The following is a 127542-nucleotide window of genomic DNA, read 5'->3' as shown; positions in this document are numbered from 1 at the left end:
TTGGGTTGAGTTGTGACGTTGTGCAGTCTATATGGTTTTATAAAAACTTGATAATAAGTCAATATAATGTAACTGGGATAGTTTTAGAGAAAATATGGTAATAAGTGAATGTAACGTAACTGGGATATGCTTCATGCAAAAGGTCTCTTGTAAGGTATCATTACAAAGCTTATAATCTACTGAGTATGATCATCTGATTTGTATAAATGTACCACTCTTGTATCTAAAACTAGAAATATAAAATGTAACTCTGAGGGCCTATTGTAATTATGTAAAGTGTGGGCCATTAATGATGGTTTGGAATCTTGATGACTCCCATTAACCGGACCATTGTCTGCAGATGGCTGTGTTTACCTGTTAGTCTTCCTGTATATGTGTTTGCTGGCAAGTGGGCAATGAAGTCTTGCAGTGACATGTGATCATGTCACCTGAACTGGAATCCATCTTTAACCTGGTGCTTTTCCAGTGAGGGGGGGTGGAAACCCAGAGGGACAAAGAGTTCCCGCCTTATGCAAAAGATATATAAAGGTGTGGAACAGAACAAAGGGGAGAGAGGAGCCATCATGAAGAATCCCCTAGCTATCACCTGAGCTGGAACAAGAGCTGTACCAGGGGGAAGTATTGTGCCCAGGCCTGGAAGGTGTCCAGTCTGAGAAAAACTTACTCTCTTCAGAGTACTGGGATAGATAGGGAAGTGCCATGGGCTCAGCTATCAACTATATATCTATCTCCTTCTCAACTGATGCAACCACCACCACTACTAAAATGTGAGACTGTCTACAGGTAATCAACTCTTGGATGAAGAGCAGCTGGCTCAAGCTGAACCTGGGCAAGACTGAAGTGATGCTCACTGGAAAGGGGAAACACTTCAACAAGCTGGCCAAGACATCAAAGGCACACAGCCCCCATTCATCAAAGTGGTACAAAGCCTCAGGACCCCTGCTTGACTCCTCACTGAGCTTGTATGACCAGTTACACCAGTTTAAAAAAATACCTTCTTTCACCTCCAGTTTGCTAGGAACCTTTGTCGCTTTGTCTCAAACAAGAACCTGACCACAGTGATCCAAGTGTTTGTCACCTCCAGGCTGGACTACTGTAACTCGTTGTATCTGAAGCTGACTATGAAGATGATGCACAGGTGCCAGCTGGTACAGTATGTGGATGCCTGTCCTTTCCATGACTTAGGCTACCATGAGCACATCAGGCCCATGCTCAAGTCCCTCTGTTGTCTCCCAGTCAGCTTCCAGTTTAAGGCCTTGATCCTAAGTTTAAAAGCAATAATAGATCACACCCCAACTACATCAAACACCAAATTGTGATCTATGAATCACTGTAACAGCTGCACTCCCTTGGGACCATGCAGATCTCAAAGCCTCAGGTGAAGCATTTGAGAGCTGGGGACAAAGCATTGTCTGTCATGGGGATCTGGCTGTGGAACACTCTTCCAGAGGAAATCAGATGAATCCAGTCTGACCAGCTTTAGGAAATATTGCAAGGCCTTCCTCTTTGAGAAGGCCTTTCTACTATAAGTTTCAGAGTAGCAGCCGTGTTAGTCTGTATCCGCAAAAAGAACAGGAGTACTTGTGGCACCTTAGAGACTAACAAATTTATTAGAGCATAAGCTTTCGTGGACTACAGCCCACTTCTTTGGATGCATATAGAGTGGAATAAATACTGAGGAGATATATCTACTTCTTCAGATGCATATAGAGTGGAATAAATATTGAGGAGATATATCTATATCTATAAGGTACTTGTGGCACCTTAGAGACTAACAAATTTATTAGAGCATAAGCTTTCGTGGACTACAGCCCACTTCTTCGGATGCATATAGAGTGGAATAAATACTGAGGAGATATATATATAGATATAGATATATCTCCTCAGTATTTATTCCACTCTATATGCATCCGAAGAAGTAGATATATCTCCTCAGTATTTATTCCACTCTATATGCATCCGAAGAAGTGGGCTGTAGTCCACGAAAGCTTATGCTCTAATAAATTTGTTAGTCTCTAAGGTGCCACAAGTACTCCTGTTCTTTCTATTATAAGTGACACTCACAATTCAAATATCCCCTTTATTCCCAAACCTGTCCCTCCCGCCCCCCACCCCCCAATAAAAAAAACAAAATGTATAATTGTTCAGAGAATGACAACACTGTTCTGTTTTTGTTAGTTTTCAACGTTTTTGAATTTGCTTTTGTTCCATACTGGTATGAAAAACAAAACTTTTCAAAGGTTGCTGTGAAATGGAATTGTGCTGATGTCTGGCTTTGGTTTGACAATATCAGGTGTTTGATCTCTCTCTCTCTCTTCCTTCCCTCCCCAACTATCCTCCCATTGGGGAGAGCCCACCTTGGACCTCCGCAACCTTCCCATCCAAAACTTCATCGAAATCGATACACATGTGAAATGTTTCCATTTTCACAAAACAATATATCTTGACAAAAAGGGTCTAATCGAACATATTCAGATCAGCTCTAATTAGAACTAAGCGATGGTTGGACAGAAATGTCTAAAACAACAAAACATACAGCATCAACCAAATATGGAATTTAAGTTCATGGCTATTATTTGAGAATCATCTGGTGCTTGTGTGACTCAAGAAAAAAGCCTTTTATTTGGTATTCACTGTAACGGCTAACGTACTTGATCCTGGAAGGTGCTGAGTGATTACAGTTCTCACTGCAGTTCTTGGGAATTGGGTGGACTCAGCACGCTTTATGTTTACATCCTTAGATTGCAGCCCAGCTCTGCAGTGAACTGTTCTTGTCAAATGAACAATGTGATGTTTAACCCATTACATTCTACAATCTTTATTTTTCTGATAGATTAACAGGGATACTGGGATCTAGAGCTAGGGACAGATGGGCTGAATCTGCTGTCACTTACACTGGTGTAAATCAAGAATAATGGCACGGAAGTCAATGGGATGACACTGGTTTGATATCAGAATCCTAAATTCAGGGAAAGGATTTTATAGACTCTCTTTATTTCCTATCCTTTCTATGGTTTCTGAGCCACATTTTAGCAGTTGAAATGCACTTCATGACTCACTGATGAGCCAGCAAAAAGCTCTGAATGATAATGAGATCATTCCAGTAGCAATACTCTCAGCACTGTGCTGCTGCTAAGTGACAATTCTGAAGCAAACAGTCATACAAATGGGGTGGAAGGATAATTTAAACCCCTATTAATAATTATGGTTTTGTTTTTCAAAGCTGATACTGCTCATTTCATCTGAATAGCTTTTTCATTACCCAACTGACTTTGAAAAATACCTGCAGGGAGGACATGATCTTTTAGTGGGCTCAAAGAAGTACTCCAAGCTCTTTGCTACTCAGCAAAGGTTTGTGGTTAATTTTTTAATTGCCAAAAAACTAGCTAAAGTTTGGTTCTGTTCTGAACAGTGACTCTGAAATTTATTTTTTTACCTAGAAGATCTTCCTGTGTGTATACAGTCGTGGATGACAAAAATAAGTGTTTCCTGCTTATTACTTTTACAGACCTCAGCTAGCTATGGGAAAGTCAGGGGAAGTCTGTCCCTGCATGTGCATCATCAATGGAATTGTTTACTACGTTCAACTCAGAAATTATGGGGGATAAAGAGGTGTTGTCGATTATATTTAGCCCGGAGAACCTCAATTTGTGGTTATGATGAGTGAGAAGAAAAGTACCCAGCTTGACACTCAGATCCCAAGCTGATCTTGCAGGGCTGAAAGTTAGAGAAAACATTTTCTTCTTATAAACATATGATAGGGAACCTTACAATGTTGTTTTTACAGAGTTTTCAGTGTACTTGAGGGGATTAGAAAACAGTTGCAACTAGCTGGGAGGTGAGAGAGCAAGTAGAGATTATTGGAGAAGAGTTTATTATAAAATCACACATCTAGGGTTTTACTCTGAATGGATCACCACAGTTGAAACCCTGACTTTAGCTAGACTCTGACTTGCATGTATTTGATGATTTACATTCACTAGGATAAGTGAAGTGCCCCAAGGAAGCAATCCAAAGAGCCAGTGTCAGTTGTACAAAATGTGTATCCTGCCTGCTCACAAACTCCTCCCATACAGAGTAGATGCTGCACATTAGCCAATGGGAGTAGGCAGTTGATGCAGCAATTGAGTTGCTGCCCACAAATGAGTCACTTTGTAAAAAGGTTTGGAGGATGAATGAAGCCTAGTGAAATGACGCCACACAAGAAAAATGTACTGTAACAGCCAGTTAGCCTTTTCCCTCATGGGAACAAGAAATCAGAATAAACTGACAGGCAAAAAAGGAACCAGAAAGCCCTAGAACCTGGGTTTCAAAGCACTCCTATGTGTGTCTCCCTATATTCTCGTAGGTATTCTCTCTCCTCCTTCTTCCAAGCAGCCAATTTACAGTATTTACTTTAACCATCTCTGCAAAAAGAAGGGGAAACTCTCATTAGTCCATGGAGCATCAGGCTCCCCTAAGCTATTCGGCCTGCTCAGCATATTTCCCCCCTGTGCTTATATATGCACAGTGCAAGATCAGGCCGAGAGTTTGTTATTAATAAACATTTTTTAAAAATCCTCTTATCAAAGTTTTTCAAATATCCTGTTGGCAGATAAGTTTTGTATTCCTGGAAAGGGTGTTAAAAGAGCTCAGACAAAAAGAAACTAGAATGTATATTTTATTATACTCTAGAAATGTTATGTACCAACATACACCGTTTGAAAGCCTTCTAGGAGCATGAGTGTCTTTCACAGTGTGAAATTGACAACAGATTTTCTGTTGCTTTATAAGGTTAATTCTAGGATGATAACAAACACTCATAAGAGGATACACATGAGCTGTGGCTGGAGGTAACAGCCACACTGTTCCTATAGAATCCCTGCACTGTCCGAACCAGTCAGCTGAATCAGCCTTTGCCTTGTAGTAGGGTGAATCCCATAAAGGATAAGATACAGATAGAATACCAATGGTGGGTGCAAGTGGTGATGTGTAAGGAAAAAGAAGAGGAGCAGGAGGAATAGGCTAATAATTGCAAAACTGTCCTGAAGAGGTAGGCATCAGCCCATCTCCATGGGCCTGAGGTACCTGCTGCTTAAAAGGGAATGTAAAAAAGCATACACATGAAAAATAAAATAGTATACAGCTTCTTGTTCAGGAAGCTGAAGTGCATATCTCCACAAGGCCCACTGGAAAAGTGACAGGTCTGCAGTATTTATAGGAGTGATTCTACCATTTTATGGTTCTCCATTATTCAAGAATTCTCCTTTCTTTCCCTGTTGAAAAGTACCCCTTTGTGATATGGGTGGGGTGGGGTGAGGAAAGTGACAACTGGCCACCCCTTCCAGTCATTACTGTAAAAGGCTAGACACTCGACTCTTCACTATTAAGGGAAGAGGGACACCTGGTGGTAGACTTAGTAATTTGTAATCAAGGAGCCATGGGCTCTGATTCTCCCTTGACTGCTTCAGTGTAGCTACATTGAGTTGGTAGAGTTACTCCTGACTTATACAGGGGGAAATCAGAGCCATGCTTTATTAAAACTGACTGAGGGGAGGGCACGAGAAGCTCTAGGGAAAAAGGAAGAGTGCAAGGAAGGATCAAGTGAAAAGAACTGGCTAGAGTTAGGGAGTGAAGCAAGGGCTGGGAAAGCAATGGAAGTGATGAGATAGTAGTAAGGAAATGATGAAATACAAAGGGTGGGAGAAAGAAGGGGGCAGCTGAAGCAATGAAAAGGGTGGAAAGAAAATGAAGGAGATGGGGAAAAGTATCTTATTTTAATAATATGAAAACTGCCAGCGCTCTAATTCCTAACTTTTGGAAACAGAGAAACCTGGAAACCATCATAGAATGGATTGTGGAGATCACACAATGAGCTATAAATTAGGGGGAAATTTAAAAGGCTAAAAGTACTAGCAGAGAGGAAAGGTGGTCCAGTGGTTAGGGCAGTGGCCTAGACAGTGAGATACCCAGGTTCACTTCCCTGTTCTCCCAGGTTCACTTCCCTGTTCTCCCATAGATTTTCTGTGTGTCCCTGAGTTAGTTACCTACCTTCTCTATCCCATCTGTAAAATAGATGATGATGCTTTCCTACCTCAGTGGGGTCCTGGAGACAAATGGGCCCTTACAGGGATAAAAGCACTGCCTGTTGGGATGATGCCCCTATGACCAAGTCAATCACAGAAAAATGTATTGTGTCCACCCTAATCTACAGGGGGGTATTTTCCACACAGACTGCCAGATACTGGATGGGGGGGTATATAAGCATGATCAATATATACTGTAAAAAAAATAGAGTGTGCTTACGAGCCAAGAACAGAAATAACACCCCTATTTAGAAGCTGTGACTCTACCATCAAGATCAGAGTTTGGTTTTAATTGTTTTATTTTAAGTCTGTTTTCCAGTGGCACCTGGAATGGCTTCATTTGGTTTTAGATCTTTTTTGTATCTTTATGGCAGATTGTCAAGTCCTCTAGGGTCCCAAGTTTACATAGAACATTTATAGAGAGAGAGTTTGCAAAACTTCATCTTATGGGAAACGTTTATGATTAAAAAACTCAGTAAAGGTCCAGTATTTTTTTAGAGATGTGACTGTCCTCTGTTAATATCTGCAACCCAAACACTGTAGTGTTTATCATCCTAGGCTCAAGAACCAGAATGGGACACTGACTGTACCCTGAGGAGCCTAGGGTCACAGCCAGCATCAATGCTGAGTGAAGGCTAACAAGGAAGGAAACAGAAATGATCTTTAAAAGTCCCTTTGATTTAAAGCATTTCATTTCAGTTTCACCTTTTGCGCACTGGCTGATCCCAGCAGGCTGCCACCTTTCAGGGAGGGTGGGTGTGGGAGAGGAGAAGAAGTGGTGAGGATCTACTGCCATATAGATCCTGCAGTCCTTCCCCCATTGTGGGCAGTTAGTGGTGTGTAGGCTACATCATGGAGCCCCTCCCACACTGAATTTTCCCTGAAGTGATGGTTAGCAAGCACTATCCACAGTTCTCACACATTGCTTCTAGCTTACCCTCTTTTCTTTCCAGATCTGAGATACAGTGACATCTTCCCAATCACAGAGCAATTGCTCATAGCGATGGAAAGATGCACAACTGAACTGATTAGGCAATCATTGTCACAGATATACATACTTAAGTCATTAATCTGACAAGGGTTAGGCATAGTCATTGATTTGGGGGGATGTAGGACCACTTGAAATTGATTATACTGTACAGAGCAATTTCATATCAGAGCCCTATCCACCTCTTCACAGAGGCAGCATTTCTTAAGTCACCCTGAGGACACTTCTAACCACTCTGTAGGGTTAGTGAAGATCTGTCCATTTTATTCAATAAACAGCCTTAAAGAAACTATATCTAGGAATATTATGTTTTACAAATCAACATTTCCCATTTAAGAAGGCCCGTGAGAGCTGTGGTTTGGCTCAGCATTGCCCTAATATAGTACCTATGATAATGTCCCCAAATAAAGGGTTCCCTCTGGAAGATCTATCACCCTAAAGGTGGCCCACATAAGCAGGCTCCTCTTGTCCTTGCCAATATCCCAGACTAAACTGGTTCCACTCAGGATGGGTCTGGTAAGTTCTGCTTTTCCCTCTAAGGAGATCCCAGTCTCCATTTATGTCCATGCTCATGCCTGGGTCACTCTGTTCTGGTTCTGATTCTCTCAAGACAACTGCCACCTGCTTTGGCTTCTGTGTCCTGGGTGATCCAGACCTAGTTGTGACCCCTCAAGTCAATTTCTGGCTTGTCTCCTTAATGCTGCCTTTCTGGTATGCAAGGTAAGAGATTCTAGCACCTAGCCTATCTAGCTATTTATCATGAGCAGTGTCCGGTTCCTTATTTCTAGTGACTTAACACTGTAAACACTAAGCCCCACTTGCTGGCTCCCATTTGAAGGAGCGTGGACTCCATCTCCTTGCAGGCCAGTGGGACTGCATGGAGGGGAGGAAGACTTCCGATTGGCTGTCACTCTTCCCTGCTGTAGCTCACACTCTGAGGTAGTGCTAGAAGGTGACTCTTGAGCCTGGGGAGATGAAGATTCTCCTTCCTCAACCGAGTGGGGTGGGTGAAGAGGCTCCCCAGGCCTAGAGGAGGTAAAGACCTTGGTGGTAGCAGTGAGAGGGAGAGAGAATGGTGTGATTGTGTGACCTGAGTGAGAAGCAAGAGAGAGAATGATTCCAGCAACTCATGCCCCACTCTCTTTAGCCCAATCCCATCTAGCAGCCCCTATCTATCCCTTAACTCCGTTCGGCAGCGTGCGTTCAGGAGAGATCCAGGACTCAGAATAGCAACTATGCTGCAGCTTAGCAATTAGGTACATTGGTAGAGCTGTGTGGGGAAGCTTGCTCACTCCTAGCCCACACTGTGCTTTAGCCTTCATGATTTGCCTCTTACTTTCCAACCCACTGAATTCAAGAATAAATGATCATGCAATTCGTCTGATACCATCACACATGGTCTATTTGGTCGGTAATATAGTGACCTCTTCAGGGCCTGTTTTATATATTTGTATTGTAAACAGAAAGGTGCTTTAAAAAGAACATTTCTTATCTGACTGGAAAGGGAACTTGAAGGCTGTTGGGATGGGAAAGTCTAAAGCAGACCCCAATAAGGGTGAAATACCGCACAGGGATTTTTCAGTAGAAAATATAGACTTTTTCCACTAGGTGGTGGAAATCTGCCATCAACCGTAGCTTTTAAAAAACAGAAAAATTCACTTAATTATGAAGGGCAGGCTGAATTAAGATAGAAAATAGCTGTAATAACAGCTTACTATGTATCGATTAAAATGAGTTCTCTGCCTGTAGAAGAGACAATCATAGAAAATTATTCTTAATACTATCCCTGACACAGAGGCAAAAATGTCACTTAGGGAGGTTTTCGGATATGAAGGGAAGATTTCATCTAAATGAATTCTCTCAGCCTCTGCAGAGGGACTGTCATCTGTAATTTCAGACCATAGCAACTCAGGAAACAAATCTCTCATGCACTTATTTATCTTCCACTGACAAAATATATATTTTAAATTGGTAGAGTTTTTAATTAACATGTTTCATAGATCTCCCATAACCCAAGACCAGCAGGGATGCAAGTGTTGCTTCCAGAGGCATCCGGATGGTGGCAGCAAGACTATAAATTATTTAACATCCCTAACCACAAGTTTGTAAATTGCAGAGCTTTCTGGTGTCACTGGCATTATGTACCCATAGCTGCTATTGGAACAGCACGAACAAATCACATGCTGGGACAATTACATGAGAGGAGCAGGAGCCCAATATGCATTACCTGCCACCTGCTTGTACGAGACCAGCAGGTACCCCATGATGCCCTCTCTCCAGTGCTTTTTTTGCATACCTTACCATGAGTCATATGCTATGGCTCATGCTATGGGATGAAAGTGACAACTATGTACAATATGAACCTTTCATAGGTGCTGAGAGCCCACAGCTCCTGGCACCAACAATTGGTGTTGTGTACATTCAGCACCTCAGAAAATCAAGCCCTGCAAAATGTGGGCATTCATGAATGCTCAGCCTTTAACTCCACCTGCACTCTTAGCAATTGAAGGTCATTCCATATCATAGGAAAGGTAATTTTCCCTAGAACTTCAATAAGGTATTGGACTTGGCTATACCTTAGATGTCCTAATCTATATACAGGCAGACAAAGGTGTGATTGTCTTTTTGGAGTGGCCAATAGTGCCAATATTTTAAAGATAATTCATAAAAATAAAGAATTAGTAGAACTCTGTTCATTTCTAAACTGTAACATACATTCCCTGAATATACACAATACTTTTTTCTGATTCATGTAAAAGGGAACAATGCTGTCTGCATCATCATCCTCTTTGATAGCTGCCTGGACAAGGGATTTTTCCTCAGTCTCAGTTCCTCTCAGTCCTCTACGTGTATATCACATTTGTTTTAAACTTACTTTCAATGTTGCTATTGACAATAAGTAGAGCAATTTAGAATATTGTAATGAACAAGCTACTCTGTGTACCTCTGCCCTCTGTAAGATGAAATCAGAACTACTCAACTGTGTATCATAGGCCCCACAGTGCTAACAGCTAATGATGATTTGCCTTAGCTCTAGTGGTGCTTTAGGAATAGGAGGATCTGAATTCTATCCCCACTGAGACCATGAAATGCCAAGTGTCCTTGTTGTGCAGCACACTGTTTGCTGTGAAGTTCCAAGTTGGCTACAGATTTTTAAAAAATATTTAACAAATGCTTATAATAATGAGGCTCCTTTAAAACATATTTTCTTCATAATCCTCCTTTGTTGCCTTGGTGCTGCTCAGTGGGTGGAGAGACAACTGCACTTAGTGGTTAATATGGTTTGTATCCTCCATGGAATTTTTTAAAGCTGATTTACAGCTGGGTTAAAAAAACACTTTTAGAGTCCTGCTAGGGAGTGGTCTTGAGCTCAGTTCCACTGACCATGATTAGCTTAAACCTCAGAAGCTGATGCTTTGTTAAGCCCTTTCTAACTTACAAATACAGTCAAATTAAGGCATCTGGTTAGAACTCAGTTGTCCCCTGCCGGTTACCAGCATGGTACTAATATAGTGTATTGTGTTTAGTCTGAAACTAGTATGAAATTCCTCCTGCAAGACATTTCCACAGGTGTATATATTTGAACAATCACAGATTTAGGTACACTGTACATATTTTGTGGATACTTGAATTGAATAAGTGATCATTGTTCAATTAATATTTAACCATGTATATTTAGCTGACCACAAATTCAGATATATGTATTATAGTGACTAATTCAGATCAGACTTTAGATACTCTGATGACAGGTGCTATAGAAAACCCTGAACTAGCTAGTTAGCAAAATACACAGAGATAGACAGATATACAGATAATGAGTTTATTTTTTCTTCTATTAATTAACAGCTTTATATGCACTTTAGCCTTTTCTGTGCTTTCCCTTGGCTATTCAGAGTTTTTAACTACAGCAAACAACACAGCAAACAACAAATGCTAATAAGGGAGGTAATTTTCCCATTTCTATTTGATTTTTGAAGTGTTGTTCAAAACGTTAAGGTTGTTTGAAGAACTGAAGACAGCTTCTTTTTTGTTCTAGCTACATAGAACAAGCAGAAACTCTGCATTCCACAGACACTCTTCAAAACCTTCCAGCTATCCATTATTCATTAGGCATTACACCTAATTTTAGGTCTCTCATTTTACAATGTTATGCTTCATCCTTAGAAACTCAGTATCACTTACACAAAGGTTATTTTAGTGGCTCCTAATTACACACAATTGTATTCACAATCCAGACCATTTTCTCTCTGCACACAGAGCTCCACCCAGTACAATGCAATTAAAATTCAGAAGTTACTGTATTTTCTTTCAACTTTTTTACTCAGAAACACTCCTAGTGAAATGGTATCTTCTTTCCAAATGTTTCTTGCCATGAAGATGGAGTATAACAACACTAAAACATCCCTCTTTTTTTTTTTTTGGCTGAATATTAGTTAATTGGTTTAACTGCAGATATGCCTCTTCACTGTGTGATCTCCTCAGGTCTTACGCACAAAGGATGCTTGGATTTGGTCAGTCCTTGGAAAGGAGATTTCCAAGGAAAACCCCAGGCACTGCAGAAGATGGTATTAGTGTTACACAGGTGGCATTCTTCCCTCTGAAGGCTTGTCTACATGGGGAGTTTTTCCAGAATAGCTAGACCTAACTCCCTGCATGGGCACTCTTAGGCCTTGTCTACACTACTGGGGTAAGTTTACCTAAATTACGCTACTCCAGCTATGTGAATAATGTAGTGTGAGTCAACGTAGTTTAGGTCGACTTATTGCAGTGTCTACACTGCACTGCAACAACGGGAGACGCTCTCCCGTTGACTTACCTTACTCTTCTCGGGGAGCTGGAGTATCTAAATCGACTGGAGAGTGCCCTGTGGTCGATTTAGCGGGTCTTCACTAGATCTGCTAAATTGACCCCCGGTACATCGATCGCAGCAGCGTCAATCCCCAGAAAGTGTAGACATGGCCTTAGTCCAGAATAAGAGTTCCTGATTCTGAATTAGTGTAATCCACTTCCAAATGGATTAAACTAATTTGGAGTAAGAGAGGAAGGTAGATGAGGTCATATCTTTTATTGGACCAATTCTCATTGGTGTGAGAGACAAGCTCAAAAGCTTTTGAGCTTGTCTCTCACACCAACTGAAGCTGATCTAATAAAAGGTATTACCTCACCCACCTAGTCTCTCTAATATCCTGGGACCAACATGGCTGCAATAACACTACATACAATAGATCAGAATAAGACACTCTTATTCCATAATAAGCGCATCCACGCAGAGAATTAACCAGGATTTAAATTCTGCTTTCATTTCACATCCTACCTTAATCTGAATAAAATTATTAGTGTAGACAAGCCCTAAAACTTCCTTATTCAGAATTAGCTTGATCCACTCTGGAAGTGGATTAACAGAGAATATAAGAATGGCCATGCTGGATCAGACCAATGGGCTATTTAGCCACTAGCCTGTCTTCTGACAGTGGCTGGTGCCAGATGCTTCAGAGGGAATTAACAGAACAGGGCAATTATCAAGTGATCCATCACCTGTCATCCAGTACCAGGTTCTGACAGTCAGAGGTTTAGGGCCACCCAGAGCATGGGGTTGCATCGCTGTCCTTCTTGGCTAATAACCATTGATGGACCTATCCTCCAGGAACTTATCTAGATCTTTTTTGAAACCAGTTATAATTTTAACCTTCACAACATCCCCTGGCAACGAGTTCCACAGGCTGACTGTTTGCTGTGTGAAGAAATACTTCCTTAAATTTGTTTTAAACCTGCTGCCTATTAATTTCATTGGGTGACACCTGGTTCTTGTGTTATATGAAGAGGTAAATAATACTTCCCTATTCTCTTTCCCCACACCATTTATGATTTTAGAGATGTTTATCATATCCTCCCTTAATATTCTCTTTTCTAAACTGAATGGTCCCAGTCTTTTTAATCTCTCCAGCTGTTCCATAGCCCTAATCATGTTTGCTGCCCTTCTCTGTACCTTTTCCAATTCTAATATATTTTTTTTGAGATGGAGTGACCAGAACTGCAAAAAGTACTCAGGGATTTAAGTGGTGGTGTTATGATATTTTCTGTTTTATTATCTAGTCCTTTCCTAATGATTCCTAATGTTTTGTTAGCTTTTTTGACTGCCACTGCACATTGAGCAGATGTTTTCAGAGAACTATCCATGATGACTCCAAGATCTCCTTCTTGAGTGGTAACAGCTAATTAGAACCCATCATGTTCTAGTTGGGATTATTTTTTGAGTGTGCATTACTTTGCATTCATCAACATTGAATATCATCTGCCATTTTGTTGCCCAGTCACCCAATTTTGTGAGATCCAGTTGTAACTCTTCACAGTCAGCTTTGGACTTAACTATCTTTAGTAATTTATTATTGTGCACAAACTTTGCCTCCTCACTGTTTACTCCCTTTTCTAGATCATTTGTGAATACATTGAACTACACAGATTTTTGGGTACCCCATTATTTACCTCTGTCCATTGTGAAAACTGACCATGTATTCCTACCCTTTGTTTTCTATCTTTTAACCAGCTAGTGATTCATGAGCAGACCATCACTCTCATCCCATGACTGCTTTCTTTGCTTAAGAGCTTTTGGTGTGGGACCTTGAGAAAGGCTTTCTGAAAGTCCAAGTACACTATATTCACCGGATCATCCTTGTGCCCATGCTTGGTGATGCCTTTAATAATTCTAATTTGGAATAAATCTCTCTAATGCTGGAATATAATGTATACCATAGAGTTAATCAAAAATAGTTAATCTGCTTTAAATTCAAACCCTACTTTATTCCGTATTAACTTTCATGAGTAGACCTGAGTTTGTGCTGAGCCATTGTCTGAGCATGGTGTTAAGAGAAGCACTATGTTAATGGAGGCACTGCTAAAGCATTCAGGTAAGATATAAAACTACAGTTCTGACCATTTACAGTCTATGACAGCATTTGCCATAATAGGGTTTTTAGCCTGAGTGTCCAAGCCAAAATCCAATCTGAGTAATTACATTTTGCCTAGCAAATCTCCTTCCATCGTTGCTGTTAAAGGAGAGCTCTATAAATGAGCAATATCTGTATATATGCAAATATTTAATAGATAAAGCACCAGTAGATGGTGCTCATTAATATGTCATGTACTTCCTATGTTTTGTAAGATCAACCTTGTTGCGCATTGCAAATGGCTTCCTCTGAGTAGCTCTTTACCTGTTACATGCTCTTAACAGTTGCAACAGGACCTATTAGTCATCTTCACGTACTGCCCTAAACTGCTGTCTAGTATTGCTGTGCACAGTTAGACAGCTACAGTGTTCCATCACAGATGTGGCTGTACTTCAATGGTGAGCAGATACCCCTCTAATAGGAAATCAGCTGTGAGTGTGAAGGGTATCTAGGTTTGCAATTTGAGTCAAGAGGGAGTGGGAGCGTTCTGGAGAGACTTTTTTATGGCCATAAAAATTGCCTCTTAGCATTAGGTGTTCTTCACTATTAACTCTCGCCAGGTACAAAGACCTCCCTCCCCCTCCTCCCCCGAATTTATAATGGCATCTGATATTCAGGCCCTCAAATTCTTGGGAGTTGGCTCTCATGCACTAAGGCCACATTTGTAGTATGATAAATGGAACTGGAGAAAAGGGTCAGAAAGATGTAGTTTGATGTAGCACCAGAGGTTCGTGTATGCAAGCTGGAGTACAAGATGTGTTGCTCAAACTCTAGAGCCCCAGCATACAACACTGGCTACCCAGCATGCTTAATAAAGATTCATAGATTCATAGATTCTAGGACTGGAAGGGACCTTGAGAGGTCATCAAGTCCAGTCCCCTGCCCGCATGGCAGGACCAAATACTGTCTAGACCATCCCTGATAGACATTTATCTAACCTACTCTTAAATAAATAGATCTTTCCTACAACTCTGCCTGCCTGCCAGCAACACTGGCTTCCTTTTTAAAGTCGGATCAAGACATTTTTCCTATTTGATGGAATGGTTAATTCCCACCTTTGCCACAAAGCAGGTTTAAATGGGGTGCCTTTAAGCTGATCCACCAGTGAGATAAAGTGCTGGTGTTCAGTAAAACCAGAGTCTTTCTGCAATGGACTGAAAATTTCTGTGTGTGTCACCTTTGGGAAGACCCAAAAGACTAGGTCATAATCTAAGCACTGAATTAGGATACAAGAGTAAACAACGTCCAAGCATATTATCGGCAGTTGTGCCCACATGGACTCCTGTGGGTAGAAGGAGGGAGAAAGAGAAGATTGAGATAAGAGAGATCCTATGGAAGGGACAGAGCCCTTAGCATACTGGGATAGAGTAAAGCCACACACTGTGGTCTATGATCACCAGGTTGGGCTGTCTCAGACTGATGTGCTTTTATAATAATGTGACATTATTTCTCACAATGGAAGAACTTTGCTCTGAAACAACTGAGCTATTCTCTCTTGCATGCATATGGCAACCACAGAGCAACATTTTACAGAAGCAGTTGTAGGTCCATAAGCCATTTCAAGGCCTTCTCCATGATGTTGTGGATATCAACAAATTCACCTTTGAATCCCTATATGGGACACTGAGTTATGATGTGTTTGATGGTTTGGATGTTCTCAGCACAGTCGCATGATGGATAATTTTTGATTTTCCATTTGTGCATCAAATGGCTGCATCTTCCATGGTTTGTTTGTATAAGCAGAGTCAGGATGAGCTCTACCCTGACATCTGGTGGTGAGTTGTGGAAAAGAACTTCAGGGGCTGATCTTGTTTGCATAGGCACACCCACCCCGCCTAGCATGAACCCACAGCAGCCCAAATGGTCACTTTGGCTGCTGTGGGATCCCCAGTTTCTCTGTTATTGGGGCAGGAAGAATAAAGTGTTGTTACCCTGATTATGTGAATCAAGGACAATGAAACTGTTTTATGACAGACGGACTCACCATCAACTAAGTAGCACTCACTAGACAAGGGACATGGGTTCCAAAACCTAGTGAATTGAGAGAGGCTGGGGAGAGGTCTTTGTATGTGATGGTATGGGCCCCCTTTGAGAGCCTGAAATGCTAATTGTCCCTTCTCCTCCCTCTACTGTGGAATATCAGAGCTAATTTTAATTCTATTAGAAGTCTAGTTACAGGTTGCTGAGCTGAGTTCATGTTGGGCCAGTGGTGCACCAGCACTGAGGTGCCCCTACACCAAACTGATATCATTAAAGAGCTGAAATTACTGAGTGCAAGGGGGGGGGCGGGAACAATGTTGCTGAGCGGCTGGTGGAGTGGAGCAGTTCGTGAAACGGCTAGAGCGGCTCACAGGACGGCTGGTGGAGCAGAGTGGCTGGTGGAGTGGCTCGTGGTGAAGGCTGCAGCAGAACCCCATGGAGAGGTGGGGCAGTTGGCCTCGGACCATGTAAGGTGCCCCTTAACACTGCTGTGCTCTTCCCCCCGCCCCCAGGCTGGGAGGTAAAACTCTGCAGATAAACTTTTGAACTCTGGGGCTGCACTGACCAGGGACCAGAGACTTTTGGGGTGTTGGACTTTTGGGACTTTGGGTGATCTTTTGGGTTGCTGAACTTAAGACCCTGAGGAAAAGGATACTGCCAAACTTACTTGGGGGTGGGTCTTTTGCTCATGGTTTGTGTTATGAATCCTGTTTGTGGTGTTTTCCCAACACAATGCCGCATTGTTTCCCTCCTTTATTAAAAGGATTTTGCTACACTCAGACTCCGTGCTTGCGAGAGGGGAAGTCTTAGAGGCGCCCAGGGGGTGGTATGTAATTGTCCCAGGTCACTGGCTGGGGGATCGAGCCGCTTTTGCATTGCGTTATTGACATGGAACCCCTAGATACTGAACTCAGCCCTTGTTGCTGCCAGCTCAGACGGGCAGAAGGGTTACATTTGAATGCAGTTTAATGTGGTCCAAAGTCTGCTTGGCAGTCCAAAACCAGGAGGGCGGCTTGTTGGATCAATAATAATGTGCTTGTTTGGAACAGTAGATAAGGTCCAGACACTTTGTTAGTCCCTAGCCAGATACAGGGACGTGAGGTGGTCCAGTGTGGTCCTTAGTGGTTTTCACAATTTCAGGCACTGTTGGGGGACGTTATCCATAACCTGCCGGATGGGAAGTTTTTTCTGGGTAGTCTTCAGCGCATTTACGTTCTTGTGCTGTGGCTATATCTCAGTGGATAGCTGGAGGTTTGATGTTTGCTAATACAGAGAGCCATGGTAAGGGCTTGGTTTTGGGGTGAGGAGTAGTGACTGGCTCAGTTATTTTATGTGACTATTTTTAATTTATGGCAAAGGATCCTAGAACCCACAATAGGCATCTTTTTGTATATTATAATTCTGACTAAATAAAGTACGTTCAGAGTCACTGGCAGCTGTATGAAAACACAGGGTCTGTGCAAATGGCCCTTGCCTCTGGTAGCTCTCCTAAGATCTATATGGATATTGACATTCTAAAACCCACCTTGTCACTTCTGTGGAGAAGGAGGGAAAACCCTCTCTCAGCCACCATTGCAAGACAGCACTGAAACCCTGTGTCATAAACAGATAGTTAAGTGTTAATGCATCTTTTACCTGTAAAGGGTTAAAAAGTTCACCTAGCCTAGCTGACACCTGACCAGAGGAACCAATGGGGGGATAAGATGGTTCAAAAGAAAGGAGGGAAGTTTCCTTTGTTTAGAGTCAGTTTAAGTTTTGACCGGAGTGGGAAAGCTCCAGAATTCAGCCTCTTATCAAGTAGTGAGTATTAGTGAAGGAAATAAATAGGTTTATGTTTATTTCTTTGTAACTTGTCTTGGGCATTAGGGAATAATCAAATTGGGTATCTTTTGTGTAACTAAGTTTTTGCCCAGGGGAACATCCCCTGAGTTTTGAATCTGTTGTCTGTGAGATCAGCTTGTATGTTATCTCCCAGAGGGTTTCTTTTACCTTTCTTTTCTTTAATTAAAAGCCTTTTTTTAAAGAACTTGATTGATTTTTCCTTGTGTTAAGATCCAAGGGGACTGGATCTGGACTCACCAGGAATTGGTGGGGGAAAGGAGGGGAAATGGTTAAATTCTCCTTGTGTTAAGATCCAAGGGTTTGGATCGGTTGTCACCAGGAAATTGGTGAAGAAGTCTCTCAAGGCTACCCAGGGAAAGGAGTTAGAACTTGGGAGTGGTGGCAGCAAAGCCAGATCTAAACTGGTAATTCAGTTTAGGGGTTCACATGCAGGTCCCCATATCTGTACTCTAAAGTCCAGAGTGGGGGTGAAACCTATGACACCCTGTGTGAGTAAACAGCATCCCTGCTCCTGCATAGAGCTATAACTCATAGACATAGAAGATGCACCAGAGACCAGGGTTTGGAAAATGAAAGAAGGGATCAGCAAACTTCATGTTTACCTGACCCCAGACCAGAGGCCCAAACATGTCAGTGGTACATAGTTTACAAAGCTATTGTGGAAGCTGACAGGGAAATGGACCAAATATGATGATGTGGGAAAATGTATCTTTATGGGTTTTTAAAGTAGAGACATTGTGTCATGAAATTGGTGATGAATCACTAAAGACTTTTACATTTGTAAATGATGTTGGTAAGTGCTTACAGTTTTGTTGCAATTTTTTATGACAGGATACTCTGTTCTGGGAGATTCCTAATTTTCTTAGGACATTTTCTATGGTAGAATCTTATTCAATTGATTAATATTAAATAGGAGAAACCTGCTGCTCTGTACAAAGGCATGACTGGAGGCATCACAATTCTGCTATTCTAGTCTATAGTTCCTAGGCTCTCCAATATGGCTCACTGATTCAATATCTTATTTTTACTCTAGAGGAGGAGGGGTGTGTGACGTTCCCCTGGTGTTATCTGGACTGGTGATCTGCTAGGTCACTTCAATCCTTGACTCTGGGAGCCAGCCTTACCCTGCTCTGTTGTGAGAACCCCCACTCCCGGGTTGTTCCTGCACAGCCTTTAGCATGTAAGCTGCTCCCAGCCAGCCACTGCTTGGATTGTGCAACCAAATGACAGTAGCCAATATCTCCGGTCCCAGACACAACCCTAGGAACCTCCATCTTGAAGTGTCCAGTTATGCCCGCTGGACGGCTGCAAGCTTATATGAGTTCATCAATTTAACAAAGAAATTGATATGTACCAGGCTTGTTATCCTAAAGGGAGTCTTGAACATGCTTCAACCCAAATGCACTGCTTCAGTTAGAATAAACAAACAAATTTATTAACTATAAATGATAGATTTTAAGTGATTATACATCAAAGCACAAATCAGATTTGGTCAAATGAAATAAAAGCAAAATGCATTCTAAGCTGATCTTAACACTTTCAGTGACCTTAAAAACTTAGATGCTTCTCACCACAGACTGGCTGGTTGCCCTTCAGCCAGGCTCTCCCCTTTGATCGGCGTTTCAGTCACTTGGTGGTGTCTGTAGATGTAGGTGGAAGAGACAGGAAGAGCATGGCAAACATCTCTCCCTTTTATCATGTTATTTCTTTCCTCTTAGGTTTGCCCCCCCTTTCGAGTCAGGTGAGCATTACCTCATCATAGTCCCAAACTGACCAAAGGAAGGGGGGTGACTCACTTGAGAGTCCAACAGATCTTTTGTTGCTGCCTAGGCCAGTGTCCTTTGTTCTTGTGAGGTTGGGCTGGGTTTGTCCCATACACACCATGATGAGGTGTGAACTGCACCTCTGCTCTTGGAGAGTTTTTGCCTGGGCTTGTTTTAAGCCATGGGGACACATTTTCAGCCTCATAACTATATACATGAAATTACAACCTATAACAACAATGCTCAGTGCATCATGAGCCTTCTGAAGACACACAACATGACAAACTTTGCATTGGATACCACACAATCATATTATAAAGATGAACATGGGGGTGTAGGGTGTTCCTCCAAGGTACAGAGCATCACAGGGGGAAATGCTGCACAATGTTGTATGTAGATGGGCAATGTTAACTAGGTGAGTTGCAGGGCTTAAAATGTGATTTAGTGCATAGATATGATTTTTTTTAATTGTCCAGGATCTTCCAGTTAGTCTTATTTTCATAATCCTATGCTATGCTTTTGTGATAAATGCTCTTTCAACTGTACACTTTACAACACCAAGATTCATCAAAGATCTCTAGCTATAAAATTTATTTACTGAGATTAATGCATTCTACCAATCAACAGATCTGTAGGTGCACATAGAATTGAAGAATACAATGAAATGTATCTCCTCAATAATGATTTATATTAGTAAATTGATTATTTTCTAAAAGCTACTGTTCTTAGGAACAGAAAGGGCTTCCTAGTACTCTTCATCTTCAGTTGGTAAGATAAGAATATATGAACTCTTGTTCCAATTAATTTATCCCTTTTGCTCAGGTACTGGAAGTATTGATCACAGAGTATTGCAGGAAAGCATAAAACACTGGTTTTGCTTGCTTCCCTTCATTCTGTACGGGAGCAATGTGATCTGATTGGGTTAAAGCATAATTCAAAGCACCTGGTAATAATTTTTATTCAGTATGCTAAATTATAGTTCAGGCCTTTGAGTCTCAGTTAACCACAGTATAACTTCCCTCCCCTCTTTTTTACTTAATCACCTCTTCTTGATGTCACTGGGGCATCAAACAGGGTGTAATTACTGCCAATCAGGTTTGCTCCAAGGCAAATTGCTTCCATGTCCTACAATGACCTGCCTATGTGCTTTCAAGCTCTACATTACAATTTGGGGCAAAGATGACACTCCTGCATCTTCTACCTTTGATGCAGGCACCACAATTTTCATCTTAAAGGTAGTTGCTGTATTTAAGTGCTCACTTTTTGATTAACTCCATTTGAACTACTTCATTTGTAGGCAATTCTAGTTCCCGTCCGTAGACAGGAAAATTACAGCTAAAATGAAGATTATTCTTCACACAATGACACTTTGTTGTATGAGTTAAATTTCCACATACTCAAGAGTAAGTTTGAATGAAATGTATTCTGCTAATTGGCTGGATTGGTTTCTTGCCTTGTAACTTAAATGGATTTAGTTTAGTGTTGGCTTGTTATGTATTACAACGGCTGACCTGACGAACTGAAGTTTGCGCAACTCTTGTGCTTAAAGTTAAGCAGGTGAGTGTCTGCAGGCTTGGGGCCTAAATTTGTAATTAGTCAGTTTCTAGTTGACTCTAACTTAGTTTTTTGTCCACCGACAGCATGGTTAATATTTGATCAGCAACCATGGCAGGTAATTGTGTTTTGCTGTAGCTACCGACGTAGTCTAACACAACATTGTCTTTATGTAACTGGTTTTACCCTCTTTTTTGTCCCCAGTGTGTACAGGACCCTCCATGTAACCAATTTGGCCAGTTCTGCAGCTCTGTGTAGCAGAATATCCAAAAGCACACAGTCCCATATGCTATTGCTGCTGCTCTGAGTGCTGGTGAGTCCTCTTAGCACTCTCTCCCGCATTTAGACAATATGGAACAGCCACCTACATTGTCCCTAATTGCACTGATACAAACACAATTAGTCAGGTGAGTGTGGCTGCACAAGCATGCTTGACACATGATTTTTGTAACCAGGTCATGTGAGAGCATCACAAACTAATAACAAAAACAGGATTATACTTTCAGCCAAGACAGGGCTGAACCGGTCAACTCTGCACCAAGATATACAATTAACCATCCGAAACAGGAAAATGAAACTTACTTGCCTGAGAAATTATCCCCTACAAAGTAGATAAAAGTATGTAGCTGCTTTTGGGGGAACCAATGGCAGTACCACACATAATTACACTATGCTGCCAGGAAGGAGAGGAGAGATGCTAGAAAACACTGGAGAAGCAATATCTCCACATATTCTAACATCTTGGTTCCCTGATTTTAAAGAGATATTGATCTATGTGTGTGTTCATGCTGGAGACAGAACCATGTAAATAAAGTAATTTTGAGATGTTTGTGACTAAGACCCAGATCCACACAAGGTCTTAGGTGCGTTCCTCACACTTTAGGCACTGAAATCCCCCAAATTTAGGTACCACCGAGCACCTCAAAACTCCTGCTGTCTAACTCTAGAGGTGCCCAAAATCTCTTAGTGCCTTAATTTTTGCTGTAAAATTCCCCTAGCTGCTAAATTTCTGCCACTGGGCATGCACACAATGACTTGGTATAGAGGCCTGGGTGCCTGTCTCACACCTAAGCCCCAGTGGGATGCTTAAACCAAGGTGTTCCTGATCTGGTAGACATTTTAAAAGCACACCTGCCTAACTCCATACAAAACAGCTGGTGGGGGGAGGAGGCAGCAGCAGCTGCCTTCTTTATAATCTCTAGCTCAATAGTTAGGGCATTCACCTCGGAGGTGGGAGACCCAAGTTCAAATTCCCTTGCTGCCTGATGAGAAGGGAATTGAACATCACTTTCCCATCTCTCAGCTGAATGCCTTTACCACTGGACTATAGAATCATCCTCTTTGGCCAAATGCATATTTAATTATTTATACAAAGTGCAATAACTTAAAGAGGAAAAGTTGAGAGGCACCCATATCAGAAGATCCCATCTCCCTGTAGTCAGGGCACTCTCATGAGGAGGAAACCCACGTTCAAATCCCTTCTGGTTGCGGGGGAAGGGTAACCAGGGTCTCCCAACATCCCACATTAGTGCCCTAACTACTGGGGTAAAAGTTATAAGGGAAGCTGCCAATTCCTGGCCACTTTGTGCAGGGCTTTGCATGCACCACCACCATTCTTACAAGAAACAGCTTAGGGGACTGATTCCAGGGGAGGGTTCTTGGCTGTGGATTTCAAGCAAAGATATGTGCCTCCCTCTCACCCAGATTTAAGTTCCTACCTCCCTGGGAAAGGCAGGGCTGAGGAAACACCACCCCTCTCCTTGGCATCTGCTATTGGCTATCTTAGGCAGTTCCTACCTAATGTGTTGGCTTTTATGGATCCCATTACACTGGTCTACAATTTTTGAGACGTCGTCTGCTTCAGAGATAAAATGTGTTATTTATTATGTATTTTGATGTGCTGAATTCAAATATGACAATTAAAACAACTGGCTACTGTTTCTGAGATATTTAAGTTTTTACATTTTATGTCTATGTATATTGTGTAGATAGAGTTTTAATCATAAATTGTAAACCTAGGTCTTTTCGTTTGTTTATGGTTGCTTTACATGATACTATTTCACCTGTCCTGTTTATGTAACACTTTAAAAATCAGCAAAAGGGTTATATAAATAAAAAGAACAGGAGTACTTGTGGCACCTTAGAGACTAACAAATTTATTAGAGCATAAGCTTTCGTGGACTACAGCCCACTTCTTCGGATGCATATAGAATGGAACATATATTGAGGAGATATATATACACACATACAATGAAACAAAAGGCAAAAAACTATTATGTACATAGTTTATTCCTATTTAGTGTCTACTCGGCGCTTCTTGGCTTGTCTCTTGTATTCATTAAATGGAGCATCTCTTGTCACTGTCCAGCAATAGTCTGCAAGCGCTGATGGACTCCATTTGCCCTGATAGTGTTTCTCCATTGTTGCAATGTCCTGGTGAAATCCCTCACCGTGCTCGTCGCTCACTGCTCCGCAGTTCGGTGGAAAAAAATCTAGATGAGAGTGCAAAAAATGTATCTTTAGTGACATGTTGCAACCAAGGCTTTTGTATACCTTGAGGAGGTTTTCCACCAACAACCTGTAGTTGTCTGCCTTGTTGTTTCCAAGAAAATTTATTGCCACTAACTGGAAGGCTTTCCATGCCGTCTTTTCCTTGCCACGCAGTGCATGGTTAAATGCATCATGTCGAAGAAGTTCACGAATCTGAGGACCAACAAAGACACCTTCCTTTATCTTAGCTTCACTTAACCTTGGAAATTTTCCACGGAGGTACTTGAAAGCTGCTTGTGTTTTGTCAATGGCCTTGACAAAGTTCTTCATCAGACCCAGCTTGATGTGTAAGGGTGGTAACAAAATCTTCCTTGATTCAACAAGTGGTGGATGCTGAACACTTTTCCTCCCAGGCTCCAATGACTGTTGGAGTGGCCAATCTTTCTTGATGTAGTGGGAATCTCTTGCACGACTATCCCATTCGCAGAGAAAACAGCAGTACTTTGTGTATCCAGTCTGCAGACCAAGCAAGAGAGCAACAACCTGCAAATCGCCACAAAGCTGCCACTGATGTTGGTCATAGTTTATGCACCTTAAAAGTTGTTTCATGTTGTCATAGGTTTCCTTCATATGGACTGCATGACCAACTGGAATTGATGGCAAAACATTGCCATTATGCAGTAAAACAGCTTTAAGACTCATCTTCGATGAATCAATGAACAGTCTCCACTCATCTGGATTGTGAACGATGTTGAGGGCTGCCATCACACCATCCATGTTGTTGCAGGCTACAAGATCACCTTCCATGAAGAAGAATGGGACAAGATCCTTTTGATGGTCACGGAACATGGAAATCCTAACATCACCTGCCAGGAGATTCCACTGCTATAGTCTGGAGCCCAACAGCTCTGCCTTACTCTTGGGTAGTTCCAAATTCCTGACAAGGTCATTCAGTTCACCTTGTGTTATGAGGTGTGTTTCAGAGGAGGAGGATGGGAGAAAATGTGGGTCCTGTGACATTGATGGTTCAGGACCAGAAGTTTCATCCTCTTCCTCTTCCTCGTCTGACTCAAGTGAGAATGATTCTGGTGCATCAGGAACCAGCAGTCCTTCTCCGTGGGGTACTGGGTGTATAGCTGATGGAATGTTTGGATAACGCTCAGTCCACTTTTTCTTCTTTGACACACCTTTCCCAGCTGGAGGCACCATGCAAAAGTAACAATTGCTGGTATGATCTGTTGGCTCTCTCAAATCATTGGCATTGCAAAAGGCATAGATTTCCTTTTCCTGTTCAACCACTGGAGAAGATTTGTTGCACAAGTGTTGCAGCATATGTGTGGGGCCCACCTCTTGTCCTGATCTCCAATTTTGCAGCCAAAATAAAGGTGATAGGCTTTCTTAACCATAGTGGTTATACTGCGCTTTTGTGATGCAAAAGTCATTTCACCACAAACATAGCAGAAGTTATCTGCACTGTTCACACAAGTACGAGGCATCTCTGCTCACTTTGGCTAAGCAGAAATGTGTCCCTTTGCAAAATCAAACACTGACAAATAAGAGAGCACGACACTGTATGATTTCTAGAGCTGATATAGGGCAATTTGTTCAGCAGAGTGATATAAGCTTCGTTATGATTGCATCATCCATGACTTCTAGGAATAACATGATGCAATTCATATCATGTATGACGCAATACCAGCTTCAGATTGCATCATTCATTGTTTTGCCTAAAAAGCAAGTACTGTCCAAACCCAATCATAGATTTATTCATAGATCCAGTCAAAGATGCATTTTAGTCATTTCTGGTTTAAATTGAGATCCCTTCCCTTTATAACTCACTTATCCTCCGCCATTCCCAAGTCAAGGGTTGTATATACTGACCCAATAGCATATCTTGAAAACTAGAGCCAATCAACAATTTTAAGCATCATTTTCGTTCTCAACGACCCAGAATTAGTAAAGTTTGACTACATTTATTTCAGAAGCATTTTGGCTGTAGAGCAGTGTTATTAGTTGTCTATCTTTTCCCAGGCATTAGTGGTTTGAGCATTGGCCTGCTAAACCCAGGGTTGTGAGTTCAATCCTTGAGGGGGCCATTTAGGGATCTGGGGTAAAAATCTTTCTGGGGATTGGTCCTGCTTTGAGCAGAGGGTTGGACTAGATGACCTCCTGAGGTCCCTTCCAACCCTGATATTCTATGATTCATTACACAGAGAGCCTAGTCACCTAAATCAGGGTTTGTGGATTCCACTGGGTGGCTAGGTGCCAAAAAGTTATGCACTGCAATTCCTAAGTCCCTTTGTGATTTTGGGCGCAAGTGTCAATAGCTAATGTGTCAATAGCTAATGTGGAAATGTAAAACAAATCAGCTAATGGATAGTTCTGCTCATTTCCATTAATTTTGTGACATTTAAGATCTAAATTATCCAGACCAACTAATGGTATGTGTATAATACTGAGGCACAAATTCAAATACATATGTATAAAAATAAAAACATAAAAAGGCTAAGACATCCCAGAACTGTATGCCTAAAACTCAATAAGCACAAGGGCACATTCTCAAATGCTGCACCCATGTTTATGTAACTTATAAATGGATTTAATTTTAAAATGTTTGGGAAGGAGCTCAGATCCTGCTGTGAGGAATGCCACATGTGAACTTTGATATTTTGAAAAATGAAAATGGCCAAGATACCTACACTTGAAAAGCAGCCAATACACATGTACATTACCTTTTTTCATAAGGATTATTAATATTGTACCAGTTCTTTAGAAAGCATGATGGGATATAAGGAGAAAAGAGGTAGCTACAAAATCAGCTGAGACAGTCACAGTTTAAGGAAATGCCTACAAACAATTTAAAAGACAATCTTATTCGGCCACATTTTTAAACTCATTTGTAACATTCATGGCATATAAAACTATGAACAACTTAATCATGCAGAGAAGTGATTGAAGAAATCGTGTTTTTCAGGTTTCTTTCTAAGGAACACCCCAATAGCTAAGCAGCAAGGTGACTGAGCGGAGTCAGCCTGCCACTTCTCAATAAGACCAAGCGATAAACTTATTGCAGGAGTTAAAGGCCAAATGAGAGAAGATGCAAAACATTCTAGAAGAGAAATGTTGGTGGTCCAGACATCAGAGTTGGATCACATTCTTATGAAGTGAATGAATTTGATGGAAAATTGAAGCCACTGAAAAGAGATTGAAACATGTGGAGAAACACTATCCCACGACACACTGGCAGCTGACTTGTAGTTTTTAGAAAAAACCTTCCTGAAGCAGATCAGATGAGAATCTTTTCCAACCCATCACCATGCTCATTGTCAGGTCCACAAGGACCAATTCTGACATGTGCATATACAAGTAAGATGAAGTGTGATCCTCCGCTCTAAGCACTGATAATTCTCAAGCACCCTGCACACCTAAGGCCAAATTTGTAAAGGTATTTAGGCACCTAAAGATGTAGACAGACACCTAGAGGGATTTTCAAAGGTACTACACACCTATTGTTAAATGAAGTCCTACAGCTAGCTCTGTCTCCAGCAGACTAATGAACACAGACAAGTTACAGCAGAACTGCCTGATTGGCTGAAGGAACCAGCAGGTGTTCTCTTAAGCCCAGCAGCAACAAGTTACTGGCTGCTGCTCAATGCTTATGCCTGCAGCTGTGATTACTCCTATGCCTGCCTTACTCCAGCCTTATTTCTACTTCATTCCTATTCTGCTCCTGATTCCACCTCTGACCCTTGGCTGTTGTTACTGGCTTCTGGTTGTTGACTTCAGACTCCAACTCTTGGCTCTGACTCTCACCACTAGCTCAGACCACACCCACAGCCTGTTATTGCTCGTATAACAAAATAAAGTAGAATATCCATGTAATAGTTCAACTGAACAAATTAAAAACATTTTTAATGTAATAATGCACAATGATAGATGAAATTCTTCTAAGGGAACTGTGCATACCAACTCATTTTCTTCATGCTGGTTATTTATTAGGCTGAGAAGTAATGATGGAACATAGATAAACCTTCAGAATAACAGCTTAATTCTCCATTTCTTCACTGGAATGTGGTAGTAAAAGGGTTGCCAACCTTCCCGGTTTTGCCAGGAGTCTCCCGGAATCGGACTCTATCTCCTGCTGCAGCCAATCCAGGAGATTTCAAAATGTTAAAATTCCAGCATTGCAGCAGCGCTAAGGCAGGCTCTCTGCCTGCCGTGGCCCCACATCGCTCCCGGAAGTGGCCTGCACGTCCTGGGGGGCAGGCCTGACTCTGCAGCTTTCGTTGGAACTGCAGCCAATGGGAGCTGCGGGGGCAGCGCCCGTGGACAGGGGCAGCATGCGAAGATCCCATGGCTCCCCACCTAGGAACTACTGCCAGAAGGATGTGTCGGTTGCTTTCGGGAGCCGCCCGAGGTAAGTGCTGCCTGGCTGAAGCCTGCACCCCTCACCTCCTCCTGCACTCCAACCCCCTGTCCCAGCCCAGAGCCTGCATCCAAAGTCCCTCCCAGAGCACATATCCTGAACCCCCCCAACCCCAAACCAAACTCCCTCCCAGAGCATGCACTCTTGCCCCAGCCTGGTGAAAGTGAGAGTGAGTGGGGGAAGGAAGGTGGAAATGGAGTGAGGGGCGTGGCCTCAGAGAAGGGGCGGTCCTTGGCGTAAGGGGCAGGGCAAGGATGTTTGGGTTTGTGGGATGAGACAGTTACGGAAATTTAGGAAATGGCCAGCCAAAGCCTGCTGATAAATAACAGCAAGGAGAGTCAGTCAATATCAAATATATTCCAATAATTTTTTTGCAAAGATTTAGAAAGAATGAGTTTGGATTATGTGGGGTACTCCTTATTGCATAGCAATATACCCTATTTACTATGGTTTATAAGTACCTGGGACCCAGTCCTGCACTCCTTATTCAGTCAATACTCCCTGCCCTTCAGGGAAGGATGGTTTCAGTGATTTGGGGGCCGGAGGGGGGGAGGAAGAGACGAAGGGGGTTAACTACAACATTTGGATATTTACGCCCCGCTGTGGACAAGGCAGATCACAAAGCTCAGCGGGAAGTGAGCGGGGGCGCAGGGATCAAGCCAGCATTGAGACGATCGGCCTGTGCAGCTGCCTTCCCGAGGAGATAAAGTGACTCTGTCCTGCGGGGAAAAGGCCTTTCCAGGATGTGACTGGCTCCCCTCCCACCCCGAGCCGAAGGACGGAAACTAGCGTCATCCTCCAGTCAGCAACAAACCCACCCACCCGTCCGGCAGGGGTACGGGACAGGCTGCCCCGGCCAGCGCCTTGCAGCGGGGACCCGGGCAGAGGGGCAGGTTGCGGGGCAGACTCGGGGTGAAACGCTCCCGGGGCCCCGCCCTCCCGGTGCCATGGAAACGCGGCCTATTGTCCCCAGCGCAGCGGGCCGCCTGGCGCACCTCGGAGCTCCGCGTGGCCCATGTCCGGCCGCTGTCCATGGCCTCAGCCAGACCCTACTGCCTCCCGCAAGTCCCCGCCTCGAGCCCCGCCCTTTCCTTCCCCTCTTCCTCGGCGGCGGTGGCGGTCCTAACCCGGGCGCAGGCGCGGGCCGAGGCGCAACTGCGCTCCGCGGTAGCCTGCGAGCGCGCCATGCGCTGGAGCGAGGTGACTCCGCCAGGGGGCGCTGGGCAGGGGCCGGGCGGGATGGGGATTCCCCCCCCAAGGCTAAGCAGCCCCCGGCTGGGTCGGGGCAGGGATGGGAGACCCTCATTGGGAAGGGGGGGTCTTATTCACATTAGATATGCTGACCCAGTTAACTAGCAAAAAGTAACAGAGAGTCCTGTGGCACCTTTAAGACTAAGTGCTGATGAAGTGGGCATTCACCCACGACAGCTTATGCTCCAATACATCTGTTAGCCTTAAAGGTGCCACAGGACTCTTTGTTGCTTTTTACAGATCCAGACTAACACGGCTACCCCTCTGATACTAGCAAGAAGTGTTCTTCATCCCAGCCACAGCAAGTAACCCAGGACAATGATAACTTTGCTGTGGCCCTAATTTGTGGCTGTTTGTGCTCTGTCATGTGTTCTCATGGGCAGATGAGGTTGAGCCTGGAGTCCAGAGGAGCTGAGTTCAGCGTTTGCACTCTGCAGTGCTTCTCATTTCTGACTCACAAAAACTCCCAGAGTCTGATGCTGGCTTTAGGTCATTTTGCCATGTATGTTTTTTGCTTTCAGGTTGTTGAACATTATACAGCACTCTTGAAAACTTTGAGCAAAGAGGAACTTCCTAAAGACTTTCAGCCTGGTCCTTACTATTCACAACTGGTAATTTAAAAAATATTTCTCAAGTGACGAGCAGGATTGTCAGCTCTTGCAATTTTCTTACAAGTCTTCTAATAGATGGTCTTTCTTAAAATCCCAGCTTCTGAAGTGATGTGATTATGTAAAAATATCAGCTTTCATTAAAAAAAAAAGTTTCTAACCGTCACCTTTGCAGAGAAAATGGGAACCCGAAAAGCTCAATAACCAGAAGGCAAATAAAAAGAATCATTTAAAAAAAGTCTCATGACTTTTAATTCAATCACATGATTTTGGGAGACTTTGCTCATGACTTTTGAACATTCAGGATTGACAGTACTGGACAAATGTTGTTTTACAAAATGATACAATGGCAGGCTCCAGTTCGGCAATCAGATCTTTGTGGATGGACCCTCAATATCACTAGGGCACTACATGTGTGCAAGAGCTCATCTGGATTTGGTTGCAGGACTGGAGCCTTCATTTGGATAACACCAACATGTGAATGTATTATATTTTAAGAACATATAACTGAATTATATGTTTGACCCACGTTTATCTGACTAGATGCCAGGGAAGCTGAAAGAGCACACTGTCTGGTCAGATGAAAGAGAGAGGCAGAACTGTTAGCTTATTGATGCATGGTTGTGCTGGAGAGCACAAGGTAGTGGTGCTACTATCAGTGATGTCATCCCTGCCATGTTGACATATCTGATGGGATGGGCCCTTTGTGCATCAGATAGAGTACTTGGGGGAGAGCTGGTTACAGCCTTCAAAAGGTGCAGTAATATATTCCCTCATAGGATTAAATTCTGACCCCATTCAAATAAATGGTAAAACTCCTACTGACTCCACTGTAGGGTTGCCAACTTTCTAATTGCACAAAACCGAACATCCTAGTCCCACCCTTTCTCCGAGGCCCCGTCCCCTGCTCACTACATTCCCCCTCCCTTGTGGCTCACTCTCCCCTACCCTCACTCACTTTCACGGGGCAGGGGCAGGGCGTTGGGGTGCGGGAGGGAGGGGGTGAGAACTCTAACGGGGGGTGTGGGCTCCAGGGTAAGGCCAGAAATGAGGGACTCAGAGTGTGGGAGGGGCCAGTGGGAGTGCGGAGCTGGTGCTTGGGGTAGGGGCAGTGCACGGAGCTTGGTGGCCCCCTGCCTAGGAGCTGGACCTGCTGGCTGCTTCCAGGGCACAGTGTGGTGCCAGGACAGGTAGGGACTAGCCTGCCTTAGACCTGCAGCACTGCCGACCAGACTTTTAACGGCCCGGTCAGTGGTGCTGACATATGTTTATTCATTGCAACTACAAATACCTGTCTTTAGAAACCTGAAATAAATTAATGCAGGTTGGTTATGCTGTTTGGTTGAGGATTAAATCATTTTCTCGGCCAGGCTTTAGAGACAGCTGCATCTTTCAGAATTTTAGGAGAGAGGAAATTTGCACCTGTTCTTACCTCTGCAGATTTACAACTGTGCCATTTTATTAATATGGGGCCTGCTTAGTTTTGTGTTCAGTTTGCAGTATTTTAAATTAATTTAGGTGATATACAACATATCTCTCTTGTAGCTTATTAGAGGGACTACTGATTTTGTAATGTGAAATATTAATGATATTATAGTTCTTTTCTGGGCAATGTATTTTAATGTTCCAGATAATCATTGAAGGGCCAGACCTTCAGCTGACGTAAAGTGGCATAACTCCATTTATTTCAATGGAGTTAAGCTAAGAATCTAGCCTGAAATAAATAGTCCCTAGGGAGTAGCTGAAGGAATGAATTTAAAAATATTTTAGAATACAAATGTGTGAAACAACGATTGCCCAAGAGAAATGGTAAAAAGGCAGTTTAATTGGTTTGAAACAAATTAAAAACCGGTCCTAAACATATTCAGAACCTAGGCAATACTAAAACTTCAATAATAATTTGAGATTCTGGTTGTGTATTTCAGCTGTTTGAAACCTATTATCATTTAGCTGTAGCTTTCCAAAGACAGAATCACCATAAGGAAGCAGTGCAAGAGCTTAATAAAGCAATAGACGTTGCATCTATCCCTAAGGTAAAACTGTAGTAGTATTTATAGTATGTACATTGCATAATGAGTACCTTTTTTATGTAAAAATTCAATCAATGATTAAATCAAAGGAGGGTGCTTTAAGATATACTGTTCTGTGTCTACGTTGTGGTTTTATTATGTTACATTTATTCTAAAGTGAATGACAGCTGCATCTTAGAGTTGCAGCTACTGTACATCAAAATGAGATCATCCAGTATAATAAACACCACTGCCTTTGGAGACTCAGATCAGACAGAGCCACAAATAATCCATTTTCTGAATATATTCGATTATCTTATGCTTACACATTGCATTAAGCATATTAGAAATTGACCTGTAAGACATCTTTGAATAAAATTAGAGGGTGTTTTAGGTAATGGGAAGGAGGAAGAAGCTGAAATTTCCCATTTCCTACCCCCACAACCTTCACTCATTAGTTTAATTCTGAGTGGTCACTATATTTGAAAATGTGGGATGGACCTTGACTGCTGCAAGTGTTGGGACCCTTTATAATTATGAATCAGTGATGTCATACCTACATCTAATGCAAGGGCGGGCAAATCTTTTGGCCTGAGAGCCTCATCGGGTTTCGGAAATTGTATGGAGGACCAGTTAGGGGAGGGGGTCGTGGCCCGGCCCCCACCTCCTATCTGCCCCCCTGTCCCAGGACTCCTGCCCCATCCAACCCCCCCTGTTCCCTGACGGCCCCCCCCCCGGAACCCCTGCCCCATCCACACTCCCCTGCTCCCTGTCCCCTAACTGCCCCCAGATCCCTGCCGCCCCATCCAACCCCTCCTCTCATTCATGACGGCCCCCCTGGAACTCCTGCCCCATCCACCCCTTCTCCCTGTCCCCTGACTGCTCCCTGCCACCCCATCCACCCCCCCTCCTTCCTGACTGCCCCCCTGGGACCTCTGCCCCCATTCAAACCCTTATCCCCCCCGACCGCTCTGACCCCTATCCACACACGCCCCCCGACTACCACCCTGAACTCCCCTGCCCTCTATCCAACCCCGCCTGCTCCGTGCCCACTTAACGCGCTGCCTGGAGCACTGGTACCACCGCTGCCACCATGTAGCACAGAAACCGGGTCAGGCTGGGCTCTGCAGCTGTGCTGCCCCAGGAGCTCACAGGCCCGCCGCACCGAGCATTGCACTGGTGGCGGGGTGAGCTGAGGCTGTGGGGCAAGGGGGACAGCAGGGGAGGGGCTGGGGGCGAGCCTCCTGGGCCAGGAGCTCAGGGGCTGGGCAGCATGGTCCCGCGGGCCGGATGTGGCCCGTGGGCTGTAGTTTACCCACACCTGATCTAATGCCCTTTAAGTTAAGGGCTTGATCCTGTGAGGCCTGAGCACTTCTGTGAGGTGTTATGCTGGCATTGAGGACAGTCACCACCTCACAGGATTAAGCCCTATAAAGACAAGTAACTGCTTTCCTAATTTTGATGTCTGAATTCCATTTACTAAAGGCAATAGGATATTCTGGACAGGGTGACTAATGTGCTTCTGGGAGAATTAGTCATCGGGGGCTCAATCCTCAACTCCTGATAACTTTGATGGAAATTGCAGCCTCTCAGTCCCTTGCAGGAGACACGTAGAATTTATTGGGATCTGACCCTCGGTCTTTGAACTCGTGCTTTATATACTCTAAGGCATGTTATAATTGCACAGGAATCCACCATTTGTCAAAGCTTATTAATTCATAATATTTTTAAAGTAGACTGAGTTTGGAAAAAGCAGAAACTTTTTCTGTGAAATAGTTGATTAAATTCTGTTCCATGTGAATATATGGGTCAAAGTACAATGTTTAGATTAATGTCTGAGATTTCATGCACACCCTAAAGTCTTTCCAATCTAGAAATTTTTGATTGGCAGGATAAATTATATCTAAGGTAATTGGAAACAATCTTGCCATGCTAGTCATAATTTTTTTTTACCACTGGCTTTGACAGCAATTGAATTATATTTTAAGGAATAATAATAAATGATTTTGTAAATAGGAAACAATGTGAGTAACAAGCGGTAAAAATAGTCATAAAATTGATGAACAAACTGAAAATTAGACCATTAAAATCCTCTGGCACGGTAGGCTCTAAGTTCACTTGCTCTTTGTTCAGATAATATTGTATAGAAATGGATGCCTGCATTTTTTTTGTTTTTGAATTTATCTGTGTGATACATCTGTACTTTTTGATTAAACACACTTAATGGTAACTGCACATTGGCTTTGCAGTGCATGTGCAATCTCATTAAATTCCTTCATTTTTTCCCCTCCAAGGGAGTAAATTGATTTATATGAGCATGCTGCTAATGTTATAGCTCCTTGTCTAGCCCCTTGGGTTCTAATGTTTTTTAAACTCAGTACAATTATGGGAAACGTTACACTGGAATGATGACATAAATCATCCCCATAGGAGTCTGAGCAGTCTATAGAGCCCTGCTGAGGTAAATAAGAACAGTAATTTGAAATAAATAAAAGACCAATGGTGCTAATGTGGATGGCTCAAGAATATCATTAAGTTCATAATGACAGGTTTGTTTGGTGTAACAATGCTGGATGTACTGTAAAGCTGCTTTTTAGATAGTACATGAACTGTAATATTACAATCTTCTCTCCAGATTGCCTGTCAAGTTGGCTGTGTTTCCAGAACTTTCCTTCATACACCACTATTTGCGAGAAGAGCGTATGCATATGTAAAATGTGGTAAGACACCCTAGCTTCCTATCTTAACTTAATAAATAAACATTGAAATTCCAAACGGAGAGAGATTTTTCTGGAACACTTTGCTCTGCCTTGCACTTCTATTATAATTAGCAGCATGTGGGAAATATTGGGTGAGTCTGGAGATAAATATACATTCACTCAGCTTTGCAGCCTTCCAGGAAAGATTTATGTGCTGACAGCAGGCTGGACTTTAAGGGACAGCAGGGGTGCTCAGAGCAACTTGCAGTCTCCAAATCATCTGAGCACAGTGTGACTTTGATAAATGGGGATCCTAGTGGCCAGCTGCCTACTTGCTGCACTGCTGAGTACAGATGAGGGCTTCTCTTCTAAGACCGGTTCTTGTTGACAGTCCAGTCCCTTCATCATCTGTGGGTCCGCAAAGGAATAAAAATCTAAGAGGTAAAATGAAAATAATTAATTTTAAAAAGAAATACTTGAAAAGTTTGTAAGCATTTATGCATTTTACCTATACAAATGTGATTGAGTAATTAGAGAATGGAGCATATTTACTATTGAGAAATACTTTACAGTTTTTAGGAACAAAGGGAAAAATCCCAAAAGACTAAGTTAACAGCAAATTTAATCCAAGTTTTATCCCACGTACAAAATTCTCAAATTAAAATAAAAATAAATTATAAAGGAGCTTCTCTGTTTCAAGGCAGGAGCTATTGGAGGGAAAAAAAGTTAAATTCTCTCTCTCTATCTGGGCTCAAAGCATCAAATCAAGACCTGTGTAATACAAAGGGATCCAGACAGGAGGACCTTCCCCATAGATCTATTAATTTCAGTGTGAATTGAGGCAGGCATAAAGGTCCATGTGTGGATCCTTTTGTAGGATCTTGGTTCAAAGAAACCCACATTCAGCAAGATTTAATAGCATTTTTATTGATGCATACATAAATAAAAAGTTTAATAATGTTACAAAATAGAGACGTATTTTATTAAATCTGAAGACAACAGCTGTACTTTTCCGTCAGAGGCATGTGTGGGAAAGTGCACTAAAACAAATTGCATAACTGAAAGTGTACTCTGCTTATGCAAAAACTTAGGTGTGAAAATGTGCATACTAAATTGCAGGCACTTCAGAAACTTGTCTCTAGTACTTTTCTTAATGATTACTGAACTAGTATTAAAACAAGATGTAAACATGTTCCATTTGTAACATGGATGGTCATGCATATTTTCAGCAAATATTGATTTTTTTAAAAGGTTCAAGTAAAAAAAAAATCTAAAATAAATTGTTAAAACCAGGGATTTGGAGCAATCAAATTTTCAAATTGCTCCGCTCCAGCTCCGGGCAAAAACCTACTGGTCCGTGCTCCAGCTCCGGGCTCCGCTCCCAAACCCTGGTTAAAACATTCTCTGTAAAAAGGATGGCAGGCAAACCTTTGGTTTGTGTTTTGAGTTAAGATATCAACAGTAGATTTTTATAAGGGAATTAAAAAAGATTGAAGCAGTTCCAAAAATTTGCAAACAAGGTCTCAACTCATCCCTACCTTCACCCTCTATTGTAGATTTCTAGTTCTGCTTCTCTCTCTCTCTCTGGCCCAATGACTGTTTAGGTATTTATCCACAGTATAACGTTCACTGGCAGGGAGGAGAGAGAGACACACGCACACATTCACGCTGTAGTGCAGTAGTTAGGGCCCCACCTGGCAGTGGGAGACCCAGCATCCTGTCCTCCTGCTCCAGTTGCTTTTTCATTATTCATCCACAGTAGAACAACTTCAATAGGAGAAACTGATGGAGCCCCACATCAGAATATCCCATAGCTCAGTGTTTAGAGTGCTTTCTTGAGATGTGAGACCTTTGTTCAAATCCTTTCTTCCTCTCAGGTTGAGGTGGGAGTTGAACCTGGATCTCTCACATCCCAGGCAAGTGCTCTAACCATTGGGCTAAAAGTTACTGGTCTAGTAGGTGCTTCTGAGCATGCCTACAGCAATGCACATGCATTAGGTGGCTAAATGCCTATCTTCCCCTGGTTTGGGAAATTTTGGGGGCTTAGGTGGGGAATAGGTTCCAGATGCCTTGAAGGAGGGAGCAGTGCACATGCCCAGAGGCAGAAAACAGGCACAGAGGGAATTTTTACCCTGAAAATATAGGTGCCGGGTGAGTTTAGGCATCTACAGGGTTCAGTGAAAATTTTGTGGATTGAAGTGGAGCCAAACCTGGGATTCAGGTGCTAAATCTGTGGTTTAGGTGCCTAAATACCTTTGTGTTTCTGGGCCTAAGCAATTTCTTGGCTCATCAGCACCACCTGTTGAAAATATTACAGCCCTGTTGCAAGCCCAGTTAGGCTTGTAATTGATTGTTTTAGTTGAACAAAACATAAACTTGAAAACAATGCGTAACCCTCAATGTATTTTCAGCTCACAGGGAACACCAGAATGGCATCAAACAAGCTAGCAGTCTCAATAGGATTTCGGGGTTGCCTTGCTTTCAAAAGGAAAACTATATAGCAGCAGAGTAACACGTACATATTCAGATACCTACAGTCACATTCATTGGCTAAATACCCTGTCCTATTTTGATGTGAACCCAGTGATAGTGAATCCACTCAGAAATACTTTGAGACTATATGGGTAACAGATTGTCAGGTGAGGTCCTGATGAAATGTAGAGGCAGTGGTGTCTAGTGATTAGGGCACTGGACTGGGACTCAGAAGACCTGAGTTTTAGATCTACCACTACCACCAACTTGCTTTGTGACTTTGAAGATGTTGCTTCACTTTTGGTTTTGGTACTTCTGTTTCCCTTCCTACCATTCATCCGTCTTGTTTATTTAGATTGTACACTTTTCTGGATTGTCTCTTAGTGTGTGTTTGTACAGCCACCTAACACAATAGAGTGTAACACAATTATATCATCATTCATTATTTGTATTTCAGTCATGCCCAGGGATTCCAAACTGAGACTGAGGTCCCATTTGCCAAGTTGTCCTGTGGCTGGCATCTCTGAATTCAAAAACAGCCAGTTGTGGTTCAAAGATCCATATTTTGGTTTGGTTGGGACAGAACGAGCAAAAACAACACAAGTATCTGGGAATTATTCTTTGTGACTCAAATCCAGTTAAAGCTCACTGCAGAATATGTAAAGAAAAAACAAAACACCCCCCGCTGCCCCAGTCTCTTGGGCAGTAAAGTGTCTGGCAACTCCACATCATCTAGGTGCATGTGGAAATTGTGCATATTCTCTTCTTTGCAATTCAGGTTCTGATATCTCCCTCATCACTGTAGTATCTGAATGCCTTCCAGTAGTGCCTTAAACGATGTGACTAACAGCTGTCATGTGTGGTTCACACTCTCTCTCTCTCATCTTTTCCCTTGTGGGAGAATTGTGTGTGCACTGTAGTGGTTTATTGTGGTATGTTTTTTTGGTTTTTTTTAAAGTAATACAAAAGTTAGGCTGCACAACTTAAGTTGACGTAAGTTATGTTGCTCAGGGGTATGAATTAGCCAACCCCCTGAGTGACATAACTTATGCTGATGATTTAAGTGCCAGTGTAGACCGTGTTATGTAGGCGGGAGAGCTTCTCCCACTGACATAGCTCCGCTGCTCGCGGGGCCTGGCGTAATTAAGCTGATGAGAGAGCTCTCTCCGGTCGGCTTAGAGCAGCTACCCAGAGAGCTTACAGTGGTGTAGCTGCAATGGTGCAGCTGCACTGCTGTAAACTGTCTAGTGTAGCCATAGCCTCAGTAGCATACTCTGCAGTGGAGCAGGGCACACCATTATCCATGTTCTCTCCTCCAATGAAAAAGCATCAGGAGGTAGCTCAGGGGAAGAAATCTCTGCAAGGATCCTCCCCACATCTCTGCATCTGTTCTGGCACCAGCTTCCTGTCTCATTCACTCCTTCTCCCAGCTCAGCCAGACCCTAGGCTGCACAAAAAGGGCTCTGCAAGTTTGGAAAGGAATATGCCAAAGGGAAACTGAAGTCCTCCTTTCCTGTGGAAGCGGGCAGATTTGCACCCTGAGCTCCGCTCCATGTATAGATCTAGGCAGAGGTGAAAGTAAGCCGGTACTGGCTGGTACGCAAACCGGCAAGAGCCGGTGCACCGTGCCATACCAGACCAGCTAACCCCAATGGCAATTTAAAGGGCCTGGGGCTCCTGGCAGTGGCTGGAGCCCTGGGCCCTTTAAGTTGCCGATGGAACCCTGGGGGCTCCTGGCTGCTGCCACTACCCCAGGTCTTGGGGCGCTGGCAGAGATTTAAAGGGCCCGGTAGCCCTGGGGTAAAGGTGGGGCTCTGACGGCAATTTAAAGGGCCCGACTGTTACCCCAGGGCTACCGGGCCCTTTAAATCTCTGCCAGCGCCCCAATCCCTGGGGTAGTGGCAGCAGCCAGGAGCTCCCAGGGCTCCATCGGCAACTTAAAGGGCCCGGGGCTCCGCTGCAGTAGTGGCAGCCAGGAGCCCCAGGCCCTTTAAATCTCCACCAGAGACCCCGGTCCCTGCCGCTACCCAGGGGGCTCCGGCAGTGGGGCTGAAGTGGCAATTTAAAGGGCCCAGGGCTCCAGCCACTGCTACCGCCCCAGGCCCTTTAAATCGCTGCCTGAGCCCTGCTGCCGGAGCCCTGGGGTAGCGGCGGCGCAGCTCTGGCGGTGATTTAAAGGGCTGGGGCTCCCAGCTGCCGCTACCGCAGTGGAGTCCCAGGCCATTTCATTTGTGGAGGATTTGTGATTTTGGCAGCTAATGCAATACTGGAATTTTGCTCATTTTAACAAAACTTTTAAAACTGACCATGTTAACCCTGATATGTATGAAGAAGTTCAGCAGCCAGTGATGGACCTGATGAAAAATCCAGATGATGTTCTGCTGTGAATCCATGGTCATAAAGCAACACCATATAGTTTTTTCTGAGGCTAACACTGAACTGAATAGAAAATTAGTTCTTAAGAATGATTGTATTTCATTGTAAGGTGTTTCTAGTGTATTTCTGGGTGTACCTTTAAAATTACATATCACAAAAGATCTGGTTCTCTGAGACAATGATCTAACATAAAAGCCTTTGATTAGTATTGTGACCAGCTTTAGAAACTTTGCACAGTCTGAATTTCGACAGGATGGATTGATTTAAATCAAAGCAGTTTAAATCACCAGTTTTAACCATGATTTAAACCAGCAACCATGAAACCTTGATTTAAATAATAAATTTTAATCATGTTTTGCATTTGTACTTTTTAGTTATTTTCATAGACAAAAGTTGATTTTCATTAGTTGGTAACCATTAAACTATGTTGATTTGCAATTAAATGTAGCCTTTACACTAAATATGGTACTTCTTTTTGCTAGTCAGTAGAATAAACTATACACACATTTATTTGAACAGTTATATAGCTTAACTTACATTTATTCATTCTTAATTTTTAAGTTTTTATTATGTTAGGAAAAGGTGAATGATGCATTTTTTATTTGCTAGATGTTGATTAATTTTTTTACTTGTGATTTGTGTCAAGCTCTATTTGGATGGAAATTCAAATTAATTTAAAAATGCACAAAACCAGCATTTTTTAATTAAATAATAGTTCCTTAAAATTTATAAACTTTTTTCTTATCAAAATGTATCTAAAATATTTTGGTATTTATAATTAACTGATCTATTAAACAGAGGAAGTATTATCTGTATTTAATTAATTGAACTGATTATTTCTGGTCACTATGCCCTTCACGGTGTTAGAACTAGTAGATCTGACCCTCTCACATCTAATTTTTATTCATAGACTGGAAAGGAAAACAAGCTTTCCTGCTTTTTCAACTGCCAATTGGTTTCTTAACTTAGTTCAGATCAATTACTAGTTTGTTCTAGCTGAATAAACTGAAATGAAGAAAATATTCTCTTTGCTCCTGCAGAAGAGGCTGCTGCAGTCAAAAGCTGATTTAGCAGTTAAACGAACTCTGGTTCCAGGTTCTTAACTGATGATTTCCACCAGTTCAGTGGTTTGACTTTCTTTAAAACTTTGGTAGCAAGTGTGTACTGCTTCATGTTATTTTTTGTATTTAAATTGTACCATAGAATTTCTATGTATGGTAATTCCATGCTCTAAAAATAAGAATATAGCAGTAGGGATATATTACTGACCACCTGACCAGGATGGTGATAGTGACTGTGAAATGCTCAGGAAGATTAGAGAGGCTATTAAGATAAAGAACTCAGTTAAAATCCCCCATTATTACTATCTTCATATTGACTGGGTACATGTTACCTCAGGATGGGATGCAGAGATAAAGTTTCGTGACACCTTAAAGGACTGCTTCTTGGAGCAGCTAGTCCTGGAACCCACAAGAGGAGAGGCAATTCTTGATTTAGTCCTAAGTGGAGCACAGGATCTAGTCCAAGAGGTGACTATAGCTGGACCGCTTGGTAATAGTGACCATAATACAACTAAATTTAACATCCCTGTGGTGGGGAAAACACCGCAGCAGCCCAACACTGTAGCATTTAATTTCAGAAAGGGGAACTATACAAAAATGAGGAGGTTAGTTAAACAGAAATTAAAAGGCACAGCGCCAAAAGTGAAATCCCTGCAAGTTGCTTGAAAACTTTTTAAAGACACCATAATAGAGGTTCAACTTAAATGTATACCCCAAAACATAGTAGGAGAACCAAAAAAGTGCCACTGTGGCTAAACAACAAAGTAAAAGAAGCAGTGAGAGGCAAAAAGGCATGCTTTAAAAAGTGGAAGTTAAATCCTATTGAGGAAAATAGAAAGGAGCATAAAGTCTGGCAAATAAGTGTAAAAATATAATTAGGAAGGCCAAAGAAGAATTTGAAGAACAGCTAGCCAAAAACTCAAAAAGTAATAAAAAAAAATGTTTTAAGTACATCAGAAGCAGGAAGCCTGCTAAACAACCAGTGGGGCCACTGGACGATCGAGATGCTAAAGGAGCACTCAAGGATGAAAAGGCCATTGTGGAGAAACTAAATGAATCTTTGCATCGGTCCTCACGGCTAAGAATGTGAGGGAGATTCCCAAATCTGAGCCATTCTTTTTAGTTGACAAATCTGAGGAACTGTCCCAGATTGAGGTGACATTAGAGGTGGTTTTGGAACAAATTGATAAACTAAACAGTAATAAGTCACCAGGACCAGATGGTATTCAAATGTGAAATTGCAGAATTACTATTAGTCTGTATCCTATCATTTAAATCAACTTCTGTACCAAATGACTGGAGGATAGCTAATGTGACTCCAATTTTTAAAAAGGGCTCCAGCGGTGATCCCAGCAATTACAGGTCAGTAAGCCTGATTTCAGTACCAAGCAAACTGGTTGAAACTATAGTAAAGAACAAGTTGAAAGACACATAGATGAACATAATTTGTTGGGGAAGAGTCAGCCTGGTTTTTGTAAAGGGAAACCAGACCTCACCAATCTAGTAGAATTCTTTGAAGGGGGGGTCAAAAAGCATGTGGACAAGGGGGATCCAGTGGATATAGTGTACTTAGATTTTCAGAAAGTCTTTGACAAGGTCCCTCATCAAAGGCTCTTAAGCAAGGTAAGCTGTCCTGGCATAACAGGGAAGGTCCTCTTATGAATTGGTAACTGGTTAAAAGATAGGAAACCAAGGGTAGGAATAAATGGTGAATTTTCAGAATGGAGAGAGGTAAATAGTGGTGTCCCCCATGAGTCTGTACTGGGCCTAGTCCTATTCAATTTATTCATAAATTATCTGGAAAAAGGGGTGAACAGTGAGGTGGCAAAATTTGCAGATGATACAAAACTACTCGAGGCAGATTGTGAAGAGCTGCAAAAGGATCTCTCAAAACTGGGTGAGTGGGCAACAAAATGGCAGATGAAATTCAGTGTTGATAAATGCAAAGTAATGCCCATTGGAAAACATAATCCCAACTATTCATGATGAGGTCTAAATTAGCTGTTACCAGTCAAGAAAGAGATCTTGGAGTCATTGTGAATAGTTCTCTGAAAACATCCACTCAATGTGCAGCGGCAGTCAAAAAAGCAAACAGAATGTTGGGAATAATTAAGAAAGGGATAGATAATAAGACAGAAAGTATCATATCGCCACTATATAAATCCATGGTACGCTCACATCTTGAATACTGCATGCAGATGTGGTCGCCCCATCTCAAAAAAGATATAGTAGAATTGAGAAAGGTTCAGAAAAGGGCAACAAAAATTATTAGGAGTATGGAACGGCTGCCATATGAGGAGAGATTGGGACTTTTCAGCTTGGAAAAGAGACAACTAAGGGAGGATATGATTGAAGTCTATGAAATCATGACTGGTGTGGAGAAACCAAATAAGGAAGTGTTATTTACTCCTCATAATACATCACTAAATGAAATTAACAGGCAGCAGATTTAAAACAAACAAAAAGAAGTATTTTTTCACACAATGCACAGTCAACCTGTGGAACTCCTTGTCAGAGGATGTTGTGAAGGCCAAGACTATAACAGGATTAAAAAAAGGACTAGATTAGTTCATGGAGGATAGGTCCATCAATGGCTATTAGCCAGGATGGACAGGGATGGTGTCCCTAGCCTCTGTTTGCCAGAAGCTGGAAATGAGCGACAGGGGATGGATCACTTGATGATTACCTGTTCTGTTCATTCCCTCTGGGGTCACCTGGCACTGGCCACTGTTGGAAGACAGGATACTTGGCTAGATGGACCTTTGGTCAGACCCAGTATGGCCATTCTTATGTTCTTAAATTAAGTGCTTTTAATAGATTGCAATAAGTTTAGCCCTTGACATTGACAACCTATTTCAAATTTAATTTTAAATAGGTTTATTTAAAAAAAATCTCTGTATTTAAATTTAAAAGAATATTTTTTAAAAAACAACCATCAATTTTTTTTTATCACCCAGCTCCAGGATGCAGTATTAAATAGCCATCCATGGGGAATTTAAGGTCAATAGGAAGTTGTTTATCCATTTCTCATATGCCTCTTCTATTATCTCCTACCTGCACTGCAGAGCTTGATGTGTCCAAGATTTTATCCAATATGAATTAAAACTGGCTGTTACTCACCTGATTCAAGATGTGGTGACCCAGTAGAATTCTACTTTCAATATGCTTAGATATTTTCAGGACTATGAACAGGCTTTTGCTATCTTTTGTTCAGAAGTTCCTAGCATTCCACAGACCCTAACGTAGTGGAGCCTCACAGAGGCTTGTCTTTAAAATTCTTGTTTTGGAGCCTGTCAAGACTGTATTTCTGTTGAGACCTGCAGTTTGAGCATTGACAGCCGACCTCGGGGGTGATATCCAAATGATTGCCTATATATACACATGCACTTCTATTACACTTTCACATTGGTATCAGAGTAATCAAAATCTAGGTTTTAGATTCCATTTCAGACTGGTTTAGCCACACTGAAGTAGAACAAGGATATACAGTTTCCTGCATGTTAGATATCCAAGGCATTTTTATTTAGTTCTGAGATAGCTCATGATAGACATTGGTGCTGGTATAGCAGGAGCCACCAACATATTCTGAACCCTTTGGTAGCTCCTGTGGAGGCACTGGGACATGAAGCTTACTGCAAAGCTGCAGATGTATTGAACTATGGTTTTACCAACTTTATTGTAAGGCAATGAAGTATAAACACCGAGGAAGGGTGGCGAGTGGTGGATTTATGTTTTTTTATTTTTGTCATCTTTGTCAGCTGTTCCACTTTAGTGGCAGGACAAGATCAGCAGTAAGGATATTCAAAGCCGAACCAAGAAACCACCCCCATCAGCACTGGCTCAATTTTGGCAGTTTCTTGATATGGGCATATTATTAGGATGGAAGACCAGCGAATTGTGAAGTGTTTACCAAAGAATTCTGCTACATGGTGGGTGATCACAGGGTCACCAAAAGCTTCAGTAGTGTGATAAGATTGCCTGTGACAGACAGTCTGAACATCCAGCCAGACTGTCTGAAGAACCAAGCTAGAGATCGATCTGGGTGTGCTCCATCTGTAAGAAGGCTGTCCCCCTTTGGGATTTGCTTTGATTATGATGATGTCGATGTCGTGTGATGCTGCAATATCTGCCACCTTGACATTGGTTGAAGGAAAACATGCACAGAAAAGCCAAGAATGGACAGCATACAATAGAAACAGAGAGCAGAGAAACAAGTTAATTAGCAACCTCTAAAGGAAATCAGAGTAGATACTAAAAGCATGTGGAGTTACTAAGAGAAGCTATGGATAGTTTCCTATCTTCCATCTAGTGAAATTCAGTGTAAAGGGAATTTTCTTTATACGTATTAGAGACCAGTTTGCCACAGGTAGCTCCTGCTGAAGAGTGGTGAAAACAAAATTCTATCAAACTCAAAATCTTTTCCCATTTGCAATGCTTCTTTGAAACTCTGCTCATCATTGTATAATGTGAAATGCCATTTAGCATTGTTTAGGCTGTCTAATATCAGAGGTACAGATAGCTCCTGGAGAATATAGAAAACCTTATGTTATTAGGATGCAATTTGCTAGTACTTAAGGCCTTACCTTTTATAAACTTATCTTAGCACTTCTTTAATTTAGAGTTTGACGTCCTAATACAGGGATCGGCAACCTCCGGCACATGGCCCATCAGGGTAAGCCGCTGGCGGGCCATGAGACATTTTGTTAATGTTGACCATCCGCAGGCATGGCCCCCCGCAGCTCCCAGTGGCCACAGTTCGCCGTTCCCCGCCAATGGGAGATGCGGGAACGGCAAACCGCAGCCACTGGGAGCTGCAGGGGGCCATGCCTGCAGACTGTCAATGTAAACAAATGTCTTGCGGCCTGCCAGCGGATTACCCTGATGGGCTGCTTGCTGACTCCTGTCCTAGTACATTCAGTATAATTCTTAAATATCACAAATGGTCTAATCTTCCTCCGAAATGTTGTACTCGATCTCTGAATGAATTTAGTACTCTATATGCTGGGATTTGGCTTTTAAAACACTGATAAGCAGTGTTATTTCAGCTCTCAAAACACATGGTAGTTATTTTTATTAATTTTGCCTTAAAAACACCCAGCTGAAGATTTGCAAAAATGGAGTGACATCCAGATTAACACTTGGTGTCTGATGAAAATTTAGGGTAAATAATAGAGGAATATGGGGCGGGGGAAGGATTGTATCTTTAGTTTAGTATTGGTAAACTGATGCATAGCTGATTTTTTTTCCTTTTTTTAAAAAAGGGGTTTGTTCAGTTAAATAGAAGTGAATTGATTTGTTAGACCACTTCTCTTTAATCTCTTTCTGTAACAGAGAAGGTCATAGCTGTGAAGATGAGTTCTGAAGCCAAGCTTATGCCTTCAAAACGAATTCATTACTTTTTAATCAGGGCTTTGGAGTTGTGCTCCGGCTCCACTCCAGCTCCAGGCAAAAACCTGCAGCTCCACTGCTCCAGCTCTGGGCTCCACTCCAAAGCCCTGTTTTTAATGCGTTCTCTTTGTTTCTGAAGGCAGACAGCCCTTGTTCATAAGGATGCATTGGAGAAATGTTAATGGAAAAGCTTTAAATTCCTCAGGATTGATGCAAAAATGTTTGATTGTACTATACCAAAGCAATATTAAGCATCATTTAACTCTTTTATATATATTTTTATTTTTTTCTTCAGTGCATCTCCCAAGCCCTGTCTGCTGTTCCCTGCAACAGCCTCCTAAACTCTGCCTAATACTCTTTCTCACCACAAACCCTGTCACCCTTCTCATACAACCCCTTGTTCTCAGCAGTTGCCTATTTTGAACAAGCAGACAGTGGATGGCTGAGTAGAGACCTTCTCCACCTGTGTCTATGTAATACACTGGCAGAGTGGGTTATGTCCCCCTCTACTGGCTGTTCCTCTAGAATATAACAGCCTATCACTGCTCCAGATAGTGGAATTACAACTTTAGTTGTTGACCCCACACATGTCTGAAAATGGGCATCTCTGACTGTGCTCACTCCTTTGTAAGCGCCCATCCTTCAACATGCACATGTTCTGAATGCCCAACCAGCCCGTTTGAAAATTGTTAACATATGCATTTCTTGTTTGCACCCGTATATAAGGATTTATGCCCACATGAGCCTCTTATTCTTATGTGGTTTGTTTTTCTTACCTATCTCACAAGGGTTTTGTGCAGCTTACTGGGTAAAAATGTGAGACACTTGCAGAGTTTCTAATAGAACCCAGGAGTTATGGTTCCCAATTCAGTGCTCTAACAGGTATACAACACTACCTTTCATGTGTCCATTTGATTATGTGGATCATAATTTTAGTTGATATCCCAGTTATACTTTTAAAAATAAATAGACTGCATCTCTGCTCAATACTGAGAGAAATATTACTCACCAAACTATCATTAAAAGCTAGAGACTTTAGAAAAGTTTTCCTGGCAGTTATTTTAGTTTTAATTACTGAACAGGGCCAGCTCCAGGCACCAGCTTGTCAAGCAGGTGCTTGGGGCGGCCGCTCCGGAGAGGGGTGGCACGTCCAGGTATTCGGCGGCAATTTGGCGGACGGTCCCTCACTCCGCCTGGGAGCGAAGGACCTCCTGCCGAATTGCCGCCGCAGATCGCAATCGCGATCGCGACTTTTGTTGTTGTTGTTGTTTTTGTTTTGGCTGCTTGGGGCGGCCAAAACCCTGGAGCCGGCCCTGTTACTGAATAATCACCATTTCCCATATATAATAGAATCTAGTGTGTCTCCACATCATTTCACGAATGGTGGCCTCAAGGCCAGCATGACAGCTTCATGGTATTGTACTGTAGTTGCACACAGGGAGTCTGAGTTTGTGTCCTGACTAAGTTCACCGTTGAGTACTCTGGTAGGCAAGGACAAGAAATGTAATGTGGACACAGTGTTCTCAGCCCTTGTGGAGGCATAAGTGTCTCATATCACTGTCCTCTGAATGTGTCTGGCCAACCACAGGAGTAGCTTTGGGCAGGTGATTGAAGGAGCCACCACACCAAGCTTTTTCATCTAAGGCAAGGTCAGAGCAATGCAGGGTCTTTGGAAGGGCATAGAAGAAGAGTGATTCCAGAGGATCCTGTCTAGAAGATGTCATAATCAACAGTATCAGTAGTATATAATGGTGCTATTGCATTTAATGCTTTGGTTTCTTTATGAAATATATCTGATCATAGAAAAACGATTAAACTTTTATTTTGTGCTCTTTTTTCCTGCGTTTTTTAGGTCTTTTGAAAGAAGCAATAGATGATGCTAACAAGGCCGTCGAGTTAGACCCTTTGAACCCGGTGAGTAGTAGTGACATGAACTGGCCCCTAATACACATTGTATGTGGTTTTATTCATATGTAATTTTACTTTTTTCTGGGAATTGTGCACAAAGTTAGTCTGTGCTAACATATCCTATTCCTGTTACCTCATTTTTCCCCTTGAGACTTTGTGCTGACTTGCTTGTCTCATCCACTTGTTATAGCTTGTCTCTTAGTCTGTAAAGCCTGATTAACAAAGATATTTTGGTGCCTAAACCCAAGATTTAGGCCATCAAGTGCCTGTTTTAGGTTTCACTGACATCCACAAAACCTCCACTCAGCTGCCACATAGCCCTGTAGGCATCTAAACTTGGTGCTTCAATTTTCTGGGTAAGAGTTCCCTAGGTGTCTATGTTTCTGCCTCTGGGCATGTGCACTGCTGCCTCCCTCTAGGCATCTGGATACTGGTCTCCTGTGAAGCCACAGAGTGATCCAGAAGCCAGGGGAAGATAGGCACCCCTCTGCCTGTGTCACCTGTGGAGCCCAATCTGGTAGATGTACTCAGTGGCTGCTTACTGGATCAGATCCCATTCAAAATGTTGTGTGTGTGTGTGTGTGTGTGTGTGGGCGCGCGTGCTCACCCACCTTATAACATTTAGCCCAGTGGTTAGAGAACTGTCCTGAAATGTGGGAGACCTGAGTTCAGTTCCCTCCTCTGCCTCAGGGAGAGAAAGGATTTGAATAGGGGTCTCCCACATCTCTCAGGAAAATATCCTAACCACTGAGCTATGTGGTGTTCTGATTTGAGGCTACCTCAGTGTCTCTTGCTGAAGCTGTTCCACTTTGGATAAATACTTAAATCATCACTGAAAAAGAGAGAAACTCTATAGCTTGGTGGTCAGGGCACCCAGCTTGGAGGTGGAAGACCTACAGGCCATTCCCAGGCCCGCCGACAGCAATTCTAGGGCCAGGGCCAGAGCCGACCCTAGGGAGGGGCAGCGCCCAGGGCAGAAATGACGAATCCATCACTTCTGGGACTGCCCGTCACTCCCAGGCATGCGCGACCGCTCCAGACCCCGAGCTTTTGTGGGGACCCACAGGCCGGCGCGATTGGCCAGCGAGGTCACACGCATAGGAACCCTGCGGCCCACCTGGACAATTTAAAAGGGCCTGGGTCCCTGGGCAGTTGCCCCATTTCCCGCCCCCTGTCAGCAGGCTTGGCCATTCCCATGCTGCAATGGTTAAGTATTTATCAAAAGTGGAACAGTTTCAACGGGATAGATTGAAAGAGCCCCACATCATAAGAACATAAGAATGGCACTACTGGGTCAGACCAAAGGTCCATCTAGCCCAGTATCCTGTCTTCCGACAGTGGCCAGTGCCAGGTGCCTCCAGAGGGAATGAACAGTACAGGTAATCATCAAGTGATCCATCCCCTGTCGCTCGTTCCCAGCTTCTGGCAAACAGAGGCTAGGGACACCATTCCTGCCCATCCTGGCTAATAGCCATTGATGGACCTATCCTCCATGAATTTATCTAGTTCTTTTTTTACTCCTGTTATGGTCTTGGACGTCACAACATCCTCTGGCAAGGAGTTCCACAGGTTGACTGTGCATTGTGTGAAAAAATACTTCTTTTTGTTTGTTTTAAATCTGCTGCCTGTTAATTTCATTTGGTGATGTATTATGAGGAGTAAATAACACTTCCTTATTTGGTTTCTCCACACCAGTCATGATTTCATAGACTTCAATCATATCTCCCCTTAGCCGTCTATTTTCCAAGCTGAAATGTCCCAATCTTATTAATCTCTCCTCATATGGAAGCCTTTTCATACCCCTAATAATTTTGTTGCCCTTTTCTGAACCTTTTCCAATTCCAATATATCTTTTTTGAGATGGGGCGACCACATCTGCATGCAGTATTCAAGATGTGGGCATACCATAGATTTATTTAGAGGCAACATGATATTTTCTGTCCTATTATCTATCCCTTTCTTAATTATTCCCAGCATTCTGTTCGCTTTTTTGACTGCCGCTGCACATTGAGTGGATGTTTTCAGAGAACTATCCACAATGACTCCAAGATTTCTTTCTTGAGTGGTAGCAGCTAATTTAGACCAGATCATTTTATATGTATAGTTGGGATTATGCTTTCCAGTGTGCATTACTTTGCATTTATCAACATTAAATTTCATCTGCCATTTTGTTGCCCAGTCACCCAATTTTGAGAGATCCTTTTGTAGCTCTTTTCAGTCTGCCTGGGTCTTAACTATCTTTAATAATTTTGTGTCATCAGAATATCCCCATCTCAGTGGTTAAGAACATGTTTTGGGGTGATGTGGAAGAACCCTGTTTAAATACTCCCCCCCCCCATCCTTCAGGTGGAGGGAAAAATTGAACCTGGGTCTCCCCCATCCTAGATGAGCGTTCTAACCACTTGGATAAAAGTTATAAAGTGTGGGGCAGAGGCAGCACAACTATCATCATATATTTCTCTGAGAGGACGGCAACTAAGCCCTGGTCTACACTACGGGGCTAGGTCGAATTTAACCGCTTTAGGTCGATTTTAAAATGAATGCGTCTACACAACCAACCCCATTCTGTCGACCTAAAGGGCTCTTAAAATCGACTTATGTACTCCTCCCCGGCGAGGGGAGTAGCGCTAAAATCGACCTTGCTGGGTCAAATTTGGGGTAGTGCAGATGCAATTCGACAGTATTGGCCTCTGGGAGCTATCCCAGAGTGCTCCAGTGTGACCGCTCTGGACAGCACTTTGAACTCCGATGTACTAGCCTGGTACACAGGAAAAGCTCCAGGAAATTTTGAATTTCATTTCCTGTTTGGTCAGCATGGCGAGCTCAGCAGCACAGGTGACCATGCAGTCCCCTCAGAATCGCAAACGAGCTCCAGCATGGACCAAAAGGGAGACACTGGATCTGATTGCTGTATGGGGAGAAGAATCTGTGTGGGCCGAACTCCGATCAAAAAGAAGAAATGCTAATATATATGCCAAAATCTCACAGGGCATGGTGGACAGAGGCTACAACAGGGACACACAGCAGTCCCATGTGAAAGTCAAGGAGCTCAGGCAAGATTACCAAAAGACGAAGGAGGCAAATGGTCACTCCGGGTCAGAGCCCCATACATGCTGCTTCTATGATCAGCTGCACGGCGTTCTAGTGGGGGACCTTACCATGACCCCACCACTGTCCATGGACACCTGCAAGGGAGGAGTCTCACGCAACAGGCAGGAGGATTTTGTGGATGAGGAAGAGGAGGAGAATGCACAGCAGGCAAGCGGTTAAGCCGTTCTCCCCAGCAGCCAGGACCTTTTCATCACCCTGGAGCCAATACCCTCCCAAGGTGGGATCCCCGACCCTGAAGGCGGAGAAGACACCTCTGGTGAGTGCACATTTGTAACTACAGTACAGGGTTTAAAAGAAATAGTGTTTAATGTTTGATTTGCCCTGAAGAATTGGTATGCATTCGTGGCCAGTACAACTACTGGAAAAGTCTGTTCACGTGTCTGGGGATGGAGCAGGAATCCTCCACGGACATCTCCATGAAGCTCTCCTGGAGGTACTCTGAAAGTTTGGTTTCTGGGGTGGGCTGCCTTATTTTGTCCTCCACGGTAGGACACTTTACCATGCCAAGTCAGTAGCAAGTAGTCCGGAATCATTGCAGCACAAAGCATGGCAGCGAATGGTTCTGGGTTTTGGTCGCATTCAAGCAACATTCAGTCTATATCTTTCTGTGTTAGCCTCAGGAGAGTGATATCATTCATTGTCACCTGGTTGAAATAGGGGAATTTTTGTAAGGGAACAGTAAAAGGACCCCGTTCGTGCTGGGCTGTTTGCGTTTGACTAAAAGGGATCATCCCAGAGAATAGCCGTGCAGTGAGGGGTGGGGTGAAGGGATCATCCAAGAGAATAGCCACACCGTGGGGTGGGGGAAGATGTGTGCTGCACATCCACCTGAAAACCGCAGACCCTCCTTTTAAATGTGAAACCCAACCGGCATTGCTTGGTATGGGAAAGGAGGACGCTGCAGTTTGAAAACATTCCCACATGTTATGAAGGCATAAGAAGCCAACCCCACATACCAATTGGCTTACCATGGCTGCCTGGAAACCGAATTCTGTTGCCCAGCCGTGTGTGATGTGTCACCATACCGGCAGGCACTCATATAAAAGGCAAAATGCGACCTTGTACCTAAAGCACATGTGCTGTCTGCTGTGAATTGCTTGATTCACTGTGAAAGTGTTTTCCTTTTGTTTTCAGAAATGTATAATCTTAAATTTTAATCTCCCTTTTTATCCCCCCCGCAGGTGCAAATGCTTCTGTGCTCCTCCTATAATCTCCGTCCCTCAGGTTATCGCAGATTAGAAGGCGAAAAAACTGCACTCACGATGACATGTTTTCCAAGCTCATGTTGTCCTCCCGCACTGATAGGGCACAGCTTAATGCATGGAGACATTCAGTGGCAGAGGCTAGGAAAGCATTAAGTGAGCGCGATGAGAAGAGGCAGGAGGCGATGCTGAGGCTAATGGGGGAGCAAATGGACATGGTGAGGCATGTGGTGGAGCTGCAGGAAAGCCAACAAGAGCACAGACACCCCCCTCCTGCATCCACTGTATAACCGCCTGCCCTCCTTCCCGAGTTCCATATTCTCCTCAGCGAGATGCCCAAGAATGCGGAGGGGAGGCTCTGGGCGCTCAGCCGCTCCATTCCAGAGGATGGCCCAAGCAACAGAAGGCTGTCATTCAAACAGTTTTGATTTGTAGTGTGGCTACAATAAGCAATATGGCCTTGTCCTTCTGTCCTCCTTCACCCCACCCGGGCCACCTTCTCAGTTATCTCACTTTTTGTTTAAATTAATAAAGAAAGAATGCATGGTTTCAAAACAATAATTACTTTATTTCCTTTGCCAGCTGTGATCGAAGGGGGGGAAGGTGGTTGGCTTACAAGAAATTAAAATCAACAAAGGGGGCGGGTTTGCATCAAGGAGAAACACACACAACTGTCACACCGTAGCCTGGCCAGCCATGAAACTGGTTTTCAAAGCCTCTCTGATGCGCAGCGTGCCTAGCTGTGCTCTTCGAATGGCCCTGGTGTCTGGCTGCTCAAAATTGGCCGCCAGGCGATTTGTCTCAACCTCCCACCCCGCCATAAACGTCTCCCCCTTACTCTCACCGATATTATGGAGCACACAGCAAGCAGCAATAACAATGGGAATGTTGGTTGCGCTGAGGTCTAACGTAGTCAGCAAACAGCGCCAGTGAGCTTTTAAACATCCAAAGGCACATTCTACCACCATTCTGCACTTGCTCAGCTTATAGTTGAACTGCTCCTTACTACTGTCCAGGCTGCCTGTGTATGGCTTCATGAGCCATGGGAGCAAGGGGTAGGCTGGGTCCCCAAGGAAAACAATTGGCATTTCAACATCCCCAATGGTAATTTTCTGGTCTGGGAAGTAAGTCTCTTCTTGCAGCTGCTCAAATAGCCCAGAGTTCCTAAAGATGCGAGCGTCATGCACCCACGTTGTCGGTGAAATGTCCCTTGTGATCCACCAGTGCTTGCAGCACCATTGAGAAGTATCCTTTGTGGTTTACTTACTGGTTGGCAAGGTGGTCCGGTGCCAAGATAGGGATATATGTTCCATCTATTGCCCCACCACAGTTAGGGAACCCCATTGCAGCAAAGCCATCCATTATGACCTGCACATTTCCCAGAGTCACTACCCTTGATAACAAAACATCAGTGATTGCATTGGCTACTTGGATCACAGTAGATTTGCCCACTCCAAGTTGATTCCCGACTGACTGGTAGCAGTCAGGTGTTGCAAGCTTCCACAGGGCTATCTCCACTCGCTTCTCAACTGTCAGGGCAGCTCTCATCTTGGTATTCCTGCGCTTCAGGGCAGGGAAAAGCAACTCTAAGTTCAAGGAAAGTGGCCTTACGCATGCAAAAGTTTCGCAGCCACTGTGAATCATCCCATACCCGCAACACTATGCAGTCCCACCAGTCTGTGTTTGTTTGCTGGGCCCAGAATCAGCGTTCCACTGTATCAACCAGCCCCACTGCCGCCATGATGTCCCAATTGCCACAGCCCATGCTTTCAGGAATGTCTGTGTCCATGTCCTCCTAACAATCGTCTTCGTGCTGGCATCTCTTAGCCAGGTTCTGCACATACTGCAGTATAATGCGCGAGGTGTTTACAATGCTCACAACAGCAGTGGTGTTCCATGTTTGCCGTGCTATGGCGTCTGCACGGCTAACCCAGGAAAAAAGGCGCAAAACGATTGTCTGCTGTTGCTTTCACTGAGGGATGGAGGGAGGGGAGACTGACGACATATACCCAAAACCACCCGCGGCAATATTTTTGCTCCATCAGGCATTGGGAGCTTAACCCAGAATTCCAATGGGCAGCAGAGACTGTGGGAACTGTGGGATAGCTACCCACAGTGCACCGCTCCATGAGTCGATGCTAGCCATGGTATTGAGGATGCACTCCGCCGACTTAATGCGCTTAGTGGGGACGTACACAATCGACTGTATAAAATAGATTTCTAAAGATCGACTTCTATAAAATCGACCTAATTTTGTAGTGTAGACATACCCTAAGTCATTCTCAAATGAAAAGACTTGGGCCTCTAAGCTGCCTAACTCCAGGGGAGGTTTTCCCGGTGTGGATCACTAAGCAGAAATAGGTGCCTCTCTTCAGCCTAGGGTTACGTGCCTATCTCCAGGAGAGGGGTGGGGTTTAGGGCAAACCCCTTTCCTCAGCATCTCCCATTGGCTAGTTTAGGCAGATCCATGCCTAGTGTACTGGCTTGTATGGATTTCATTCTTAAGCACCTCTCTTTCCCCATTCATTGTACAAGGAGTCTAAGCACCTAACTCAGACTTCGTGGATTGCAATGTTGCTCCTGTGATTTTTCTAAGGGCCTAAAAGCTAGGCTTTGCAACGCCTAAGTACCCTTGTGATACTGGGCCCTAGCTTTTTGGTGAAGGAGCTGTCAAATGTTATATATATGAAAGAGTATGCATCTGAGTATGTGCCTCCATTCAGCATTGTTTTTTAAATAGTGACTTTAGATTTGGGAGATATTTGTGTATTTGGTCTGCTGCTTGCCAGGAGCTAGGATACATGATGTGACGGAGAGACTGCCGAGACTCATCAAGCCCTCAGATCGCTACCCCTTCCTGCTTCTCCACGTGGGCACCAATGATACTGCCAAGAATGACCTTGAGCGGATCACTGCAGGCTACGTGGCTCTGGGAAGAAGGATAAAGGAGTTTGAGGCGCAAGTGATGTTCTCGTCCATCCTCCCTGTGCAAGGAAAAGGCCGGGGTAGAGACCATCGAATCGTGGAAGTCAACGAATGGCTACGCAGGTGGTGTTGGAGAGAAGACTTTGGATTCTTCGACCATGGGATGGTGTTCCAAGAAGAAGGAGTGCTAGGCAGAGACGGGCTCCACCTAACGAAGAGAGGGAAGAGCATCTTCGCCAGCAGGCTGGCTAACCTAGTGAGGAGGGCTTTAAACTAGGTTCACCGGGGGAAGGAGACCAAAGCCCTGAGGTAAGTGGGGAAATGGGATCCTGGGAGGAAGCACAAGCAGGAGAGCGCAAGAGGGGAGGACTCCTGTCTCATGCTGAGAAAGAGGGACGATCGATGAGTTATCTTAAGTGCCTATACACAAATGCAAGAAGCCTGAGAAACAAGCAGGGAGAACTGGAAGTCCTGGCACAGTCAGGGAACTATGATGTGATTGGAATAACAGAGACTTGGTGGGATAACTCACATGACTGGAGTACTGTCATGGATGGATATAAACTGTTCAGGAAGGACAGGCAGGGCAGAAAAGGTGGGGGAGGTGCGTTGTATGTAAGAGAGGAGTATGACTGCTCAGAGCTCTGGTATGAAACTGCAGAAAAACCTGAGAGTCTCTGGATAAAGTTGAGAAGTGTGAGCAACAAGGGTGATGTCGTGGTTGGAGTCTGCTATAGACCACCAGACCAGGGGGATGAGGTGGACGAGGCTTTCTTCTGGCAACTAGCAGAAGTTGCTAGATCGCAGGCCCTGGTTCTCATGGGAGTCTTTAATCACCCTGATATCTGCTGGGAGAGCAATACAGCGGTGCACAGGCAATCCAGGAAATTTTTGGGAAGCATAGGGGACAATTTCCTGATGCAAGTGCTGGAGGAACCAACTAGGGGCAAAGCTTTTCTTGACCTGCTACTCTCAAACAGGGAAGAACTAGTAGGGGAAGCAAAAGTGGATGGGAACCTGGGAGGCAGTGACCATGAGATGGTCGAGTTCAGGATCCTGACACAAGGAAGAAAGGAGAGCAGCAGAATACGGACCCTGGACTTCAGAAAAGCAGACTTTGACTCCCTCAGGGAACCGATGGGCAGAATCCCCTGGGAGAATAACATGAAGGGCAAAGGGGTCCGGGAGAGCTGGCTGTATTTTAAAGAATCCTTATTGAGGTTGCAGGAACAAACCATCCCGATGTGTAGAAAGAATAGTAAATATGGCAGGTGACCAGCTTGGCTAAAGAGTGAAATCCTTGCTGATCTTAAACGCAAAAAAGAAGCTTACAAGAAGTGGAAGATTGGACAAATGACCAGGGAGGAGTATAAAAATATTGCTCAGGAGTGCAGGAGTGAAATCAGGAAGGCCAAATCACACTTGGAGTTGCAGTTAGCAAGAGATGTTAAGAGTAACAAGAAGGGTTTCTTCAGGTATGTTAGCAACAAGAAGAAAATCAATGAAAGTGTGGGCCCCTTACTGAATGAGCGAGGCAACCTAGTGACAGAGGATGTGGAAAAAGCTAATGTACTCAATGATTTTTTTGCCTCTGTCTTCACGCACAAGGTCACTCCCAGATTGCTGCACTGGGCAGTACAGCATGGGGAGAAGGTGACCAACCCTCTGTGGAGAAGGAAGTGGTTCGGGACTATTTAGAAAAACTGGACATGCACAAGTCCATGGGGCCGGATGCGCTGCATCCGAGGGTGCTAAAGGAGTTGGCGGGTGAGATTGCAGAGCCATTAGCCATTATTTTTGAAAACTCATGGCGATCGGGGGAGGTCCCAGATGACTGGAAAAAGGCTAATGTAGTGCCCATCTTTAAAAAAGGGAAGGAGGAGGATCCGGGGAACTACAGGCCAGTCAGCCTCACCTCAGTCCCTGGAAAAATCATGGAGCAGGTCCTCAAGGAATCAATTATGAAACATTTAGAGGAGAGGAAAGTGAAAGTGATCAGGAACAGTCAGCATGGATTCACGAAGGGGAAGTCGTGCCTGACTAACCTAATTGCCTTCTATGATGAGATAACTGGCTCCGTGGATGAGGGGAAAGCAGTGGATGTGTTATTCCTTGACTTTAGCAAAGCTTTTGATACGGTCTCCCACAGTATTCTTGCCGCCAAGTTAAAGAAGTATGGGCTGGATGAATGGACTGTAAGGTGGATAGAAAGCTGGCTAGATCGTCGGGCTCAACGGGTAGTGATCAATGGCTCCGTGTCTAGTTGGCAGCCAGTTTCAAGCGGAGTGGCCCAAGGGTCGGTCCTGGGGCCGGTTTTGTTTAATATCTTTATTAATGATCTGGAGGATGGTGTGGAGTGCACTCTCAGCAAGTTTGCAGATGACACTAAACTAGGAGGCGTGGTAGATACACTAGAGGGTAGGGATCGGATACAGAGGGACCTAGACAAATTAGAGGAAAAAAACCTGATGAGGTTCAACAAGGACAAGTGCAGAGTCCTGCACTTAGGACGGAAGAATCCCATGCACTGCTACAGACTAGGGACTGAATGGCTAGGTAGCAGTTCTGCAGAAAAGGACCTAGGGGTCAGAGTGGACGAGAAGCTGGATATGAGTCAACAGTGTGCTCTTGTTGCCAAGAAGGCTAACGGCATTTTGGGCTGTATAAGTAGGGGCATTGCCAGCAGATCAAGGAATGTGATCGTTCCCCTTTATTCGACATTGGTGAGGCCTCCTCTGGAATACTGTGTCCAGTTTTGGGCCCCACACTACAAGAAGGATGTGGAAAAATTGGAAAGAGTCCAGCGGAGGGCAACAAAAATGATTAGGGGTCTGGAGCACATGACTTATGAGGAGAGGCTGAGGGAACTGGGATTGTTTAGTCTCCAGAAGAGAAGAATGAGGGGGGATTTGATAGCAGCCTTCAACTACCTGAAGGGGGGTTCCAAAGAGCATGGAGCTCGGCTGTTCTCAGTGGTGGCAGATGACAGAACAAGGAGCAATGGTCTCAAGTTGCAGTGGGGGAGGTCCAGGTTGGATATCAGGAAAAACTATTTCACTAGGAGGGTAGTGAAACACTGGTATGCGTTACCTAGGGAGGTGGTGGAGTCTCCTTCCTTGGAGGTTTTTAAGGCCCGGCTTGACAAAGCCCTGGCTGGGATGATTTAGCTGGGAATTGGTCCTGCTTTGAGCAGGGGGTTGGACTAGATGACCTCTTGAGGTCCCTTCCAACTCTGATATTCTATGATTCTAAAATTTTGGGAATATTTTAAGTGACAAATTGAGTGGTATTTTGGAAAATGTCTCTATATAGGTCAATATTTTAAAGCTGAGATGGAGCAATGTCACTTTTACGTAAGCAACAATGGGCCCAATCTGCAGCTCTTCCACATACTGCTCTCACAGAATCAAGGCCATTTAAATAGTACAGAATGTTTAAGGAGTATTATTAATATTTGTTATTTAACATTTATCTTATGGTAGCACCTATAGGCTGAGACATTCTGTTCAGGATACCCAGAACTGTAAGCCTCTCTGCTACCCCAATGCCTCAGCAAATGAGAGTTTAGCTGCTGTTAAGCTTTGTCAGCTCTCTGATACACCAGTCTATCTGCTTCTTTTAGACTGTGCCAATCTAAACCTTGCAGGTAACAATCAGTGAAACCTCAGTTCCTGAATTCCCCAGCAACGTCTCCCTCTCACTGGACATTCACAGAAATTATTAAGTTTGCTCTAAAGAGACAGAGCACTTATGGCAGAAAAGGTTTTAGAAAGTACTCAGAATGACAGGTATTTCCCTTCTGGAAGTATTTGCAAAGCAAACAGTTTGCAACTCTGTTCAAAAAATAGAATGGAAAAAGTCCCTTATTTAAATGTGACCAGTATCCTGACACCCACCTTAAACTATGAATATAAAGCAGGAAATTATGATGAGACAAACCTTTAGGTGTGAAGTAAAAAGATTAGTGTGAAACCAAAGCAAGATATTACTATTCTCTAATTGTTATTTTAAAATACACACATTTGAGCAATTTATTAATCATTTATCAGTTTATATCACAAAGAAAGTGTGGTCCATGACAGTTGCAAGGGACATCATTCCATCATGGAAATTAAATAAAAAACAGCCTGTTAGGTTAATTGAAGACTCACACTACACTTTAATATACAGCACTGACATGGTTTTGTAATAAAAAAAGAATAAATTTGACAGGTTCGGTCACAGAGACCCATTTGGGACTGCCACCTGATGTGCTGAGCCTACCTCTGAGCCTGTTTCTCTGCCAGTTTGAGCCAGACACGCCAGTCTGCTTCAACAAAGACCCAAGACCTGAACCATACACTCCAAAGCTGCAGAATGAACTGAAAAGAGCTTAAGAAGTGCTCTTGTCTCTAGCACCCAGACCAACTCCCAATGGGATCCAAACCCCAAATAAATTCGGTTTACTCTGTATAAAGCTTACACAGGGTAAACTCATAAATTGTCTGCCCTCTATAACACTGATAGAGAGATGTGCACAGCTGTTTGCTCCCCCAGGTACTAATTACTTACTCTGGGTTCAATAAGAAACAAAAGTGATTTTATTAAGTGGTTCCAAGTAATAACAGACAGAACTAAGGCTATGTCTACACTACGGGGGGGATCGATTTCTGATACGCAAATTCAGCTACGGGAATAGCGTAGCTGAATTCAACATATCTGATCCGACTTACCCCGCAGTGAGGACGGCGGCAAATCGACCCACTGCGGCTCCCCCGTTGACGGCGCTTACTTCTACCTGGGCTGGTGGAGTACGCGCGTCGATTCGGGGATCGATTATCGCGTCTCAACGAGATGCGATATATCGATCCCCGAGAGATTGATTTCTACCCACCAATCCGGGCAGGTAGTGAAGACCAGCTCTAAGTAAGTTACCAAGCAAAATAAAACAAAACACACAAGTCTAAGCCTAATACATTAAGGAACTGATTACAGATGACAGGTTTCAGAGTATCTCACCCTCAGAGATGCTCCCAAAAGCTTCTTTCACATACTGGACTCCTTCCTAGTCTGGGTCCAGCAATCACTCGCACCCTCGTAGTTACTGTCCTTTGTTCCAGTTTCTTTCAGGCATCTCTTGGGGGTGGAGAGGCCATCTCTAGAACCAGCTGAAGACAAAATGGAGAGGCTTCTGGGGCCTTTTATGTTCTCTCTCTTGTGGGCGGAAACCCCTTTGTTCTTCTGTGCAATGTCACAGGAACAAGATGGAGTTTGTAGTCACCTGAGCAAGTCACATGTCCATGAATGATTCAGCTTTTTGCAGGCTGATGCCATTGTTTACATGTTAGTTTTAATGTTCCCAGGAAAGCTCAGATGTGAATTGGCGTCTCCCAGAGTCCATGGTCAGTTAAGTGTTTCTTGATTGGGCACTTACTGAGAATAGTTCTTTCTCAAGAAGCTGACCACATGCTTCACTGAGGCTACTTAGAATCAAACACATTGAGATACAATTACATAGCCAATATTCGTAACTTCAAATACAAATATGATACACACATACAGCCAGCACAATCATAACCAGCAAACTACAATCTTTTCATAGATACCCCACTTGACTTCCTCTGTACAAGACCTGGTGCAACCATAGGACCTTGGTTGCAACAATGATCTATATGGTCACAGTTCATGTCAATAACGTCACAAAGTTTATTATTACATAACAGAAGTTTAAGTGATACTAAACAAAAGAAAAAGACAGGCATGGTTACAAATAAAACAAAATAAAAAACACGCTTTCTAGTTACTAAAACTTAATTTTAGCAAGTTACAATCTTTGCCTAAGCAGTTTTTCTTATTCACATCAAGTTACCAGCATCTCTAGCTCTCCAGTCTAGGGGATCCAACTTTCTCAGGCTCAGAGGGTGCTGTACCTTATGTTCTCTAAGTGATGGATAACTGAAATGGGTTTTTTTGCTCCCCTTACATTACCCAAAGCCTGTTTCTGCCTCAAGAGCCAGGAAGGTGCCCTGGTGTGCTCACTAAGTTGCCTCCTCTGCTTGTTAGCTTGATTGCTTTGTTTACTTGATATGTAAATTTACTTTCATTGTCCTGTGCCTGTAATCAAGCCAGTCATACAGGCAAGTCCACATTTCTTTGTCCAGGCTTGGTGCAGTCACTGCCTCCCAAACACACTTTAAGAACATATTTCCAGCACACACATAACCCATAGAAACATCCCACAATAATTTTCAGGACCAGTGCATCATCAGTTTACATACGATTCCTTCCACGACACCTTTAGGTACATATTATGACAGCAGTGTGATGGCACTCTGCCAGTGAGCATTGAGGGGCTCTTAGGATACACAGGCCTTAACCAAATAGGGCCCCTTTGTGCTAGGCTCTGTACAAACAAATAGCTAATGACAGTCCCTGCCCCAAAGAGCTTGCAGTCTGAAAGACACATATAACAACATGGGGATGGAACAAATAAGTCCAGGGAACACAAAAGGGGAGAAATGGGGTAACAAAAACTTTGTGTTTTAGCACAGATTAGCTGTGTGCATAATTCTTAGCCAATCAATAGCAGTATTTATAATTTTTCACCTTGCTTTACTGTTATCAGATGGCACTTTTCTGTATGGTCTGTTGCTTCTTTATAACTATCACAGCAAAGCCGGAAGTTTTATTTTTAAAACAAGAGACATTGGTCTTGGGAATATATTTTGTTACAGTTTATTTCTGTTATTTACATTCTTTTGGTAGGTAATTAATGTATTTGATGGATGTTGCTGCAGTGACCGTTGCTTGCTGTGTCATCATCAATTACCCGCTTCATTCTGATTGCCTTAGAGAACAGATCTGGTCTGTGTTTCAGCCAGAGATCAGCTGTTCATACTTCCACTATACCTTGCTGTTAATGAGATGGTTTCCCACAGTTTTTTAAAAACTTTTATCTTTAGTGAAGGATTAGTGCACACTGTGTAGTAAAATTCAAACAATGGTGACATACAGAAGTGTTCATAAGAACTCTAAGGCTCTAGTACAACTTTTATGCAGTGGTCGGCTGCAAGCAAAATTATGCCTCATAAAGGCATAGCCATACAGAGAGTGAGAGGAGTAGGTGCAACACCTGAGCAAGAGTAACTTTGTAAGGCATAATGTATCCAGAGGTGCTGTGAGGAGTGCATTGTGCAACTACTTTTACTATGGTGTTAGTATTGCATCATACCTCCCTATTCTGCCCAGACATATACCATCTGCTGGCAATAACTAACTAGCTGTGCTACCTCAGACCCCTTAACTACAGAGAAATTGGAAGGAGAGGCCCCTTGTTCCCATTCTCTTTTTTAGTGCAGCCATAATTTAGTCCTGAGTGGTCTTCCAGGATATAGCAAACTGAACTCACTGTTACTCTTTCTATTTTCCAGGATGTATATTGTGTTCGAGCTCTTGTTTGGAACACAGTGAAAGAAAAGAAGAGAGCGCTTTTTGATTTAAACTGTAGCCAGAAGCTAAAGCCGTCTCATATTTCCACTTTGATCATAAAGGGAATTATTAAAAATTCTCTTATGGCAACAGAGGGTACACAGTCTTTATTGAAGAATAAAGATCATGAAAAGGTAAATAACATCTGGTTTAACTTATCTGTCTCCTACTGTTTTTTTTTTTTTTTTTTTAAAAACAGAATGTGGCTCAGACATGGGACCGAAATCAGCCGTGGTGTAAGCAGATGTAGCTTTTATTGCTGTCAATGCTAATTCTGAGGCTGAATTTGGTCCCACGTAGTTTTGGTTACAGATTTTGCACTTGATCTGACCTCTGTCTGATATCAAGGACTTTTTCATATTGTTGACTGCTTAAGATAGAGAATCGCCCTTCCCACCTTTCAGTCCTGATTCTGCCTCTTCTCTGCAGAAGCTACTACTACTTGGTTCTAAAAAACAAACAAACCCTACCAAAAATGAAATGCTCCACTACCCACACATATTCTTTCCCCAGGGAGAAGATGAGAGAACAACCAACGTGTGACAGATATTAATTATTTCACTTAATGCATTAGTAGAAGACACTGCAACTGTGAGCCATGGTATAAGAACCGACATAGAACAGAACAGTTATATAAAAAGGAAATATATAATCACTGCTGAGTGGGATATATTGAATTCTCATTCCTGGCCCCACCACTTTTCTGGGCAGCATCATCCACTTTTTGAACTGCACTTTACTTACTATGGTGTTGTAATATGGGGTCTTTGTCTGTTAGTGGTCCCTTGTGGCAAAATGGGGAGCTACACCAACCTGGCTCCATCCCCCTTATGCCACCACACCCAATTCCATGTTTGTCAAGTCCTTGTTATGACTCAACCCCTTCTGGCTGGGTTCTCAGTAGTCTGTCCCCTTCAGAATGATAGGGAGTTAGAAATTCCATGGCTCTAGAAGGGGTTAATCAGCCCTAGGTCTCCTGGCTTTAACTTTAGGGCTGTCTCCAAAAGTTACTGGCTGGAATAGGTAGAGGAACCCAGGCTCAGGGTTCCGGCTCAGGGTCCTTGTTTGGAATAGCCGGAACCAGTCCTTCTCAGTCCCTTGCTGCTACCTGAACTGCTTCCTACCTCTCCTCTTCTGTAGGCTTCCTCAGGCTCTTGCTCTGCATTGCCTTCTTTGGAGTGTTGGCTTCTCAGACAGTTTTTAACAGTCTACTGGAGAGATTGTCTCTGCAGTCCCACTGCCTCTCTAGCAGCCACCCCTCTTACTTTGCAGCCCTTTTGCCCTTACAGCTGCTGTGGGACTGTTAGTCAGCTCTGGCTGAGCAGGCAGGTGCTTTGTTACCTTTTGGCTGCTGAACCAGGATGGGGTGTACAGACACCATGACAGGTGTCCTTGGCTGACAAGAGGTTATAGGTTTTTTCACTGCCACGACCATCTCAAAAAGAAGAAGGAAGCCATTGTTGATCCTGTGGTGAATGTAGCTCTTCAAAGGAGATTTTTTTTCTTTCTTAAATTCTGAAGCGGATAGGAAATCAATGATCATTTGTCAGGATGCATTGGTGTGATGAGTCACTGCCTTTTGAACTGATTAAACTCTGGAAAGTTGGGGTTTAGAGAGAACATAAAAGATGAAATGATACTAGGCAAAGGGAGATGAAAACTTGAATATGAGTTTTTTTCCAAGGAGTGGTCAAAATATTTTCTGTTGCGGAAGTCGTTTCAGAGGAGATGGGAGGAATACTTACAGAGTTAGGAAAGGTGGACGATAAGAGGACTGAGGATGAATCTAAGTTCCTAAGAACTGGGGGTGAGTCTTAGTTCCTGGCAATAGTACTGAATGTGCTATTTGATTTTTGAAGAGGAGCAAAATGACAGAGACTGTTCTTATAGAGAATTTGTGGAGTATAAATATTTGAAATGTTGAATAGAAGTAAATTATAATGGAACAAAGAAATGATGAGGTTAATACAGGCTGATAGTAAACAGCCAAAGCAGTAAAAGGGATCTGCAGTTGAATGTTATCTGCATAGAAGTGATATTCAAATTTGAATTCAGAAAACAGTTGAACAATGGAAAGGAGATATCAAAGAGGAGACCAGGAGATGAATACTGGACTATTTATAAATGGAGGGGGGAGGAAAGCATAGAAATTGTAATATATTTTAAAAATGCATTGCATTGAATATAGGTAACATTTTTATATGTAGACTTACATTTACTGAGCATGATACGTGCAATGTAACTCATTTAGCAAAATAGCATTAAAGGAATGTTAAAGATATGTGCTCAAGCCCACAAAGTAAAGGAAATGATCTGTTAAGTATCAAACATGTCAGTTCCATCACAGCATACCACATTAAGAGAAGTGCTCTTATTTGATTTGATAGTTGAGGATTAATCCTCTGCTGATTTCCCCCCACCCCCATTTCTTTAGTGTTCTTAGGGCAGAACCATAGTTTTCTTTCAATATAATTTGTACTAGGTGTAAATTCTTTGGATGACGCAGTGTGTAAATCTGTTTGTTTTAGGTTAGAAATTAAAGTTGGGTCTGTATACAAATCACAGGATAACATTTTCAGAAGTGCCTAAGACACTTATATGCAGTGTTGTTATAACTGTGTTGCTCCTACAATATTGCCTACTTCAAGAGATCAAAAATCATGAGTCAGACCCCCCCCAAAATCATGTGATTGGCCCCAAAATCATGATATTGTGTTTTTTAGGTCAGTCTCTTGATTTTTGAACTCCCCCTGTCCATCCCCAGGGCAAGTGCATGTGACAGTATTGCCCACTCTCCCACATGTACTGGATAAGGTGATTTTTGGCTCCTGCTGCAGGAGTTCTCCTTTCCCCCCCATATCTCCCATCCAGCAATTAATCCTGTCTCCCAGTCCCCCATTAATTCTCTTTCCACCCAACCCCACTCAATTCGACCCCCCCAGTTCAGTCCCCCAGTCCCTGTCATCACCACCCCGTCAGTTCAGCCGGCCTACCCCACTGACCTCCACTGCACTCAGTTCACCCTACCAGTACTCACCTCATCTGCTCGGAACCAGCCATCAATAAAGCCTACATACTCAGTCAGCACTCACCTTTCTGCAGCCCCTCTGCAGCCTTAAGCCTCACTTTTATAACTCTCAAATGTCAGGATTTTTTTTTCCATTTGATTCCATGGCTTAATTGAGGGTTGGCCTTCCCTCCTTCTGTCTCAGATGAAGTTTCTCTTCCCTGCTAGGGTGTAGCAACACTGTCTCATGTTAGCTTGATAGCTTTGTTTATCTGATATGTAAATTAATTCTCATTGTCTTTCAAAGTACTTTGGAAGAAGAAACCACATTCTTCTTCCAGTGCTTGCTCATGTCCATTCCAATCAGGTGTTAGGGTGACCAGACATCCTGATTTTATCAGGACTGTCCCGATTTTTGCTTCTTTGTCCTGCGTCCCGACCGATGTTTGGTCGGGACACTGGACAAAAAAGAAATGTTGTGCTCTGCCCCGGCTCCGCCCCCCCCCTGCCCCGGCTCCGCCCCCCGTCCCCCATTGGCTCCCTCCCCAAATCCCCGCCCTGGCCCCGCCTCTTCCCCAATCACGCAGCATTCCTCCTCCCTCCCAGGCTTGCAGCATGGCGGCGCAAGCCTGGGAGGGAGGGGGTGGCGGCGGTGCCTGGATCCTGGAGCTGGTGAGTCAGCTCTGGCACCCGGCGGGCAAAGGGGGGCTGGCAAGGGAGGGAGACGGGGGGCTCAGCTTTGAGCCCCCACACCGCGACAGAGGGCTCCTGCCCGGGCCGCTGCACCCGGGGCCGGGAGCGCAGCCTGGAGGCTGCTCCAGCCCTGCAGCCCGCGGGGTAGCGTGGTGGGTACGGGCGGGGGCAGCGTGGAGCGGGGAGGGGCCGGTTGGGCGGCGTGGGCCGAATCCCTGCTGCTGCCGCCAGGGAGCCCTGCGCCTCTCCCTCCCGCTCGCGGCTGTGGCTCCTTCCCGGCGGGACACGCCCCCCGGCCTGCCCCGGCCACATGCGGCACACGTCCAGCTGCTCCTTCCTGGCAGGAACGCCGCATGTGGCCGGGGCGGCGGGAGGCGCGTCCCGCCGGGAAGGAGCCGCAGCTGTGAGCGGGCGGGAGAGGCGCGGGGCTCCCTGGCAGCAGCGGGGATTCGGCCCCTGCCGCCCACCTGGCTCCTGCCCGCTCCGCGCTGCCCCCGCCCGGATCCACCGCATGCCGCATATGCCTGTGGCGGGCCGGGGGGCGGGAGGCTCCGCGGGGAGGGCAGCGCGCGGGGCCGGGGCCTGCTAATGCCCCCGGCCCCTTTTAAATGCCTTTTTTTTTTGCTCCGCCCCCCCCCCTTTTTTTTTGTTCTGTCCCCCCCCTTTTTTCCCCCCTCCCCTCCCCGTCCTGATATTTTGGACTGCTTATCTGGTCACCCTATCAGGTGTGCGTGTGCTGTCTGCACAGTCGTGGGAAGGTTTTTCCCCTAGCAGCACCCGTCGGGTTGGCTGTGGAGTCCCCTGGAGTGGCGCCTTCATGGCACTTAATATAGGTGCCTGCCATCCTCGACCTGCGAGGCCTCAACAGCTTCATGAAAAAGCTGAAGTTCTGCATGGTTTCCCTAAATACTATTATCCCCTCTCTGGATGCAGGAGACTGGTACGCCGCCCTCAACCTCAAGGATGTGTACTTCCACATCTCGATACATCCTGCCCACAGATGTTTCCTCAGGTTCATGGTCAACCACAACCATTACCAATTTATGGTCCTCCTCTTCGGCCTATCTATGGCACCACTAGTGTTCACCAAGCGCATGTCTGTTGTGGCCGCCTTCCACCGGAGGCAGGTGCAGGCATACCCGTACCTTGACGACTGGCTGTGCAGGGGGCGTTCCAGGGACCAAGCGGAGGCACAAGTCAGCTTCATGAGGTCCAATTTCAACAGGTTGGGTCTCCTACTCAACAAGTACAAATTAACTCTATCCCCGACACAGAGGGTAGAGTTTATAGGAGCCGTGTTGGACTCAAGCCAGGCCAGGGCATCCCTGCTGGAAGCTTGTTTCTGGGCAATGACGGACATCATACAAAGCCTCAGATGGTACCCTACTACCAAGGCAAGGGGCTGCTTGAGGCTCCTCGGCCACATGAAGATATGTGGTACAGCACACAAGGCTGAGGCTCAGGTTTCTCCAAGCTTGGCTGGTGTCGGCCTACCATCTGGGGTGCGACAGCCTGGACACAGTGGTCACCCTTCCGGTGCAGGTTATCGAGCCTCTACACTGGTGGCTCAGAGAGTCCTCTTCAACAAGCCCCAGCCCTCTCCATCTCTGGTAATGGATGCATCAGCGCTGGGATGGGGCTCTCACCAGGGAGAACTACAGATGAAATGTCTCTGGTCGCAGGACAAGCTCTCACTCCACATCAAAGTCAAGGAGTTGAGGGCCAACAAGCATGCCAAACCTTCCAAGCCCAATTGCATGGGGGTCATGATGGACAACACAACTGCAGTGTTTTACATAAATAAGCAGGATGGGGCTCATTCCTCTCCCCTATGTCAGGAAGCCTTCAAGCTGTGGGGCTTCTGCATAGCCTACTCTATTCACCTGGAAGCATCTTACCTCCTAGGGTCTCAGAATGAGCTGGCAGACTGCCTCAGCAGATCCTTCCACAATCACGAATGGTCCATCCGCTCAGATGTGACACACAGCATTTTCCGGAGCTGGGGTGTTCACCCAATTGACCTGTTTGCCACAAGGAGCAACAGAAAGTGCCCTCAATTCCGCTCCTTCCTAATCACGGTCCGGGCTCCCTTTTAGATGTGTTTCTCCTTCCCTAGACAGACCATCTGTGGTATGCGTTCCCATCATTTCCACTCATCCACAAGCTTCTGCTCAAGATCCCCAGGGACAAGGTGGTGGTCATACTGGTAGCATTGGCATGGCCTTGCCAGCACTGGTACACCATGCTCCTGGAGCTATCGATGGATGCCCCAATCGCATTGCCCTTGGTCCCGGACCTGATCACCCAAGACCATGGTCACCTTCACCATCCTGATCTCGAGTCTCTTCACCTCACAGCTTGGAAGCTTCATGGCTAAACCCTATGGAGCTCATATGCTCTGAGTCTTAGGGAGGTCTTACTTGGTAGCAGGAAACCTTCCATTAGGGCTACCTACCTGGCCAAGTGGAAAAGGTTTGCAATCTGGTGCTCTTGGGGTCACTCTCCTCCAGTGCAGGCGTCCATACCGCTTATCCTAGACTACCTACTGCACTTAAAAAAAGGAGGGCCTAGTGGCATCATCCATCAAGGTACACCTGGCAGCCATCTGTGCCTTCCACCCGGAAGCGGCTGGGCGTTCTGTCTTGGCCAACCCAATGGTTAGCTGTTTCCTGAAGGGTCTAGACAGGCTAGATCAGACAACCAATCCCGAAGTGGGACCTCATCCTGGTCCTTTCCAGACTAATGGGGCCCCCGTTTGATCCTCTGGCAACTTGTTCGCTGCTCTACCTGTCATGGAAGGTGGCCTTCCTAGTCGCCGTTACCTCAGCAATGTGGGTATCGGAGCTTAAAGCCCTCACCTCCGACCCTCCTTACCAAAGGGGGCTCTAGCTTTTTTGCCGCCCCAAGCACGGGAGGCAGGCTGCCTTTGGTGGCATGCCTGTGGGAGGTCTGCTGGTCCTGTGGCTTCAGCGTACCTGCCACCGAATTGCCGCCGAATCCGTGGGACCGGCGGACCTCCCGCAGGCAAGCCACTGAAGGCTACCTGACTGCCGCCCTCGCAGGGACCGGCAGGGCGCCCCCCGCGGCTTGCCGCCCCAGGCACGCGCTTGGAGCGCTGGTGCCTGGAGCCGCCGCTGCTCCTTACACCGTTTTCTATAAGGACAAGATGCAGCTTAGGCCTCACCCGGCTTTTCTCCCAAAGATTGTATTCCAATTCCACTCCAACCAGGACATTTTTCTGCCAATCTTTTACATTAAGTCTCACGCGGATAGCCAAGAACAAAGGCTAAACTCCCTGAATGTTCGAGCACTGGCCTTTTACATTGAACGCACAAAGCCATTGCGTAAGTCTAACCAGCTGTTCGTGGCAGTCGCAGACTGGATGAAAGAACTCCTGGTCTTGTTGCAGAGGATCTCATTGTGGATCTCGTCCTGTATCCGGGTATGCTATGATTTAGCCAAAGTACCGGCCCCTGCACGAACGGTACATTCCACAAGAGCGCAGGCCTCCTCAGTGGCGTTCCTGGCCCAGGTCCCGATACAGGAGGTCTGCAGGGTGGCGATGTAGTCCTCAGTTCACACTTTCAACTCTCATTACGCAATTACCCAGCACGCCAGAGATGATGCAGCATTCGGCAGAGTGGTGCTCAGGTCAGCGATTCCATGCACTCCGACCCCACCTCCTGGGTAGGGTTTGGGAGTCACCTAATTGGAATCGAGATGAGCAAGCACTCAAAGAAAAAAAAAAAAAAAATGTACTCACCTTCTCGTAACTGTTCTTTGAGATGTGTTGCTCATGTCCATTCCAAATCCACCCGCCTTCCCCTTTGTCGGAGTAACTGGCAAGAAGAAACTGAGGAGGCAGTGGGTCGACAGGGACCTATATTCACCGCCATGAAGGTGCCACTCCAGGGGGCTCCACAGCCGACCTGACAGGTGTTACTAGGGGAAAAACCTTCTGAGGACTGTGCAAGTGGTGCACACACACCTAATTGGAATGCACATGAGCAACACATCTCATAGAACAACAGTTACAAGAAGGTGAGTAACTGTTTTTTCCTTTGTTTAGAGTGAGGTAACTCCTGTTTGACTGGAAACACATTTGTGTCATGGCTGAAAAAAACCCAAACCCCTGACATTTGAGTTCTCTTGCGAGATCATGAGTGAGACTTAATTTTACTTTGAGTGGCCGCTGGCACTGTCTACTCATGAAATTGAACCTCAGTGAAAAATTTTTCCCAATGGTTATAGCTGCCTGCTGTGTCCTTCATAATATCTGTGAAGCAATGGGAGAAAAATTTCTGCCAGGGAAGAGGTGGAATGGCTGTCTGCTGATTTTGAGCAGCTGGATACCAGGGTTATAGGAAGAGCTCAATGTGAAGCTGTTCGGCTCATGGAGGCTTTGAAAGATCATTTTAATAGTGAGTCATGGTAATATGTGTTGCTGTAGTGTGCTGTGCCTGGCATTATAATATTGCAAATGCACCTATTGCTATTATCTGTGAATGATGTCAGCCCCAGCTAGCATATATTGTGAGCTAATAAAATGAATTAAGTTTCCATAAATAGACTTTTATTCCAAACCTATGCAAACAGACACATTTATAACTGAATGGAACTTTATAAATACAGGGGAAAGAACAGTCATTTCCATTTCCCATACACATACACCAACTGCGTCTTTCATAGGTCAGTGTATGTACAGTTGTGATTGCCTGTACTCTCCCCCGGGGAGGAATGGTAGGGGTAATGTAGTGGCTATACACACCACATGGAATGGGCTTCAGAGGGAGGTGAGCATGGGTCTGTTGAAGCTGAAGGCCATCAAGAGTCTGCAACATATCTGTTTGCTGCTTGAGATGCGGTAGTATCTCCTGCTACACGTCTCTCTCCTTTCTCTGTGCCTTTCTCCTCTCTGCTTTATCCCTGCCCCTGCTGTCTGCATGGGTGATCCTCCAAGCCCTGTGCTTGGTATTTGAAGCAGCAGAGGCTTGCAAGGTATCTTTGAATAGGTCATCCGCCATCCTCTTCTTTCTCCTCCTTATCTGGAGGAGTTGCTCCGCCATTGTGATGGCGAGACCCTCAAGGCCACATTTCTGATTGCAAAAGATACAATGCACAGAGCTTCTATTCACAAGGTAAATGGAAATTTAGTATACTGAACTCATGCCCCTTGACCCACACAATTTGCAAGCAGTACATTTTCACTTCTCGTTGGGATTCATAGAGCATGCTGGCAGTCCCAGCAATGGTAGGTACAGCTGGGGGCGTGTGGTGGAGTGAGTTTGAACAATAAGGGGGGGATAGCTCATGGGCACGAGTATATGCTTATAGGGCAATTGAACTGGCACCGTTTTCCACAGGTAATGGTTATTTTAGCTGATACCTCGCTCCAGGGCCAGCTGCCCTGCCCACCAGGTTGGGGTGGGCAGGGCAGCTGCCCAGGGTGCAAAACCATGGGGGTGGGAAAATGGAGTGGGAAAAAAAACGGTAGGGGATGCAAATATGCTTGCTCGCCCTGCGTGCTAAAATGCCTAGTTACAGCACTTCTCACTCCTAAGGGTAACAGAGGCTGAAAGGGAACAGCTCCTGCAGACGTCCAGCTGCCAACCAGGGCTGTGTGTTGATAGCCTGTGTGCTGCATTGCTGCTGAGTGGCGTGGGAAGAAATAAAGCAGCCCTCCCCGGAAACCTTTGGCAGACTACCTGCAGGAAAGTTTCCCTGAGATCTCTAAGGAGGATTCATGGGAGAGCCAAGTGCACATAAACAAACTCTTCTGCGTGGCCTTCTCTGCCTAACTGTACAGGGGAATGGGAAGCAGATTGCAACTACATCTTGTGGTTATTTCACTACATCTTCTAACATAAGTAAAAAAGAGTAAATAAACACTTGTCCCTGTAATTTCCAAGCAAACTGCATACTTACCAGAGGTTCCTTCCCCTGCATCAGGCTCATCTGGGCTGGATTGGAGGGACTGGCTGGATTGTCCAGGAGTCAAAAACAGGTCCTGGCTTGCTGTGCCACTGGATCCCCCTGGTTGCCTGTCCCTGTGACAGTGCGTGACTCACTGCTGCGGCGCCTCCTGCTGGTTGTCTCAGGGAATTAGCGTTTCCAGTCTCCGGAGCGCCCTCTGCAGGCCGGTGCCCCACTGCCACTGGCCCACGTATCCCTCCCGGACCCCAGTGCCCCTTTACCCTGAGGCTGCCCCCTGGCAATACCCCCGCCAGTCTCTGTGGGTCTCCCCTTTCTGGGAAACCCCCTCCCCCCCAAACCCTCTAATCCCCACCTTGTATCAGTCTGGGCTACTGCCAGTCATCACCGAGCCCTCGCTCCCTGGGGCAGACTGCAGTGTAAAAGCCACTCATCATAGGCAAGGGGATTCGGAAATGCTGCCTTCCTCTACCTCCAAGTACCTCTATGGGCCTTGGACCAGGCCCTGCAGCCTGGGGAGTTGCCAGCCTGGAGCTTCCCTGCTCTTCTGGTTCTCCCCAGCCCTACTTCACTCTCAGTACCCTTTCTGCAGGTAGCCAGGCCCTGCTCTCTCCCAGCCTGGAGAGAGACTTCTTCTGGGCCTCTGGCTCACAGCCTTTTTATACAGGCCAGCTGTGGCCTGATTGGGGCGTGGCCCAGCTATGGCTGCTTCCCCAGTCAGCCCAGCTTAGCAGCTTTCAACCACAATCTTCTCCCAGGGCTGACTAACCCTTTTTCCATTGGAGTGAGGGAGCCGCCCCACTACAGTCCCCTCCTCCTCATCGCTGTTCCCGGGGGAGGGGAGGGCTGTGACTCCTGCTCTCCCAAAGTATCCATGGGGCTTTGGGCGGGGTGGAAAGGTATCTCTGCCAAGGATGGCATACAGCTCTTTGTAAAAGTGGCGTGTCTGTGGTTCTGCACCAGAGCAAGTGTTAGCCTCCCTTGCCTTCTGGTACACCTGCCGCAGCTCCTTGGCTTTCATGTGGCACGGCTATAGGTTCCTCTTGTATCCTTCCTCCTCCATGCCCTGAGCAATCTGCTTGGTGATATCAACTTTTCTACAGCTGGATCAAAGCTGTGCCTGCACAGCCTCTTCTCCCCAGAGATCCAGGAGATCCAACACCTTCTGGGTACACTCCTGCAGCATGGAGCTGGCATGGTCAGCCGGGCAGTTGCTAGGCATGCTTGACAGTTGCTAGGTGAGCTCTCCACACCGGGCAAACAGGAAATGGAATTTCAGAATTTGTAGGTCTTTAAAGGGGAGGGCATGTATCTGTGTATCTGGCCTCTTGACAGCAGAGTTCAAAACAGTGACCAGAGAGATCAAGGTGGGGCATTGCTGGACACTTCCTGGAAGCCTCTAAAGTTGACCTAAGTAACACAGTGTCTACACTGACATTGTGTCAACCTAACTACAACAACCTAAGCACTACATCTCTCACTGAGGTGGAGTTAAGTTGGTGTAGCAGACGAGTTACATAGGTGGGAGTGACATTTTGAGTAAGGTCAATGTAAGCTGCCTTGCATCGACCTAACTCTAGTGTAGACCGGGGCTATGTCACTTAGACAGTTTTGAGAATTGTACCCAAGTTTAGCGCACAGACTTCATAGACTCATAGACTCATAGACTTTAAGGTCAGAAGGGACCATTATGATCATCTGGTCTGACCCCCTGCATGCTGCAGGCCGCAAGACCCTTCCCTGGACTCTACCGTTGAAGTCCCCAAACCTGTGTTTTAGTGACTTCAATTGGCTGAGACCCTCCTGCTAGTGATCCCTGCCTCATGCTGCGGAGGAAGGCGAAAAACCTCCAGAGGCTCAGCCAATCTGCCCTGGAGGAAAATTCCTTCCCGACCCCAAATATGGCGATCAGTAATACCCCGAGCATATAGGCAAGAGTCTCTAGCCTGACCCTTGTTCTACTTCCTTTGCTATATGCATAAGTGATTTTAAGTAGTTTTTAGAATCATGAGAAAGCATGCTGCCTGACAGGATAAATCCCTGCCATTACAAAAAGTACCACTGGGCCGTCCTTAGGATTTATGGGGCCCTACGCAGTATTATTAAACTGGTGTGCCTATGCCTGATGGCAGTCCGGGCTCACAGCCTGGGGGTGGGGTAGGGACGAGGCAGCGAAGGATAATGTGCCACCCACCCCACCTCATGGCGGTGGAGATTCACAGTTCCCCGCAGAGACTGCCGTATCCTCTCCCTCACGCTGAATGCGCGGCTCTGGCGCATTTGGCTTTGTGAATACGGCCCCTGCCTAAGGAGATTGCAGTGCACGCTGGGTTGTGGGAGCCAACCCGCTCTTACTTGCTGTCATAGGCAGTGGGTGAAGCTGCCGGTTGGGGAGGCTAGCTCCCCAACCCACCTCTTCTGCCTGTGGCCCCACCCATACTCCACTCCTGTTCCACCCCACGCCCCACCCCACTCTGCCCAGGCCCCGCCCTCTCCCCACTGTCTCCCTCCCCCCACCCTGCTCACCCCCTTCCAGCTAAATCCCTGAACCCAAATGAAGCAAGTGACATTTGAAAAAAAACACTCTTCTGCAATTTCTTTCTAAAGAAAATGGAGCATGTTTTCCATGGCATGCCAGATGGTGAAGACTGGACTTGCAGAAGGTATCTAATTAAAAGCACTAAACTTGGGAATAAAAAATGTCAGTCACAGGGTTTTTGATATGCCCTGAAGTTTGTCAGAGATTTATTTGCAAAAACTTTGTAGTAAGGGCGAGTCAGCTGTCTTGCTGAATACAACATGAAATATTATGGAATACATGATGCAGCTCTTCTCTGTTTTACATTTTCTTAATCAGTATTTCTAAGCTGATTTTATATTTTAAATGTATTCTTAAACCTTCATGAAGTAATCATTCCAGATTACTTCATATTTAACTCACTGAAACAAAGACATTATTTTAAATTAATCAGTTACAGAGGTTTAGTGTGTTCATAACAATGTTCATTGCTTTTAGAAAAAGGGAACATTAATTTACTTTGTGTGATCGCCATAACAATAGACATGTTTATGAAATTTCACCAACTTTAAAAAATATGTTTCCAAAGATTTTAGGCATAACAAAGGATTTTATATCTTACTTGGTACTGATTTTGCTGGAGGGTTCTCTTAAAACTAGTTCATCGGATAGTCAGAAATAAAGAAAGGGAAACTCTTTGTCCAGCTATCTGGAAGGAAAGGGGTGTTGTCCGTTTAAGGGCTTTCTTCAGCTGGGGAAACGGGGGTGGGGGCTGAAGGGAGAAAGGGATGGACAAAAAGGACAGGAAGACTTTGGAAGCAAGTTTTTTTTACTATAGTAATTAAAATTAAAATGTGTATTTTAAATAAGGGTGGTCTTCTGAATGATTTATTTAAAAAACTATATGTCTGGAGATCCCAAGCATTTAAGGCTGAAGATGATTGTGCATCTAAAAATCTATGCAAGGATTTTTTAGAGATGTGATTTTCTAATCTTCACCAACTCACTAATGAAATATTTTTAAAGCAAATTTTAAACTAAGGTCCTGTAGACTAACATGTTCTGAGTAAATATTACATTAATGCACAACTGTTTTTGTCAGTAAATTCAGAAATGGACAGTATATACCTGGGGGTTGGCAAATGCCTATTAAACGGCTTCATTACCATTGCATGGCTCTTTAACAGTTCAATGTTGTGCTAATAGGTCTGGCAGGCTGGAAGGCTTTTTCACTTTTAAGTTACTAGATCCCCTCCGGAGTAAGAGTCACCAGGCTCCAGCAGCTATCTGTAGGAGCCTCCAGGAAGAGTCAAAACAGGGATAGGAAGAGCCGTGAGGGTGGACATTAAGACCCAGTGGTGCCCTAAATTTTCAGGTGCCCTGTGCAGCCGCATATGCTGGGTATGCCTAAGAACAGCCTTGACTGGCAACCTAGACTGGCCCAAAATTTCCTGTGACTGATTCCTTGAGCCATCCACTCCCCCAAATAAATACATCAAAACCAATAATGATTTTTGAAATCCTAATTCTCTTAGCTTCCCAGCCCATACAAACTTGCTCACGTCTCCCAAAATATCACTGATTGTTGTATTAGACTTTTATTTATTGATGATGATCTATCAACAGTTACATTTTTTTCTTCTCAATAGGCTTATAAACTGGACAAAACTAGTAAAAATTTCTTTGATGTAGAAGATTTCCATAGTCCTAAAATGGATGATTTCTATGATAGGTAAGTACTAGTGCACATGGCAACTGCAAGGAGAAGTAAACAACTTTTTTTTATTATGGCTGAAGTTAGGATAAGCTAATTTTCTTATTATTGCTTTAGTCTTTGCTAAGAAGAGACCCTAACCATTATTCCATTATGGGTTGCCTTTTTCTTTGCACTTTTTCCTAATTTCTTTCCTAGTAGCTGTGTCATCAGAAGCCCCAGCCAGTAAGAAGTCCTAATGGCATCTCTTTGGGAGAACTTTCCCCCCAGGATCAACATGTGGATATCCTTCTTCCTGTACTGACCTTTGTGGCACCATATTTCCCCACTACAGATCCTGCGGAGGACACTCCATAGATCAGGGTCCATCTGTGGAGAGATTGCAAAAGTGAGGTTCGGGTGACATAAGTGTTCCCTGATAACTAATAATAAATGTATTAAAAAGTGCATTCAGCCTGTATTTGCATGGAGCCCCCTTCATACTGGTCCCTTGTTACCAGATGTGCCCATTACTTTTGGATATGCTCATTTATTATGGTTACTCTTCTGGGGCGGGGGGTTTCTGTAATTCTATTAATGTACTGCTTGTGTCACTTGTGTGTTCATATGGAGCTCTACTTCTCCCTTCTGAGGTCCCCTCCCAGTGGAGCTATCTGCAGGACCTAGGTTCCCTAGGACTGGGTTCCTCCAGCCCCAGAATCAGATGAACACACATACACACACTAGGGTGACCCTAGGGATGAAATATCGGGATGCGGAGGGGAAGGGGTGAGGGGGGGTGGAGCAAAAAAAAAAAAAAAGGCAGCAGAGCAAAAACAAAAAAAGCAGTTTCACAGGGGCCGGGGGCATTAGCAGGCCCCAGCTGCGCCACCGGATCACACACAGCGCCCCGGCCACGCACGCTGCCTTCCCCTCAGAGCCTCCTGCCCCCCAGGCCTGCCCTGGGCACATGCGGCGCGTCCCGCCGCCGGCGGGGACCCCCGTGCCTCTCCCGCTTGGCTGCGCTCCAGCGGCTCCTTCCCGGCGGGGTGAGCTGCTGGAGCACAGCCGAGCGGGAGAGGCGCGGGACTCCCCGGCAGCAGCGGGGAGGTTTATCGGTTCAGGGAACCCCAGCCGGCTCCTCGCCCCTGTCTGCCAGCTGCCCCGCCTGGGACAAGTCGTGCCCCCGCAGCCCATCTCCGCCGTTTGTCTCCGGCGGGTGGCCCATGCCCCTGGGCCGTGCCGCCCACTCAGGCCCTGCCCGCTCTGCGCTGCCCCCGGACCCACTGTGCTGCCCCGTGGGCTGCAGGGCTGGTGCAGCCTCCGCGCTACACTGCAGCGCTCCCGGCCCCAGCCGGCCATAGCCTGTGTGCCCAGGCTGCTGCACAGGGGCATCTTCTCCCCAAGCCCGGCTCGGGATCCAATGGGGCAGTGAGGGGGCGGGGCTGGGGGTGGGGATTTGGGGAGGGATCCAATGGGGGAAGGAGCGGGCGGAGTCGGAGCAGGGGGGCAAGAGCTCCGCCTGTGCGCCGGAGCGGAGGGCAAAATTGCTTGTTTGTCCAGTGTCCCGACCGTGGGACAAACAAGCAAATAGTGGGACAGTCCCGATAAAATCGGGATGTTGGGTCACCCTAACACATACACACACGCGCTAACAGAGCAAGTCTGAGTGGACCGGGTCAATCAGCACTCTCAAGCTGACCCCCTTATATGTCCCTGGACTCAATGGGCTGAGTCAAGCAGCACTTTCAAGCTGCCACCCTCATATGCCACAGGTTCAGCACGTCCCTATCCCCACTTTCACATTACAATTGAACTGGTAGCAATCCACTTGATGAGCAAACCCCACAGTACTTTTGGGCGCTACAGGGATCTTTAGCTTAGGTAAAAGAAGCGTTGCTGCAGAGTAAATGGGGAAGCTAAAAACACAAAAGAGTAAAGTTTAGAGAGAGAGAGAGAAGCAACCAGCTTAACCATAAAATATATTTATTAAATAATAGTGATAACTACACAAGGAGGGCTAAACAAACATAACAGTTACATTATTAAAGGTTAGTAACTGAGGTAGAAAAGAAAACAGAGAGAGAGAGAGGGAGGGATCTCACCCACTCCATGAGGCTTGAACTGGTCGGGGTTCCCAGGTGATGGTGGTAGCTCAGGGTCCTGAGTGCTGGAGACAGGCAGAGCCCCCAGCACGATCAGTCAGGAGATGGAGTCCCAGTGGAACTGATGCAGAGTTTGGGTCCATGCATCAGAACACTTACTTGAACATAGGTAGGGGTTTTTGTAGAGAAATAACAATGGTTCAAGGGAAAACACTAGATTTGTTTATGGGTAAACTGATGACTCAAGGGTTTTCTTTAGGCTAGACAATAGGTGCTGATCACTCTTGGCTATGGGTGGTGTTTTCTTCCAGGGAGCTCACAATGCAATTAGGCTGCTTCAGTATTTTGGATATCAATCAAGGATTCATTACTAGAATTGGTCTGATAACTGCTGAGCTGGGTGTGTGCAGGTATAGGTTCATCAATATCTGGAGCAGAGATCCCCCATGATGCAGTGCTTCCCTGCTTTTCTGGTCCCAGAGTTCAGTGTGGTTCTCTGTTCTCCATTCTGTATGCTAATGGACAAGTCTCCCTGTCCCATCTTTCATGCAGATGAGGCTAGGGGAGTTGTCTCTGTTCTCCATTCTGTATGCTAATAGAGATGTCTTAATCTTGTCCTCCTTGTCAGGAGGGGTCTAGGTGTGTCTCCCAACGCCCTTCACTGCTCTCTGCAAGCCTTTTCTTTGATTGGTTTTGGTTCAAGCAGAGACTGGTGTGGCGGGGGGTGTCTTTCATGAGTCAGACAGGCTGGATACTGCACCCTGGTTCTCCAAGAACACAGAGCTGACTGGTATCACCCTCCTCTCGGAGTGGGGTTCTAAGGGCAGCTGCCAGAAATGCTGCCCAATACTTGAAAGAGGGACAAGAAGTCCTGTAGATGGAGCAGACCCACAGGACCTGTTGTAATAATTGTGGTCTAGCAGGCCTCCTTTATTTGTTAGCCTACTTGGTGAAAAGTGGGTAAAATTTCTTGAATTGTCACAATGATCTGTTGTATGAAACTGGTTAAGAAAAGATGTGAGAAGGAGACAGAGAGGCTGAATTTCTTTAAACAGAAAGGGTCTACTAATACCACTGAAGGATTGTGTTCAGATTGTAACTGATAAACGAGGAGTTGAGAGTTGGAAATCAATGAACCAAAATTGGTGTGTCGGAACCAATCAATGAACCAAAATAATGAGAGGATGGATTATTCCACCCACTGCCTTTCTGAGGCCCTAATAAACAGACTTTGGAGGAAAAATGGGAAAATTTTTACCATCACCACAGCTGTGGCGGGATTGTTGCCGTGACATCAGACTTCGATACTCCAGTGAGGATATTTGACCATCGTTGTTGCACAAATGAGGATCCCAACCTGATATATGTGAGATTCTGTTTGTCTTCCCCTTCCTCGTGTGCTTCTTTCTGTCCTGCTCCCTACCCCCATCTTCCTTCTGTCCCCTCTCTCTCTTGACTTTTCATCTGATCCTGAAATCAACTATACTGCATGACACCAGCACAATGGGATGAGACAGCCCATCTAGCTCTGCTGAGCCTGAGAAGGACCAGTGAAGGACGGGGATCTGACCAAAACAACCAGATGATTTACCTGAGTGGGGAGGTGAGCCGAGATCCAGAGCAATAGTTGTTGTGACTGACTTGTCAGCCCAAAGCATCTGTCCATGACTGATCAGCTGCCCTGTATTCTGAGAACATCAACAAAAGCCATATTTTCCCCATCTTTATTATCTTATCTCTTCTCTCCTTTCTGTCTATCTGTTTTGCCTAAAGCAACAAAGTGACCATCATTTCCAACTCAGAACTGAGAAACAGAACTAACCCCTTTCCAGGGGCGGCTCCAGGCACCGCGCAGCAAGTGCGTGCCTGGGGCGGCAAGCTGTGGGGAACGGCCTGCCAGTCGTTGTGAGGGCGGCAGACAGGTAGTCTTCGGTGGCATGCCTGCGGGAGGTCCACTGGTCCCGCGGCTTCGGCGGCAATTTGGCGGTGGGTATGGCGAAAGCGCGGGACTGACAGATCACCAGCAGAAATGCCGACAAATCCACGTGACCAGCGGATCACCTGCAGCATGCCGCCAAAGGCCGCCTGACTGCCGTGCTTGGGGCAGCAAAAAACATAGAGTTGTCCCTGCCCCTTTCTTCCCTGCTATGAAGGACTGTTTCATTGAATAAGAGATTTTAGCCAATATTCACTGTCTCAGAATAGAGACTTAGACAGGGTTTGAGTAAATTTATTTTGCATAATCAGTTAGTTTCAGTGCTCTTTGCCTTGTTTTGATTCTTTTCTTTTTGTGTGTTTCAATCAATAAATTTCTAACCTTTGGCGTGGATTTTAGTGTGTTTGCTCTGGTAATAAGTAGGCTGAAGTCTTTGTATGCCAAACTATGAACTTCATTTAAAATTGTTTAATGTTGTACAGTGACTGGGTTACATTAACACCTTTGAGCCTTTAATCCATCTAAATTAATACAACAGACCTCTGTCAAATCCCAAAGGATCTGAAGATTTTGGTGGCCAAAACCCCAGCTAATTCTGTCAGGGGGCAAACTCCACCTCCGAAACAGAATAAGCTCCTTCTGGGGCATTTTTTGGAGATTTCTCCTGTAAGAAATTAGGTAGAGTGAGCTAGTTGATGTCTTCAGTTTGCAGTGATATATCATGGCTCTTCCTTTTATGGTCAGTAACGCTGTACAGAGAAAAAATGACAGCCTACTTAAGTGTTTGTAAAATGTGATGTTTTTAAAGTTGGCTTGAGTGTGCGTGGCAGTGGGAAATTTAAATAGAAGTCCTTATTCCTAGAGACAGAAACGCAGATCTCTGCTGTTATACTACCAAGTTAGGGTGGGAGTGGAATCTGTTAATTGTTGCTCACCTGATATGCAATAACCCCCTCAAACTCTCCCCTCCCTCCAAAAAAGATTCATTTCAGCTCTGAAGCTGATTTTAGCTGTATATCAATCTATTTTCATTTCAAAGCTTTTTGAAAGGGAATATTACATTCTCAAATCATCCTGTTTGCTTCTAGGGATGTGGAAATAAAAGCCACAAACTGGAACCAAATTTAAAACTCTCCTTAAACCTGAATAGACCACCTTCAAGGAGAATTATTGTTGCTTAGTTCTAGAGGTTTTTGTTTTGAACCTAAATTATCACCTGTCATTTGGTTTGATGAGCTTTATAAATAGTTGTCTGCTAAGACTGAGATTGAAGAGCAACATGCTGTTTTTGAAAACTTTGTTTCTTGAACAGCATGCCCCATTACATACATGCAACATGACTGCAAATTCACACACACAAATAAAACAGGAGACAGAAACCAATCTATGTAAGTTATGACTTTGTCAATAGTCTGCTTCTTTTTTAAGGTCACTGCTCCCTGAGTCTAAGGCCTTGACTACCTTTGGCAATTCACAGCGATGCCGCGGCAACGCTGTGAAGCACGAGTGTAGTCGCGCCGCCAGCGCCGTGAGAGCTCTCTCGCAGCGCTGTAAGTACTCCACCTCTCTGAGGGGAGTAGCTTGCAGCGCTGCGAGTGAGCGTGCAGCGCTGCAGGCGCTGATTACACTGGTGCTTTACAGCGCTGCGCTCGGGGAGGGCATTTTCACACCCCTGCGCGCAGCAAGTTGCAGCACTGTACAGCGCCAGTGTAGCCAAGGCCTAAGTAATTCTAGAAAGGGCACCATACAGAGACATACAAATCTAGTGAGTGGTGAAAAAAGGCTGTGAGCCTCTTCAGTTCTGAAGTGCTCACAAGTCAGACCTGATAACTTCCAGCCATTCAAGCGCTGAGAACTGTTCCAGGAAAGACTATTGTGTGTCTAGTTGTCTGGTGCAGATGGCTTGTAAGAGAATTCATATACTGCAGTCCAAGCACATGCTTCTAAAAGCGGTTTGACTAGTGACTTGAAACCAAGCCCTATAAAGTGAAAGGTCAGTGAATTATATAAATGGCATGGTTCTATAGTTAATACTGAAGGTAGCTGTGCATTACATTACAAGACAACAAACAGGTTCCAGAATGGAGCAATGAATAGTGCACCTAGTGAGGGAGCAGGACTGTTACCAAGATAAGCAGCAAGGCTGTTACACTTGCAAGGATTCAAAAAGTGGGAAGTCTTTCTGTTTAAACCTTGAAGTGGCAACAGCATATTTGATAAAGATAAATACAATTGTTGTTTTCTTCTTGTTTCTGTCAGAGACTGTTTTTAAAAACTGGCTATTCATTTTATGCTTCAAGACAAAACAGATATTATTTAAGGGAAAACTCCCGCTACTTTGCTCAGTCCAGCAATCTGGAAGTTCCTGATAAAAAAACATCTGACCATCTGAATAAACTGTAAAATGGATCTGGCAGTAGTGTTTTTCTGATCTCTTTTGCTAAAAATGTGACAGGCAATATGGGAGGAAAAGTATGAGATAATGGGTAAAATTTTCAAAAGTGACTTAGACTCTTAAGAGCCTAAAACTTATTAAAAGTCGCTTTAGAGAATAGGACTTATACTTTAAGCACCTTTGAAAGTGTTAACCAACTATTTATTTAAGGTTTCCACAGCTTAGCCCTTCCATTTCTGAACTTCCATAAAAAAAGTTGTTTTAATGGGTTAGAAACAGCACAAACAAGGAGGTGGGCAGAGGGGAGATTTCAGCAGAGGATAATTTGAGAACTAGGAATAAAAATGATGTAGGGCTTGAGGAAAAGAGGAGCAGAGTTGAAGAAGAAGCAAAGATCCCTGGGGCAGAGGCTGATGGAACATAAGTGCCACATGTGGGGAGATGGGGGCATGAGGAAGGAGAAGAGAGGTGCTCTCAGGTGATGTCGGAGAGGTGCAGGGAAGATGAGCACTGGTTTTGAGGCAGGCTAGCTGGCAGGGTGAGAAGCTACAGTTGTTCTATCTGATGCAAACTGCGGGATCTGGATGCTGGAGAGACAAGCAGTGGAGAAATGTTGTGAATCTTTGATCACAGAATGGCCCTGACATGCCACTAAAGTGGCGCTACAAAGTAACAGATTTACTAATCAGAAGAAATCTTTAGTGTTCAGTTGCAAGCAGATCCTTGGCTGAACATTTGGCTAGCAATGTTACTGGGAACATATGATAGGGGATATCACCTTGAACCAAGTCTAGTTTAAGTTTTAGCAGTAGAAAGTGTTTTATCTTTATTTCTCTTGTAACCATTTCTGACTTTAATGCCTTTTAATTGTACTCCCTTAAAATCTGTCTTTTTCTAGTTAAATTTGTTTTATTCTTAGATCAAAACTAATCCAGTGTTATGAATTGGGTAACTATTTAAAGTAGCAAACTATTGTATATTGACCCCCTTACAGGGGCAACAGACCCAAAATATCCAGGAGAGGGCTGGACAGTGCAGAACACACATTTTTTTTGAAGGGGGGGGGGGATTTGGGACTGAGAGCATGTTGGGGTTACCCTGCAAATGGTAACCTAGGTTGGTGAAAATCAAAGTGTGACTGGATTGCAGGCTGCAGCTATACACAGACACTCAGGGTGTGACCTGCAAGCAGTTTTGCTGTTTCTGAGGGGCCCAGGTTGGGAACTACAGCAGCAAAACAAGAGTGACACATCCTCTTTCTTGTATGGCTTGCACCCCTGAGTATCATAGCTACTCCACCAGTTAGAAAGATCACCTTTTTTTTTTTAAGCAAGATGGCTGTTAATCAGCAACAGGGTCAGAAAGACTTTGGCCAGAAACTCCTCCCAGTCAATGTTTAATCTCCAGGGAAAGCTCTGGATCTCAGTTGTTGTTGCTTATTACTGCTAGCAATTGTTTGCAGGTCGGACCATTGCAATAACATATTCAACAATTCTTTGTATGTACAGACGGCAAATTCAATATACATGAATTCGGCTTCTGAATATGACAAGGCTGAGGCACAAATAGTTCGTAACCATTGTTTTTTTCCACAGTGCCAGCCTGAAATTGTTGCTTATGGCTGATAGTCCTGATTCTGATTGCTATCTAATTTATGATGTCTGGTTGCTATGGTTACTGCTCCATCTAGTAATTTTGTGAACAGTTACAATAAAGCTAAATAAGGGAATGAATAATCTGCAGAATTAACATGGGTCTAAAAAACAACATTTATTTCTGTCTCTGTTTTTGAGCAGGGCTTACAAGTACTGATTCCACAGTAATAGGGCTCCTGAGATGATACAGTGACATGAGGGTCATTTTTATTTTTTTTGTGAACCAGGCTATTATAAAAGGAGATTTCATAATGTTACAGACAGATATAAGTATATCAGACTAATGATAGAAGAAGTATCAAAGAGCTCAAACATTCCTCTTTTCCAATATAATTCATTATATTGGAATATGATTCATGCCTTCATTATTTCAATTTGATCTAATGGTTCAGTGGCCAGGTTTTTTAAAGCTATTTCCTAATAGCCTCTCCGTGAATTTAGAAGCATTAAATCTTATACTTGACACATTTCAGTGTTAAAGGGTCATGTGGCCTTTCTGCAGTTATTGAAGAAATACACTGCACTGGGAACTGCAACTAGAAAATAAAAACTCTGGACCAGAGCTCTTTGAGGCAGGGATTGGGTTTTTACTACTTTGTATAGTACCTAACAAAATGTGACCCCGATCATTGACTGGGGCCATTGGGCCCTATAAATAATAATAATAATTAATAAATAATGTACCTTTCCTTGGTAACATCCCAGAGAGGGGAAACAAAGGATCCAGAAAACTCACTGAAGTTTTATGTTCTCTTTTCAGCATGGAGGGGTATGTAGGTGGCTGGGGCATGGTTCACTAAACCTGCACTGCTGGGGAATCCAGAGGGTACTCTTTACTCAACACTGCTTAACCCAGGGCCAGTCATTGACAGCCCATGCTTCATTAGATAGACCCCTGTAGCAGTGCAGTGTAATTCATGGATTCTGTGGAAAAAATAAAGGAAGAGACTAAAAAGACGCAGCTACAAATTGAAGTAGGCAGGATCAGAGAAGCAAAAGAAACAATGTGGGATGGAGAAAAGCAGGTGAGGGGACAGGTCCAAAAAACAAAGCAGAAACAAAAGGAGAGGGAAGAGGGTAGAAAGCAAAGCAGTGAAGACAAAATTCACATCTTCCTCCAGTCCTGCATGTCCTTCTCCCTGCCTGTACTGTACATATCTCCCTCCTGCCCTGGTAGTTCTGAAAGTGTCTCCAGAAAAAGGTGGAGACTCAAAATACATGGCACAAGAGAATAGTGGGGAGGCAGCAGACCCCACCATGGGCAGTGGGTACCATAGGCTGGGGGAGCTGTGCCTCCCCAAACAGCCAGACATGGCCCCACCCACTCCCCCTTCCCAGACCCTCTGCTTCTGCTCTGCAGCCCAGCTCCAGGAGCTGGGGCCGTGCCGCCTGCCCTCCCTCCCTCCCCATGCTCCAGAGGCTGTGGCCACACCACCTGCCCTCCTGGGGCTCCGGGGCTGGGGGCACTAGCCTGGGGTGAGGGCTGGCGGCCACGGTGGGGGGCTCTGCGGGGATGGAAGGGTGGGGCCTTGGGTGGAAGGGGCGTGGCTGGGGGCTAGCCTTCCCCAGCCAGCAGTTCATGCGCCATCCATGCCAGCAGAAGTGCATTAGCAGATCCTAACAGGTAGCTGGACACCAGATTCCAGTGAGTCCTGAAGCCCAATACTGGTCCTAGACTCCCAGTGCTTCTCCCTTACTTCCAAATCAGAATATTTGCAGAATTTTTAAGATCTCTAGTGTCCTGTAGGCTCAGCTGATCCTGCAGCCCTCTTGGCTTCAGAGCTGAGTTGCCTGAGTCATCTGCTCTCTAATCTCCATCTTTCCCTGCCCCACCCCAAGTTCCTATAATGTCTGCATTGGGCCTATGGTTTCTGCTGTCCTGCCGTGGTCTGTAGTAGGTCCTGTGAACTTTAGGTTTGAGAGAGACAAATTGGGAAGGGGAGCAGGAATCAAGATATGGAGCCTGGCAGGCTTGGAAGAAGTTGGAAAGTAGGGGCAGCTTATTAACTGAGGTTGTTTGGGGATCTGGGAAGCCAGCACCCACTGCAGTTTCCTGCTACCCCACTTGCCCTTCTCTTTGGGGCTTAGGAGTTCTGCATAGTATCCTGTCTCCTGGTTTCCAATACATGTCGATCTTTTAAAATATTTGAAAATAACTAAGGAAAGTCCGAGACAAAAAACTTAAGCTGGTGTTAAGAATGGGAGTATCAGGGTAAAAGATATGCAGAAATGTTGTAATATTGGAAAAATCCATGGTTTGAATCACAGGAAATTCAGCATTAAGGTTAAATTATTTAAATACTTTAAATACCCAAATACTTGACAGTGCAGAAATGCACAGTTAAGGTCATTCAAACAGTTGTAAGAGTACCCCCGTAACAAAACCTTGAGGAGAAAACAAACTCTGGTATGCCTACACTGCAATGTAAGCCTAGGGTTAGTGGAATTCAAATCAGCTGATCCTGTTAGAGAACCCAGGGCTTGAGCAGCTACACTGTTTGTCAACCCTAGGTTAAGAATTTTTCTAACCTGGGCCTGCACAAGGGGCTCTAGCATCCACAATGCAGTACTCAGACCCAAATCCAACCAACCATATCCCAGACTTCCTAATACCCTTCCAAAATGTGGCTGCTCTAGCCCCTTGTTCATGGTGCAGTGTGGGAAAACTTGACTTTCTTCTTCGAGTGATTCCTCATGTGTATTCCACTATAGGTGTGTGTGCTCGCCACGTGCACCGGTGCCGGAAGTTTTTCCCTTAGCAGTATCCGTAGTGGGGGAGCACCGCTGCGACCCCTGGAGTGGCGCCGATATATCACACCATAAAGGGGGCTGCATGCTCCCCCCACCCTCAGTTCCTTCTTGCCGCCAGTGAAGGTAGTCGGAACTTGCTCCAGCTTAGTGTAGCTGCAGCGTATCTAGCTTAGTGGTATCCGGTTCACTGATCTCTCTCCGTTATTGAACTTTTTTTCGTGAGTGCCTGGCTCGGGGCATGCCCCATGGCCCAGGCTTCAAGTTGTGCGACTCTTGTCGCAATTCTATGCCCAGAAGCGATCCCCACAATCAGTGTCTTCGCTGTCTGGGCAAGTCTCACGTTAGTGAGAAGTGCAAGATCTGCCGCTCCTTCAAGCCACGGATGAAGAAGGAGCATGAGATCCGACTCCAGGCTCTTTTAATGGAGTCGGCATTGGCCCCAGCACCGGCGTGTCGAGCTGACACCGCGCCGGGCTCCGCGTCATCGGCACATGGTGAGGCGCCTCCAGTTTGCCGTTCTGAATTGGCACCCGGGACTGCGTCCTCGGTGCTCAGCGAAGGACCATCGACATCACGGCATCGTCAGGGAAGTCTCAGAGGCGCCGGGAGAAAAACAGGGGTGAGGCCAGACCCGAGTTGGGCAGCCCACGATCCCCACCGGGACAGAGACCTCCGACTCATGCTGAGCGGAGTAGTCCAGTCCCGTCCGCGTGAGCCTCACCGGAGGTACACCTGCCTTCGATGCCGGAGGCAGCTCAGGCCGCACACGATATACTGACACTTCTGGTGCCGGGAGCGCCACTGCAGTCGGGTCCCCGGTCCTGTGGAAAGCCGCCTTTGGGCGCCCATCAGCACTCCCCGGGGGTGTCGGAGGCCGAGGCTGTGACAATGCGGTTCTGGCAGAACCCAACTGAGAGTACCAACTCAGGACAAATTGCTCAAACAGGGCAGTTACAGCCCAAGGCTGGGGTTTTTCCACCTCTAAGGCAAACCAAACCAGCCAGACTAAGAGGACCTCGGTCTCACCCCACTGGCTAACCGCAAGTCTCACAAGCAATTTCCTTAGACACTCCAGTTTCCCAGTATCACCACCAGTACCACTCGTTATGGGGATGAATGGTTATGAAAATCAATACCCAAATAAAAGAAAAAAGGTTCTCCTGATCCCAAAGGACCAAGCCCCAGACCCAGGTCAATATACAAATCAGATCTTACTCACAAATCATGCTGTTGCCAATCCTTTAGAATCTAAAATCTAAAGGTTTATTCATAAAAGGAAAAAGATAGAGATGAGAGTTAGAATTGGTTAAATGGAATCAATTACATACAGTAATGGCAAAGTTCTTGGTTCAGTCTTGTAGCAATGATGGAATAAACTGCAGGTTCAAATCAAGTCTCTGGAGTACATCCCCAGCTGGGATGGGTCCTGAGTCCTTTGTTCAGAGCTTCAGTTTGTAGCAAAGTCCCTCCAGAGGTAAGAAGCAGGATTGAAGACAAAATGGAGATGAGGCATCAGCCTTATATAGTCTTTTCCAGGTGTAAGAACACCTCTTTGTTCTTACTGTGGAAAATTACAGCAAAACGGAGCCTGGAGTCACACAGGCCAGTCCCTGCATACTTTGCTGAGTCTGAAAGCATATTTGCCTTCTCTCAATGGGTCCATTGTATAGCTGATGGTCCTTAATGGGCCATCAAGCAGGCTAGGCAGAGCTAATCTCAGCTTGTCTGGGATGTCACCCAGAAGCATAGCATAAGTTTGCCATACAGACAGTATAGAGCCAATATTCATAATTTCAACTACAAAACCGATATACACATATAGACAGCATAATCATAACCAGTAAACCATAACCTTGTCTTAGACACCCCATTTGACCCCCTTTATACAAGATTTGGGTGCCACTACAGGACCTTGGTTGCAACAATGATCTATATGGTCCCAGTTTATGTCAATAACGTCACAGAGGCACTTTCCCGGGTCGAGGTGCCTATTAGAGCCCCGCGTCGCGCGTCGACTCCGCGTCTGGACTCTTCCAAGAGTGGATCCCACTCCTCCGGCCTTGAGCGCCGTCAAGGAGGAGGCAAGAGACAGCGCCGTTCCTCTTCCAGCGAATCCGAGAGGGACAGGTCGCGACGCCGTCAGCACCGACGCTCCTACTCGGGCGCCCGCCGTCACAGACGCCATGCTTGTGGCGCGTCCTGAGAGTCCCCGGCACCGAGGTACCGTGGCCATAGGTGCCGCAATGACTCCAGGGACAGCTCCTCGGACATATATGTCTCAACCTCCTCTAGGTCGAAGTCTCGGGGAAGGAGTCGTCATGATTGGGACTGCTCCAGCCGCTCTTACGGCACCGTGCGCTCCTCCCGCACCTCGGCGTCAGCGTGCAGCTGTCTCTCCCAGGGCCACACCGCACTGCAGGACCAGCCTGCCCTGCCGGCGCCTGATGCGCCTCTGCTCCAGGCTGTGCCCTGGCAGGGACAGTGGTGCCAGTGGGCACCATGGCCTCAGGTACCTGCGCAGCCAGGCCCTGGCTCCGTGGCTGGAGCTTCTCAGTGCCGACCCGCGTCACCTTCACGGCACCTAGATCAACTTGTGGGTGCCGAACCCCCCGGCACCGACTCCGGCACCGAACCTGGACGGGAGCCCACGGTGCCGTTAGCCGCTGAAGGCGCCCTTTGGCGCAGGGCGATTCGGTTGCGGTACTGCCTCCTTCTTCCCAGGAGGACTTTAAAGCCCACCAAGAGCTGCTTCGGAGAGTGGCAGCCAACCTCGAGCTCCGGGCCGAGGAGATGGAGGAGCCCTCTGACACCCTTTTCAATGTCCTCGCTTCCTCGGTACCGGGGGCATGTGGCGCTCCCTTTCCATCAGGGAGTTACCAACATCACCACTGCCTTTGGCAGACCCCGGCCTCTCTTGGGCCTATTTCCAAGAAGGCCGAGAGGAAGTACTTCGTCCCTGCGAGGGGTCTCGAGTACCTTTATACCCACCCAGCTCCAAACTCCCTAGTGGTTGAATTGGTCCACCACCGTGAACAGAATGGCCAGCCCACTCCAAAGGACAAGGATGTTCGTAGACTTGATGCCTTTGGTAAAAAGGTTTATTCGTCAACGAGTTTCCAGCTCAGAGTGGCCAACCATCAGGCGCTTCTGAGTCGCTACGAGTTTAACCTGTGGGGATCCCTCCCCAAATTTGAGCCCCTCATTCCTGACAAGGAGGTGAAGGAGTTCAGGGCGTTGGTTGAAGAGGGTGCGACCGCCGCCAAAGCGGCTTTCCAGGCGGCTTTGGACGCTGCAGACACAGCCGCTCGTTTGATGGCAACCGCTGTCTCCATGCGACGGGCGGCGTGGCTCTTGCTTTCGGGTCTGTCGTCAGAATCCCAATCCATAATGCAGGACCTGCCGTTTGATGGCAAGGCCCTTTTCGTGGACCAGAAGGACTCCCGTACCACCCTGCAGACGCTAGGCCTCTACGTCCCGCCTGCTAAGGGGCAGAGGGATCAAAGATGTCGGTCCCAACACCAATCCCGCTCGGCCCCATGGCCTGGGGCCTCAAAGGCCAAACGCCATGTACTACATCAACAAACGGGGGCACGCGTTCCTGGGCCTTATGCAAGGAAGCCCAGCTCCTGTGGGAGTTTTGTATAGCCCACAGTATACTCCTTCGGGCCTTTTACCTGCCCAGCAAAGCAACATGCTCGCAGACCGCCTGAGCAGGGTATTCTCCCAGCAACACGAGTGGTCCCTGCACAAGGAGGTGACCAGGTGGATCTTCCTACAGTGGGGTGCTCCCCAGGTAGACCTATTCGCCACCGCCCAGAATCGACAGTGTCCTGGATTCTGCTCCAGAGTGGGAGAAGGCGAAGGGGCCATATCGGATGCGTTCCTGCTCCCATGGTCGGGGCCCCTCTTGTATGCCTTCCTGCCCTTAATAGACAGGGTCCTACAGAAGGTGAAGTCAGACGGGGCGAGGATGATCCTCATAGCCCCGGATTGGGCCCATCAGCATTGGTACGGGTCCCTGCTGCAACTCTTAGCGGCCCCTCTTTGCAGGCTACACCCGGACCTTCTCTCCCAGGAGGAAGGTCGCCTCCTCCATCCCAACCGAGCCGTGCTCCATCTGACAGCTTGGCTGCTTTGTGGTTGAATGAGGAGGAGGGGAGGTGTTCTGAGGATGTGAGAAGGGTCTGCTGGAAAGTAGGAAACCCTCCATGCGGCGAACCTACCTGGCTAAGTGGTATAGGTTCTCTATGTGGGTGAGGGATAGAGGTTCCTCTCCCTCTTCCGCCCCTATCCAGCTTGTCCTCGATTACCTCCTGTCCCTTCGGACCCAAGGCCTGGCGCCCTCCTCCATCAGGGTGCACCTGGTGGCCATCCCCCTGTGCAGGGCCTGTCAGTGTTCTCCCATCACATGACGTCCCAGTTTCTGAAAGGGTTAGATCGGGCATTCCCTTACGCCAGATCCCCAGTCCCTCTCTGGGAACTAAACCTGGTACTCTCCCGCCTCACAGGGCCTCTTTTGAGCCGTTAGCCACGTGTTCGTGCTCTCACCTGTCGTGTAAGGTGGCATTCTTAGTGGCTATCACCTCAGCCCGCTGGGTCTCCGAGCTCAGGGCCCTGACCTTTGAACCGCCGTATATGGTCTTTCATAAGGACAAGGTTCAGCTCCGCCTTCACCCTGCCTTTTTGCCGAAGGTAGTCTTGGCTTTCCATATGGTACAGGATATTTTCCTCACGATCCTCTGTCCTAAGCCCCATTCCTCCAACAAGGAACACAGCCTGCACATGTTAGACGTGCGCAGAGCACTGGCCTTTTACCTGGACAGAACCAGGCCATTTAGAAGGTCCCCCCAGCTTTTCATTGCTTAGGCTGAGCAGAAGAGGGGGCAACCGGTCTCCACCCAGCGGATCTCCCGCTGGATCACTTCGTGCATTCGCACCTGTTATGACCCGGCATATGAGCGAAGGCTCATTTGACGAGAACCCTGGCCTCGTCCGCAGCCTATGTGGCTCATGTCCCTATTCAGGACATCTGTAGGGCTGCTATGTGGTCATCTGTCCACACTTTCTCATCGCACTATGCAATCGTCTCCCAGACAAGGGATGATGCCGGGTTTGGTAGGGCGGTGCTCCGCCTGGATAACCCCTAAAAAATTTTTACACTTAAAACTCCTACCCGCCTCCATCAGGGATAGCTTGTAGTCACCTATAGTGGAATACACATGAGCAATCACTCGAAGAAGAAAGGACAGTTACCTGTTCCGTAACTGGCGTTCTTCGAGATGTGTTGCTCAGGTGTATTCCACGTCCCACCCTCCTTCCCCTCTGTCGGAGTTGTCTGGCAAGAAGGAACTGAGGGTGGGGGGAGCACGCAGCCCCCTTTATGGCGCGATATACCGGCGCCACTCCAGGGGTCGCAGGAGTGCTCCCCCACTATGGATACTGCTAAGGGAAAAGCTTCCGGCACCGGTGCACATGGCGAGCACACACACCTATAGTGGAATACACCTGAGAAGCACATCTCGAAGAACGCCATTTACGGAACAGGTAACTGTCCTTTCCACCACGCTTGACCGTCCACAGGATATAGAAAGTCAGTCCGTATGATTGTGGGATGCATTTGGCGGACTCCCAGAGCATGAATCCAGAGGGGCTGCGTCTACACTGCAGAGCAATAGGACTTGAACTCTGAGTCCCAGCTTGACTCAGGCTTGGACCCTCCACCCAGGGTGAAAGTAACTTAAAGGACTTACCGGTATGCCGGAGTCCTGAGCAGGGGGCGGGGCCTCAGCCAGAAGGGGTGTGGCCTCAACCAGAAGAGGCGGGACCTTAGAGCACTCGCGCCCTTTAAATCGAGATTTAAAGGGCCCGGGGCTCCGGCTGCGGTAGTGGCAGCTGGGAGTCCTGGGCCCTTTAAATCACTGCTGGAGCTACCAGCTGCAGAGGCGGCTGGGAGCCCCAGAGCAGGAGCCATTTAAAGGGCCCGGAGCGCCGGCCGCCGCTACTGCCCCGGCACCGTTAAATCGCCGCCTGAGCCCCGCTGCCGGAGCCCCGGGATAGCATCAGCAGCCAGGGGCTCTGGCGATGATTTAAAGGGCCTGGGGCTTCCAGCTCCCGCTACCACAGTGGAGCCCCGGGCCCTTTAAATTGCTGACAGAACCACCCGAGCCCCGCTGCCAGAGCCAGCAGAGATTTAAAGGGCCCGGGGTGGTAGCGGCGGCTGGGAGCCCCTGGCCCTTTAAATTGCCACCAGAGCCCGGCTGCCGCTACCCCAGAGCTCTGGCAGCGGGGCTCCGGTGGTGATTTAAAGGGCCTGGGGCTCCAGCTGCCGCTACTGCTCTGGGCCCTTTAAATTGCCACCAGAGCCCCACTGCTGGAGCCGGCAGAGATTTAAAGGCCCGGGGCGGTAGCGGCGGCCGGAGCCCTTGGCCCTTTAAATCGCTACCTAGCCCCGCTGCTGGTGACCTGGGGTAGCAGCGACGGGGCTCCGGCGGTGATTTAAAGGGCATGGGGCTCCCAGCTGCCGCTACCGCAGCGGAGCCCCAGGCCCTTTAAATCACCACCGGAGCCCTGGGGGTCCCAACCACCTCTGCTACCTGGGGGCTCCGGCAGCAGGGCTCTGGCGGCAATTTAACGGTGCCCCAGGCCCTTTAAATTTCTGCCTGGGGAAGCCGGTCTGGTACGCCATACCAGACTGTACCGGCTTACTTTCACTTCTGCCTCCACCCATGTGGGGTCCTGGGACCCTGAATCCCAGCCCTGGGTTAGTGCAATTTGTTTGTAGACAGGGGGATTGAACGGGGGGGCTAGGCTTGAGCCTGAGTTCAAACCTTGGACTTACATTCGTTTATAGATACCATCTGTGACAATCTTACCCATAAAAAGGATGTTGCTTTAATCAGTAACCTCAAAAATTAGAATGCCTTATTTTTAAAGATGAAGCAGTTGTGCTATGTGCAGTCAAACAAAAATGTATAATTCCTAATTAAACAAATAGCATCTTCATTAAGATTCTAGTGCAAGGTCCAAATACTCTGTGGCAAGCAGGAGCTATGTTGTGTGCAAAGTCACTGGCTGTGGCAGTGCTCTGGCAGAAATTTAATGCAGTTCACACCACTCACAGCTGTTGTTTCAGCCTGTCTGCAAACTCAAGATGACATTGCATTGGTTTACACTTTGTACATGTTTGGCCATGAAGACTACAAAATGGAAGGCCAGCACTGCAAAGGAGGCAGTTAAAATTGTTTGGGTTACCTCAACTGTGCATGTCCATGCTTTCAAATGGTTGGATTTCTTTTAAGTTTAACTCTGAATTTCCTGATTTTGTCCTTTTTTTTGTTGCTACAAAATTCTTAATTTTTTTTTAACCCTTATGTTATTGATATGTCTGTCAACCTTAACTCCAATTTAGCCAAGTTTTTCATCTGGGAAATAAAAATAAGCATGATTTATACTATCTTCTATCTAGTTTAGTACAAAAGTTAAGTTAAATGACCACACCAAAGAGCATATATTAACATTTTCATTCCAGGGGCTCCATAATTAAACAGTGAGATTAATGAAAGTGAATAGTCAGGACAGAAAGTGCAACATTTGACATAAGCAGGAAGAATTGCTTGAGGTAGTAAAGCAGTGGTTTTCAATCTGTGGTCCACAGACCACTGGGGTCCGCAGACTGTGTTAGGGGCCCGCAAAATGCTGTTAGCGACAAAGAGTCCTGTGGCACCTTATAGACTAACAGAAGTATTGGAGCATAAGCTTTCGTGGGTGAATACCCACTTCATCAGACACATTATGTTGTTGTTACCATAGTTGTTCAACCTGAGGTCCGCAGATCACTGGGGATCCGCAGACTAGGTTTAAGATTTCCAAATGGGTCTGCACCTCCATTCAAAAATTTGTAGGGGTCCACAGATGAAAAAAGAGTTGCAAACCACTGTAATAAAGCATAAAGAATGTTTGTAACTAGGTAAGGTACACATATTGTAGTTTGATCTTGCTTTCTGTCTGAACTGTGAATCTATTGAATGAACTGTAGAGACAATTCTGCTTTAGCATGGAAAGAGACTTGTTGACTAATAGGTCTTTTCTCTTTCTAAGTTCTGATAGGTGACAATTTATTTAATTGCAATCTTTATTTCACTATAATGTTAGAACATTGATGTGCATGACACTTAAAACCTGAAGATGACTATCTCCTGGAGAGTTAGTCTGATATTGGACATGCAAGTTTATGCTAAAAATGTATGTTTTAGAGCTATCCTTTAAGAGGCATGCACATATACACAAATAAATAAAACATGATAAAGAATGCCAAATATGTAGAATACTTGTGTAATGGTTTACAACATGCTAAAGCCTGAAATGAGAACATAATAAAATAATATTCATTTCTAAATTAATAAAAAAATCAAAGTAAATATTAATCCAACTTTTAGTAGCACTTAATTCTTTTTTTAATGGGACTCCATATATCTGAGTTGGCACTTCTTTGTGTAAAATTAATAACATAATTTGTCTGGTTTAGGGACAACTTGTAGGGAGAATGGAAGGGAATTGAACCCACATAATGACAGTAACTCCTAAGAAAAATGTTAAGTGCCTTTTTTTCTTTTCTGATAAATGTCTTACAGATACTTGTGGTCCCTCAATGTTCCTCACACAATAATGCAAGTCAACTTGATGGGTGGAAGTTCATTCACTTCACATTTACCATCTGATTGTAAGAGCATTGAAAGTGTTTTTAACTAATTTGCTGCAATGACGTGTCTATTGCACCTTCTGTGTTTAATATTACTCCTCTTCCTCCAGCCATGTTGTTAGTCCTCCTTTTCTTTTTTTTTATCAAAATGACTGAAAATTGATAAAAAAAATTTCAGGTCGAAACTAAACATTTCATTTTGACATTAACAAAACATTTCAGTGTTTTTTTTTGTTTGGTCAAAACTATTCAGTGAACTCCATATGAATTCATGAATAGTTTCAGGTGACTCGAAACTGTATTTGTCAGCAAATAAACTATTTGAAAAATGTTATCCAGCTCTAGTTGTAGGGGCCCTTTGACATTATTAAAAGCACAGTGACATAAAAAATAAAGCCAGCAGCATCCCCTGGCCTCAAAACCCCTCAAATTAAAACATTCCCGCCAGTTATGGCCTGGCATTCATTCAAAGCAGATGGTCCAAATCCTCTTTATTTGATCTGCAATGTAACATGACATTTCCTCATGATGGGAGGAACTTGTATCAGCCATCAAGTGTTGATGGCTCAGTTTAATTAGACTGGCCACTGCTCAAGACTAATATGCTGATGATGATGGGAAAGCAATATTTATTTGCCTCCTATAGTACAAGATTAAAAAAACATATTTATGGTGCCATCAGTCATGTTAGAAATGGACCATTTCTACACAGAGATTTTGTACCAGTAAAACTGTGTTAGTAAGGGATGTGGGGTTTTTGCCAATACCTGTATAGTTATACTGGTGCAGTCCCTAGTGTGGATGCAGTTATACTGTTATAATGGTGCCTTATACTGCAGTAGCTTATTTCCCTTCCTGTATGGGAATAAGCTGTATACTGGTATAAGCACATTTATATTTGTATAACTGCATTCACATAAGAGGGTTGTACCACTTTAACTGTACTGGTATAGTTAAAGTGGTACAACTTTTGTGTATACACAAGCCCTACAACAGGAATCACTATTTTTAATGGACAATATTTCTTTATAATGTAACATTATATTTACTTATTGCTAATTATTCCGTGAAATTGTAATTTTCTCCTCAAAGGTCTCTGATGATCTCTCCCCCTAGCTCTACCTCATCACTGTTAAGGATCTGCATTGCTGTCACCTTTATTCCAGCTGAGGAGGGCTGGAGGGAAGCCCCTTTCAGATCCCCTTTAAGCAAAGGGTTCTCTGGAGAGAAACATGAAGCATTTCTTACCCAGGGCTCAGCATATTACCTCTGCAGAGCTGTTAGCCTCTACCTGCTAGACTGTGAGAGACCTGGCATTGCACCATGGTATATTGACTGACAATACAATATACCACTAAGCTCTGACTTCACCACTGAGTATTTACAAATAGTTATAGATACGTATGTGGACTTCAGCGTAAAGAGTTTACTTATCTACTGATTCCTTCAATATAGTGACTAATTACAATGAAATATGTTTTCCAAGTTAAAAAAAATCAAGTTTAAACTAATCAACCATCAAATATTTTTTGATTTAAAGATACTGGGCTAGGTTCTCCAGCTCCCTTTGTGTCACTCAGCTAGCACAAAGGGACCAGAAACCTCCCATTACTCCCCAGTGGGCATAGAGCCAGTAGAGTCAACATCTATGCCGCTCTTTCTTTCAGTCCCCAGCACTGGGGCCATGTTGATGTGCAGGAATGGAGAAGGGTGAAGAGGGGCAGTAGCTAGAGTGCAAAGAATTCTGGCAGTCCCCAGATGGTCCCAGATGGGGACTTCCACAAATAAGCAAACTAATTCATACTGAATAAAGATGAAGAAAGGGTTACTTAAGCATCTGTTTCATAAAGAACCATCCATGGCAGTCTTTTTTATTATTAATAATAATTTTTGATATATGTTTTTCTTTCACCGCTTCCCTAGTTGAGGCTTCAGATCAAATGCCAGAATTTGATATGTCCACCTTACAAATCCTGCACCTGATATTACCAACTTCTGGTGTAAGAGCAAGTTGGGTAGTCCTTTCTAAGTCAGTTTCCCCCACAATGGAACAGGACCGCACTGTAGGCAGTGGGAACTATGTTAGAGCAATAGACGATGAAGGTCTCTGCACAGTGTGTGATAATGAAAATCTTTGAGGCCTCACAATCCTGTGAATTTTCCAAAGAATAACCTCCTCCTTTTTAAGATGAAACTTTTTCAATATACTAGACATTTAAGATTACTTAAATTGAGATCTTTGTTCTGAATACACTACAGATTTTATAAAGCAGATCATGCACTTTTTCAAGAAATATATTAGTTCCCAAAACCTTTCTTCTAAAACCAGTTGAATTATACAACTTCATGTTTCTTAGAAAGTCTTTTCTTCCCAAATCAGCATTTCACAGAGAGAAGAGAATGGACTTACTTCCGGAGCAGAAAGCTGGGTCCTTTATCTGTAGCACTCCAACCAGTTATCTTGACAACAGTGCCTTTGCAAGGAGGACATCGTATGGAAAGGCATTGAAGGATTCTGGTTTAAAATTGAAGGGTAATGATTATACAGATTGTTACTGGCAAAAAATAACCACTACCCCCTCCCCCAGCCCAGTTCTTCTTCCATTACAACACTCTCTGTTCTTATTTTTTATGAAGCATTTATATAGTATTGTAGATGTACATGGTGCTTTATGGAATATAAACCAGAATAACTCTTGGTCCCTGTCCCAAAGAGCTTTTTCATAGACTGGAGATGGGAGAGGAAGGAATGGGAAGGTGAGAGAGGAGAAAATGGGTGGAGTTCACGGGGAGAAAGGTAGATTTGGGAGTGATCAGCTTAAAGGGTGACAGCTGCAATACTTTGCAGATATCATTGCTGAAAGTGTGGGACAAAAGTAATTCTCAGCTTTTTTTCACGCAGGACCACAGTCTGTTTCTTGCTGGAACCCACCTAACAATCCTTTGTGGGTGAGTTGGGGTGCTGGCAGGAAAGGGCAAAGGCTCTGTGTACTAAGCAGAACTGGTGAGAAAGTCCTGTATTTCCTTGCAAACGTCAAATTGGTTATACTAAATTAGAGGTATAACTCTTTTTGTGCTTAAAGAGTGATCATGATTTTTTTTTAGCTCAAAGAGCCCAAGGCCAAATGATGTTTTTTCAGGGAAAATTTAAAAAAAGGCTCATTAGTAAATGTTTCTTTTGACAAAAAAACACTAGAAAATTTGACTGGCCCATGATAGATTTAACTCTGTTAAATTTAGAGACCCATGGCTATGTCTACACTATGGACCTTACAATGGCACAGCTGTACCACTGCAGCTGTGCCGCTGTAAGGTCTCCTGTGTGGCCGCTCTATGCTGGTGGGAGAGAGCTCTCCCACTGGCATAATTAAACCACTTCTAATGAGCGGCAGTAGCTATGTCAACTGGAAGGTGAGCCAACCCCATGTGGCAGGGGAAGAGCTCATCCAGCAGCCAGCTGTTCTGCTGCTCCCTCCCTCTCCAGGCTGCAGCGACACAGGGAAAATACTGCTGCCAGGGGGAGCGCTGCCTCGTCGCTGCTGGGCGTCCTGAGAAATATGGGGGGACACATAACCCTGCATGCCCCCCCAGTGCATCGCCTCTGTGGCAGGTGCGGAGCAGCAGTGGCGGCAGGGGCTGCGCTTTGTGGCAGGGGAGCTGATAAGGTGATCAGAGAGCCTGGGCCGCTGTGGGGAGCCTCAGACCTTCCACCTGCCATGGGTGGCACACCCCAGGGGGCAGAGACAGGGGCTGATGGCTGCTCTCCGCTCCCCTCCCAGGGCAGGTGGAGGGTTTAGGGCTCCCCACAGTGGTCTGGGCTCCCTGGGCAGCTCTTTCCTTGGCCTGGCTCCAGCTTCCAGTCTGGCCAGGGGGCGGGGAAGAGGAGGAACGGGGGCTGGGCCACAGTTCTGGTGCTGGTGGCAGTCCCCCTTCTACACAGGTTCCAGTGCTCCTGGGGCCCCCAAATTGTCTCATGTGTTAATCCACCATTGCTTACAAGGAAATGCCCATTTAGGTCCAGAAAACTCCATGAACTTTGCTTTCCAGAGTTTTCCTGAATTCTTTCATTGAGAGATAGGGTTTGCCCCAATGTGGAACAAACAAGGGTAAAGCTCACAAATACCATGAACCTCCAAGATCAGAGCTAATCCTCCAGGTCACAGGGGCATCTTTGAGGAACTCTGGGCCTCTGAATCAACTCTGGGTTCCTGTATCTCTGCCCCTGCCTCAGTGGAGCTGCACTGCAAGGGACTCCATAGTTGATCCCTCACTCCCCACCCTTTAAGAGTATGTCTGTACTACAGTTACCTGAAGCTGACCCATGTCAGGCTCGTGAGGCTTGGGCTAAAGGGCTGTTTAACTGTGGTATGGATGTTTGGGCTTGAGCTTTGTGGTGTGTGTGTTTATGTGCATCCACCACCCTAGTTCCACTTCTCCTGCTCACTTCCCAGCCCTGCCCTCCTGGATTCCTGAAACAGTACAAATGTTGAATCCAAGAGAAGGGGGAAAATATTGCTGTGGCAGCAGCTGACCCTTTTCTGCACGGAGAGGGAGAGATCCATGTGCAGATGGTCCTTTCTGCAGGCAGATCCTAAACTTATGATCTGGCCCCATTTTACTCACAGCTTACAACTAGACTAAAAATGCTGCGCAGGGAGATTTTGAACAGGATCTCAAGCTGCATGTAAGAATTAGATTCAGAGTCAACATGCCAGTTTAGATTATAATTTCATTTCTGAAGCAAATGTGAAGGACCTTGCCTATAGCAGCAGGAAGCAAAGTGGCCTTCATAGCTATTGCTGTACCAGTGCTATCATCGCCAATAGGTGTCACTGGGTTTCCATTTAGATTAGATTAGAAAACATTCATATAAATACAACTGGAGCTTTAACTATTGTGTTCTGTGAAAGTAATCAGAAAAAGGTTACAGTTTAGCACAACAGTGGAACACATACAAAATTATATGAGAAAATTGAGAAAACACTGCAACTAGCATATCACAAATGTGAAACCAATGCTGAGGTACGAAAGTGAGCTAAATCCTGCACATGGTTATATGTTCCTTAGCCAACGAGATTTCAGAGAGGATTCTAAGAATTACACGGGCAGCTTCAGAATGGTCAGAAAGGACGACATCCAGAAGCCCTGTAAAGATAGATTCAAAGACAACAGTAGCATCAACACCTGGCACCCGTGCATGGTAAAAATAATCCCTTGTCTGTGAATGTGAAGTATGGTTAAATACCTCTGTGGTCCAGTGCAAATTGATTAAATAGTTAGTTCTATTTTGTGTGCATGTGTGTGCACAAGACTTTGGGGGTGGGGTTGGCTTATACATGTAGAGCGTTTCATACGTAGCTCTCAAGTGCTTTATGAAGAAAGGTTAATATCATTATTTTCAGTTCCTAGACAGGGAAATGACTTGTGCATGGTCACATGACAGAGCCTGGAATAGATTCATAGAATTTAAGTCCAGAAGGGATCACACCAGATCATCTAATCTGACCTCCTGTATATCACAGGCCATCAACACTCAGCACCCTCCCACTAAACCCATCAACCAAAATGAGACCACAGTATTACAGCGCAGAGGAGACTAAACTATTATGTGCCACAGGCAGAGAATAGGAAGAACTGAGGTGCACCAGTGCTTGTGGCCCCCACAATGGCAGGGAAACAATTAAGTAAGAAATACCCAGATAATCTTAGTAAGTGACCCTGCCTCGACATGCTGCAGAGCATGGGCATTGGTATCGTAGGCAAGGGGAGGCTGTACCTCCTCAAACAGCCTAGCGTTGCCCCGCCTCCAGGCCAGCGTGCCTACTGCAGGGACTCAGGGCCGCCGGGGCGGCTGGTGCTGGGCTGTGCTGCCTGCCCGGCACTCCGGGGCTGGCTGCCCAAGCACCAGGACTGGGGACTGCCCGGAGCTGGGGGCGCAGTGACCATGCTGCCCGGCTGCCTGAGCACCGGGGGTCTGGGTACGTGGCGACCGCGCTGCCCAAGGGCTGTGGGCGCTGAGGCTGCAGTGCACCGGGGCTGGGGCCTCGCCCCCCCCCCACTCCCAGATGTCCGGCGCTGGGGCCGCAGGGCTGCGGTGGGAGTGCTTTGGGCTTCTACGGGGGGCGGGGGAAATAGAAGGGGAGGGGAGGGGTCTCAGGCACAAGGCAGGGGGCAGGGGATAGCCCGGCCACCGATGCTGCAGAGGAAGGCAAAAAATCCCCAAGGTCACTGCCAATCTGACCTGGAGGAAAATCCCTTCCCAACCCCACATATGGTGATCAGTTAGACCCTGATCATGTGAGCAAGAACCAACCAGCCAAGCACCGGAGAGGAAAAAATAGAACTCAGATCTCTTGCTTCAGCCCATTGGTCTATCCGATAGACCAAGCTGCCTGTTGGAACAAACTCTCCCCTATGGTATATAGCAGAACTCCCATTGAGTTGAATATGTGGTTGAAGGGGAGACTGGGCCCATTTTATTGGCATTGCATAAGAAGCAATAGAGGACAATGTTCTCCCTTCTGCTCCCTGGTGCAGAAGGGAGCGAAATTCCAGAAAAAACACCAAAATTTGGTGAGGAAAGGTTGTCTTACGGGGAAGAGTAGCAATATTCTTTCCTGCTGTTTAAATATTTTAGACTCAGAGGCTGTCTGCAAGCTGATGCAAGCTACAGGCCTCAGAAGTAGTAAGCTGCAGATCAAGAGATGAATGACCAGCTGAACCAGAGTGAAGTTGGGGAGGAGTGTCATATTCCTCTCAAAGCAGCATAAGATACAATACAATCTACTTCTGTAACTTTATTATACTACAGAAGGGCTGGGTAGGAGTGCATGGTGGGGGGTGCGTAGCCAGTGGCAGCACAGAAGACAGGCTGCCATGCTATGCAAGAGCCTGGGAACATCATGGATGGGCCAAAATCCATGAATGGCCACCCCACTGCCCTACTGGACACCTGACCACTAGGGACTGAACAGACACCACCAGCCCCTTTCACAAAAAAATGTAAATTGAGTTTTAATCCAGTCTAATTGCAAGACTATTTATAAACTAATTGATAAACAAGGAATGTGAATACTAAAAATATCCAGTTAGCTAAATATATGATTAGGGGAGAGGGGATTGTGTTTAAATTCAAATTTTAAGTAAAGTCTAGAAAGTACATTTGGATTTTTAAGACATACTCCATTGAAAGTTTGTTTGTTGTGTGCTTGCTTGCTTGCTGTGTGCCAGCTTGATTGAAGTTTATAGTGTAGTCTATTCGGAGGGCTGTGTGCTGAGCCTAGCAGACCTTCCTAATGAGGCTCTAGTATCCTTTGATCCCTAATCCCATTAGGATTCTTTGACAAGGGGGCGGGGCTAACTCAGGGAGAACAGGGGTTTAAAAAGCCAGCTCCTCAACAACCAGAAGAGATAGCAAACAGGAGTTTTGTGAGAGAGTTTAAAGCCAGATACACCTAACAAAAATTCTCTAAACACAGGACAGTAAAGCCCCACCCCTTAGAAAAAACAAACAAAAAACACAAAGAACAAACAAAAAAATGCCAGAGTAAAATGCCGGTACAAGTCCAGCAGCAGAGTGAGGGTTATCCAATTTATTGCGTGGAATGCAGCATGTAAGATTACCTGCCTTGTGAGCAGGTGGCGTATGTGTGCATTTGGTGCAAGCAACTCAGAACTCTCAGAGACTGTGGGCTTGTCTTCACGTACAGCACTACAGCAGTGCAACTGAACCAGAGCTGTGCCACTGTAGCGCTTTAGTGAAGATTATACTATGCTGACAGGAGAGCTTCTCCTGTCATCACAGTTAATCCACCTTCCCAAGAGACGATAGCTACGTCGGTGGGACAAGGTCTCCCGTCAACATAGCACTGTCTACACGGGGGGGTTAGGTCACTATAACTATGTTGCTCAGGGGTATGGATTTTTCACAGCCATGAGCAACAACGTTATACTGATAGAGGTCTGTAGTGTAGACCTGGTCTGAGTATGGGCTCTTGAGATCAGAGTGGCTAAACTGGATGAGCTAAGGGAGACAAAGAGGTACATAGATAAGTCTTTTCAGGACACAATAGAGCAGTCCCACTCCTAGCCTGATAACCTCTGTGCTGTGAAGAAGGATGAAAGGCTCAAGGAAGGAGAACATCAAGTTTCAGCAGAGGGAAATGATCCCATAGTTGGGACCGTCCTTCCAGATGATGGTGTCATGGTATCCTCTCACACTGAGGATATCCCTCAATATAATAATCCCAGTTATTAGGAAGAGACAGACATAGGCGCTGACTCCGTGGGTGCTGCGGGGCTGCAGGACCCACAGGGAAAAATTAGCGAGTGCTCCGCACCCACTGGCAGCCAAGCTCACCCTGCCCCCGCCTTACCTCCTCCTCCCCCAAGCGTGCCGTATCCCCGTTCCTCCCCCTCCCAGCGCTTCCTGCCAGCCGCCTAACAGCTGTTTGGCGGCGCTTAGGACTTTCCGGGAGGGGATGTGGCGTGCTCGGAGGAGGCGGTAAAGAGGCGGGGCAGGGGCAGGGACTTGGGGGAAGGGGATAGAATTGGAGTGGGATGAGGGTGGTGCAGGGATGGGGACGGGGGGTCGAGCACCCACGGGGCAGAGGGGAAGTCGGCGCCTATGGAGACAGATAATAGTAATGTGGGATTTGATTACTAGAAATATAGATAGTTGGATTTATGGTGACCAGGAGAACTGCATGGTGAATTGCCTGCTGGGTGCAAGGGTTGCAGGCCTCATGAGACATGTAGATAGACTTTTGTGGAGTGCTGGGAAGGAGCCAGTGTTCATGGCACATGTAGGTACCAATAACATAGGGAAAGGTAGGAGAGAGGTCCTGGAGGCCAAATTCAGACTGCTAGGTAAGAGATTAAGGTCTAGGACCGCCATGGTAGCATTCTCTGAAATGTTTACAGTTCCACATGCAGGGACAGTTAGACAGGCAGAACTGCAGGTTCTCAATGCATGGATGATACATTGGTGTTTGGAGGAGGGATTTAGATTTATTAGGAACTGAGGAACCTTTTCAAAAAGGAGGAGCCTATACAGGAAGGATGGGCTCCACCTAAACCAAAAGGGAACCAGAGTGCATGTAAAATTAAAAAGGTTGTAGAGTAGTTTTTAAACTAAGGTCTGGGGGAAAACAGCAGGTGCAGAAGAGCACACAGTTTGGACCGAGACATCCCTTAGGGGAAGATTTATTAAAGGGGATTCTCTATATCTTAGTAGAGAGAAGAGGATAGAAGTTGATAAAGTACATGCAGGAACTGAACAGAAAGTCACATGAAAAAGAGTCCTATTTCAATTACATCAAATAAAGGCCAACAACTAAATATTGACAGATTTTATAAGTGCATGTATACAAATGCAAGAAGTCTAAATTCTAATATGGGTGAATTTGAGTGCCCAATATTAAATGTGGATATTGATATAATACATATCACAGAAACTTGGTGGAACGATGATAACAGGACATGGTAATACCTGGGTACAAAATATATAGGAATGACAGAGTAGATTGCGCTGGTGGGGAATGGCACTATATGTGAAAGCATGTAGTCAAATATAGTATAAGTCTTAAATGAATCAAACTACTGTAGAATCTCTATGAACAGAAATTCCATGCTTGAATAACAAGAGTATACTACTGACATCCTGACCAGGACGGTGATGGTGACTGTAAAATGCTCAGGGAGATTAGAGAGGCTATAAAAATAAAAAATCAATAATGGGGGATTTCAACTAGCCCCATGTTGACTGGGTATATATCACCTCATGATGGGATACAGAGATAAAATTTCTAGACACCATCAGTGACTGCTTCTTGGCGCAGCTAGTCCTAAAGCCCACAAGGGGAGAGGCAATTCTTGATTTAGTCCTAAGTGGAGCACAGGATCTGGTCCAAGAGGTGAATTTTCCTGAACCACTCAGTAATAGCGACCATAATGTAATTAAATTTAACATCCTTGTAGGGGAGAAAATACCAAAGAAACTCACCACAGTATCTTTTTAACTTCAAAAAGGGGAACTACACAAAAATGAGAAAGCTAGTTAAATGGAAATTAAAAGGAACAGTCACAAAAGTTAAATGCTTGCAAGCTGCATGGAAACTTTTTAAAAACACCATAATAGTATTAAATGTACTAAATGTACACCTGAAATAATAATTAAAAAAACAGTAAGAGGACCAGAAAAATGCCGCCATGGCTAAACAACAGAGTAAAAGTGGCAGTTAGAGACAAAAAGACATCATTTAGAAATCAGAAGTCAAATCCTACTGAGGAAAATAGAAAGGAGCATAAACTCTGGCAAGTGAAGTGTAAAAGTATAATTAGGCAGGCAAAAAAAGAATTTGAAGAGCAACTAGCAAAAGACAACAGAGGGTCCTGTGGCACCTTTAAGACTAACAGAAGTATTGGGAGTATTCACTTGCATCTGAAGAAGTGAGGTTCTTACCCACGAAAGCTTATGCTCCCAATACTTCTGTTAGTCTTAAAGGTGCCACAGGACCCTCTGTTGCTTTTTACAGATTCAGACTAACACGGCTACCCCTCTGATACTTAGCAAAAGACACAAAAAGTAACTGAAAGGTACTAAAAGAACACTGAAAGAATGAATTCTTGTCACAGTCTTAACTGAAGAGGATGTGATGGAGATTCCCACACATTAGCCATTTTGTTTTAGGTGACAAATCTGAGGAACTGTTCAAAATTGAGGTGTCAATAGAGGAGGTTTTGGAACAAATTTATAAAGAGTAATAAGTCCCCAGGACCAGATGTATTCACCCACGAGTTCTGGAGGAACTCGGGTATGAAATTGCAGAACTACTAACTGTGGTATGTAACCTATCTTTTAAATCAGCCTCTGTACCAGATGACTGGGTGATAGCTAACATAATGCTGATTTTTAAAAAAGGCTCCAGAGGTGATCCTGGCAATTACAGCCTCATAAGCCTAACTTCATTATCAGGCAAATTAATTGAAACTATAGTAAAGAACAGAATTATCAGACACATAAATGAACACCATACAGGGAATCCTCGGACTTACGTTGCCCGACTTTCGTCGGACACCATTTAAGACGCTTTTCAATTGACTGCCCATTTTGCCCCTACAGCGCTTGTTTTGCACTTATGACGCTCTATTTACATAAAGTTCACTTGAAATCACTTCCTGGTTGCATTATAGTGGTATGGAGCTGGAAGGGGTCGCTTCTGATTGGCTGTGAGGCAGCAGGGTAGCTTGTTGCTGGGTGGGGTTGCTGCTTGTTTTTGATTGGCTGGGCCCGGGGCTGGGAGCCAATCAGAAAGTGATTGACTGAGGCTCAGCATCTGTTCCGTTCTCCCTGGCTTTCTGAGCCTGTGTTGCCGGCATTCTGAGCAGCATATGTGAGTTTATATTTTTATTTGAATGCTGTTTAAAAAATACAGTGTACAGTAAATACATTGATGTTGCAACATTAGTCATCTATAATTAATTTAGTACAAAAATCTGGATTATTATGATGAAAATAGTGTATCAAACCTTGGTTCGGGAACCAATCCCCCCTTCATTCCATTGATTCCTATGGGAAAAGCGGTTTCAACTTACAACGCAATTCAGAGGAATATATATTGTGTCGTAAATCCGAGGACTCCCTGTATGTTGGAGAAGAGTCAACATGGCTTTTGTAAAAGGAAATCCTGTCTCGCCTAGAATTCTTTTGAGGATGTCAACAAATATGGACAAGAGTGATCCAGTGGACTTTCAGAAAGCCTTTTACAAGGTCCCTCACTAAAGGCTCTTAAGCAGAGTAAGCAGCCATGGGATAAGAGGAAAGGTTCTCCCATGGATCACTAATTGGTTAATAGATAAAGGGAAGGAATAAAAAGTCAGTTTTCACAGTGGACAGAGATAAATAGCAGGACAGTACTTGGACCTGTGCTGAGCTGGAAAAAGAGGTAAATAGTGAGGTGTGGCAAAAGTTGCAGACAATACAAAATTACTCAAGATAGTTAAGTCCAAAGCTGACTGAAGAGTTACAAAGGGATCTCACAAAACTGAGTGTTGGGGCAACAAAATGGTAAATCAAATTCAGTGTTGAGAAATGCAAAGTAATGCATATTGGAAAACATAATCCCAACTATACCTACAAGGTGATGGACTCTACAATAGTTGTAGTCACTCAAAAAAGAGATCTTGGAGTCATTCTCTGTGGATAGTTCTCTGAAAACATCTGCTCAATGTGCAGCGGCAGTCAAAAAAGCTAACAGAATGTTAGGAACCACTAGGAAAGGGATAGAAAATATGATGCCACTATACAAATACATGGTACACCCACACCTTGAATACTGAGTGCAGTTCTGGGCAGCCCTTCTCAGAAAAGATACATTAGAATTGGAAAAAGTACAGAGAAGGGCAACAAATGTAATTAGGGGTATGGAATAGCTTCCTTATAAGGAGAGATTTAAAAAACGGGGGCTTAGGAGAGACAGCTAAGGAGAGGTCTATACAATCATGAATGGTGCGAAGAAAGTGAATAAGGAAGTGTTATTTACCCTTTCACATAACACAAGAACTAATGAAATTAATAGGCAGGAGGTTTAAACAAACATAAGGAAGTACTTTTTCACACAGTGCACAGTCACCTTGTGAAACTCATTGCCAAGAGATGTTCGGAAGGCCAAAAGTATAACTGGGTTCAGAAAAGAATTAAACGAGTTCATGGAGGACAGGTTCATCAGTGGCTATTAGCCAAGGTGGTCAGGGATGCAACCCCCTGTGCAGGGTGTCCCTCAACCTCTGACTGCCAGAAGCTGGGACCGGACTATGGATCACTTGAAAATTACCCTGTTCTGTTCATTTTCGAACATCTGATACCAGCCACTGTCGGAAGACGGGATACTGGGCTGGATGGACCATTGGTCTGACCCAGTGTGGCCGTTCTTATGTAAATTAAGAACCCAGCAGATTTTATTGTCTTTTAAATAATTTCATTGGGGAGAGAATATTTTCAGGTATTTGCATAGCTCTTTATATAATCAAAGTACTGTACAACATTAATTAATTATTGGGAAGAGCAAGGAATTCTCTCTATATATATTGTTTTAAATGGCCGTATGGTACAGAAGAGATGGAAGAATGAGGACAGAAAAAAGAAAGCAAAAGATGAGCCATAAGCAGAAGGGAGGCAAGAAGGACAAGAAGCAACCTAGAAAAATAAGGGGTCACTTGTAATTCCTCAAGAAGTTTTTACTTTGCTCAGTAGGGCTTTAAACATTTGGAAACTGCATTAGTACTGTCCAATATCCTCAGTGGGAACTGAAAACCATCATGACTTGGCTCCACATCTTGAACAGCTTCAGATTATCTTTTTTAAGCTTCCTTAACCACAGTTTCAAAGCAAGTGTTGAACTTGATATTTCAGACTTCCCTCTGCGGATGGAATCCTGGGTCTTCTTTATAAACAGGCTCCTTAACTCTATATTTGACCTTAGTAGTGCTATTTCGTATTCCAGGGGTAAAAGAACACTAATTTCTTGCAGTCACTGTTCCTTCAAATTTGCAAGAAAGCCCCTTGAAGAAGCAGTAGTTCTACTTGCTCATTATCTGGGTTGTTATGTGAAGAAATCTCTGGAATGCAATAAATCCTAACCATTTATGTAGCTTTTGTCCTAGCATACTAACCATCTGGGCATTCCTAGATTAACATAGAATCATAGAAATGTAGAACTGGAAAGAACCGTAATAAGTCATTTAGTCCAGTCGCCTGCACATAGGCGGGACTCAATATTATTTAGGCCATCCCTGATAGGTGTTTGTCTAACCTGTTTGTAAAAACCTCCAATGATGAAGATTCCACAGCCTCCCTAGGTAATTTGTTCCAGTGCTTAACTACCCTTACAGTTAGGAATTTTTTCCTACTGTCTAACCAAAATCTCCCTTGCTGCAATTTAAGCCCATTACTTCTTATCCTGTCCTCAGTGGTTATAAAGAGAACAATTTATCATCCTCTTCTTTATAACAACTTTTTATGTACTTGAGGACTGTTATCATGTCCACCTTCAGTCTTCTCTTCTCCAGACTAAACAAACCAATTTTTTCCATCATTCCTCATGGATCATGTTTTCTAGATCTTTAATAATTGGATATTCTCCAATTTTCCACATCTTTCTGGAAGTGGGGAGCCCAGAACTGGACACAGTACTCAAGTTTGAGGCCTTATCAGCACGGAGTAGAGCGGAAGAATTACTTTTCATGTCTTGCTTACAACACTCCTGCTAAGATATCCCAGAATGATGTTCATGTTTTTTGCAATAGTATTACATTTTTGAGTCATATTTGGTTTGTGATACACCAGTGGTTTTCAACCTTTTTTCATTTGAGGACCCCTAAACATTTTCAAATGGAGGTGCAGACCTCTTTGGAAATCTTAGATGTAAAAGTCTGCAGTCTCCCAGGGGTCTGCAGACCACAGGTTGAAAACCACTGTGATATACTGTGATAATCCCCAGATCCTTTTCTGCAGTATCCCTTCCTAGTAATTTCCCATTTTGTATTTGTGCAATTAGTTATTCCTTTCTAAGTGTAGTACTTTGCATTTGTTATTGAATTTCATGCTATTTAATATCAGAGGGGTAGCCGTATTAGTCTGAATCTGTAAAAAGCAACAGAGGGTCCTGTGGCACCTTTAAGACTAACAGAAGTATTGGGTGCATAAACTGAGCTCCAGTTCATTTGCAAATTTGACACCATCAGATCAGGATTAAACAAAGATTGTGAATGGCTTTCCAACTACAGAAGCAGTTTCTCCTCCCTTGGTGTTCACACCTCAACTGCTAGCAGAGCACCTCACCCTCCGTGATTGAACTAACCTCGTTATCTCCATACTGGTTTATACCCGCCTCTGGAGATTTCCATTACTTGCATCTGAAGAAGTGAGGTTTTTACCCACGAAAGCTTATGTCCCAATACTTCTGTTAGTCTTAAAGGTGCCACAGGACCCTCTTTTGCTTTATGCTATTTAATGCAGACCATTCCTCCAGTTTGTCAAGATCATTTTGAATTCTAATCCTGTCCTCCAAAGCCCTTGTAATCCCTCCCAGTTTGGTATCGTTCACAAACTTTGTAAGTGTACTCTCTATGCCGCTAGCTAAATCATTTATGAATAAGGTTAAAATTTTGTCACGGTAATTTGTAGTAAATGTCTGGGGCAGGTCACGGGCACTAAACAAAAATTCACAGAAGCCCATGACCTGTCCCTGACTTTTACTAAAAATAACTGTGACAAAATGGGGCTAACAGGGTGGGGCAGGGGAAATGAGAGCCCAAGCCCTGCTGCGGGAGGTAAAGGGCGAGTCCAGCACCTGCCACCACTGGATCTGACGCTCCCTCTGGGGTCCCCCCCACCACCCATGGCAGCTGAAAGCTGCGGGGGCCCTCTGCTGGCTGACAGCTCCAGCCACGCCAACCCGAGACTGAAGCGGAAAATGTCATGGAGGTCTCTGGAAGTCATGAAATCTGTGACTTCCATGACCTCTGTGACTTAATCTTAGCCTTATTTATGAAGATGTTGAATGGAATCAGACCCAGGAACCCCCTGGGCCCCAACTTGATATGCCCTTCCAGCTCAATTGTGAACCATTGACAGCCATTCTCTGAGTACAGTTTTCCAGCCAGTTATGCACCCACCTTATAGCAAGTTTGTCTAGCCTACATTTCTCTAGTTTGTTTATGATCAAGTGTCATGAGACAGTATCAATAGCCTTACTAAAGTCAAGATATACCACATGTACTGCTTCTCCCCCATCCACAAGGCTCATTACCCTGTCTCAGAAGGATATTAGATTGGTTTAACATGATTTGTTCTTGACAAATCTATGTTGACTGTTGCTTATTACTTTATTTTCTTCTAGGTGCTTAAAAATTGATTGATTATTTGCTCCATTATCTTTCTGGGTACCGAAGTTAAGCTGACTGGTTTATAATTCCCCTTTTTATAGATGGGTACTATATTTGCCCTTTTTGCAATCCTCTGCTATCTCTCCTGCTGTAGCTTGCTGTAGGAAGTAACTGGGAAGAATTTGTTAAGCTGTGTGGTATGTTGGGGAGCAAATCTAATAAGTTGGAGGAAATTGGGAAAGTGGGGGCCTTGAGAATTAGCTGGAATTACCACTGGAGGGGAAATGGGGTAAAATAGAGCAGGATAAGAGAATGGCCTCTACAGCTTTTATTTCTTTTGAGAGGCAGGAAAGAACTGAGGCTAGAACCAAGTTTTTAAAAGATTAATTAGGGGATTGAGAGGGAAGTAGCTACTGCTTCTGGAAATGGAGGAGCTCCATGGGTAGTTAGAGGGGTGTGGGGATGTAATGTGTGTATAAGTCTCTCCCTACCCCATAAATGCCATTCAGCAGCCACCCCCACCAATTTATAACAAAAAAACAAAAGCATCCCATTCTATGAAAGGCAAGATTTTGGAGTCCATTGGGCATAGGAAAAACTACATGTGGTACCTAAATTTGCTGACAGTTACTTAAACTTCTTTTTTATCTTCCACTGTAACAGTGAAACTAAGAAATAAAGTTCAACACTTGGCATTCTAAGTATGAGAATAACATTTCCTTGAAATTTTGATAGAGTATAAATCAATGCAATATAAAGATAAATGCTGTGACTGATTAATAATTGACATGTGAAAATGACAAATGGCACTTTCTATTCCATTTCTCTAGTAAGAAGAAGCCAGAGCAAAAGAAATCCGAAGCCAGCAAGACCAAATCCAATAAGTAAGGTTTCTCTATAAGTGTAGTTTCAAACAATGGCCACACTTTGATTTTCCCATTAAATAAGATCATGTGTGATATTTCCTGTGGGACACAGGTATAAAAATTAGCTTCTCTCTCTCACAAAATTAGCTCCAGTGCTAACTTGATGAGATTCTGTCATTTTTATTTCACTATTTAATATGTTTTGTGAGTATTGGAGGCCCCTCGTGCCTATATTTCACAGAGGAAAGCATCCAGAATGAAACTGTCAAACATTTGGCTATTTGGCCAGTCCATTTGTAGAGAAATCACTGGCTTTTTGTGAAAATTTTGTCACCCAGATCCTCAGCCCTCTCTACCTCCCAAGATTTTAGTCTACCTATGCCACAGCTTGCCCTGATGCACTGAATGCAGCATCTGGAGATCTGGCACTTTCTGTTTTAGCCAGGTCCTTCACCCTATAGTATGTAATTGTGAAAGGGGATAAGGAAACCAATTCACCATTGTTCCATAACTAGCTGAAATAAATGAAAAGTCTTCCTGGCTCATTACAGCATATTCTGTATGAGACCAGTCTACTGTGTTACTCCAGCGGTAGGAGTAACTCAGTGACTCTGCTGTGCAACTTATCCCAATGAAATTTATTTGTGTTTACATTTTTTTTTAATTTAAAAAGTAGCTAAAAGCAGTTCTTGTTAATACAACTCAGTCTCTCCTGTCCTACCTCTTACTCAAAATAGTTCACTCCATTCAGCAGAAAAACTGTAGGAACCATGCTCCTTACGTCCAAAGCCTGGGCTGGAAGGACATTGTCTTTAAAATAAAAAAGTCTCTGGAGGGACCTCACTCACACCTATGATGCAGCTCCTGAGTCCTACTTTTCTACCTGTTGGGACAGAGAATCTTTCCCTCCAGTTTTCCTGTGAGTGCCCAGAAAAAGTTATGTAGCACATTCCTTTCTGACACCAGTACTTCTGCCACCTCAAACAGTAGCTTTCTGGAGCACTCGAGTGAAGTTTTGTATGGTGAGGTGGTAGCACCAGTATGAACTAGAAGGGGTGGTGGGCCTCTCAGACTCTTTTCTTTTAAAAATTTCATTTCAAAATATTAGGCATAATGTTCAACATACTGTAAAGTACAACTGTCAAAATATTCTAAAATGAGGCAGTAATTGTTATACACCATAGCTATTATGAGTCACCAGTAGCTCATAGTGTGACATATGGGAGGCTGTTCAGCTAATTATGTGGGCTAGAATATCCTTAGTCTCATAGTTTACATTGAGGTCCTAAACTAGGTAGAATTAAAATTTATTTATTTCTAATATAGCATCCCTGTCCAAGCATAAATATCTTTCCATGCATTTAGTGGATGGGCACCACGCAAGATGCCACCCACAGCCTTTTCTTAGGCTTTAAACTATCATTCTTTTCTGAAAAGTGACTGTGTAAAAATGGTACTGTCTTTCTTTGAATCTTTGCTATGGGTATTCAAAACCAAATTTGTTTTCTTCAGTGACAAAAATAAGATTTTATTAATCTTATTATCCCTGCAGGGATAAACACAGCTGAGAACGTGAGCTGGATTCTAGTCCTTCTTGTGAATCAAGAGAGATTTACTCAGTTCCAATTACAGAAGAGTTTACTCAGTTCCAATTACGGGTCCATGCAAATCCGGTAAAGACAATGGCACTGTAGCCAAGGACATTATTGGGCTTGAAAAATCTATACCGTTGGTGATACAGGACAAGAAAAGAACCCAGCTTGCCTTTCAGAACCCAGGTTAAGTCCACAGGGCTGCGGGTTAGAAATCCCCCCATCATTTTACTTGTAATGTGAGCAGATTTTATCTGGAAGTCACCAAGAATCAATAAATATGAAATAACACAATGCAATTTTTCAGACTTGCTTTTCAGAATGGAACCTTTCATTTCCAGGATATAACATTGTTGTGAGCTGGGTTAAACCTTGTTATGGGTTGAGTTAAAACCTCCTTCTTCGAGTAATGGCCCTATGGGTGATCCACTTGAAGTGTGGATGCCCCCATGTGCTTTCGATTGGAGATTTTCAGCAGCCATGCACATTTGGTCTCTGCATACACCCTAGGTACTCTTGTACCCCACACCAATGGTATAAAGGGCCGTGACAGACAGACCACCCACAGTTCCTTGTCAACCGCCTCTGCCTGAGACAGTTGAGCTTGCACAGCTACTTACCTTGCTTGTTCCTTGTAGTCTAGTTTAGTTTTCTTTCTCTACTAGTTTCACTTTTATAGTTTAATGTGGGGGTTTGTGTGTGGGGGGTTTGATAAACTGAAGCTTTTAGCCCTCCCTCCACTGAGAAAAGAACGCTCCTTCTCTGAAGGGGCTTTTTTTCTCCTCGGGGCATGCCTAAAGCCCCAGGCAGGGCTGGCCTTAGGGAAAATGGCACCGTGGGTGAACTTGTATTTTGGTTCCCCCCCATCACCCCTGGTCCCCATAGGCTCTTTGGGCTCCTAATGCCCCCCCATCATCTCTAGGCCCTGCTGCCTCCCCCCAGTGATTAATTTGTATTGAAAGAGGTGCCAGAGCTCAGCCTCGGCACAAATTAAGCACTGGCTGGGCAGCTGGAGAGCAGTGGTTGCTGGGCAGGTGCCCAGCTCTGAAGGCAACACCACCGCCAGCAGCAGTGCAGAAGTAATGATGGCATGGTATATGGTGTATGGGCACCCTTACTGCTGTGCTGCTGATGTGGCTTGTGGTGCCTGGTGCTCAGCATGCGGCTCAAGGCGGGTTTTGTGCTGTCACACAGGGGTTGCATCTTGCCAGAGCTCATGGCCCTCCCCCAGCCCTCTGGCCACTCCTGGCTCACCAGGATTTTGAGGGATGGGGAGCAACTTTAACTGTGATTCCAGGAGCTACGTAGGCACCTGAAAATTCTAGGTTTTTTTGCAGATAATAACTTATGAATTAGCTGACAGGGTATCTAATTCCTATATAAAGGAAGAAAAAATATATACAAACTTCAATTAAAGCCACATTTTAAATTTACATATCAATTTAGAACAATCAGGAAATAATACAGCAAAATATTCCCAATTCCAAGCCTTGAGGTCAGTAATGAAGCTTTAACATAGATATCAGAAATACAAGTTTGATACTTTGTACACTATCTTTAGTAGAGATAAATAAACATAAATAAAATCTTAAAATCTGCTTACTTTAACAGACATACTCTGTTACTGCCATTATCTATTCTATTTTAGTCAATTGTTTTTCACTCCACTAAAAACATATTTACTTATTTTTAACATATGTGATTAAGGGTTTTTTCTTTTTTATTAAGAATGGGAATTTATTTTTGTAATTATTTTGGCATTTATGTTTACCAATCACAATCATGTATGTGACTCACTAACATTTGACTCCATCATTGCTATTAATATCATACTTGGAACTACATTTATTTTCATACGAATTTTAAAGTTATTTTACAGATATAACTAAAAACACAATTTGAAAATAAGCTGCCTTCATCTGCACAAAGTCTAAAGTTATGTGTCTAGCCAATTTTTTTTAAACTGGCACTGTTAAGGGGGGAGTATAAGCTAAATTTACATTCTAGGAGGATAATAATGAATAAATAATGACAAAGCACAATATGATAATAAAAGTAATAATGATAATTACTCCAGCCAGGACAGGTTAGGCATTTTAGAACTCACTACTCAAAGAATTAAATTTAAGCATAAGAGAAAATTAAACGTATGAAATGCACAGACCAGTCAAAAAACTAAAATAAGAGCACTGTAATCCTTAATGAACTTTGAAAGAATAAAATTACAGAGAATATATGTGCCTTGTGCATTTTGACAGGAAATACAAAGAAGTAACAACAACAACAACAACAATACAAGTGTGTGTTGGGGGAGTGTGAGAGAGAGAGAGTGTGTGTTGGAGGAGTGTGAGAGAGACAGAGTGAGTGTGACAGAGATAGAATGTGTGTGTGTTGGGAGAGTGTGAAAGTGGGTATGTGAGAGAGACAGGGTTTGTGTGTTGGGGAAGTGTGTGTGTATGTGTGTGTGTGCGTGTGTGTGTGTGAGAGAGAGAGAGAGACAGAGTGTGTGTTGGGAGAGTGTGAGAGACAGCACACTGTCACTTTAAGCACTCACTAGCTTGTTCAGCCCAGCAGCAGAGGCCAGCAGCTCCCATTCATGACCCAGAGGAAGCAGCACAAACTCCTGTCCCCTCACCCCAGCTCAGTGGAAACTGGGTACAACCGGGTGGGGAGATGGTGACCTACTGACATCAACCCCCCCGGCAGACAGCAGACAGGAGGCTCCTGGGAGCAGCTTGGCCAGGGGCAGCTCCAAGCGGAGGTGAGGGGGTAGGAGCAGGGGCACTAGAACAGGGGGGACCAGGGGACCATGGCTCCATCAGTTTTAAAAGCCCTTTTTACTGGCTGTAAGGGTGTGCAATGGGGGAGAGGGGGAGGAGAGGAGCGAGCGGGGGCAGGATCTTGGGGGAAGAGACAGTGCAAGGGCAGGGCCTTGGGGTGAAGCGGCAGTGTGAGGGCAAGAGCTTGGGGGGAAGGGGTGGCAAGGGCTGGGCTTCAGGGGAAGGGGTGGCACAGGGGAGCAGGGCCACTGTTTTGGCGCCAGTAGCCCTCCCACTTTTAGGGATTTTCTGTCGGTCCTGGACAGGAGCAGAAACAGCTGCAGACAGCTGAAGAGCAGCAGGGGGAGGAGGGACAGGACACCCCTGCTCTGGAGGTGCCCCTTCAGCATGGCTTGCACAGACTGCCCACCCCTACAGCCAGCCCTGACCCCAGGATTCAAACATTGCCGCACTTCCTCAGAGTCCTTCTCAGTTAGTGCCAGCTACTCGCACTGTATCCACTGTTTAGAGGATACTCACGTGTCATTGAAGTGTAAAATCTAGTATAGTGGTCTTTGAGTGAACACAGTGCCCCATGAACCGCAACAGCTTGATTACCTTTGAGAGAGAGCTGGGCAGGTGACAGTGCAAAGTCTTCTGCCAAAAGGAGTTCTAAAGTTGGCCCAAAAAGACCTGCCTTGCCGGAGATCAGCTACCCCATGAAGGGTAACACCTAGACTCAAGGTGGCCTCAGTACCAAGGGTCACTATACACTAAAACCCTTAAGTACACCTGAAACCCACAATACCTATCACTCAATACCAAAGCACATTTCAGTACCATCAAAGCATGATTGAGGCGCTGGAGACTAACAATTCTGCACCAAGGAAGAAGGTGCTCAACTGCTTCTTCAGTACCTAGACCAGTCATTCAACTGGTGCTGGTGCAATCTGCACCCTCCTCAGTACTGCAGGCTCCTATGGATCAGACTTATCAGGTTTCTGCACAAATACAACTGGCACTGCAGTAGTTTAGGTTCTCCAGTAACTTATTTGTCTTCAGTGAACCTGAATTCCCCCTTATCGAGTACTGCAGTCTGTATTATCTCCAGTACCTCAGCAATCATTGGTACTGAATGGTTCCCTGGTACCTATGGGAGGGACAGACAACCCAATACTCATGCATTGTCTGCACCTCCCTTTTTTGACTATGCAGATGACAGCTCTTCTAATTCCCAAATTTCCATCCCAGGCTCCTTTGATTATCAACCCAGGCTTGACTCCCCTGAACTTGTCTCCTCGAGGGCACTTCAAGAAACAGACAGCCTCGAATTCTTCCACATCCTCTGTGGTATGACCATGGTTGGATACCTCTTCTGTGTCCTTAGGGCCCTATCCAATGGGCACATTGGGATCCTTGGGCAGCAGTTCTCCAAGGCACCTAGGTCTTGGCTGGAGTGCTCTCCTGTCCCCTCCGTCCCTCCATATCAATCTTCACCACAAGAGGAATCATTTGAAGAGCAAGAAAAAGAGATCTGATGAGCAGACTACCCACCACGAATACTTTATCATCCTCTCTGGACAAGGCAGTTATACCTCCTCCATATCATACGGATGATTTCAAACATTTTCAGGATTCGATGAAGAGAGTGGCTGATTCCAAATGCCATTAGAAGAAGTTCAAGAGACCCAGCTTAGGCTATTGGACGTTCTTCATACACTATCTTCCACACAAGTGGCTTTGCCTGTATATGAAGCGTAGTTGGAGCTTGCCAAGACAATTTGCTCCTCCAGCTTCAAAGAGAGCAGACAGAAAGTTCTACATTCTGGCTAGGGGTGTTCCAAGATTTTGTTTTCACACCCTGTCTTAACTCTTTGGTTGTGGCTGAGGTAAATGAATGCAGCAGGCAACATCACTTGAAAACCACCCTGCATGACAAAGATTGAAAGTGCTTGGATCGTTTTGGTTACAAGAGCTACTTGCCTGCCAACCTGCAGTTCAGAATTGCTATTTACCAGGTGCTTCTTGCTAAATATAACCACATCAACTATAGCGAGTTTAATTCTTTTATTAAACATCTCTTGCACGAACACGGGCAATAGTTTCAGGCCATCATTAGTGAAGGACAGATCCTAGAACAACTTTGCAAGCCTCTCTTGATGCAGCTGATACAGATGATTGCTCCATCTCCATGGCTGTTGTCATACATTGAGCCTTGGGGTTGCAATCCTCAAGAATCCCAAGAGACGTTCAAAGCACAGTAGAAGACCTTTGGTGTATTTAAGTTCTTCAGTGAGTACACAGATGAGTCCTAACTTTCTTCTACAGATTCAAGGGTGACCTTTTGCTCACTGAAGATTTATACAGCTACGAATAAAAGAAGATTTGGTAGGTCACAGACATCTCAGTGATCTTGTCCATCTCAATTTTCTTCCTACATATTTGTTAGAACCCCCTAAAAAGAAACCTAGATTTCAGAAAAGAAAATCCTTGACTGCTCCATCTGTGACAACTCAACTGTCCTTGTCAGCCAAACTTTCATTTTGACACCTTGATCAAGAATCATGAACATTCCCATGTTCCAGACCTGGTGCTGCACCATGCTACCCACACCCTCCCACCTTTTGGAGATTGTCTTTCCCATTTCCACAAATCATGGGGGCAGATTACTTCTGACAGATGGGTTCTGGAGGCTATAATACCAGGAAACTTCTTCCATTTCCAATCTATACCCTCCTCCCAACCATTTTCCTCATCCCTTTTCAGGGACCCATCTCATGAACCTCTCCTGGAACAAGAGTTTCTGTCCCTTCTCCATATAGGAGCTGTGGAACAGTTTCCGCACAGTACAGAAGAAAGGAATTTTATTCCACATACTTCCTCGTTTCCCCCAAAAAAGAAAGGTAGATGGAGACCAGTCCTAGATCTCAGGATGGTCAATACCTTAATCAAAGTACAAAAGTTCCGGATGGTGATACCTGCAGCTATCATACTACCTCTAGATCCGGGGGACTGGTTCAAAACTCTCAACCTACAAGATGCACATGTTCATATCACGATACAGCCTTCTCACAAGAGGTTCTGTGATTTGTTGTCAGTCCAGGAGCACTTTCAATATCAAGTGCTTCTCTTTAGGCTTTCCTCTACCCCAGAGTGTTTACAAAAGTCATCATGGCAGTGGTTGCTACACAACTTCATCAATGGGGAGTGATTGTCTTCCTCTACCTTGATGACTGGCTCTTCAAAGGATGTTCTTACACCAAAGTTCAAACCGCTGTAAAAAAAAGCTGTGACCAGGGGTTTGGGTGTGTGATGAGAGAACACACAAACAGGACAGACAAGAACAGAGAGATAGAGAGACAGAGGCAAAAAGCAAGAATGCCTAGCAATTGCCTGTGAGCACAGTGTGATCCTGGAAAAAGCTAAAGAAAGAGCTTTTTGATCTGTTGGCTAAAGAGGCTTGGCTGTGATCTAAGAAACTGCTCCTTTTGTTTTTGGTTCCTCCTGCATTTGGAGGAGCAGAACTTTGTACATTTCTTGTGAATAACTAAGACTGCACCAAAGAAAATACCAGATTCCATCAGTTTCAACCTCTAATTGGAACATCTCCAGGGTCCAAAATTTGACTAGTCACCGGGGTCAAAAAGGAAAAACACTGAAGTTAGGGGTGTGATCCAGTTTTTAAGAATAGAAATTGTAAGCCAGTCTTCCTGTTGAACCAAGATGGAGAAAATAATGGTGATGCTTGCAGAAATCAAGGATGGACAAAAGAATTTAAACCAAGACCTGGAGGCTTCACAAAAGGAACTAAAGCAGTATGTGGAGGATTCCCAGAAAGGGCTGAATCTTGACATCCAGGTGGTGATCAAATCTCTGTTGGAGCAATAATTTCAAAGAATCCAGACAAGTTGGGAAGCTCAGCTGCAAAACTCCCAGTCTGAAATGGCAAGAGGTGACCAGCAACCTGACTGTCATAGACCAGACATTTTTCTATAAAATAGTAGAGACCAGTCAAGCTTTCGCCAACTTGCAACTTGCTAACAGAGATGAGCTGCAGCAAGGATGCAAGGATCTGAAAATTCAACTTCTGAAGGAAATCAAAGGGTCACAAATCACAGTGGAAGGTAGCTGCCTGGATAAGGAATTGAGCCAGCCAGAAGACCTGGATAAAACTGGATATTTACAACAGTTTTCTACACTTTTTGCAACCCACAGAGGCCCAGAGGGGAAATGTCAGGCTATTCCAGCTCCAGTGATGCAAAAACTTTGAGGGAAAAGCTCCCTGCGAGGCTTCTTTGGCTCAGTTCAACATTATAGTCTAAATGAATGGCTGGAAAGATGGACAGAAAGGCTGCATTGCAATAAAAAAGACCATGGCACGGCCACAGCTAGCCCAGGTCAGCTGATTCGGGCTCAGGCTGTGGGGCTAGAAGAAACCTCACCTGAACTAATAGAGGACCTGCAGAGACTTGTGTTCCTGGCATATCAGGATACCACTTAGGTAATGGACTAATTCATAGATGCTCAGCTGGACTTGGACTTGCAAATCAAGATCAGCAAAAGGAGTCCAGAGACATTTGAAGAGCCTGTGGAATTTGCCACAAAACTTGAACCTTTCCTTGCAGCAGTACACCAGGAAAGGAAGCAGCTGGTATTGAGGAAGATGGAAGCTGATCACTGTGAACCCTGTAAGTACAGCTGTATGTCTGATATGTATGATGAAAGAGGAGATTCTAATCTGGTTCATGACCTTATTAAATGATTAGAACAAATGATTAATTTTGGTTTGTAAAACTAGGAAAATTGGCAATAATGCAAAAATTAAAGGACACAATTCAATTAAATTCTGGTACTGTGACAAAACTGGCCACAAAAAGAAAGATGGTTATAAATTTAAGACAGGCCATGACAGACTGTCACAGATGTCTAGTGCAAGTGTTTCGCCCAGTTCAGGAAATGGTAGAACATCATGCTGAAGGGGCAAAGTTTGGTGCAAGCACAAGTCAACCCCACAGTTTTTGTATAGATCTGGGCAGTTAAACAATAGTAACTGGAGGGTTGGCTACTGAGTGTATAAGGACAGTTGACACAGGCTCAAATGTAAGTTATTACACCAGACACACTAAAAAGTCTAGGGAATAGGGGATCAAAAATTGAACTACCTAATTGGTCTCAAATAGAGACAGTGACTGGGGCCAGAGCACCCCTCCAAAAACTGGAAAAAGTGGTTTTGAAGATTGGACCTCTGAAATTTGAGCAAGAAGGCAACATGGGATAATAATTGGCTTGGATTCATTTTGGCTAATAACTGTGTAATTAGTGCCAAAAGGGAAAGATGTCTTATAAATTTAGTCTGTGGACATTTTCTGTTAAGATAGGGCAAAAGTGAGACAAATGGTTTGTAGGTAATTGGTTTGCAGTGAACTAATTATCCTGCTCCTGGGAGCAGAAACCAGCTACATGCTGTGGTAGCTTTCCAGCAAAGGAAAGATGGGGATTAGTTGAAATCTGTTTTGAGACCCAGGGTTTTGGGGAAATCTTAGCTGCTAAAGTTCTTGTGGATCTGACACAAGAACTGATTCATTTGCTGAATGTTTCTGACAAACAGCAAATAGTAAAAAGGGGAACTGCAGTAGCAAAATGTAAGCCAGTGGATCTGGTAAATTATAGTATAGAAGAAAACTACGAGAAGGAAGGTGAGCTCTCAGAGTTTCTGTTGGGCTTGTTCTAATGCAGTGCTGTACACTTATTTAGGGAGCCTGAGAACAGCATAAGAGACTTTCTGGTTAGGAATCAGGAGGTGTTTTTCAGATCCAACAAAAATATAGGTTGTACTGCATTGATCCAGCACAAGAGTGATACTGGGGGAAACCAACCCGTTAAACTGCCACCTTACCAGTTACCAGTAGCAAAAAGGGACGAGACAGATGTTGTAGCAGAATCAGTCTAGCTTTCCACGCTGGATTTTAAAAGTGGGTATTGGCAAGTGGAAGTGGATACAAAAGACAGGGAAAAACCTGCTTTCCCAGCAGGAAAAGACTTGTGGCAATTTAAAGCAATGGCTTTTGGCTTGTGTAATACACCAGCCACATTTGAGAGGCTAAAAGAATGTATTATATGGCACATCCCTCTCAGCTTGTCCATATACCTAGATGGTATTCTGGTGCATGCTAAAACAGTTCAGCGGGAACTAAAACATTTAGAAATGGTCTGTGATAAGTTGAAGGTGGTCACTTTGCAACTGTTTCAAAAAGAGTTACGCTACTTGGGCATACAATTAGTGAGGAGGGAATTTCCACTGACAAAAGAAAACTGAGGCTGTACAGAGCTGGCCAACTCCCCAGACAGTCACAAATGTGCACAGTTTTATAGTGTTCTGCTCCTACTACAGAAGGTTCATTTGTGGATTTGCCAATATTGCCAAATCGCTGCATAGGTTGGGTGAGAAAGGGAAACCATTTCAGTGGACAGCAGGGCATGATGTAGCCTTTTCAGAGTTGAAAAAGGCTCTTGTGACTGCACCTGTCTTGGCTTCACCATGTTTCAAACCCTCTTTCATATTGGACACAGGTGCTAGTGCTTATGGTTTGGGGGCAGTATTGACACAATAATGCAGGGGACTTGAGAGGGTAGCTGCTTATTATAGCAAAAGTCTAAATTGTCTTGAGAAAAATTACTGCACACCCGCACACACCCATGATCTGATGGGCTGGTGGGAAGGTTCAATAGGACTTTGGGGGTTCAGTTGGCTAGTTTTGTAGCACCAGCACAATCCATTCCTGTTGATGGCTAATAGAGTACAAAGCATATCCCAGCACTCCATATGTTTGGGCATGAGCTAAGGACCCCAGCAAATCTCTGGTGTGGAGTTTCTGAAGAGGAACAGAGGGACTTGGACCATTTGGATTATGTAGAAGCCCTACAATCCAAAATTGAAAATGTTCACACCTTTGCCAGGGAAAATTCAAGGATAGTCTCTGACAAAATGAAAAGGCTGTATGATGTAAGATCATACGGGGAAATTTTTAAAAGAGGGGGCCTGGTCTGGTTCCACAATCCTAGACGAAAGAAGAGTAGGAGCCCTAAACTGGATAAGGGCGGGAGCCTGGACTGTACTGACCCAAATCAATGAAATGGTTTACAGGATACCCTTGGGTTTGAGGTCTAAACCCAAAGTTATGCGTAAGAACCATTTGAGACACTATCAAGGGGACAGAATTTCATCGTGGCTGTCCCCTGAATCTGAGAATGTAGCTGTAGAAGCTTAGGCTGGAAAAGTTGTGACAGTAATGAGTGTCCTACTCAAACAGAATAGGCAGTTTCTGCGCTAGCCAGCAAATTCCACAGCAGCAACAGGCATTCTAAGGAGTTGATTGAAAGGGGTCCTTCCTTGGTAGTTCAGAAAAAGTCCATCAGAGAGAGAAAAGCCCCAAAGAAATTTGGGTGAGAATAAAATTATTTTATGCTGGTGGTGTGAAACTATCCTGACAGAAGGACGCTGTATATATGTAAATAGTTAAGCTTGTATCATTTGTAATTTTTTCAGTTATTTCTTTTCTCCCTGTTTGGGATGGTTTGTGGGGGTGTCACTATTTTAGGCCTCATAGAGATCGTGGGCAAAACTAAAATCTGGGGGGTAGGGGAGTTGTTGGGAGCTGGGCTAAACCTCGTTATAGGCTGAGTTAAAAATCTCATTCAAGCTGATAGGGTTGTCAATTTTGGTTGGATATATTCCTGGAGATTTCATCACATGACATAATCTTTAATTAAAGATTAATCTTTAATTCTTGGAGACTCCAGGCCAGGGAGGGTTGGCAACCTTAACTTGTTCTTCACTTGAGATAGCTGTAACACACACACACAAGGGGCTACACTTAAAACAAGGCCTAATAGAGTCTGCCCAAAAACTAGCACCATGTGGTATTGTAGCCAGGTATTTGTGTGGTGAGGGTGAGAGAGAACACACAGAAATTGGGGACAGACAAGAACACAGAGAGAGGGGCAGAGGCAAAAAGCAAGAAAGCCCAAGCAGTTGCCTGTGAGCACAGTGTGACCCTGCGAGAATGAGAGAGCGTTTGGTTCTGTTGGCTAAAGAGGCTTGGGGCTGGTAAGCTAAGAAATTGTTTCTTTTGGTTTTAGTTCCTCATGTGTTTAAGGAGAAGGACTTTGTACATTACTTGTAAATAAACAGGATGACACCAAAGACAGAGTCTGACAATTTCTGATTCCAACTGGAACATCCCCAAGGCCCCAAAATTTAATTAGCTGCTCAGGGTGAAAAACGGCAATAATACTGTGAAATTTATCTGTTCACCTATATAGGAGGTTTGGTATATTTCTAGTGATGAATAACAAATATATAGCACAAGTTCCTGGACAAAAATGGCTGGATTCTTCATTCTGTTACACCAAATTTGTACAGTGTAACCCCACTGAAGTAAGTCAAGTTATATTGGCATAAAACTTGTAACAGAGTGAAGAATCAGATCCTGTGGGCCACATCCTTTGTGCAGCTGTAAACCACCTTTCCACTCCCAAGGTCTTGAGGCCACTGGCGGATGAAATGTCCCCTGGTATAACTTTATGGCAGCTGCAATGGTAGCACAGAAGTCTTCAAAGGGAGTTGAGTTTGCTCAGGCCCTCACAGGGTAGGTCTCGAGTGGTTAACCCATGGCATCTGCTTGAAGCTTTAAGGACAGGTACTATTCATGTAAATCAAGAGTACATGTGTTTGGATCAACTTGTTAAATCCATGCACATTTCATGTGGGATCAACTATTTAAAGAAAAAAAGAAACCTTCCAGTGCTATTAGAAATGTACCAAAGTTGATTGAATTATACCTTTATTACTAACGAACTGCTTTTGCCAGCTGGTAAGTGGAGTGTCTAGGACTCTGCCTATTGCTCTTTCACAGCATGGTGACAACTTCATAATGAAATCAGAAATTCATAGCGGCATAAACACAGCTGTTTATGCCCATAAAATAAGTGGTTTACAAGAAAAGGCATAATCAGTAGTATCGAGTGTTTTGTCAATTACATTAACAACAGAGAAATAGAAAATGATGCCTATTTGACAAGAGACCATTTTCAAGACATTACATTTGCATAATACTAGTCGTCTTGTACTAAGAAAAGCAATGAGACATCATAAAAAAGATGTATCCATTATTCATGAATTTAAATAATCTGACTTGCAAGGAAAAATAAGGCTGAGCCAGATTTTATATTTGTAGACTTGTCTTCTCCTTAAAAAAAATTACAGGCAATTATTGTTGTTGATGTTTTAACTAATCCTGTTGCTTGAATTGCTGATATTCCATTTAATAGGATCTTGCAGTTAGTAAATTAAATATTTTCTTATTAACTCCAGTGTAATTGACACCTTACTATGAGTCAGGGCTCAAACAGTAAACATCTATGACAGAATCATCCCATCACATCTGCTGGGCAGATAGGCGTAAGTGTAAATGATGAGAATTTAGATTTGTTGCAGTACACATGGCTTCTCCAGATGCTTCCATACTCCAAACAGAGATATGAACAGCCTGCTCACCAAGTCCATGTTGACGCCATCAGAGCATTAAAAAAAGAAGTGGTTGGGCCAAAAATAAGGCTATATTTTTCCATCAGTCTAGGTTTCTATATCAGGCTCATTCATCTCAGGATAGGCATGTGACGGGTTCGATCACAGAAACCCACTTGGGACTGTCACCTGATGTGCTGAGACTATCTCTGAGCCTGTTTTCTCTGCCAGTTTGGGCCTCCAGAACCCTGCCTTGTCGAGCCAGACATGCCAGTCTGCTCCAACACAGACTCAGGGTCTGAACCATGAGCCCCAAAGCTGCAGACTTAACTGAAAACAGCTTAAGAAGTGCTTCTGTCTCTAGCTCCCAGACACCCAGCTCCCAATGGGATTCAAACCACAAATCCGTTTTACTCTGTATAAAGCTTATACAGGGTAAACTCATAAATTGTCCACCCTCTATAATACTGATAGAGAGATATGCACAGCTGTTTGCTCCTCCAGGTATTAATTATTTACTCTGGGTCAATTAATAAGCAAAAGTGATTTTATTAAGTACAAAAAGTAGGATTTAAGTGGTTCCAAGTAATGACAGACAGAACAAAGTAAGTTACTAAGCAAAATAAAACAAAACATGCAAGTCTAAGTCTAATACATTAAGAAACTGATTACAGATAAAATCTCACCCTCAGAGATGTTCCAATAAGCTTCTTTCACAGACGCCTTCCTAGTCTGGGCCCAATCCTTTTCAGACCAATGTTGTAGTTTATGGTCTGGGTTCAGCAATTATTTCCACCCCCATAGTTACCGTCCTTTGTTCCAGTTTCTTTCAGGCATCTCTTTGGAGTGGAGAGGCTATCTCTTGAGCCAGCTGAAGACAAAATGGAGGGGTTTCCAGGGCCTTTTATATTCTTTCTCTTGTTGGCAAAAACCCCTTTGTTCTCCTGTGCAAAATCACAGCAAAAAGATGGAATTTGTAGCCACCTGGGCAAGTCACATGTCC

General features: G+C 44.7%; 1 protein-coding gene across 1 annotated transcript; it reads left to right on the top strand.

Annotated features, from left to right (window-relative positions):
• The first annotated feature begins 28985 nt into the window (after positions 1 to 28985).
• On the top strand, positions 28986 to 115210 carry LOC117876781. The gene is made up of 12 exons (XM_034769165.1): positions 28986 to 29252; positions 29825 to 29914; positions 31837 to 31944; positions 34556 to 34640; positions 47769 to 47830; positions 62472 to 62663; positions 76328 to 76410; positions 95844 to 95932; positions 98292 to 98444; positions 100979 to 101111; positions 112627 to 112680; positions 114215 to 115210. The coding sequence occupies exons 1-12, from the start codon at positions 29085 to 29087 to the stop codon at positions 114228 to 114230; spliced, it is 1233 nt and encodes a 410-aa protein (XP_034625056.1). The 5' UTR covers positions 28986 to 29084; the 3' UTR covers positions 114231 to 115210.
• The last annotated feature ends 12332 nt before the right edge of the window (positions 115211 to 127542 follow it).

Source organism: Trachemys scripta, chromosome 1 (genome assembly GCF_013100865.1).
Source record: "Trachemys scripta elegans isolate TJP31775 chromosome 1, CAS_Tse_1.0, whole genome shotgun sequence".
In the NCBI taxonomy this organism is placed as follows: domain Eukaryota; kingdom Metazoa; phylum Chordata; order Testudines; family Emydidae; genus Trachemys; species Trachemys scripta.
The sequence above is the reverse complement of the archived record's forward strand: the minus strand, read 5'-3'. Positions and strand labels throughout refer to the sequence as shown.

Bases quoted from the DNA above. Each gene is read 5' to 3' on its own strand.
- LOC117876781 (XM_034769165.1), top strand. From the start codon at position 29,085: ATGGCCTCAGCCAGACCCTACTGCCTCCCGCAAGTCCCCGCCTCGAGC. The intron at 31,945-34,555 runs GTAAAACTGTAG...TCTTCTCTCCAG, and splicing joins ACGTTGCATCTATCCCTAAG to ATTGCCTGTCAAGTTGGCTG. The intron at 98,445-100,978 runs GTAATGATTATA...TATGTTCCTTAG, and splicing joins TTCTGGTTTAAAATTGAAGG to CCAACGAGATTTCAGAGAGG.